Genomic DNA, 140,041 nt, shown 5'->3' with positions numbered 1-140,041 from the left:
CGTGCTAGAGAGTTTCTAAGGCATGCTTTCTTTCTTTCTTGTTTGTTTGTTTGCTTGCTTCTTTTTGCCAGTCCTGGGGCTTGAACTCCGGGCCTGGGTGCTACCCCTGAGTTTTGTTTGTTTGTTTGTTTGTTTTTAACTCAAAGTTGGTGCTCTAAGACTTGAGCCACACAGCTCCACTTTCAGCTTTTTGGTGGTTAATTGGAGATAAGCCTCACAGAGATTTTGCTGCACACACTGGCTTGAAATCACGAACGTCAGATCTCAACGTCCTGAGTTGCTCGAATGGCAGGCTGGGGTGCCAGGCTACGACATTTCTTTCTCTTATTTTAACATCTCATTTGATTTCACCGTGGCCTTCTTAGATAGGGATTATTCTTGGTTTTCCAAGACCTTACTCACCTGGGAAGGCTAGACTCAGACCCGGGCTCACTCCGCCCTCCCTCCCCCACCTCCACTCTCCGCAGTAAAATGAAGGCCCAGAGAGGGAAAGTCATTAGCCTGAGGTCTCACCGCAGGTCAATCAGACCTGGTCCCCAGGCAATGCTCTTACTCCACCCTGGGCCACTCTATTCCCAGCCTTCACCCTGGGGGAGTATGCTGTCTGCTGCTCACCTGGTCCCTGCGGCCATGCTCACGGCCTAGGACGATCGCGGGGGTAGGGGGGGGCGCCTCTCTGGGCCTCAGTTTCCCCCCAGCGGACAGGCATCCCCGCGGCGGGGCGGGGCGGCTCCGCGCCCCGTAAGTGGGGCCCGGGGGCGTGGCGGGGGCGGGGACTCAGCCCCGCGGGCCCAGGGCTGCCGAGCCGGTCCGACCGGCCGGCGGGGACACACCTCGGGGCGTCCGGGCTGGGCGGCCCAGGGGGTGCCGGGAAGGGAGGCCGGCCGGTGCGCGGAGCCCGCCCCGGCGGGAAGTGGGTGCGACGCGGCTCGGCGGGGCGCGCGGGATGGGAACGGGGCCGCCCGGCGGCCCGCAGCCTCGGGAGCCCCGCTGACGGCGGCCGGCCGCGGCGACCGGCGCGGGAGCGACATGTGTCTGCGCGTCGGTGAGCGCGGGGCGCGCGGGAGGCCCCGGGCCGCGTGCGGGACGGGGGCGCGGGGCGGGGGCGCGCGGGAGGCCCCGGGCCGCGTGCGGGACGGGGGCGCGGGGCGGGGGCGCGCGGGAGGCCCCGGGCCGCGTGCGGGACGGGGGCGCAGGACGGGGCAGAAACCCCACCGCACACTTGGTGGCCTGGGGCAGGTGACGTCGGCGTCCGGGCCTCAGTTTCCCCGGCAGCGGGACGGAGCTGCTGAGGGTCTTCTCGGGGCGGCTCGCGGTGCCTAGGCCGCTGTCCCCCGCGTTCACCGCCCAGAGAGCCTCCAGGTGCGGGATAGAGAGCAGCCCCCTCGCCACCTGCCCGGAGCTCCGAGGGGCCCGGATCCAGGGCCGCGACTCCGCCCCTCCCTTCCCCCCAGGCCGGGAGGGCAGGGGTCCCGTCCACCGGGGCGGCGGCCGGACCGGCGCGCCCCTCCCCAGCCTGGGCACTGGGCTGCAGCCGTCGGGCGTCCCACGGCCCTGGAAAGTCTCCACTCCTTAGCAGAGACACCTCCTGAGCCTCAGTTTCCTTCTGTGGAGCATGGGGACTGCCATGCGCACGAATTTAGCTTAGTGCCAGCCGCCGTGCCAAATGCTCCCACAGTGCTTAGAAATAAAGCCAGGCTTTCTTTATAAAGCTCGCCAGCCCCTCTCTCGGAACAGCCTAGGCTGGCACTGCCCTGTTCTACCGAAGCCCTGGTCCCAGGATGCTGGTGTTGTGGAGCCCAGCCCGGAGCCCAGGGTAGGTGGGTGGGTGGATGGGGTGAGGTGGGTCACAAAGCTGCCCTTCCTCTTCCTGTCTGGCCAGACGCTCACCTTCGGGAAGCTATTCCAGTTCCACGTGCCTGTCCTGCCCGTCTACAGTCTACTACTGATCCCAGTCCTGGTCCCCCACCCTGCAGGCTGTAGGGGGACTTAGAAACCAGCTAAACCAGGCCTGCGCCCTTTTATTCAGGGAAAAATCTGGGGCCCAGAGAACATAGGAACCGGATGCAGGCCTGCAGGAAGCTGATATTGAATGGACTCCAGCCTCCCTGCCCCCTGAATTACCTCTGGCCCAGGGTTCAGCACAGGCAGTGTGGTGATAGCTTTGCCCGGCTTTTTCTTGTGTTTATTCAGCTGTGGAGCGCCCATATATAAAATAGGATCTATCTCCTTTGCCAGCGATAAGGAGATGGAGATCTAGGAAGGAACTCCAAGTCAGGTCCCATCGGGGGCCCCTAACAAGAAAGGGTGTAACCACAATTCTGAGGCCTGACCTCATTTCCTGTAGTCTTATAGAGCTGCTAGAGAAAGAGGACCCCCAGGGCCAGAGGGTCAGCATGGTGTGTCACCTCCAAGGTAGAGCCAGGGACTCTGGGCGCCATTGCAGAGAACAACTTAGGAAGAGCCAGAGCTGCCCAAGGAGAGGGTCCAGATGCTGGGATGTGACCACAGGGTGGGAAGCTCCAAAGCCACTCAGAGAGGACTTGCCTTTGGTTCCAGCCTCACCCCTCCCAGTGCTCCCTGAACTAAGACCTTGCTTATCCCAGTACTTCCAGAGAATACTGAGCTAAAGCACTAACAAGATTCCTTCCCCTTGCCTGGCTTGTGGCTTATGCCTGCTACTCAGAAGGCTGAGATGTGAGGTCCCTGTTTGAAGCCAGCCTGGGCAGGAAAATCTGTGAGACTTTTATCTCCAATTAGCCACCCCAAAGCTGGAAGTGGAGCTGTGGCTTCAGTGGTAGAACACCAACCTTGAGTGAAAAAGCACCCAAGTTCAAGCCCCAGTACTGTGCTTCCCTAACCATTTAGCTTCAAGAACTCTCACAAAAGGAATTGTGAAGCCCTTTTACAGATGAGGAAACCAAGGCTCCACCCATAGATTTAGAACTCAAAGGTCATCCCTCCGAGGCTTCAGGACGATCCTCACCATGGCCCTGACCTGCTGTCTCAAACAGGTGGCCTGAGTGTGGATGGCTTCCAGAAGATGCTGATGAAGACAGGCCTGGTGCTGGTGGTCCTGGGCCACATGAGCTTCCTCACAGCGGCTGTGCTGCACGGCACTGTGCTGCGCTACGTGACAGCCCCACGAGACGCTGTGGCTCTGCAGTACTGCGTGGTCAACATCCTCTCTGTCACTTCTGCCATTGTGGTATGGGTGGGCTGGGAGGGTAGCTAGCAGGAGGGAAGGGTTTGAAAGATCTTTCATGTTGTTCAGTGCTGGTGGCTCATACCTGCAATCCTAGCTACACAGGAGGCTGAGACATGAGGATCTCTGTTGGAAGCCAGCCTGGGCAGATAAAATCTGTGAGACTTATCTCCAGTTAATACCAGCAAAAAGCTGGAAGTGGAGGTGTAGCTCAAGTGATAGAGCACCAGCCTTGAGTGAAAAGGCTAAGATTGTGAGATTCTGAGTGCAACTCCAATACCTGAATGGGGTGCAGGGGTTGGGGGGGGAGAAAGAAGAAGAAAAAAAAAGAAGGTGGAAGAGGAGAAAGGGAGGGAAGGAGAGAAGGAAGGAAGGAAGGAGGAAGGTCTTTAATAGGTTTCCTCTAGAAGAGTCTGGGTGGGTAAGCAAGAAACCAAGCACAACACCATTTACCAGTCACTCAGACTCTCTTTGCCTTGGTTTCCTAGCTACAAAATGAAATGGTAAGAGTGTCTACCTCAGAGGGTCTTGGCAAGTACTAAGATCACCCACATCAAGTGCTTACTTAGCACAGTACACATGATTAGAGTGCACCACTGTGAGGATTATTACCATACATAGTCAAGGCACTGTGGGACAGAAGGAACGTCAGCATTTTACAGAGGTGGAGGCTTCCTCGTTGGGTATTGATGGATGAGTAGGAGTTCACAGGTGGGTTGCAATTATAACCCAGGTATGTGGCATGCTAGGTCTAGCAGGCAGCAAAGGAAGCTGGGATGGCGTTCCGTGTACAGACTCTAGCCATGCTGTGTGTGGAGGTGGGACTGATGTTCTGCCAACACTGAGAAAAACAACTTGGTGGGAGCGTTAGCTTTAGACCTGGTCTACAGCAACTACTTGATACCTAGTTGGCCACGTTATGCCCTGTCTGATAACTGCACGTATGAAGTGGCTCTTGCCTGGCTGTCAGCAGAGGCCACTGCACCACTGGGGAATCATCTGCGTTCAGAGTCAGCACTATCCTTTTCGCCTCCCTGGCTGAGGGATGGCTCCTTCTTGAAGCCTGGTTGCACTGGAAAGCTCAGCCAGCCGGCTGGCTTCCAGGCGTGGTGAACCTGGCCCCTGCAAGCAGGAGAGGCTCTGTGGACAGGGGGCATTTGCTGCTAGGTGCTGTGTCCTTGGGAGTCTATTCTCAGCAGCTGCATGAGGAAGGCAGGGCCCAGGGTTTAGCAAGGCTACCGGGATGGGCACTGGAGCTGGACCAGTTCACCTTTGCCTTCATTTACCCAGTTAATGCTCACTGCTCCCAGTCTCTGTATTACGAAGGAGGAACGGAAGACTCGAGGTGCATGATTCAAAAAAGCCAAGCCAGATTTGAATCCATTTCAGGTCTGACCCTGAAACCATTGTCCTTCCTGACTTCCAGCTGCCGAGTGGAGCTTAGCCCAGAGAGGTTGAGGCAGTGAGTTGAGTAGAGGTTGCACAGTGGAAGTAAAGCCATTTGTTCAAGCTCCGTGGTCCCAAGTGGTTACAGGGAAGTGACCATTTGGGACTGCCTTTGGGGTAGGTAGGAAGCCTGCAGAAGGGCGGGCCCACAGCAGAAGAGCAGAAGGGAGCTCCCAGCGAGAGGGTACTGGGCAGGCAGTTTCTAGAGCAGCTGCTTGCAATGCCCACATGCAGGGCAGTGATGGAGGGCCATGGCACGGAGTGGACCTGAGCTGATGGGGGTGGAGCCACGTCACTTCCTCCGGCTTTTACATTCTACTTTATAAAGGGTCCTGATTCATTTTATCATAATTTTAATTTTAGTCCCTTGCCAGTTGTGTTACCTCATTTCTCCCCAAATCTTCTCCCATCACATGTACCCTGTGGCTTCACACACTTCCTTGGCATGCATCTGCAGGCCTGAGATCTGCAGGTCCCTCTTTGAGACTCAGCCTTGTAGTCAATAGGGTGTCATAGAAGGTTGTAGGCAGAGAGTGGTTTTCAAACCATCACTGTAGCCGGGCACTGGTGGCTCACGCCTGTAATCCTAGCTACTCAGGAGGCTGAGACCTGAAGATCTCAGCTCAAAGCCAGCCCGGGCAGGAAAGTCCATGAGACTCTTATCACCAAAAACCACCCGAAAACTGGAAGTGGCACTGTGGCTCAAGTGGCAGAGCACTCGCCTTGAACTGAAGAGCTCAGGGACAGCGCCCAGGCCCAGAGTTCAAGCCTCATGACCAACCCCTCCACCCCCCCAAAAAAAAAAATCACTGTAGAGCTGGAGCATGAAGGAGCCATTCCTGTGTGAAGATGGAGATAATGAAACCAAAGCCAAGCAGAAGATGGGGGTTGGGGGCAGGGCACGGGTGTGGTCCAGACCTGCACCTGCTCCCCTCCCTGCTACCTGCACTGGGATCATGCTGACTTGAGTCCTCCCACAGGTCATCACCACGGGCATTGCAGCTGCAGTGCTGTCCCGATACCTCCCGAGCCACACCCTGGTATGTGGCATTTCCTGGGATGGGGCTGTGGGGAGAAGCAGCGGTGGCCCTAAGGACCCAGCTGACCATCAGGGAAGCCAATGTTGCCTTGGGGGCCATGCCTGATGTCACTGACCAGTGATCTTTGCCCTTCCAGCGCTGGGCAGTGTTTAGCTCAAGTGTGGCCTGTGCTTTTTTCTCTGTGACCTGTGCCCTTGGCCTCTTGGCCTCAATTGCTGTGACCTTTGCCACCCAAGGCCGGGCATTACTGGCTGCCTGTACCTTTGGGAACGCTGAACTGCTGGTGCTCACGCCTGACTGTCCCTTTGACCCCACACGCATTTATGTAAGTGCCTTGGCCTGATATGGGTGGTACCCAGACCCCTAACAGCAGTGGGCAGGGCTGTTGGAGGCTGCTCCTCGACTCCCCCAACCTCAGGCAGTCATCTCTGCCTCCCGTGTCCTGCAGAGCTCCAGCCTGTGCCTCTGGGCCACCTCCCTAGTGTTCTGCGTGACGGAGAGTGTGTTTGCTGTGCGCTCTGCCCAGCTCATGCACCAGCTGCTGGAACTGAGGCCCTGGTGGGGGAAAAGCAGCCACCCCGCAGTAAGTCCCCTCCAGAGCCTGACTCCCCATGTTTCCTGCCAGCTGTAGCTGGGGAACCCAGGCTTGTCTTCTATACCCCCGTTTGGGGTCCCAACCTTGAGAAATAGGGCAAAAGTTTTCTCCTCGGGATCAAAAGGAGAGGCTTGGAGGACCAGAGAGGTCAGATCTTCCCACTAAGATACAGCTGACACCTGGCTCTCCCAAGGCCCAGAATGAGTCTTTAGGGAAGCTTCCAGTTTGAATGGAGGAGACTCCAAGGATCTGGCCTGGCATTTGCATAGGGGGTGGTGATGCCCCTTTGCCCTGCCCCAGCTCTTTCTGCCACCCCATCCCTGGAGTAACCCAGTGGGCTCAGTGGGTTCTTGTGTCTCTGCAGATACAGGAGAGCCCAGAGCCTGTGGACAGCCATGACCTGCTGAGCTGTACCAGCTTGGTGCCACTCACCCTCTGAGGATCGTCATACTGCCCAGCCCCTGGCCACTGCGCCCTACAACCAATCAGCAACAATGATCAGTGCCCAGGTGGACATGGAGGCCCAGGCAGGCCTAGGGCTCTTGGAGCTGGCCAAAGCGGGTTCAATGGATCCCTGGGCACCCAGGAGAGATTTTCAAACTCCTTTCCCAGCCACCCAGCCCACTGCACTGAAACGAGACTTTATTCTGAAGTTATTAAAAAGAACAGAGATATGCTCCATCTGGCTGCATGCAGGGGGGGACAGGGGCTCGGCCAGGGGCCTGCACTTCTTTCCCACTCAGAATGCTGTGGAGGGCTCTGCCCGTGTGTGTGTGTGTGTGTGTGTGTGTGTGTGTGTGTGAAGGTAGTGAGGCAAAATACAAAGCAGTGGGTTGGTGTTCTGTGAGACTGGCAGGGATCATCCAAGTGCTAAAAGGCAGGCAGGGTTCATGGACCCACAGCTGGCAGCTGGAATCCTGGAAGGTTTTCCATTTGTGTCAAGGCAGGAAAGGCTAGGGCTCTCCTGCAGGAAAGGGATTCAAGGGTGTTTCTTCCTCAAAGCCCCACAGCCTTGCAATCTTTCTCTCCTGAGAGGGAGTCCCACCTCCACCCAGGCTGAGATCTACAAGGGGGAGCCTTCCCTCTGGTGAGGTGGGCATCCCAGGGCTGTGGCTGTCTGGGGAAGGGCAGGGCAGACACCACCTCTAGGCTTGTAGGATGCTGGCCACGTGCTTGCTTGGGCCCCTTGCTTTCAGGGTTTCCTTTGCCAGAGGCCCCCACCCAAAGGTGCAGGCCCAGAAGGGAGTCCTGTCTGGCCCCCAGCCTGGATAGACACAAAGGAGAGGAAGCTGAGAGCCGGCAAGGCCGGTGAAGGCGGGGTGGAGGGCCTGGCTCCTGTCACTCAGAACTGGGAAGCACTGCTGGGGTCACACTGCAGCAGGCGGACGATGGAGGGGTCGCTTTTGGCCCCACGGATGAACTCCTCAAGGGACAGCTTGCCTGCAGAATGGAGGGAAACAATGATGATGGGGAAGGGGGGTATGGGTCACCACCCTGGGGCCAGCAGAGGGAAGGAGGGGTACAGGACACCACCCTGGGGGGGCAGGAGAGGGATGGAGGTCATGCAGACACCACCCTGGGGGCAGGAGAGGGAAGGAGGGGTGCTTCATCCCACCCCCACTCTCTCACCATCATTGTTCGTGTCCATTTGGCGGAAGATTTTCTCAGTTCTCTTCTCAGGGGTTGACTCGTCCTCTGGCATCTTCATCACAGAGGAAACCATCTTGTAAATGGCCTAGGGGTGGGAGAAAGGGGATGGCAGCGAATGAGAGAAACTCCATGACCCCTTCCTCCCCCCCGGCCCCCCACCCCTGAAAACACCCAAGCACTCTCTGGGGGTCTTGGATGAGCTGGTGGAAAGGAATTGCTGGCCTCGTCTGTGGCAGAAACAAAGGCAACACAGCCTGAAAACTAGAGGGAGCCAAAAGTTGAGGGTAATGTTGGAGGACATCGAGGCCCAAACAAAGGGCCTAGAACTGTGGGATGCAGGTTTGGGGGTCAGTGCCAAGTTCATGTCAGTGCTCAGGAACACCAAACTCTGGAGGGCATTGCACTCAGTCAACAGGGGGCACTAGACTGCAGTACCCCTTTGTCTGGCAGGGGGAGCAAGACTGGTTTGCAGTCTCTGGGGGGTGGAGATTATGCAAATGAAATGCAAATGCACACCTGCCTGCTCAGGGACAGCCTGGGCTCTGCTTGGCTGAAGGTGGCAGCTGCCTCCTGCTCCCCAGGCAAAGTGAAGGTGGGTTTTTGTACTAAATGTACATAACATGAAGTGCTTAGCCTATGGGATGGACTGAGTTCCTTGTGCCCCAGATGACCAGACTGGTCACCTCGATCTTCAGCTTTTACAGATTGGTGTCTCCTCCAGGAAGCCATCCTTATTTCTCCATGGCATATACTCTCCAGTCTGGCTTATGCCTCTGTGCTGCTCTTTTCTGGCCTCTTTCTCCTTCTGTGGTCTGTCCCTTTGCTGCTTCTGAAAGCTCTTCCCAAACACAAATCTCCACTGCCATGTCCCCGGCCCAGCAGGCCGCCCCCTCGTTCCGTCACACACAGGCCCCCTCCAGGCCTGCCATGCATCCGCTCCTTCTGGATGCTGCCCCACGCTCCTTCTGCTGCCTCCCACTCCTCCTTGGGGCTCAGTTTACTCCATGCTTTCCAAGCGAGCCCTTCTCAGACCCAGGGTGGGTCAGGATGCAATCTGCTACCTGGAACCTTGTGGGAATAAATTGTATCTCTGTAGGATTGTTCCTAATCCCACCATTCAGAAAAGCACTTTGGACATTGAGCTACTGCCCAGTAGTACATTGTCTGACAGGTGGCAGAGACTCCTGTTTAAAGACCAAGATGCCTCACAAACTGCCCACCTCTGACCCGTCACCACTGGACTCCTCGGGGTGTCTAATTCTGCCACAATCAAATAGCTCTAGAGGGTCCTCTCAGATTTCCCAGCATTTACAGTCTTTGCTTGGAGCAAGAATATTATCTACTTTTATCAGGCAGCTGCTGGGTGCTAGGTTCTGCATGCAGAATTTATTTTCTTTCCTTTTTTCTTTTTTGATGTGTGTGTGTGTGCGCGCGTGCGTGCCTATACTGGTGTTTAAACAGGACTTGGACTCTGTCTTTTTTTTGCGGGGGGGAAGGGGGGTCCGGTCGTGGGGCCTGAACTCTGGGCCTGGGCGCTGTCCCTCAGCTCTTCAGCTCTTCAGCTCAAGGCTAGCGCTCTACCACTTGAGCCACAGCGCCACTTCCGGCTTTTTTCTTTTTGCTTATGTAGTGCTGAGGAATCGAACCCAGGGCCTCGTGCATGCAAGGCAAGCGCTCTACCACTGAGCCACCTTCCCAGACCCTGTCTTTTTTTTTACTCAAGGCTGGCACTCTACCACTAGACCTGCATCTCTACTTCTGGCTTTTTGCTAGTTAATTGGAGATAAGAGTTTCACTCACTTTCCTACCTGAGCTGTATTCAAACCCCAATCCTCAGATTTCAGCATCCTGAGTAGACAGGATTACAGGTGTGAGCCACCAGTGTCTGACTTGCATGCAGCATTTCTAAGCATCCCAACAGCTTCTGAAAGCAGGCATCACAATCTTCCCTCCCTGCCCCCACTTTTTTTTTTTCCAGATACAAAGCTGAGGCTCGGGAGAGGAACTGATTACAGAGTCTTGATTTGAACCTACTGCTCTTAGTGGCTGTCTGCATGTGTGGGCAGTGGGGTGGGAGGAATAGTAGAAGCTCCAAGTCAGATAGACCTGGAGTACCATCCTGGTCCATTATTCACTTGAGGGTAGCCTTGGATATCTCCCTTTTTAGGATTATGTAGAGGATTAAATGAGGCAGAAGAATTGGAACAATGGTGGCTAGAGTAACAATGGTCACTAAATAGCAGCTCCTATTACTGTCATTCACCCACTGGGATCTCAGGCTTTCCCATCTCTGTCCCCTGGGCTCCCAGGTGTCCCTCTTACCACCCTGTCACAAAGCTGATCACCATGGCCTGGACATTGATCTCTCCCACCAGAGTGGAAGCCCTTCAGAAGCACAGTGTCTTCCCTTCTAGTGCTCTCCACCTGGCCCAGGACTGGACCCTGACAGGGAATCAGCAGTGGCTTAGAGAGTGACCAGTGCCCTGTGACAAGCCTTCTAATTAATTGTCTAGAGCTGTTGCTCACTGGAGTTTCACTGGAGCCTACTTGTCATTAATCAGACACTGGGGTTCAGAGCTCTGTCGGCACCAGCTGTCTGGAGCCTCTGGCTGCCATAAAGGAAGCCAGGACTTAGAGAGATGAGGCTGGCTGGGAAGAGGTCCTGAAGATTTCCAAGGACTAGAACTGGTTTTTCTGGGATACTACATACTGCAGCTCCACCAGTCCGGCTGAGGTTTACCAGTTCACACTAGTGCAGCCATTCATACATACAATCATGCTTTGCCATAAATGTCCTCTGGATTGGTTGGGACTCAGCCAATCCCTGAATGGTCCTCCGCCACCCTGCTTGCCTCTACCCCTCCATCAGGACCCCGGAAGGTCCCTATCATCCAGAAACACAAGAGTGAATGTCTAGCCCTCAGAAGTGAGAGTCAAACATGGAGGCAGGAGGCAGGAGGGCTGGATCCCTTCTCCCAGGAAACCAGTGCTACTCAAGTCAGACCTTTAGCAAGAGGAAGAGCCAAAGCTGAAGTCCAGCTAGAGCTGGAGGAGTTGGAAGGGAGCCGTCCATGGAGCTGGGGAGCAGAAGGGAAGGGGCTGGAGATGCAGAAAGGAGAGAGGACAAGAGGTTGAGTAAAGCTGTTTGCAGGATTACTCTGGCACATCTCAGGAATGCTGGCTTGATCAGAGGGTGTGTGGAGGAGGCAATGATGGCTGGCAGTCACTGGTATTGACTGAATACCGGCAGGGTAGAACCATCACCTTGGCTAGAACCATCACCCGCTTTATCCTGCAGTAGCCCTTCAAAGCAGGGCCTCAGTGGTCCCCGCTTTACAAGCAGGGAAAGCTGGGAAGATTCAGAAATGGCTGCAATAGTACCAGAGTCCTAACTGTCTTCCGTCTTAGCGAAGGGGATGGGTCTCTGGAAGGTTTTTAGTTGGAAGCAAATCTGTTTCATGCTTAAATTTGTGCTAAGAAAGGACATTCCTAGCCTGATGCCCATAGCTCACACTTGTAATCCTAGCTACTCAGGAGGTTGAGATCTGAGGATCAAGGTACACAAGCCAACACAGGCAGAAAAGTCTGTACGACTCTTCAATTATTCATTTAAAAAAAAAAAAAAAAAAGCTGGAAGCAGAGCGGTGGCTTCAAGTGGTAGAGCACTAGCCTCCAGCTGAAAAGAACTCAGACAGCCCTCAGGCCCTGAGTTCAAGCCCAAAACCAGAAAGAAAGAAAAAAGGCATTCCTGTCAGGTCTGTAAGTCTCATGAGGACAGCATCACTGAGCCCATTTTTCTGGGGAGACATCTAAGAGCTAAAGCAAGCCAAATCTAGCTAGGAATCTAGACCTGTCAACAGAGGCAGCTCTAAGGGGTGGCCAGCCTGAATTTAACTCTACCTGTGTACTGTGTGGCTTTAAGCAAGTCATGCCCCAACTCGCTGAGCCTCATAGGGTTGTGGTAAGGGTACACTGAGCTGGAGGCATGACTGAAGTGATAGAGCACCAGCTAACAGCACGAAGCCCTGAGTTCAAACCCCAGAACCACCAAAAAAGAAAAAAGGATTCACTGACTCAAGGTAATAAACATCTAACTCAGTCCTAGTGTTTGGGTTATTCCTTTCATTAAGGGAAAGCAACTGAGTGTCTGGAGTGTTGGAGCTTGGCTGTGAGACTTTGAACAAGTGCCTTGACCTCTCTGAGCATTTTCTTCTGAGTAAATTAGGATCAATAAAGCATAACTATGGATTGGGGAAGTAGCCCAGTTGTAGAACATTTGACTTCACAGGACCAGGTCCTAGGTTCAATTGTCACCAGTACAAAAAAAAAAAATGCTTTATTTAGGCATGGTGGCCCACACATGTAATCCCAGCACTTGGGTGGCTGAAGTAAGAAGATTGAAAGTTTGAGGTCAGCCTAGAATAGCAAGACCTGCTTCAAAAAAAAGTTGGGGGTCTGGGAGTATGACTCAAGTGGTAAGGCACCTGTATAGCAAGCCTAAAGCTCTGAGTGCAATCTCTAGTATTGAGGAGGAAAAAATAAAACATCTTTCCTGCATTCTACAGAAATGTCAAGTCTTGAAAGATAAAGAAAAGTTGAGGGATGATTCCAGATTAAAGAAGACTAAAGAGACATGAATGACCAAAAAAAAAAAAAAAAAATCAAAGCATAATCCTAGACTAGGAAAAAAGACTATAAAGAACATCATGAAGACAGTTGGCAAAATTGGAATATGATCTGTAGATTAGATAATAGCATTGTTTCCATGTTAAATGCTCTGACTTGGATAATCATGTTATGGGTTATGTAAGAGAATGTCCTTATTCTTAGGAAATACATCCTTTATCTTTCTCATTGAGAATCACAGAAAAGCTTGGCACGCACGTAAAGATAAAGCAATGGGGCCAAATGTTAACTGCAAAGTCTGGGCTCAAGGTATAGGGGAGTTTTCTTAGCTATTTAAATTGGAAATGATTATTGTATGTGTGTGCATGCATGTGCGTGCACATGTGTGTGCTTCTGGGGCTTGAACTCAGAGCTTGGGCACTGACCCTTAGCTTTTTACGCACAAGGCTAGTGTTCTACCATATGAGCCACAGATCCACTTCTGGCTTTTTGGTGGTTAACTGGAGATAAGAGTCTCACAGACTTTCCTGCCTGAGCTGGCTTTGAACCATGATCCCCAGATCTCAGCTTCCTGAGTAGCAAGGATGACAGGTACCTGGCTCTCCTACTGAGGAATTTTGTCTATGAGATGGTAGGAATATCACCTACCACTGTGGGCCTACCAGGTGGAATGAATCTAAGAGTGGTGAGTGAAGCTGCCAGGCTTATGCCTGGCACTGAGGGGCCCAGCCCACCTGCACAATCTCCAGCATCTCCTCTCTGCTGATGTAGCCATTGCCGTCCAGGTCATACATGCTGAAGGCCCACATGAGCTTCTGCTCCAGACGGCCACGTGAGGTCACGCTGAGTGCGATGATGAACTCCCGAAAGTCGATGGTGCCATCACTGTTGGTGTCAAAGGTGCGGAAGACGTGCTCAGCAAACTTGGAGGCGTCGCCGTAGGGGAAGAAGTTGGCGTAGATCTTCTTGAACTCATCCACGTTGAGGATACCTGTTGGGCAGTCCTTGAGGAAGCCCTTGTACCACTCCTGCAGCTCCAGCTCTGAGAACTCCGTGTTCTCCCGCAGGTCCTGCAGCATCTCGGGCCGCAGCTTGCTGTTCTGCTTGCCCATGGCCGCCAAGTCCCACCTGGGTCCCCAAAAGGGACAGAGAGGAGTGGTTTACTGGACAGCACTCCAGAAAGGCCTCCCCAGGCCCCTCAACTTCTCCCTTGGCCCAGCAGGAGAAAAGGAAGTGGCCCTGGGCCACAGCCTCACGCAGGCACCCCACCTCTGATCTCACTGAGACCCCGGAGAGAGAGAAAGCGGAAGGGAAGGAGTTGACATTTACTGAACCTTTCTGGGTGCCAGAGTACACACCTTCTCAACTCCCCAAGGGGACATCAGGTGATTTATCCCCACTTTCCAGAGGAGAAGGCAGGCTCAGAGAAGAGAGAAGCCTGCACAGCCATTGCAAAACAAAGCCAACTCTCACAGTTGACCAGAAAGACCTTGCAGAGAGACCGTCTGGCCTGCCCTCTACCCACTGCCCAATCAGTGCTCCCATACACCTGCCGATCACAAAATATACCTGCAGACCAGACACTGCCCTGCCCTCCTACAGATGGGCCTGATAAGGGACAGCCCTGGCTAGGTGCTAACCTGAGCTACAGAGCCCTCTCACCTGGTTTGAAGCTCAGCTCTGCCTCTTATAAGCTGGTGACCTTGGGCAAGTTCCGTAACCTCTCCTCCTCATCCGGGGAGTGGGAGTAATAATAGCGCTTACCTCACATGATTGTCATGGGGATTAAATTAGCTAATACACAGGAAGCATTTAGAGCTGTGCCTGCATTGATAACTGTTAATAACCTAAATGAAAATGGTTTAAAGGTAATCCAGATGCCACACCAAATCAAGCACAATATGCAAATGCATGTACAGGGCCACACACCAAATCCACGCATGGAGTCCCATGCCACTCACATACCAGCTCGCACCACCCTGGGTCATCATGCCTCTCCACACCACATTCTTTTGTCCCCACAACTCACGTTCTGACACAGGGCACCACGCGCAGCTCCTATACCCTGTGCATGAAGGCACACCAGCCCACGACCCCACGTCTCACACACGCCATCACATGCCAACTCGCGTGTCGACACCTCTCACACGGCCAGCTGCACGTGGGACCTGAGGCACCCTTGTCATTCTTCCCTCCCTGTCACCTTGGGATGCTCCTAGGTCCCAGGAGAGGGATCTGAAGGCCTTCCCAGACCTGTTGGGGCTCATTTCACAGGGAAGCCCCTGGCCTATTAACCCTTCCTAGTAGTCCTGAAAGGTCTCCTCAGGGCAGGAGTTGGAACAGGAGGCAAGGTGGGCAGCAAGGCAAGGGAGGCAGCCAGGTGGTGATAGGCAGGGATGTAGGGGTGTGTGCAGTTGCCACACACACGCACGCACTGGGAAGGCAAGTGAGACAGGGCAAGGGGTCCCTCCCTGTGCACGCCTGTGCAGGGAGCTCCATGAACATGCAGGTGGGCGAGGGCTGAGATGCACGCGCTCACGCACGGCGCTGCGCCCTGGTTCTGCACTGCCTGTCTCCCGGTGTGTTCCCTCCATGTCTGTGCATGTGCATTTCGGGTGCGGGTGACCAGGTGTGCCCCTGTCACACGGAAAGAGGAGCAGGCAGGGGAGTGTGCGGGGGACCTGTGCGTCCTCAGCGGTGTGTCACAGGCATGTTTCTCCAAGTTGTGCCCCCTCCTTTCTAGATCAGCCTCTTTTGCCCCAGGGCTGAGGACCCACAGAACAAGTGTGTGGGAAGGGACTGAGGAAATGCGTAGGGCTGAGCATGGGAGTGTGTCCCTTACCCCCCTCCTCAAGGTCCAAGGAACTGGGTCACCGGGGTGGGGGCAGAGGAATCTGCGGGGCAGGAGAGCTACCCCCGTGCCCCCCTGCTCTCTACCACCCTCGGAATGACCCCTCCCGGAGGGAAGAAGATTCTGTTGTCTTCTTCGGGTACACCCACCTCCCCAGCTCCCCAAATGGGAAGAACCTCACAGCCGGACCTGAGCGACCCGCCCTGATCCCCTCTCCAACCCCCCCACCCCCGCCTCAATCCGCCCGGCCTCGGGGGAGCGTGTCCCCTCCTGGAGGGGGCGCCCCGGGGCGGCCGAAACGCGGGGCTCGCAGGCGTTCAGGACCCTGGAGAGCGCCGCGCGTCCCCAGGGGCGCCCGCTCCCCGCGCCCGCCCGCGGAGGGAGGACTCCCGCGGGGACCCCAGGGATCGGAGAGCCCCGGACGCGGCCCCGGGGCTCCGGGGCTCCCTCCCCGCGCCCCCCCCCGGCCCCTGCCCCAGCAGCCCCCACTCACCCAGCGACGCCGAGACACCGACTGCGCAGGGAAGGCGGCGCTGCTGCGGCGCGCGGCGGCAGAGGCGGCTGGGGGGCGGGCGGGACTGCGAGGGAGCCGCCCCGCGGCGCCCGCCCCGAGCCCCTCCCCTGGGGGGGACCCTCCAACCCGGGGTGGCTCCGCCCCGCCCCCGCCGGGAGGGCGAGGGGGCGCCCTCACTTCCCCGCGCCCCCTCGGGAGGGGTCATCCCGCCGAGGAGGAAGGCTGGGACCCCCCCCCTTCCTGGGCAGCTGAGCCTGAATGGAGGGCGGGTCAGTGCCCAGAGACCATCCCGCGTCCTCCCCACCCCTACCTGGACGCAGGGCCGCACGTCGTCGCTCCGCTCCGAGCGGAATCCGGGTCCTGGGTGTGGAGGCGATGGGCGCCCTCCCTGTCCCCCCACCCCGCCCCGCGCCCCCAACCTCAACTCAGGAACCTGCAGAGCTCTTTGGGGAGCAAGGGGTGCGCATTCCTTCAGTCTCGAGCCCTCGGGGGAGGGCAGACACGCCCCCTGCCCCCTCCCCGGCCCCTCCTCTCCACCTCACCCCCACCTTCTTAGAATCCACCCCGCCTCCCACCTCCCGTGCACACCGCTCTTCCCCTCCGCGGAAAACCCCTCCTCAGCCCAGGCTCTGCCTGCGCAGGCCTGTGCCCTGCCCCGGGGCTATGAGGGTCCCTGAGGGGCGTCCGTGTGCTCTCCCGAGTGACCTGACCAAAGCTCCTCCTGCTGCCGGCATGGGGGCTGCATCCTCCTTCTTCCAACCCCGGCAACAACCCTTTGGCTTCAGTTTGGTCATTTCTCCGTCTCGGTAATTGCCCTATTTTACAGATGAGGAAACTGAGGCTGGGGGGGTGGTGTTGAATGACTTTGCCAATGTGTCCTACTGTAGCAAGGGAATGGAGGGCTCACACTTGAATCCATGTGCCTGCGTTCATTCTTTCTTTCATTCCCACATTGAGCAAGTCCTGGTCCTGCATCCAGCACTGTTCTGGGCAGTGAGGTCGCAGGCATGCGTAAGAAACCATGGGCGCAGTCACATACAAGTCAGTTCTGTGGTATATCAGGTAAGTCATGGGAAACAGTATGGTGGCAGATCTAGAGCTATGGGGACTATGCCAAGGCCTTCCGTTCATGTTTCAGGTAGGACAAGAAGTCCTTGGGTTTGAGGAGAATGAGAGAGGGTCTGACTTCTGAGCAACTGCTCCTGCAGCCATTGTATGAAGATGGGGTAGTGGAAGGCAAGTGGGGATCACGTTGGTGGCAGGATCTTGGGTGGCAGGATGGATCTGCTTTCCTGACATCCTTGGAAAGGTGAAGCTGACACCCTGTGCCACCTCTAGCCAGCCCTTCCCCATCCCACGCTCAGGCCTGTGGCTCAGGCCCTCCTGGCTCCCTGGAGCTTTGTCTAAAGTTCCCCTTTGAGGTCCCCACACCAAGCCTCCTGAGCCATCCGTCTAGACTTAGGGGGAGGTCTCCATTGGAGGAGCTGGGGAGCCAGATGGGTGGGGTTGGGACAGCTGGGCCCTCCGGAACATGAACATGGGCTCCACTGTGTGCCTTGGCTCTGGTGTTGGGACCCCCAGTGGAGGCGTGAAAGACACCAGACGCATGTGGGTGGTTCCCAGCTGCCTCCTGCCTAAGGACCTGGGAAGGGGGAGCAGAGAGTTTCCTCAGCCCCCACCTCAGGCCCCTCTAGTGACAACCTCCTCCTGGTTGCCCTCAAGGGCCTTCCTTGCTTGGAACAGGAGGAGGAGCCTGCATTCCCTCCCTCTGCCTCTACTGCTCCCATGATTCTCTCTTCCTGCCTGAAGCTGGAATCTTCCCAGCCTAGTCTGGATCCTTCTCTCCATCCTGGGTGGGTAGGAGGGGCAGTCCTTCCAGTCAAGGTTGGCTCCTTGACTCAGCTGGCTCCATTGCTAGTCTTCTCAGTAAGGGTGATTCTGGGTCCTGCCCTCAGGACTCTAGATCTGTGTCCTTCTCCACAGTAGACAGGGGGTTCTGAAGGTAGTAGCATGCCTCTCCTCATCCTGGTGCCTCAGCCCTGCATTTACAATGCATAGAGGATATCCAGAGGTAGAGCTCAGCCCTGCTGCTGTCAGTCATCTCTACCCATCCAGGGACTCTAGAAGCACTGGAAGGCCCCCTGAGCCAGGCCAGGGTTCTAAGTCTTACTTCTTTGTATAGCTCAGAAAAGCTCAGAAGGCCTAGACCCCTTAGTCCTTGATGACCTGAAGCAAGTGTGAGCATAACTGGAGAGCACAGAGCCCACATATCTGTCTCCTTTGAAGACCCCTTGTGTGTACGTGGTGGGGCAGGAATACCCTTGCTGCCAAGGCCCTGTCACCTCCCAGGAGGAAGGCAGGAGGCACAGAAGTAGAGGCAAGAAATTGGTAGAACAGAGCATCAAGCAGGGTCCATGGGACAGACAGCAAGCAGGTCCCAGGATTGGAAAAGTGAAGTGAGGGGATCAGAGGTGGCCAGGTAGCTCTACCACCAAAGACAAGGGCAGGAGCAGCTTTTGGTATGTAGGAAACAAAGAAAGAGGAACTCCATCTCTTGAGCATCTATATGGGTCAGAGCACTCTATATGGGTCACCTATGTGATGCTCAGTGCCCCTAAGTAATGGCCAATATTGCTGCCATTTTACAGGTACAGAGACTGAGGCTCAGGGAACTGAAATCCCCTTCCAGAAGTATGCAGCACTAAAGTGAACTTGAACCCCGTTCTGTGTGACTCCAGAGCTCTGGGGCCCCTCTCTGGAGTTGCAGTGAGGAGGGTAGAGGTGTCAGAGGCCCAGACCCTCCCACACCCCCCTATGCCTCTTGGGTCCCAAACGGTTTGGAAAATCCTGATGGGAGCAGATGGTGGGGACAGATGGAGGGAAAAGCATCTCGGGGTTGAATTACACAAACAAACATTGATAAAGTGATTAAAACCTCAAGCTACCCCTTTCCAAAAAGCTCTGCCCACCCAGCTTGGAGCACAATGAGCCAGGAGGTGGGGGCTTTGGGGTCTCCGGATGCCCTGCATCTCAGCCTCACCAATTCCCCACTTCTGCCTGCCTCCCTCTCCGCCAGGGACCACCCCCGGACCAGAGCCCAGGGTGGCAGAGCTGCCAGGAGCACAGCCCGGGAGGGGGTGGGGTGGTCCTGGCTGTTCCCCAGGGAGCTGGCCAAGAGGAGGGAAGCGCTGGGCAGAGGCAGGAAGTCCTGGGAGCTGGAGCTGCAGGCCTGAAGTCAGGTCCTGTGAGAGTGGTGGTTCAGAGAACCACCAGTCTAGGACACACAACTGCCCCACTGAGGGGCTGGATCCTGACCTCACCCCCAACCTCCAGTGAAGGAAGGGGTCAAGCCCTATATGTCTGTCGGCCTCCATTGATCTTTTCATCTGTAAATAGAAACAGAGGTGATCGCACTCTCCTAGAGGAGCCCATGAGTGAAGACAGAAACTAGTCCTTTAAGGACTCCTGCAGCTCCAGGCAGCTCGTGGGAAAGCCCTTGTGTGTCAGACTAGAAGGCTGGGGATTGTGAGAGTGACCCTCTACAGAGCAAAAGTCTGGGCCTGAAGATTCTGCTACAGTGTTCTAGGCTTACTGGGCCTGGTAACAAGGGGTTGTCTGCAACGTCCCCTCTAGAAGAACCTGAATCCTGGGTCAAGTCAGCCACATCCAGAATCAAGGCTCCAAATAATAGACAAAGTGCTACACCTCAGTGAACTCCTCAGACCTACGTTCAGATCCTGAAATGGGCTTTTTCCGGCCTCAGGAAGACTGGAAAAAAACAACCCTCTGACCTTCTGGTTCCTCATCTGTAAAACCCGCCTTTCCAGCTGCTTCCTGGACTGGCTCCCAGAAGCCCACAGACACCCCTGACTCAAGCCAGCCAATAGCATCTCAATGCCTCCCATGTGCAGCCTGCCAAGCCCCCAGGTCCTCCTCCAACCACCTCCAGCCAAGGCATCCAGAACCCACCCTCATCCACATCCTGCACCTGCTCCTTCCCACGGCCCCACCTCTCCTCCTCAGGATCTCAGTCCTGGACAGATGGGCCTTGTTGTTGGGCTCTGGCCTTCTCACAGCAGCTCCTACTGTGGCTAGTTTCTCCAAATCGACTGGTTTTCCCTCTGCTTGGGGAAGTAAAGCTGATAGCGAGGCTGTCCATAGTACACCCACCCTTACCTCTTGATTTGGTCCCTACCCTTCTACCTCCCACTACAACTCCCTACCAATCCAGCACCCTTGTTCTGATGAACAGTCTCCCTGATATGGAACAAGCAGGCTCCCTTTCCCTCTGCCAATGTTAACCTCTAGCATTCACCTCTCTAGGGTGAATAAAGAGATTCTGGCAGCTGGGGATACAGCCCAGCCAAGCCTGGTCTGGTGCAATAATTTCTCTTCCTCCTATTGGGGAAGCTACTGTTTTTAGCGGAGTGCACCTCAGGGCTCAGCCAGAGAAAGACAATCATTCACATGAGGTCATCCCAGCCAGATCTACCCATCCCACCTCTTCCCTCACCAATCCCAGCCTCTAATAGATAAAACCTTTGGATGGTTCTTACTCAATTCCATGGTTGGGAGCTCAATCTCATCCCTCCTCTTGGTCTATCTGGTCTATCTTGAATCATTTAGCAATGGTTCCTGGGGCAACAGCGAGGGCCATGGTCACTGCTCAGCAGCATGGAGCGGGAGGATGTTTCTACTGTCTGATGACACAATTCCACACAAATGAAGTGAAGTTTGCATGCAGGATACCTGAGGTTTCAATGAAAGCCTAGAGTCAAGATCGTGAAGAGAACATTCCTCCTAAACTGGGGTCTGCCTCTCCCAGAGCCTGTTTCAGCAGTCCTGGGTGTTGGCAGGGCTGAATGTGATGTCCAGTGCCAGTGGCCCAGGTTAACTGGCCTTCTGGCCTCCTCCTCAGAACCCTGAAAATGTGCCTGGAATTACCCGTCCCCTCTGTGGAGTTGGTCTACGGCTGAGGGGCTGCACATGTGGTGCAGGGCAGGCCCAGGGCGTGGCCTCACCACTGGCCTCCTATTTGTGCAATGTAGGCATTGTGAGACACCCACAAGACACTGCAGAGGGGTGCATCTGCAGGAGGCTCCTGGCTCAGACAGGAAAAGGGCATACTCCAGGTCTAGGTTTCCTGTGGCTACCTGCTGTTTTCTGCCATCTTAGACAAGAGGAGACTGAGGCACAAAGAGATCGAGTTCCCTACCTGAGACTGCAGGGGAGCCAGAGGGGACGCAGCTCTAGCACCCAAAGAGGCCAAGGCTGCTACGGAGAAGTCAGGGCTTCCCAGAAGAGCTCAGGGGACTCCCTGAGCCCCAGAATCCCACCTCCAGGGCCTTCTGTACCAGCTGTCTCTCTTCTTGGGAAGAACCTGCCAGTTCTCCATCCCAGCACCTTAGGTTCTCTGGAGGCTGGGGAATGCCGCCTTGTTTCCATAGCAACAGTGAACAGAGGGGCCTCCGAATCAGCATGAAGATAATGAAGTGCATCTGTACCTGCAGGTCCACACGTGCCATGGGAATTCTTGGGAGAGGGCAGCCTCATGTATACACATCCAGGTTCATCCTTGCACACATATGCACACACTCCCATGGCCACCTTGGCCCACCCAGCTGCCCAGAGGCCTTCCACTTTATGATACCCCCCTACAGCATTCAGATACTTACTGTGTCCTCTCTTCACAAGTGACAGCTGGAGGCTTCACAATGTTACACTGGAGTAGGCACCCTAGGGGGAGGCAGACAAAGAGAAGTCATATAGGGATAGTTGGAGCCCAAGGTTGCTGGGCTCCAATCGTTGGGCCTTTTCTCTCACCACCACCTCTCAGGTGCCAGTCCCATGAGTACCCACCTTGGGACCTGCACAACAGAGAGGTACATCTGGCCTAAGACTAGACCAGATCTCAACCCTAGCTATCTGGGGCTTCTCACTCTACACCAAAAGAATCCAGCCTCAGGGCTGGGAAGGTGGCTTAGTGGTAGAGTGGCTTGCCTAGCATGCATGAAGCCCTGGGTTCGATTCCTCAGCACCACATATACAGAAGAAGCTGGAAATGGTGCTGTGGCTCAAGTGGTAGAGCGCTAGCCTTGAGCACAGAGAGGCTCAGGGACAGTGTCCAAGCCCTGAGTTCAAGACCCAGGACCAGCAAAAAAAAAAAAAAAAAGAACCCAGCCTCAGGCCACTCTCGGGATAAAGGCATGAAGGAGGGCCAGAGGATTATAGGGACTTTCCTTCCATGGACTTCCTCCTAGTTTCTTCCTTGGACATCTACAACAAGGCCCACTGGGAATCTCCTGCCTGGAGTCACTCATCAGTTCTGTTCCTCTAAGCCAAAGCAGGGTAAGCTGCCTAGGGTCTGGCTCCTGAAATCCCTGGGTCTCTCCTACAGATTTCTGGATAATAATGGAGCCCAAGGCCAAAGGTCACCTAAGCAGAAAGTTGGGGGGACTTAGAGGGCGGCTCCCAGCAAAGCACGGTCTGAAGGGCAGATGGGCTGCTGAGGAGGAAGAGCCCTGGAGCCATCCCAGGTTGGCAGATGCTGGGTGCTCCCTAGTTAGGAAATTCAAGACAATGACTGAGTCCCTGCATCATCATCATTAGTCATTATCCCTGGTATCAGCTTTATAACTACTATGGATTGTAACTACTATGGATTGGATGCTGTCTGGGACTGAGGATGTAGCTCAGTGGCACAGTACCTGCATAACACACACAAGATCCTGGGTTCTATCCCACCCACCACCCACCCCTCACCCTGCAAAAACTAATGATATGATACACCTGCTGCTACTTCCCAGTCCTGTGACAGCTTTGGTGTATTCTGTACTTGTGTGGTTAATCTTCACCCAATCCCAGAACTCAGTGAGGTGGGCTCACTTATAGCTAAAGAAACTGAGGCTTCATGACGTGTGTACAGTGCCAGAGCAGCAAGCTCCAGAGCCTAGATTTCCTGAGGCTGTGGTTTGCCCCCTGAAAACTGGTGTCCCGGTGGTGATCCACGTGAGCAGAGAAGGCTGGACTTTCTTCCTGGGGTCTTCTCACTCCCGAGCAACTCAAGCTTTACTACGATCCAGGAGAGTGCCCTCTACAGGCCGTACCCTGGCCCTGCAGAACCCTGCAAGAGAGACTACTTGAGATGGAGGTGGAGGCCCCAGATGGGACCTTTATGTGCAATTGCCTCCCTTTAACAGAGAAAGCAGGGCAGGGGCAGAGCCAAGGGCTTTTGTCCTCTTCTCCCCCTTAAGGGAGAGGTCTTAACCCTGGGGCTCCACTTTCTGCAACCAACCCACTTAGGGTCCTGCCCCTCAATAAAGCTTCTGGCCCCATTGCTCTTGAAACATCTTGGTAACTATGGTATACATCTGAGAATCTGTCCTTGAAAACAGGGGGGTTGTAGGCATGGAGCTGCCATGGCTGGCATCTGGGACCGTGGGCAAAAATCCTCAGCCTCCCTGATTGCTGGCAGGTGGAGCCTTCAGGATCAGAGGAGATCTGAGTCTCCTTTACCTAATTAGAAGATCTCTCCTCACTTCTCCTCCTACCTTTCCTTCTTCCCTCCACTTCCTTGACCCCCCACCACCACCACCTCCCACCTTGCGATGTCAATTATTATCTTCCTTTTCAAAAGACAGTGTTTGAGACTCAGAGAGGGAATTACTGGCCCAGCATCATCCAGCAGATTTCAGCTTTCAGAATCTCCTATTGGAAGTATAGATCCCTGCCCTGTTTCCTTCCCTGCTCTTCTCTCCTTCTCTGGGTCTCATCCATTGGTTCCCTGTCCTCTGCCACCTGTGAGGTCAAGACCTTCATTTCTGGTCTTGCAGGCAAAAAGAGTTTTTTAAATGGAAATCCATCCTCTCATTGCTGTATCTTCTTAGAGCTCCCCATCGCTGCTAGATTAATCTATACTCTTTGCCACACCTGAGGCCCGGTGCTATCCCCCCCATCTGCCCCCATTTCCTCTATCTGGTTCATAAAGCTCCAGTTTTTCAGGCTTCTTTCAGTTTATAACGTGAAGCTTACTCTTACCTCAAGGTGTTTGCTTTTTTATGGCTCCTGCGGCTGGAGCACCTCTCCTGGGACGTGCTACACCTTCCTCCTTTGCCTTCACCCCTCAACTGATACCACCATCCCACCCAGCCACCTGCACCACATTCCTCCATAGCCCTTGACAACCTCAGACTATTTTAACATTAGCTCACATGTTTATGGCCTGTTTCTTCCCTGGAATATGAGACCTAGACCCTCCTCTTGGTATCCATGACCCCAGGACAAACATAGTGCCTGCACTTAGTCTGTTCTCAGTGTTCGTTGAATGAAGAAAACCTTTCCTAGTGAGACAGGCAGACTGCTTAGCATCCTTGGTTGCCAGAGCAACAAGACCAGAGCCACTGATCAGTCCATGGGTCCACCCACCAGACCCACCCTCATGTAAGAAACCCTAACACCCCAAAATGATCTCTCCTAGGGTGCCAAAAAATGTCCTGACCAAGTTCCTTGGGCCACACCAGCCAGTGCTAAGTCCTGATAACAAGGAGTTTCAACCTGCAGACAGAACCTTTGCTCCTGACATGTATGGAAAGCATGAACAATGACCCTACAAGGGCTTCTTTGCCCTCAGGTGCCAGAGATCTTGGTTCAAGACTATTTCTTCCCTATAGGGAGTCTGCACACAGGCCCAACAAATCTGGGCATGCGCAGATGCACAGTTGTTACATAAGCTACACCTGTCAATCAACCTGTCCCTTATAGTTCCCGCCAAATGAAGGACAGCTGACACTTAACCTGGAATTGTTCAAAAATCCCAGCTAAACAAAGCCTGGGGCTCTGGAGCCTAGCTGGAGTCCACTGCTTTTTTTTTAAAATAAACTTTAATCTCTCTTTCTCTTTAATAAACTTCTTTGTCATTTCCATTATGCTTCCTGTCTTGTTTGAATTCTTCTTTAGCAAGGAAAAAGAATCAAGGCTAAACAGCATACATTTTCGATAATATGTTAAAGTTCAGCTGCATGCCTTTCCAGTAATACTAGCCCCATGTTCTTTTGCAAACTCAGAACAGTCTTTTAAATCTAGTCTTTGTTTCCCAGTGCTCCAGTGTAGAGCCTAATACCTTGCTGTCATCCAACTTAGACACTGTCTTCCCTGCATTTCTCCACATTACCCTGCTCTCCCAGGCACAGGGCCAATGGCTTCTTTTCCCTTGGCCTCTTTTCTCTCCTTTAGCCAATTCCCTCCTGAGTATGGTATTTATTAGGTGCAAGCATTGTCTCCTTCAAGAAGCCCTCCTTGTTTCCTCTCAAGTCAATCTTCTCTCCAGCATCCACCCTCCCTGCCTCCTGTTCTAGAATGTAGTCCCAGCTCTGTGTTCTAGAAACATCTCTCTCCTCTTCTCCCACTAGGGTGGCTTCTCAGGGCTAGGCACCAGGTTGGTTCTTCGCTGCATCCTCAACACCCAGCCAGTCTGGCACAGGCCCAAGAAACATGGAGGTTTCCTCATTATGGTGATGGTGATTTTCTCAAATTAGGCCTGACCAGTGTCTCCCAGCTATATGGCCCATGAAAAGCCAGTTCCTTTCTTTTTTTTTTCTTTTTTCTTTTTCTTTCTTTCTTTTTTTTTTTTTGTCGGTCGTGGGGCTTGAACCCTGGACCTGAGCGCTGTCCCTCAGCTCTTCAGCTCAAGGCTAGCGCTCTGCCACTTGAACTACAGCGCCACTTCCAGTTTTCTGGTGGTTTATTGGAAATAAGAGTCTCATGGTCTTTCCTGCCTGGCTGGCTTTGAACTGTGATCCTCAGATCTCAGCCTCCTGAATAGTTAGAATTACAGGCATGAGCCACCAGCGCCCAGCCAGTTCCTTTCTTTGAGCATCAGTTTCCACATCTATAAATGAGTATAATAAATCCCAAATTCTCAGAGTTGTAAGAATCCCAAGTGTTTTGTTCTGTAAGGAATGTGCAGGGTATGGAAAACGTTAGTAGCTGAATGATGGGTCCCTTACCTGGTGTGGTCTCAGCTCTGGATTTTGAAAATGTCACTCAACTCCCTCCAGAGACAGATGTCCTCTAGGGAGCCCCTGGCCTTTGACCCCTGTCTTCAAAGGTTTTGAGAGATAAAAAGAGGTGACTGGCATGCCAGATCAAGCTCTGAACTTGGAGCCGCATAAATGAAGTGGAGACGTTCATAATTCACTGATGGTGTGACCCAGCGCAGGTCTCCTCACCTGATCCCCAGCTTCTGGACAGACTGCAGGTTAATAGCAAATTTCCACCTAAGGTTCCAAGTAACATGAGTAAAGAGCTGAAGAAATCTCCTGACATCCTGGTTCTTCCTTTGACTTTGAGGGGTATCTACGAGGCACCCTAGACATAAGCCATGGCCATTCCAGGCTCTAGGATAAGGAACCTTCCTGTTGTCATGGTTACTTGGAATCTGACTTGGGCACCTGCAGTCAGAGCTAGGTGCTGAGATTCTGCATAGTTCCTGACACGTAAAAGGATCCAAATATTCCTAGGTGCCAGTGTAAGTGACCATCCAGCTCTTCGGGAGATTGTCCATGTCATCCTCTGAGAGGTGACTAGCAAGTATATCAGAAACCCACCCGTTGGCTCCATCCAGATCCCTGCTTTTATGTTCCTCATTTTCCCACAATATTGCTCAGAGTCTGTTACCAAATAGGTTCTCCCTAGATACATGTCGGAAGAATAATTTATTCCACGCAGGTGGCACTTAACCTACTGTATGTTTGGTCCTGGCAAAGGGATGGAGTTCAGGTGGATGGATAAAGTAACTGGTACTGCTGACAGCCAGCTCCTGCCACCCACCACCGGCTCAGGCTCACCTAAATTGCCAACGGGTCCTCCTAGCTCTTCCTGTCCCCAAACCAGCTCCCACTGGCTGCCAGGTTCCAGCTACCAGGATTTCTCCCCAAACTGAGGTAGTGCCTAAGCTCTGCATGAGGCCGTGGAAGGCTGCACCTCACAGCTACAATGCCTCCAATCCTCCCTGTCCTCCACAACCCTTCCTCCAGCCCCCTTTCCTCTCTGCCTCAAACCCTCAGAGCTGCCGTCTCCCCCTCCCAATGCCCTACATCTGCCTAGGGTATTTTCCCAAAAAGACCAGCAGGTGGCGCTAAGGTTTCCCTTTCTCCAGTGCTGGACTAGAGGCCAGACCCCCTTTAAGACCCTCTCTTCTCCCTTTTCTCCTCAGCAGCGACAAAAGTGGATCTGTGACCTCTAACTGACTTCTCTCCTTTCTGCTGCTCCTGTGATGGAGATCTGAGGAGACTCCAGTTGTTCCTGCAGGCCCCTGGTTGAGGGAGGGGCAGGGGGTCCCTAGGGGCCAAGCTGCAGCTGGTAGGGCGGGGAAGGCAGGCAGACAGGCAGGGCGGGGCGGCATCAGCTGCCAAGAGAAAAGAGAAAGATAGAAAAAGGACAGGGAAGGTGCTCTGGCTCCCGGCTCCTACCCCAGGCAGGCCAAAGGCCCAGCTGAGGCTCACCCTAGGACAAGGTATGTGCCTGAGGAAACAGATGGAGCTGCAAAGTTAGCTCTGAGGGTACAGAGGGCAGGGTGGTAAGTTTCTGCAACCCCTTCCTGGAGGCCCCTTCCACCTCACCCTTTCCAAGGGGACTAGATAGAAACTTGGGAAGGGGGACAGGGAAGGAGTCCTAGGGTAGGCATTAGAAGAGAATAGTTCTGTTGCTCTTGTGTTACTGTGAATTTGTACCAGGCACTTTGCAACTGTGTCTCGTGTGTGTGTGTGTGTGTGTGTGTGTGTGTGTGTGTGTGTGTGTGTGTGTGTGTGTGTACGGGCTAGCCCTGAAGCTTGAACTCAGGGCCTGGGCTCTGTCCCTGGGCATTTATTTTTCCTTGCAAGGCTAATGCTCTACCACTTGAGCCACACACAGTTCCACTTCTAGGTTAATCAGAGTCCCACGGACTTTCATCCTCAGGCTAGTTTTGAACTGTGATTCTTAGATCTCAGCCTCCTGAGTAGCTAGGATTACAGGTGTGAGCCACCAACATCCAGTTTGCCCCTGTTTCTTAATCTAAAACTAATCTAGATGCTGAGTATGTCCCCTAGATTCTAGGGCTTAGTGGTAGCAAGCTTGACTAGTATACATAAGGTCCTGGGTTCAACTCCCATCCCTACAAACAAAATAAGTCAAAAACCCTAACTGTAAGATGTTCCTTTCCCAGCTCTCTCAGGGCCTCTGGAAAACCTTTAAGACAAAGGGATGTCCCTCAATGATTTGGACAGATGGGTGGCCCCACCTGTCTCAGGGGACAGATGTCCTGCATCTTTCCCCCCTCCCCCCCCCCCCACTCCCATGTCCTGCCTCTCTCCTCAACCTTGTTTTGTTCTCTGACTGGGACTTGAGTTAGAAAATGTCATTGGTAGAGGTGGGAGACTTCTCTGGCTGCCTAGTGTCCCCATGGCCTTCTCATTAGGGAGAGGTTTGTGGGTTCAGGGTGAAGCCCTCTCTCTGCTCCTAAGATCAGGAAAGGAGTGAGTTGGGCAAGGGGGTGTGTATGGACACAGACAGGCACATAGATGTCCCCAGGGTAATGAAGGGAGGTTCATCAGGCCCTTTCATTAGCCGTGGCTGCCAGCCACATCTTCAAAGCACTCTTCTGCACTTTACAGCCATTAGCTCAATCACCATTCCCCCAAATTTGGCCTGAGCCCCTACCCACCCGACCCCACAGTTGTTGAAGATTGCTCTAGATTGTTCCAGATTGTTTTCTGGTGGGGAGATGCTCAAACAGGCAGAATCCCAAGGATCTTAGGTGTGTGAGGTCAGTCTAGGCAGGGAGATGGTTGAGTCAGCAGTTGACAGTTTGGAGAGTCAAAGCAACCAGGGTTCAAGTCCTGATTGCCAGCGGTCCTGGCACAAGGCAGTCTATGCGTGAAGGGCGCACAGTCAGGCCAATCTGATGGGCTGCGGGCAGTGAGACTTGAGCCCTGGGTGTGGAACCTGGCAGATGCTCCAGATTGATCTATTATGGAGATGAGGATGGAGGCGCCAAGAGAAAGGGCTGGTGCGCTTGCGGAGTCCGAGGACCCCTTCTGGGTCCACCGCACACACTGAGCATCTGCTGTGTGCACCCGGCACCCTATGGTCCCCCCATGCTGACTGTGAGTCCTCCTCTCCGCAGCAGGGCCTGTGAGGAGTGGGCACCCCTGGCCGCTCTCGAGCACGGAGCAGCATCGGGGGCGCGTGTCCTCCCTCTCCTTCCCCAGAGGGCAGGGATTGGGGCTGGGGTGACCGCGGTGGGGTGCTGCGGCTCCGGCTCCTGGGGGGGGGGGGGTTAAGGAGCCGCCAGTCCCCGAAGTCTCTCGGTGCCCGGGCCTCGAAAAAGTGGGATGGGGGGCCGGAGTGGGGGCGCCCTCCGCCCCTCACCCCGCCCCCGCGCATCTCCCCGCAGCGGAGGCGCCCCGCCCCCCGGGCGCCCGACGTGGACGCGGCCGCCGCCGCCACCGCCGCCGCCGCCGCCGCCGCCGCCGCGCGGGAGTCGCTGTCCGCGGAGCCGATATGCAGGCGGCGCGGGGCGGCGCAGGGAGGCCGGGCCGCGGGCCGAAGCTCGAGTGCCAGCGGCCGCCGGGCGCCGGAGCCGCGTCCCCCTGCGCCGCCCCGGGCCGGCCGGCCGGAGGAGCCGCCATGCACCCCGGGCCGCCGTGCGCCCGGCCACTCCGCACCGCGCTCCGCCTGTGGCTGGGCTGCGTCTGCTTCGCGCTGGTGCAGGCGGGTAAGGGGGCCCGGGGGCGGGGGGGGGGGGGCAGGGCCGGGACAGCCCCTCTTCCCCGCCACCTGGGAGTCCTCGGTCCCCTTCCTGCCCCCTAGGGGCCTCCTGTCTCCCGTGCTCCCGCCTACTGCCGCCCCCCCACCCCCTCTCCAACTCGACCTCAGCGACTCAGTACCTTCTTGACCCCTAGACCTGTCCTTCGGCCTCCAGACTCGGCCCCATCCCTCAGCTCCGGGGTTCTGACCTCCACCCTGTAATCTCACCCCTTCACCCCAGGTGCTTCCTTCGGATTCCTTCCTTGTCCCCATTTCTGATCCAAAGAGCAGCTGAGGACACCAGTTCTCCCAGCCTGGGCCTTCCTTCCGGTCCCCCATAGACCTCTCAAAGTCCCACAGGCAGCCCTGCCTGGCTTTGCAGGACCGTCTAGGAAGGGGGTGGAAACTGACACCTGAGGGTACAGGGTGGGCGAGGAATGGACCCCCCAGCCTGGTGCAGTGTCTGGCTCACCCATGGGGCCCAGTCTCTCCTGACATCCTGACTGTGCCTTCTGTCTATTGCTGCCTCCCTGGCTGTCTCTGTCTGTCTGTCTGTCTGTCTCTCCTCTTTGTCTCTCTCTCTGTCTCTGTCTGTCTCTGTCTCCTCTCTTTCTCTACTCATCTATCTCTCCATGGCTCAGCACTCTCACCCTGCTTCTGTCTGAATCCTCCACTTGTCTGTTCTCTGGGGCTGTGTCTGCCGCCACCTGTCTGTGTCCTTCTGTCCCTTTGCATCTCCCTGTCTTGCCTAACCCCTGGGCCTCAAGTCTATCTATCTGTAGGGTGCTGGATTACTACTTAGGCAGCACCTGCAGGGGGAAGGCACAGAGGCCTTGTTCACACACCTCTCCTGGGTCTTCCTGCCCGGATTCCTCTTTCCCATGGTTCTCCACCTATGGTTCTGATTCCCCCATTCATCATCTTCTCCCACCTAGAAAGCTTAGTCCTGCCCTCTTGACTCTCCAATGAGAGGCTTTGCTCTGAGTGCCCATCTACTTTAGCTCCCTCCCCACCTGCCCCTCGGGGCTGGCAGAGTGTAGGGAAGAGGCTCCTCATGGAGACCCCTCCCCAGCCCGCATTCTGCCCAGTTCACCACAGTTCAGGGATTTTTTTTCTGTTTCCCCTCACTCCCACCCTAAGTATCACTCCTGCTTGGCTCTTCTCCACTTCTGAGTCTCCTTCCCTCAAGGTCACTCACTTGACAGTGCAGGACTGTAGAAAGAGCACAGGACTGGGAGTCCTTTTGGTTGTTTTTCATCAGACTAACCAGCTTCTGCAACTTTGGTCACGTCCATACCTAACCATCCAGTCCATTAGCTCTGGCCCTGACTTGACCAATCAGTTTTAGACACGGACCCCTGGGTGGAGCCAGCCAATGGGCAGCAGAGGCTTCGGACACAGGCACAAAGATACTGGGGTCTCTCTGAGGAACTGATAGCTAAGTGGCCTATTTGAGGCCATGGCTTTCCCCGTTTCCCTTTCTCACTTATGAGGTAGGGGGCTGGGCCTCATAGCAAGGGACACTGAGGCTCAGGTACCTCCCTGCCCCTGCAGACAGTCCCTCTGCCCCAGTGAATGTAACCGTCAGGCACCTCAAGGCTAACTCTGCAGTGGTCAGCTGGGATGTCCTAGAAGACGAGGTTGTCATTGGATTTGCCATCTCTCAGCAGGTAACCTTGAGGGCCCTTGGGAGGGGAAGATGCATTAAGATGACCCCTATCAAATAGGGGTCAGTGTGTGGTCAGTAGAGGAATACAAAGGAAAAATGAACACAGGGCAAGAGATAGGAGCCAAAGCTGCAAATTTGTCTTGAAGCTGGGATCCCAGAAGGGCCTGAGTCAGGAGGGATTAGCAATTCAGAGCACTGATCTGATCTTAGGATGCTCTGATGTTTAGGCCTTTGCTGTAGTTGTCTATAGATGTGTGGTCTTATACAACCTCCCTAGCCTCTCTGAGCCTGTTTTCTTAGCTGGAGGTGGTGGGATGATTGTGTATTTGAAGGGCTTGCCCCTGCCGGGAGGGGACCTGACCCACACTTGCCTCTGCAGAAGAAGGATGTACGGATGCTGCGCTTCATCCAGGAGGTGAACACCACCACACGCTCGTGCGCCCTCTGGGACCTGGAAGAGGACACGGAGTACATTGTGCACGTACAGGCCATCTCCATTCAGGGCCAGAGCCCTGCTAGTGAGCCGGTGCTCTTCAAGACCCCACGAGAGGCTGAGAAAATGGCCTCCAAGAACAAAGGCAGGCCTGGAGCATGCTGGATGAGCAGGGTGGGGCAGTTGGGCCAGAGCAATGGGTACAGCAAAGTACCCCGAAGTAGGAGGACCTCACAGAGCATAAGAAGGTTCACTCTAGAACCTAAGCACACTTGTACGCAATCCACCTTTGGATTGAGTCCAATTGCTACCATCCTAAGCAACCATCCGTATACCCTGTTCCCCGTACCCCCAACCCCAGGGTCTCTTTAGGCCAGGTGTGTGGGCACAGGTAAGTGTTTACTAGCATGGGCTTGGTCCTAGGGAAGTGGCTCAGGGATTAAAGGAGCCCTGGACTAGTATGTGTCTTTCCTCACAGAGGAGGTGACCATGAAGGAGATGGGGAGGAATGAACAGCTACGGGCGGGCGAGGTGCTGATCATCGTTGTGGTTCTTTTCATGTGGGCAGGTGAGTCAGGCTTTCAACACCTGCTTCCCTTATTCTTAGGAAACTGAAGTCCTGAACAGACTCTGTTATAATAAACAAGGGCAAGGGCTTGGAGATATCTGAGAAAAGAAGTCCCTGAGCAGCTCTGGGGGCCAAATCTAGCCCATTCCACCCACAATATAGCATGTTACTAGCTGCCTTGTAGGTTTATATGGAGTCCTTGGATTTCCTCTCTTTCGGAAGTTCAACCTTCTGAGGTGGACACATCCATAGCCCCTGAACCTCCTTCTTCTCTGGGGTTCTGGGGTTCCAGGGGCTCCAGACCTAGGAAGATCAGAGGAAGTCACTGCCTGGCTTCAGGCTAGGACATTCCCCTCCCCTCCCCATCCTTCACATCCAGCTGAGTCCACCCCAATGGAAATTCCAGCCATTCTTCGTTTTTTGTTTTTTGCTAGTCCTGGGGCTTGAACACAGGTCCTAGGCACTGTCCTTGAGCTTCTTTTGCTCAAGACTAACACTCTACCACTTGAGCCACAGTGCCACTTCCAGCCTTTTCTGTTTATGTGGTACTAAGGAATCAAACCCTGGGCTTCATGTATGCTAGGCAAGCATTCTACCACTAGGCCTCATTCCCAGCCATTAGAGTGATCTTACTGCCTCTGCTCACACTCTGCACCCTCTTGAGCCCTTCTTATAGAAGTTAGTTAGGAAAACTGCTCTCTTTTCTTGCTGGTCCCTGAGCTCCCTGAGAATAAAGTCCAAGTGTCATTCATTGTTCTGCATTTACTAACCACTCCATTCCCAAACTTAGAGTTATTGTCATGACTGAGAAGGGCCCTGCACTTGCAAGGAACCCAGTCTTGAAGAAAGCTAGGCCCAAACTTAACTGTTAATTCACTATGATGAGGTGCTATAAGAGCACCTGTATGGAGCAGAGCAGAGGACATTCATTCTGCATCCAGTAGAAATTGAGAAAAACACAGAGGGGCTGGGAGTTGGATTTAGTGGCAGAGTGTTTACCTAGAACGCATTAAAAAAAACACAAAGTGGAACTAACATGGGTATTAAGCTTTGAAGGCTGAATAGGAGCTCACCAGGTAGCCAAAAGAGGAAAGGGGTTCTGGGTTACAGTGTGTTCAAGAAACAAATTAAGCTCAATCTTGCCAGGGCCACTTTGACCTGTGAGAAAACATTTAGTATTAGAATGTAGTGGTGAAACTGTAGACCAAACTCTTGAGAGTTCTGAACACCATTCTAAAGCCTGATTGGCACAGTGAGTGAGTGTTGAAAAGTTTGGGGGAAAAATGTTCCTTAGGCATGTAGAGAAACAGACACCAGAAGACAAAAAAAAAAAGCAGGAAAAACACATTAGAGTTGGCACGGGTAATGTTTATATAATCATAACAATAATAAACATAGCAAATTACTTTGAATTGTGGTGTAATTCTGTTAGGATGATGGAGAGGGAAGTAGGGGGAGTATTCAGACTTTATCTACCACAGTGGGAATTCAACAGACACCTAAAACAGATCGAGAAATACTATAAATATGCAGGTAAAATGGGGACCAGATCTAGAAGTACTGGAATTGGCAGCCTTAATACTGACTTTTAAAAATATGTTCATGTATTATTAGCTTGATAAAAGTGGACATTTAATGGGCCCCAGAGTTTATTCCCAGCCACAGTACACCTCCCAACTGCATTATGGCGTGCCCTTGAGTTGTTAATTTGACTCTCTCTCTCTTTCTTTCACGAGTGCTCTTTTTAATAACCTAAGCATGATAGGAGGTATCCCCACCGGGTTGTGAGGATTTAAAGGTGTCAGCACACAGCACAGGACCTGGCACATGTTCAACAAATGCTATTATTGTTTCTGATTTCCCCTAAAGGAAAGGAAAGCTGTCAGAGATTTAAAGGGAGAAGAAACACAATCATGTGTGCTGAGGGAGCATCAGTGAAAGGGATGGCTGGTGAGGGAATAGAAACAAGACCAGTTTCCCTGAAGAAAGAGACTATCTGGAGAGACTGTCAGTAAGCTCTGGTGGGGATGAAGCAGACAAGGCAAGAACTCAGGCCCTGGCCTCTGTTTTCCATTGTCCTGCCCAGGTGTCATTGCCCTCTTCTGCCGTCAGTATGACATCATCAAGGACAATGAACCCAATAACAACAAGGAAAAAACCAAGAGTGCATCAGAAACCAGCACACCAGAGCACCAGGGCGGAGGTCTCCTCCGCAGCAAGGTGAGGAGCAAGGCTTGGGCTACTGGGTGTCTCTGTGCCTTGGACACTGGTAGTCCCTGGACTGCAGAAGGGGTCAGCTCAGGGCCTGGCATGATTGCAGCTAGGCAGAGCCAAGCTTGGCTGCTGCTGGTGTGACACGGGACATTGAAAATTGATTTTGGATCCTCTCCTTTTACATTGTGCCAAGGGATAGTGGTATGATGGGACCGCCAGAGTAGGGGATGCTCAGCTCATTTCTGCTCCTCCTGTGCTGTTTGTCTCGGGCAGGAGTTCACCTCTGTACTTTCATTTCCCCTTCTGCAAAACAGATATGAAACCTTTTCAGTGCTTCCTCTGAGCAGCTCAGAAGAAAGTAGAGAATGCGAGAGGATCTCATGGCTCTGATGATGATTATCCAACAAACATCTGGCTTCTCTGCATCTCCTGCTCTCCTCCATCTTCTTGTATTCTCTGGCTTACTGTCTTCTCTTTCTGGCACCTTTTCCTGAAGCCTGTTATTAGCCCCATCTACAGAAGCACCTCAGAAATGCCAGTGGCTGAGGCTGTGCACAGATTCATATCTGCAGGAGGAGAGAGAACCAGCCAGTGGACGACTCTGCTGGGGGTAGACTGGGTATCAGGGCTCTGAGTCCAGGACTTAGTCTTGGCTATTCAGCTGTGCAAGGCCAAAGGCTGGGTGTGAAAAGGCAGAGACAAAATCTCTAGACAGGACTACTCTTTCTTTCCATGAGGGACAAGAGGTTGATTTTTAGAATGCAGCCTTGCTGTTCCCTTCTTCCTTCTACCCTCTGTTTCTCACCTTGCAAGAAGTCTATTCAACTAGCTCTGGCCACTTCTCTCATGTTTGTCCTCTCAGTTTCCAAACAAGCCATCAGTGAACATCATTGAAGCATGACTGCCTGTCTTCAGAGAGAAGGATTTTGTTTTTCTTCTCTGCTGGTCTCCAGGTACTGGGTACAGGGAGAAGGCCACTGCAGCAGGGAAAGCACAAGCTGCAGTTTTCCCTCTTCTCCCATAGTCTGATGAAAGAGGCTGATCTACAAACTCAAACCTGCAAAAAAATAAGCCACAAAACTAAAAGGCCTGGCCCCATTGTCAAAAAGGAAAAGCTGCATGAGACATGGCCTTCTGCCCCCTTGCTTCTCTTGGACTGGCTTCTTCTCTGAGAAAATGTATTGCTCTGGGAAATGAAAGAACCAAGACTAACAAACTGTCTTTCAGGCCAAGGAGGACTGGGGGAGCCGAAGGGCTGCTGTGTTACGGTCATGGCTTCATCAAGTCTCTTCTGGATCCAGCCATCAAGGACTTGTTTGTAGTATGCTACATACCTTTGCAAGTATGTAAGATGTTACCCATTTGTCTCTTTTGGAAAATAAGGCAGAGGGCCCCATTGCAGAGCACAGAGGATTCTCCCAAGGCCTGAGCTTATTGCCTGTATCTTGTCTTCTTTGACCCCTTATTTTGATGGTAAGATCATCGGTCTAGGATCTTAAGAAGACATGGGAGGTAATGTCTCTTGGAGTCTCAGCAGTGCCAACTTGAACTGAAAGGGCATATCCACAATCTGTAGACTAAGGGCTGCTAAGCCACCCTCGGGAGCAGAAGCTGCTAGAAGGCAGGCCCTGCCTGTAGCTGTCACTATTGGCCTTTGGGGTTTTCATATCTTGCCATCTCACCCAGGGTTATGAGTTCTCCAGGGTCCACATGTCCTTCCTGAGAGCCTAAGTGGTGTAAAGTGACAGGTTTCTCTACTGCCCCTTTCTGGTTTAAAAAAAAAATGGTGCTTGATGAAGAAAGACACTCTTCCCTGGGACTGACACACAGCTGCCAAATGCCTGCATGGGAAGAGGTGGATTCTGCATCTTCTACTGGTAGCCAAGGAGGGGAGAAGGATGTGCCTAGCCCAAGCCTGGCACACAGTAGGCACTCAGTAATGACAAGAGCACTGGCACCCCAAGCCAGAGAGCTGAAAGCCATCACCCTATGACCGCTCCCTTCCCTCCGGTCTATAAGAGCTTTCAGGCTGGGTCAGCCACCACTCTGCCTTGTCCAAGTATGGCAGCAAAGGGGAGGAGAGATGGAAAGAGATGTCAGCAATACTAAGGGCTTCCTCATGGGAGGGCATGAGGCTCCACTCATTGTCTTGTGACTTCCATCCCTGCTGAATGGGGCTGCAAGGCCAAGGCTCCTTAAGAGAGAGGTCCTTACCTCTAATCCAGTTAGAGCAATAACCACTTTTTAAATGTAAAATAAAAAGACAAATGAAAAGGCACATCCTTGTCTTCTGGTAAATGCCCAAATGTTGCCCTCTTTTTCTGGCAGTTGGCAGCAAGTCAGGATGTGTGGAGGAGGGAATCAGTTCTCTTCCATTTTGGCCTGCAGCTTCTTAGGGACATGCCTGCCAGCCAAGCTGGAGTTGGAAGGGAATTCTCGAACAGATGGGGGTGCACGTGTAGAAGAAAATAGCTGCTCCATCATCCTTTTTTTTTATGAGGCTCCCCCATGCCCAGCTGGGGCTGCCTCACAGCATAGGTATGCAGGCTGGTGCTTGTTTTTTGAAAACAAAGGGGTTTTCCTCTTTGGATAGGCTGGGTGATTTCTCCTGCCAAAGGGATACAATTCCTGTCTCCCTGGGGTAAAGTAGGGGTAAAGAATTACAAAGGCTGCTTTCTGAAGTTCAGTATTCACAGCATGCTGTTCTGGGCTGTTAAAGGAACATCATTAAGCATCCAACAGCAAACTGAAAGGCAGAGAGTAATGGTGCCATTAGCCTATGAGCTAACCAGTAAATGGGGCACCTCGAACATTCTTGTTCAGAGCCATGAAGAACTTGGAGACACAATGTCAGATGAGCAGAACTTAAAGGGTAGGTTGTTTAAAAGATTCTTAAAGCAGATGGAAAGCAGGAAACTGAAGAGCACACAGAACTCCAAGCCAAATCTTAGACACAACCCTCTGTGTCCAAATGATGGAGAGACCATCACTTGTTAGAGAGATGTCAGTGGGGCTTGGGGAATTCTGCAATGGAGGTTTCCAGTACTCAACTTTACTATAAAGGGCAAAAGAGAGGAGTAACCAGCACTCCTAGCATAGATAAAGCAAACTTTCCTTTCATTGTCTCCCTAAATGAAAGAGGATTGTGCATTTCCTAAATCAACTGTATTTGCAAAGTCAAACCCTGCAGCAATGACCAGGGATGTTATCCCTTCACCACTCACTTCTCACACAGCTCTGCAGAGATTTCCTCACATGCTGAGAAGGGACCAGGCAGTTCTTTGAAATGGAAGACACCTAACTTGCCAAACACAGCAGGCCTGTGGGAGGAATGCTGGACGGAGAGGCAGGAGACCTTATTGGTTCATTCTCTTTCTACCAAGAGAAGGGTCCAAAGAGAGCATTCCAAGAGCCTACCCATCTACTAGAGTTTCCCTCCTCGAAAGAGCGCTAGGATCTGAGAGGAGTTAAGACTGTTGGAGCAGGAATCCTTCCTCCTCCTACACCTGTCCTCTGATGCCTGGCTTCCCAGAATGAGACTCTAGAATCCATTTTTTAAGATCTCTAGCACAATCCTTTGCAGGAAGACGGAATATCTCACTAATCCATTTACATTTCAGACTTCTACTTTCTCATTCTCCTAATCCACTTGACAATTTTTGGATTTAGCTTTGAAGAAGTACCCTCAAGGACAAATTGCTTCTATAAATGAGACACCCTTGTTTTCCCTAGCTCCAGCCCCACCAGTAAGTAAATATCCAGGGGTTCAAGGCAAAGTGCAAAGCTCTGAGTTCAGATCTCAGCATGGCAAAAAACAAAAACAAAAACCCCAAACTACAAATATGGCTAGCTTGAAGCAAAATTGAGAAATCTTTGTACACAAATCGTTCCTGAGTGATGTAACACTTCAAGACTGCTTGAAAATGTATACAAAAGATTATATTCTACCTCAGTGGGCACTGTGGAGTTCAGTTTTCTGTTTATGGTATGTTCCAGTTGTTAGTGGGGGGGGGGGGGGGGAACAACACATACTGGATGAGCAGAGAGGAATGACAAGGCAGAAGCTTGTTCATTAAGGAATTCCAACTCTGACCAGCTGACACTTCCTGTGACAAGTGGAAATTTTTTCCTGACAGGTGCATACCTCTGATATACTCTGGAATTAGCTTGGGGATAATTATGCTTTTCTAAAAGCAGGCTAATACTAAGAAAAACAGAGGAATGTGCTTTCTAGTTTTAGGTGGCTGGATTTTCTTGTTCTATAAAAGCTCATAGTGAGCTTGTTAGAGAATGAGCTCATTCTTTCAGAGAAGGCCCATTTTCGCTTTTTCTCTTCATTTTTCCAATAACATGAAATGAACTGAGGATAAGGGACACTGATGTTTCAGAGAACTCAGTCTGGTCTCTGAAACCTTTGAGGCTGTAGTAGTAATACACTGCTAAAAAGGAAATTATTAAAGGATCATCTGCATCAGGAATACAATGACTATGTATAGGTCCAGAGTAGCACAGATTGAAGCCGGCCAAGGGTGGCTCATGCCTATAATCCTAGCTACTCAGGAGGCTGAGATCTGAGGATTGCAGTTCAAAGCTAGCCTGAGCAGAAAAAGTCTGTGAGACTTTCTCCAATAAACCAACAGAGAACCGGAAGTGGTGCTGTGGCTCAAGTGGTAGAGTGCTTGCCTTCTTGAGCTAAATAGCTGAGGGACAGCACCCAGGCCCCGAGTTCAAGCCCACAATGGACAAAAAAAAAAAAGAGAGTGTATCACAGATTGAGAATACCAGTTAGCTGAGTACTTATATTTATATTGAGCCTTTGCCTGGATAATATCAGAATACATATTTATCTAATATATATATTAGACAAAACATAGCTGGGCATAGTAGTTCATACCCATAATCCCAATATTTGGAAGGCAGGAAGATTCTAAGTCCAAGGCCAGCTGGGGCTACATAGTAAGTTCAAAGTCAGCCTGATTTACATTGATCCTGCATTAAAATAAAAATAAAAAGCTTATAGACTAACTGGCTAATGAGTGTCCAAGTATATTTTCTCAGCATGAGCTGGGATTTTTAAAGCACTGGCTGCCAGGAGTCATTGGCTCATGCCTCTAATCCTAGCTAATAAGGAGGATGAGGTCTAAGGATTATGGCTTGAGGCTTGTTCAGGCAGGAAAGTCTGTGATACTTGTAACTCTAATTAAAAAGAGCTGGAAATAGAGCTGTGGCTCTAGTGGTAGAGCGCTAGCCTTGAGCAAAAAACAAAACAAAACAAAAACAACTCAGGAATAATGCCCAAGCCCTGAGTTCAAGTCCCAGGACTGTACCAAAAACAAAACAAAAAAAGCAGCAATGGCTAATCTAGGTGCCTGCCCGTTTATCCTTCCTCCTGAAGATAAGTCCAAGAACCTCTGATTCATTAAGGAATCTAAAGAACATACTCCTACATCTACCCACCTATCCAACTTTCACCCCAGGTTTTTGGAGCAGCAGTTTCTGTAAAAGTTGCATTAAAAGCAATATTAATTTTGTACTACTAATTCTAGTGTCTCACATCTTCAAAGGAAGAATATCCTGAACTAGAATAGAATGGCTTCTTCCTTAATCAGTACCAGTTCTAGATAAGCAGGTAACAGTGACCAACCATGCAGCCATAGGAAGGAATACAAGTCACTGCCTTCCTGCTAAAGGCTGAGCCACCTTCTCCCTCTGCAAAAACAGCAGCACAGTGATATTTCAGGCTCTCCCTGTGTCAGACTCCTGACATGCACCATATGTAGCTGCAAATCCCAATCAATTTCAACATTTCTTAACTGCTGGAACGCCTTTCTCAACACTGTAATTTACCATCAAAAGAATAGAGAGCAAGCACCCTCGCCTTCCCAGAACCATATTCTATTAAATGCCACCCCACTCCCATATCCCACTAACCTACCTACGCAAAGGAGGAAAGCACATAACCCTTCTCCCAAGCCTGCAACAGACGGCCGCAATACATATGCCACTGACAAGAACTTTTATTTCTTTTTAATGACATTAAACACAACTGCTACAAGGGAAGAAACATGATAAAGAGGAGGCACTACACTTCCGTTTCATAACTGATCCTGACAACAATGCAAGTACATCAGAACCTGTTTTAGATGAAAACTATAGGCTATTTCAGGCTCCATTTTTAGAAGGAAAAAAAATAGCACATTTTTACTCTGCTTTGTCAAGACCCCTGTGGGGAGAATGTCATCACAGATGAAGAAAGCTAGGTAAGTAGTTAAATGCACCTAACCCTTACTCAAATTTAAACATATAGCAAAAAATCTACCTGAAATACTAGACTTACGTCAAACATCAAACGTAAGAGATATGCAGCTTTGAAAAGAGATTAAAACTCCAGTTTCTACCCATTACCATCTTAAGGCAAACATGCCAGATGAGTTTTCTTTGGCTTTGTTTTTCTTTTTAAAGAATACCATGTTAACCACTAGAGAACAGCTCTCTCCTCCCCCAGTCCAACAGATTTAATTAAGCTGCTAAAGCTTTGGAAAAACAGAATTATTTGAGCAAAGAGGAAATGTGATTGTCACATTTTCTAGTTAACCTGTCACTCATTTGATTTGGCAAAGGCAACACTCCTATTACACATTTAGTTTTAAAACCTTCCTGTACCAGAAGGGCAAGAACATCTCAGATGTTTGCCTAAGCAAAATGCTGTCTCAAGCCAGGTACCAGTGCTCATTCCTGTAATCCTAGCGACTCAGGAGGCTGAGATCTGAGGATTGCAGTTTGAAACTACCCCGGGCGGGAAAGTCCCTGTGAGACACTCATCTCCAATTAACCACCAGAAAACCGGAAGTGGCGCTGTGGCTCAAGAGGTAGAGTGCTAGCCTTGAGCTGAAGAGCTCAGGGACAGCACCCAGGCCCAGAGTTCAAGCCCCACAACCGACAACAAAAAATAAAATTAAATAAAAATAAATAAATAAAAATGCTGTCCCTTCACTCCTTGGGTTACCTGTGAGGAACAAGACAGCTGCAATGCTAGCTAGTCCAGCTATGTTTAATTTGAATTACGCTTTGGTCCCAAAGGTGGATGTTTGGCTTGTCTCACTTCATCAGGCTAATTTCAGGCAGATTAGAGAAGTGACCAGTGACATAAATGCCAATTACCCCAACTAAGGTAGTAGATTCTGACTACTGTTTTTGCATGGAATTCCTCTACTGAATTGTAATCACAGAATTTAAATCAAATGTCTAAGGAAAGAGAATCTTTGACTGGATAAAAAAAGTAAATAGAAACACCTATCTAATTTATCAGAGGCTTGAATGACCATGCTTTTCTCAAGTCAGTTTCTAAACTGGGGTAGGATTTTTAAGATAGCTTACATACATACAAAAATGGAGCTGATGAAAGAAAACTAGACAGAGGCTACAGGAACTATGAACACCTTCACAGGGTAAATAACAGCTGTGTGAGTGCCAGATTGCAAAACTTTCCAAAATGTTATCTAGAGATGTCTATAATGAGAAAATAACAAACTCCTAAGATATCCATTAAGAAAAATGCACAAAGTCTGTTAGCTTTGGTTATAATACCAAACCTTAAGATCAAGTAATGCATTTGTGCACGGCTCAATCACAATTCTATTAGACCCACTTGAGCCATTACGTGAAACTATGTATCTGCGGCTGGACCAACAGACAGTAATATCCAGGGTCTAAAAGTACCTATTAACTAATGATGGAGACAAGAGTGCCTCCTCAAAGGCTTCCATAGGAAAGAAGCACTTTGACTAACACCCTAAACTTAAGGTTGGGGAGCAGACAATGAAGCTTAAGATCAACAGACACCTCAGTAACACTGGTCTGCTGATCAGTGGACAACCTTTAATAAAGAAAACAAGAACGCCAATCTGAAAAGGCATATGGCATATTCAAGTCTAACATGATACAGAAATAGTATCTGTCGAACCCTAGGGAACAAAGTGAGTTGTTAGGGGTGGGGAGGAGGGAAAGGAGTATCTTAAAAAAGGGCAAAGAAGACAATCAGAAAACCACAAGGTATTCAAGAAAGGCTAGTCAGCAGTCTTCTGTCAACTAACAATGTATAAGATTTGTAAACAATATGTGCAAAATAAATTTAGCAGAAACTGAAAATAGCCAATAATAATAATAATGGCAGCTAATAGGTACAGAAAGGAGATTTATGTTTTTAATTCTTCCTTTCACTAGGATTTTTTTTCCTACTCCACCCTACTTCAAATGTCCTGATTACCAACTTTAAAATACTGACAAGTGTTCCAAGATTCAAATTTAAGAAGTAAAAAGGGTCATTAAAAGTGACATATCTACCAGCCTGGGCAGAAAAGTCTATGAGACTCCACCTCCAATTAACCAGCAAAATGCTGAACTGAAGGCATAGCCTCAAGAGATAGAGTGCCAGCAAGAAAGCCTATCAAGAGCATAAGGCCCTCAATTCAAGCTCCAGTACCAGCACATGTGCAAGCACGCAAACACACCCACTCTCACACAAAGTGACTTATATCCATTCACAAGACATCAGCAATAATTAACATTGGCTCATAGCCTGGTAAAGAATCTCTTCCTTACAGTAGATTAAAACATGACTTCTTTTGGGCACCAGAAGTAGGCTTTACCTCTACACAGAGGTGGATGTTCTGTTGAACCTGGGTTTTGGCTTAATGCTTGCCTTCAAGAGGCAGTCAATTTAAATTAAAACAAAAACAAAACAAACCCATCAATTTAACACTGCTTAAACACACACAAACACACAAAATCAGGAAGGTCCTCATACAAAAAAATTCAAGTCAGCAATGGGCATTTCCAAAAGGTGACAAGTTCGTTAAATAAAAATTTTGTGAAAAATAAACTTCAAAATATGTAAAGCACAAAACAGCAGAAAAGAGATGCTGCTCTGAACAGGGCCCTGGCTAGGACCTTCATTGCTGATGGGATGAAACATATGGACTATAGAAGTCTGGTAGACGCTTGAACCGATGGTGGCTTCGCTTGTTCCTGTCAACCCACTGAGTCAGACTGTATCTTTGCAGAGGTTTCTGTCGGAACCGGGCATAATTTCTATCAAGAGAGGGAGAATAAAAACAGGAAGCATATTTCAGCTGGAACAGCAATTTATACACAAAAGGCCAGGACTCTTAAAATTCTTATTTTTAGAACTGAGATTAATTTTCTTTTTCTTTTTGTCAGTCATGGTGCTTGAACTCAGGTCTTGGGCTCTGTCCCTGAGCTCTTTTGCTCAAGACTAGAGCTCTACCACTTTGAGCCCCACTTCTGGTTTTCTGGTGGTTAAGAGTCTCATGGACTTTCCTGCCTGAGCTGGCTTTGAACCTTGAGCCTCACATCTCAGCCTTCTGAGTAGCTAGGATTATAAGCATGAGTCACTGTCACCCAGCTTTAATTTTATATTTCTATTCTCATAATTTTATACTATTTCAAATATATGACAGCAATATCCTACTTCCTGCTAACTCACAATACCTCAGATATTAATCATTATATGTGCCACCAAGTATTCTTAAAAAAACTAATGTACAATAATATTTAGGAAGCCAGGTATTAGTGGCTCATACCTGTAATCCTAGGCTGAGATCTGAGGATTGCTTTTTGAAGCCAATCCTGGCAGAAAAATCTGTGAAACTCTTATTTTCAATAAAAAATAAGAAAAAATAAGAAAAAGCTAGAAGTGGTGCTATGGCTCAAGTGGTAGAGCACTAGCCTTGAGAAGCTCCAGACGGTGCCCATGCTCTGAATTTAAGCTTCAGGACTGGCATACACAAACAAATAATGTTTAGAAGCTGGGTTTATTTAAGGTCAGCTTAGACTACACAGCAAGATCTGAGAGAGAGAGAGAGAGAGAGAGAAGGAAAGAAGGAAAGAAGGGATGAGGGAGAGAGGGGCAGAGACAGACACAAAGACAGAGATATATCTTGAAGAATGAGATACAGAGAGAGAGAATAAATCATGTTTAAGTAAGGACAATGAAAAATATTTCTCCCTCTAGAAGCATTGATAGCAGGATCTGTTTCATTGCTTGCAGCAGACCTGCACTTCCAACATGAGTTCATTGACATATAGCTCAGGACACAGTTAAAATCTGAAACGATTTCTCAGATCAGTTTCATATTTGAAGTTTGAAGACTAAATAATAGCAGACAAGGCTGCACTGGAGGTCTAAGCAAGACCTAATACACAATCTTTTTTTTTTTTTTTTTAACTGAGGTTTGAACTCAGGTCCTCATGCTTACTTGCTTTGCTTGCTTGGTTGTTACCCTATAACCACAGTCATGTCCTCCAGATCTCAACCTCCTGAATGCTAGGATTATAAGCATGAGCTACTGGTACCCAGCTGGATCCATTCTGAACACCAAAAATGATCCTAATAACTATCTTGGAAGCTTTTTGTTTTTTTGGGTCCTGTCATGGGGCCTGAACTCTGGGCCTGGGCGCTGTCCCTCAGCTCTTCAGCTCAAGGCTAGCACTCTACCACTTGAGCCACAGCACCACTTCCGGCTTTTTTCTTTTTGCTTATGTGGTGCTGAGGAATCGAACCCAGGGCCTCTGGCATGCAAGGCATGCGCTCTACCACTGAGCCACCTTCCCAGCCCCTTGGAAGCTTTTTAAAGACATGGCTTCTTAGCCAGATGTGGTGCTACATACTTGTAATCCCAGCTGAGCCAGAAGGATCTTGAGTTTGAGGTCAGTCTGGGTGACAAGGTGTGATTTTTGGCTCTTTCCCCAGATGTAATGACTCAGAATCCTTGGAGTCAGGGCCTAGACATCTATACTTACAGATATCTCAATAGGTAGTTATAAGGAGCATAGGACTATAAATAATACAACAGTACCTGACATTTATTCTATCACTATAGATATTTGCTTCATTCTTTAAACATTTCATCATCCTAAAAACTAGTGAAACCCACTAGACCTGATGGTTTACACATGTAATCCTAGCTATTCAGGAAACTAAGATCCTAGGGTCATAGTTCTCCAACTAAACACCAGAAAACTGGAAGTGGCCCTGTGGCTCAAAGTGGTAGAGCTCTAGCCTTGAGCAAAAGAGCTCAGAGACAGCGTCCAGGCTCTGGATTCAAGCCCCATGAGCACCACTACCAATAACAACAAAGCCAGGCTAGAGGTTTGGTTCTAGTAGAAGGCAAGCTGTGGACAAGAGACTCTTAAGTTCAGACTAGTACTTGCCAAAAAAAGAAAAAGGAAAAAGCTAGTGAAATTATACTAGGAAAGGACTCTCAACTTCTTGCACAAGTAGGGAAACTAAGGCTCAAGTTAAATAATTTGCCCAGGTCATTACACAGAAAAGTTTTAATTTTAATTCATTTCTGATTCTAAAATTTATATAATAATAAATCTATTACATGGTCTTTTTCTTTTTGTGGGATAGGAATGGGGATTAAACCCAGGACCTTGTACATGCTAGGAAAGTATCTACCACCAAGCTACACCTCCAGTCTATACTGCCTTTCTTTCTGAGAAGTGCTATGATTTTGATGTTTAAAAGACATGAAGAAGCAGGGCATGATGGTGCACATCTGTAATCCAGCTCTTAGGAGGTCAAGATAAGAAGGTTAAGAATTCAAGGTGAGCTAGAGTATATATTGAGATCCTGTATAAAACAAAACAAACAAAAACAGAACAGCAGGAAGCTGGAAGCCTACAATCCTAACTATTCAGGAGGACTAAGTTTCTAAGGCAGCTCAGGCAGAAAAGCCTGTAAGATTCCATCTCTAAAATAACTAACAAAAAGGAGGCATGGGCTCAAGTGATAGAGTACCTTTCTAGCAAGAAAGCCTATCAAGCGCAAGGTCCTGGGTTCAAATCCTAGTTCCACCAAAAAAAAAAACAAAACAGGGATTAGGAAACCAGTGTAAATAGAACTGAATGAACAACAGAAAAAGTAGCAGGAGATGAGGTTAGTGAAGTTACATCAAAGCATAAAGGCATTTTTGAGGGCCTGTGAGGACAGGAAGATAAGATTATGGGAAACCACAAGGAAACTAAGCAAAGAAGATAATATGACTAATGCTTTTAAAGAATCTCTTTGGCAGCCAGATGCTGGTGGCTCATTCCTATAAGTCTAGCTCCTTGGGAGGCTGAGATCTGAAGACCAGGTTCAAAGCCAGTGTGGGCAGGAAGTCTTATGAAACTTTATTTCCAATTAACTACCAAAAGAAATTGGAAGTGGCTCACGTGGTAGACTACCAGCTTTGAGAGAAAAAAAAAAAATTGCTCAGAGAAAGTACCCAAAGCCCTGAGTTCAAGCCTCAGGACTGGCACAAAACAAAACAAAACAAAAAAACTCCTTTGGCTACTGAGTTAAGAACAGTAGGCAGGCAATGTCAGAAACAGGGAGAACATTTAGAAAATTCACAAAATCTAGGTCAAATAATGAGAAGTGGTCATGATCTGGATATGTAGAATCTACAGGATTTGCGGATGGACTAAATGTACAGAATTATTAAGGAGTCAAAGATAATTTGAAGGGTTTCTTTTGGCAGTTAATGGAGTTTGAACCTAGGACCTCACGCTTGCTAGGCAGGTACTCTATCACATGAAGCATCCCCCTACTCCAAAGTCTTTGAGTATTAATCTAGGTAAGTACTCTACTATTTGAGCCACATCCCAGTCCTGTTTGCATATTAATCTATAAAGCTGAACTACATAAAGAACCCAGACTTGAGAATTAGAAAGATCTTTGACATCAATTAGTCTAACATCTTTATTCTGCTGATGAGATGACAAGAAAAGTGAAGTGATTTGATTAAAATCATGCCAGTTAACTATTACAAAGCTAGTATCAGAACCCGTTTCCTGGGTTTCATTCTAGTTCTTTTACTTGGTGCCAGATCTGGGCTTGAACTCAAGATCTAAGCATTGTCCCTGAGGTGTGTGTGTGTGTGTTTGTAGTGTACTCAAGCCTAAGCAGTGTCCCTGAGGTTGTGTATGTGGTGTGTGTGTGTACTTAAAGCCTAAGCACTGTCCCTGTGTGTGCACAAATGCACACACATGCACAAACACACAATCCTAGGCCCTGGGAGCTGTCCCTGAGCTTTTTTGCTCAAGGCTGGTGCTCTACTACAGGAGCCACAGCTCCACTTCTGGCTTTTTTGATGATTAATTGGAAATAAGAGTCTTACAGACTTTCCTGCCGGGGCTGGCTTTAAACCCCAATCCTCTGATCTCAGCTTCCTGAATTGCTAAGATTACTAGAGCTCTGCTTTTTAACTCCAGTTCTTATCTTTCATTTCCCCCCACTGTAAATACATAACTAAATCCCAACTCCCCACCATCTTTCCCTGAAGCCAAATTCCACCCTTTTCTTCTTCTAATTATCTACTCACCGAGTAGTAAGATCTGAAGGATGCTGCCAGTCTGGGTTCTGCATATGAACTTGATCCATCAAAGTATCCAGCTCCCCGGAAGTACCTGTGAAAAAGACCAGTGGTTAGGAAGCAGTTTTCTAAATAGTGGTTAGGAAGCAGTTTAGAAAACTACTATGTCAGCCTAAATCAAAGCATATGCTTTCAGAACAGAAAAATAGGTACTAGTCTTTCTTTTTGCCAGTCCTGGAGCTCAAACTCAGGGCCTGGGCACTGTCCTTGAGCTTCTTTTGCTCAAGGGTAGCACTCTACCACTTATGCCACAACTCCATTTGTGGCCTTTTTGTTTATGTGATACTGAGGAACTGAACCCAGGGCTTCCTGCATGCTAGGCAAACACTCCACCACTAAGCCACAATCCCAGTCCAGGAACTAGGCTTAGTAGCTAATTATGATTATTATAAACCCCAAAACTTCAAGGCAAAGTGAGGAGCTGCTCTTATATGACAATGAAACGGTAACGGCAGCTGTTATTCATATACTCAACATTAGCTCCTACAATAAAAGAAGTTTACTAGTCCCTAAGAACATGCTAGTGAAAGATATGTTGTACCTGCCCTCTGGTTAAATATAGTAGAAAGGTGATTTCAAAAACATGGTTTAGGGGTTGGAGGTGTGGCCCAGGTGGCAGGATACCTGCCAATAGAAAAAGCATCAGATACTGAGTTTGAGTCCTGGTCTCAGACAAAAAAAAAGAACAAAAAAAGGTGTGGTTAAATGGCATGATGGAGAAACAGAAGCTGCTATTGAGAGTTTGGGAATTAGGAAAATCCCTCTACAAAGGAAGTAAACTATAAGCAGGGATCTAATGGATGTACAGAAGAGATATAAGAGGTTGAGGTGTCAAAAAAAAAGCTAATGTTAATAAGAAAGCCAGAGACAAATGATGGCAAAATATGTTCAAGAAACAAGGAGTTTAGAACAATCGAGGTGTACACTCTTTGTTGGCAAGAAAAATTGCTAGGGATACTTTCTGTAAAGCCTGGGAGCCAAATAATGTCCTAAGCATACTTCACATGTTCTTACTTAATTCTAAAAGAGTAACTTACATAGAGATAGATGTTATTAACATTTCACAGAGGGGAAACTATAGCTCAGAGATGTGAACTTGCCTTAAAAGCTTACTAACCCAGAATTCAATTAGTTCCTGATGTGACACCAGGCACTTGCCACTGTGTAATAATGCTAATTTTATACTTAAGCTAAAGTCTCCAGAACAGAAATAAAATACTAGTGAGGAAACAATTTCTCCTGACTAGTGACTCTTAAACTACACATCAAAATCAGCTGGATAGATTATAAAGTTTTCTGTTTTCTACTCCAGAATTTCTGATTATGTTGGTCTGGGGTGGGTCTTAATTAAAATTTTTAACATATTTCCAGTGCTGTTGATGCTGTTGATAATCTGAGAACCACACTCCTAAGACCACTGTCCTGGACAACTTTTATTTAACTAGTTACGTGTTTCTCATTCCTCTACTGTTTTCAAGAACTAAGCTAGTCTAATCAAGGCTATAAGACCATCTTTTTAGATTCTAGTAAAGATAACTTTTAGTAGCAATTATCTGAAAGCTCATGAAGATTTGTAGAAAAAGTGTTGGGAGTTAGGCAGTCTTGAGTTAAAATTTAAATGCAACTAATTACCTCTGTGACCCAGAGCAAATCATTTTACTTCTTGAGCCTTACTTTACTCATCAGAAAAAAGTGGATAAATAGTAAATAAAATATGAAAAGAGAGGTCGAAGGCATGGCTCCAGTGGTAGAGTACCAGCTGAATAAGCTGAAGCATCAGATACAGAGTGAGAATCCTGGTCTTGGGGGGTGGGGGGAAGAATGTTCAATTTTATCAATATAAAATTTAAAAAACAGGTTTGGGAATGTGGCTTGCCTAACATACATGAAGCCCTGGGTTTGATTCCTCAATACCACATAAACAGAAAGAGCTGGAAGTGGCACTGTGGCTCAAGTGGTAAGAGTGCTAGCATTGAGCAAAAGCAGCTCAGGGACAATGCTCAGGCCCTGAGTTCAAGCCCCAGGACTGGAGGAAAAAAAAATTTACTCACATTCCTTGTGAATAAAATATAAATCTGAAACACACTTCCCTTTTTTTTGGGGGGGGAGGAAGGGGGCAACTATGTAATCCAGGCTGGCCTTAAACTTGTGATCTTTCTACCTCACACCTAGCTGGGAAGTAGCTCTTGATCAGAAAATGCTTTGCCTGAACTGGAGAGGCTAAGGCAGGAAGCTCACCTGAACTCATAAGTTCCAGGCCAGCCTGGGCAACTTAACAGGATCTCTTTTAAAAAAAAAAATTAAAAATAGGGAAGTGGGAAAGTGGCTGAGTAGAATGCTTGCCTGGCACGCATGAAGTTCGGGGTTCAATTCCTTAGTACCATGTAAACAGAAAAAGCAGAAAGTGAAACTGTCTCGAGTGGTAGAGTGCTAGCCTTGAGCAAAAGAAGCTCAGAGAAAGGGCCTAGGCCCTGAGTTCAAACCCCAGGACTGGTACTGGGTACCAGTGGCTCATCCCTGTAATCCTCACTACTAAGGAGGCTAAGATCTCAGAAATGTGGTTTGGAGCAAGCCTAGGCAAGAAAGTCTATAAAACTTATCTATAATAAACTTGAGCTGTGGCTCAAGTTGTAAAGTGTTAGCTCTGAACAAAAGAAACTCAAGGATAGTACCCAGGCATTGAGTTCAAGCCCCAGGAGAAAAAAAAATAAAAAAATAAAAATTCTTTGTCCAGGGCTGGGAAGGTGGCTCAGTGGTAGAATGCTTGCCTTGTATTCATGAGACCCTGGGTTCTATTCTTCAGCACCACATAAGCAGAAAAAGCTAGAAGAGGTGCTGTGGCTCAAATGGTAGAGCACTAGCCTTGAGCTGAAGAGCTGAGGGACAGCGCCCAGGCCCAGAGTTCAGGCTTCACGCACAACTGACACAAATAAATAAATAAATAAAAAATATTTGCCCAATGTATTGGTACAAATTCACTTTCCTATCCCTTGTACAGTATGAGCACATGTAAGGCTCTGAGTTTAACCTCCACAAAATTGTTGGAATTGGGTAACATCTATTATATTAGCTATCTGCTAATTGTTATACATGTATCTGTCATTGAATTCTTTTTTTTTTGTCGGTCGTGGGGCTTGAACTCTGGGCCTGGGCGCTGTCCCTCAGCTCTTCAGCTTAAGGCGAGCGCTCTACCACTTGAGCTACGGCGCCACTTCCTCTGTCATTGAATTCTAAAAATTGTAACAGAATGCCACCGTCTCTATCTTATTCATGAATAAACTGAAGCTTAGCAACAACATTCATCTATAATCTAACAAATGGGAATGCTACAATTCAAACCTAGGTAGGCCTAATAATCCCCAACTTTATTTTAGCTCATAGCTTCAACCTCTTCTTCCTACAAATTTAGAGATGTTAACAAGAATGGGAACATTTAAATTTTTCTTCTCTTCATAGTCTCTAGCAGATGGGCTTTCTTGGATCAACAATCAGTACCATGGTTTTATTTTAAGTAGTGGCTAAAGGTGGCAACAACTGTCCTTTGTCACTGAGAATGAAATTCATCTAAGAATGAAATTTGGATTAAAAAAAAAAAAGCCCTAGCATAAAAGGAGTGATCAGATGAGTAATTCACCTAAACCTTAATGTGTGGAGGAAATTTCAATTTAATAACTGTCTTTAATAAGTGGAAAATGAATTGTTATAATACAGAATTGGTAACCTTTAATGTTGTTATGGAAATTCTCAAAGATTTTATAGGTCACCATACTCTGTACCACATGATCCTACTCAGTCAAGTGTGACAGAGGACTAAAGAATAGAATTATTCAGCTGGCTAATGAGTAGAATGTGGCCTAGCACCAACAGGTTATTAAGTGAATCAATCAGATACTGTCCTTTGGAATGTGAACTTCAGTAATGAGAGAGGAAGGGACATTAGAAAGTAAGAGAGAGAATATAACACACAAACAGGGCTTTAGAAGAGAACACTCACTTGAGACTGCTAATACAGTGGCAGATACAGTGGTGCTGTGGCTTAAATAGTAGAGTGCTAGCCTTGAGCAAAAAGAAGCTCAGACAGGGCCCAGGCCCTAGTTCAAGCCCCAGGACTGGCAAAAAAACCCCACAAAACTACATAATATGTCTGTTCCAGGTTATCTAAAATATATAATATATGGGAAGGAATGAAGAAAAAAAGTTTAAAAAAACAACAATGAAAACTGTGATCCAAGGGGCATGGGTTACCAAATAAGAGAATTCAAGAATGTAAATATATATCACTTCTAGATCAGTAAGACTAATAATCTAGCTGGGTGCCGGTGGCTTACCCTGTAATCCTAGCTACACGGAGGTTGAGATCTGGTTCAAAGCCAGCCCAAGCAGGAAAATCCGTGAGATTCTTATCTCTAATAAACCACTAGAAAATGGAATTGCCGTTGTGGCTCAAGCTGTAGAACTCTTGTCTTTAGCTGAAGAGCTCAGGGACAGAGAGCCCAAGCCCAGAGTTCAAGCCCCACAACCGACAAAAACAAACAAAAAAGACTAGTACAAATCTTGAATTTCTTTGCAATTATTACATAGTAAAAGGAAGAGGAATTATATAGAACTCTTTTTTCTTCTAATGGTACAGGGGTTTGAAGTCAGTTCCTTATGTGCTAGGCAGGTGCTCTACTGCTGAGCCACACCTCCAGCCATTTTTGTGCTATTTTTAAAACAGGGGCTTGTTTCCTGCCTATGATGCGTCTATTTTAGGATTTCTGTTGGTAGCTAGAATAAGAGGTATAAACCACGATGTACAGCTCTCCATTGAGAAGGGATTATGCAAACTTCTATCTGGATTGTCTTCAGACTACAATCCTCCTAATCTCAGGGAACTAAGATTAAAGCATCAACTGCCAATGTCTAATTTATAAACCCACTTCTGAAATGGTAAACAGATACTGACATACAAATGTGCTTAAATGTTATAGCAAATTCAGAACCTACTTACATAACCAGTGCTGCCTATGATTTTCCAATAAGAATCAAAGCAGAAACTTCCACTTCTAGCCAAGACGAATAGGGTCTTAACCTCTCATTGTAAACACCTAGAAACTGGGCAAAATATAAATAACAACTATCTTTGTATTATTCAGAATGTGATCTTTGAGTGAAAAGAAATAGAGGTAAGTCTTGAAATTTCTTATAAGTCTATAAATTTTCTTTCTTTTCTTTTTCTTTTTTTTTTTCTTTTTAATTTTTTTTTTTGTTGTCAGTTGTGGGGCTTGAACTCTGGGCCTGGGCGCTGTCCCTCAGCTCTTCAGCTCAAAGCGAGCGCTCTACCACTTGAGCTACAGCGCCACTTCCGATTTTCTGGTGGTTTATTGGAGATAGGAGTTTCACGGTCTCTTCTGCCCGGGCTGGCTTTGAACCGCGATCCTCAGATCTCAGCCTCCTGAGTAGCTAGGATTACAGGCGTGAGCCACCAGCGCCCGGCTTCTTTCTTTTTTTTTTTTGTCAGTCATAGGGCTTGAACTGGGCCTGGGTGCTGTCCCTCAGCTCTCCAGCTCCAATTTTCTGGTGGTAACTGGATGTAAGAATCTCTTGGACTTTGGGGCTGGGAAGGTGGCTCAGTGGTAGAGCGCTTGCCTTGCATGCATGAGGCCCTGGGTTCGATTCCTCAGCACCACATAAGCAAAAAGAAAAAAGCCGGAAGTGGCACTGTGTCTCAAGTGGTAGAGCGCTGGCCTTGAGCTGAGGGACAGTGCCCAGGCCCAGAGTTCAGGCCCCACGACCGGACCCAAAAAAAAAAAAAAAGAATCTCTTGGACTTTTCTGCCCAGTCTGGCTTTGAGCCACAATCCTCAGCTCTCAGCCTTCTGAGTAACTAGGATTACAAGGGTGAACCACCACTGCCTGGCTATATTTTCTTTTCTGAGGGGTGCCAGTCCTGGGGCTTTTACTCAAGACTGACACCTGGGGCTTGAACTCAGGGTCTGGGGACTGTCCTTGACCTTCTTCTGGTCAAGGCTAGCGCTCTACACTTGAACGCAGCTTTACTTCTGGCTTTTTTTTTTTCATGATTAATAAGAGTCTCACAGATATTTCTGCCCAGGCTAGCTTCAAACCATAATCTTCAGATCTCAGCCTGCTGAATACATAAAATTACAGGCATGAGTCACTGGTACCCAACGAGTCTATAAATTTTCAAAAGGCATTTTTAAATGAAAGGAAAATAAACACAAATAAAAGAGAGACCTATTACCAGCTGACATATACTATACTCAAAAAACAAAGGAGTTCCTCAGGGTAAAAGGCAAAATAATATCAGATGGAAACTTTTATCCATAGAAATGGAATCAAGAACATTAGAAATGGATGCCGGGCGCTGGTGGCTCACGCCTGTAATCCTAGCTACTCAGGAGGCTGAGATCTGAGGATCGCGGTTCAAAGCCAGCCCGGGCAGGAGAGACCGTGAGATTCCTATCTCCAATAAACCACCAGAAAACCGGAAGTGGCGCTGTAGCTCAAGTGGTAGAGCGCTCGCCTTGAGCTGAAGAGCTGAGGGACAGCGCCCAGGCCCAGAGTTCAAGCCCCACAACCGACCAAAAAAAAAAAAAAGAACATTAGAAATGGAGGATGGGAACATAACTCGGTGGAATAGTGCTTGCCTAGCATGTGTGAGGCCCTGGGCTCCATTTCTGGCACTGTAAAGAAGATGAAAAAGAAGAAAAAAAGACACCAGAAATGATAATTATATAACCAAACATAAAAGATGACTTTTGTTATTTAAAAAAAGTCTTTTGAGCTGGGCACAAGTGGCTCACGTCTGTAATACTAGCTATTTGGAGGCTGAGATCTGAGAATCATGGTTTGAAGCCAGCTAAGGCAGGAAAGCCTGTGAGATTCTAATCTCCAACTAACCACCTTAAAATCAGAAGTGGAGCTGTTGCTCAGAGCACCCAGGCCCAGAGTTCAGGCCCCAGGACACACACGGACGGACACGGGGACACACACACACACACACACATACACACACACACACACACACACACACACACACACACACACACACACACACGCATAACTACAGTGGAAAAAAGTTTGGCAGTTTCTCAAAAAAAAAAATATATATATGTATAATTTTTAGGCAGAATTACCAGCCAGGTGCTGCTGGTAGCTCATACCTGTAATCCTAGTTACTCAGGAGGCTGAGATCTAAGGATCACAGTTTGAAGTTAGCCCAGGCAGGAAAGGAGGAAGTTGGGCTAGGACTAGACTGCTAATTTTGAGCACAAAAGTTCAGCCAGAGCTCAGTCCTTGAGTTCAAGATCCAGGACTGGCACCAAAAAAGTTCTAGAGACAATTTGCAGTGCTGAGTACACTACAGCATAAATATATTTAAAACAAATGAACTATATCGAATTTTTTAAACACAGAACAAATTTTAATTATGTATCTAGGCACAGGAGTCACTCCGATGAAAACGTAATACTGATAAAGGGCCTGGAGGAACAAAACTTACAGAGCAGGCTTGGGATATCTGAGGGAGGGTAAGCATGGCAACAATTTGTGGGAGAGTATGGGGAAGAAATGTATGTTGAATGGAGTTTGCCCTGTTCTTCACATGAAAAGACTCTTAAGGTACTAGGCATAGAGGTCAGTCCATTTTTGTGATCCTAGAACTTGAGATGCTCAGGCAGGATGATGGCCAGTTCCAAGCCAGCCTGGCCTACATTATATTGGCTTAAAGGCAATATTAAAGTTATATATTGTATTATACTCTTTCTTTGACCAAAAAGTTAAATTTTCTCTCTTTAAATAAATTATAAAAATTTCATTAAACGTGCTGTAACACCTTGGACACTTACATATCAACTCCTACTTTAGAGGTAACAACGAGGGTCTACTGGGCATGTAAAGATTCAAAATCAACTACAAACCTTCTGTTCTTTCTGCAACTTCTGCAGTGCCTGTTCAGAGGGAGATGAAGCAAAAGGTTCAATAGCTCTTGTGCTTTCTCTTAGTTGGATTTTATGTTCAGCACTGGAGAATGAACTGTATAGTTTTTTTAAATTGTTGTTGTTGTTGGTCGCGGGGCCTGAACTCTGGGCCTAGGCACTGTTCTTCAGCGCTTCAGCTCAAGGCTAGCCCTCTACCACTTGAGCCTGAAGTGTACAATTTTAAACAGGGGGGAAAAAAAGTCTTAAAGAAGGCAATATATATGTTTTATCTATTTTACAATAAAAATTAGGAACAAATGCAGCAGTGGTACTTAGGAGACACTTGAAAATGAACTATACAACTTGTGGATAGAGACCAGGGGGGAAAAACTGGAAGAGAGAAGGGTTAACATTGTCCAAAAAGAAATGTACTCACTACATGACTTATAAAATAGTAACCCCTCTGTACATCACCTTTATAATAATGTTTAATAAAAATAGGAAAAAAATTAAAGACTGATCATACCAAGTATTGGTAAGATAGAACAACTAGTGTTCTAACACAGTAGAAAGATAAATGGTACAATTATTGTGCATATCTACATAAAGACTTGCACACAAATATTCCTAAAGCTTCATCTGGGCTAGGCACCAGTGGCTCACACCTGTAATCCTAGCTTCTCAGGAGGCTGAGATCTGAGGATCATGGTTTAAAGCCAGTCTGGGCAGGAAAGACCGTGAGACTCCTATCTCCAATAAACCACCAGAAAACCCCAAGTGGCACTGTAGCTCAAGTGGTAGAGTGCTCACCTTGAGCTGAAGAGCTGAAGGATAGCACCCAGGCCTACAGGTTCAAGCCCCACGACCGACACACAGACACACAGACACACACAGCTTCATCTGTAATGGCTAAAATTGGGCACAAATCTTCATCAACAGATGAATGGGTGACAATAAATGTGATACATTTATATAATGGAATACTATCAGCAGTAAAAATAAGGTATTGATACATGCAGCAACAATTATAAGTTTAAAATAATAATGCTGAGAAAAAGCTGGAAGTGGCACTGTGGCTCAAGTGGCAGAGCACTAGCCTTGAGCTGAAGAGCTGAGGGACAGCACCCAGGCTCAGAGTTCAGGCCCCATGACCGATAAAATACTACTATTACTACTACTACTACTAATAATAATGCTGAGAAAAAGAAGCCAGGCTCAAAATAAGAGCACATATTTTATGACTCCATATATATAAACTTTAGAAAATACAAACTGCAGTAACAGCCTATCATTGGCTTCCTGGGGACTAGGGTGGGAAACAAAGAAACTTTGGGGTCTGAGACACTTAACAGTGTTTGTAATTTCATGAATTACCACCTATGAAATTGTTATATGTTACTAAACTATCCAGCCCTCCAAAATTATCAAAATTCAATAAAATGTAGACTTAGTATGAGCTACAGATACGGTTCAGTGGTAGAGCACTAAAATATAGTATATTGTATTTCAATTATAACTTAAAAAATCTTCATATAATTTGTAAACTATGATATGAAAAAGAACTCTAGAAAATCATAAATGTAAATGTAGAAATGATACTATACTGTCAGTTAAAGTGTAGAAAGAGGTTAAGGAAATAATCCAGAAAGTACTGTGGAGACAGAGGTAGAACAATAAAAAGAAGAGACTTAGAAGATCAATTCTTGAAGCTTTTAGGAGTTCCTGAAAAAGAAACAAAATACTGAGAAGAAATAATTATCAAAACAACAACAACAACAATAAAAACAACAACAAAACCCTCAAGAAATCTTTTTTTTTGTCAGTTGTGGGGCTTCAACCCAGGGCCTGGGCATTGTCCTCAGCTCTTCAGCTCAAGGTGAGCCCTCTACCACTTGAGCCACAGCGCCACTTCTGGTTTTCTAGTGGTTTATTGGAGATAAGAGTCTCACAGACTTTCCTGCCCAGGCTGGCTTTGAACCATGATCCTCAGATCTCAGCCTCCTGAGCAGCTAGGATTATAGGCATGAGCCACCAGCTCCTGGTCCTCAAGAAATCTGAAACTGAGGGCTGGTAAGGTGGCTCAGTGGTAGAGCATTTGCCTTGCATGCATGAGGCCCTGGGTTCCATTCTTCAGTACCACATAAGCAAAAAGAAAAAAGCCGGAAGTGGCGCTGTGGCTCAAGTGGTAGAGCGCTAGCCTTGAGCTGAAGAGCTGAGGGACAGCGCCCAGGCGCAGAGTTCAGGCCCCACAACCAGACCCAAAATAAAAATAAATCTTAAACTGAATAATATATGCCTCAGATTAAAAACCCAAGGGAGCTGAGTGCAGGTGGCTCATGCCTGGAATCCTAGCTACTCAGGAAGCTGAGATCTCAGGATAGCAGTTCAAATCCAGCCCAGGCAGGAAAGTCCATGAATCTTTTATTATAGAAGTAAGTATTGGAAGTGGTGCTGTAGCTCAAGTGGTAGAGCACTTGCATTGAGGTGAAGAGCTGAAGGACAGTGCCCAGGCCCAGAGTTCAAGCCCCACGACCGACCAAAAAAAAAAAAAAGAAGTATTAGTTACAATAAGAACACTTTCTTTTTCTTTTCTTTTTTTTGTCAGTCATGGGGCTTGAACTCTGGTCTTAGGTGCTGTCCCTTAGCTCTTCAGCTAAAGGTTAGTGCTCTATCACTTGAGCCATAGCACCACTTCCAGTTTTCTGGTGGTTAATTGGAGACAAAGAGTCTCAGAGACTTTCCTGCCTGGTCTGGCTTTGAACTGTGATCCTCAGATCTCAGCCTCCTGAGTAGCTAGGATCACAGGCATGAGCCCCTTCCACCTGGCAACAGGAACATTTTCTATACAACTCTCATGATAAATATATGATCCTTCAGACAAAGATCATCAGTGAATGCTCAAACACTAGGTAGTTTGTTGGGAAGCAGGATATTCTATGGCTCAAAAACATCACCCCACCGAAGACTATGCTAATTGTATAGGGGGGAAATGGGCCTTACAATTTAAAGTTATGGCAGTACACCTTAACAAATTATCATACTGGTGAAGTAACTTGTCATTTTCTAGCACATGTGATTCCCAATTTGGTATAGAATGAATAACAAAAGCTTTAAAGAACTATTCTTGACCATAATGCTTAATCTGAATCTAACCTTGCTTATAGATTCAATTTTTAAAGATACATAGAGAATTGGAAGAATAAGTCAAAAACACCAAGGAAACAATCAGAATATTGAACTATTTACAAAACAAGTGACCTAGATTGTAAGAAATTAGGAGGAGAATGAATAAACACATAAACTCTAATTAGAATCTATTTGAACAAGTTAAAATAACTGGAAACTGGAATATACAATATAAGATGCTTTTCAAAATTGTGATTAAAGACATAAATTATCAGTAATCATAAACATTTAACCTTATTCAAATGAAATGCTAAAATCATTCATTGATATTGGTGGCAATAAACATTAATACAGATTTTTTTGGCCAAGTATCAAATGTTTTTGAGGAAGCTGGGCGCCAGTGGCTCACACCTGTAATCCTAGCTAGTTAGGAGGCTGATATCTGAGGATCACGGTTCAGAGCCAGTGCAGGCAGGAAAGTCTGTGAGACTCTTCTCTCCAACAAAACCACCAGAAAACCAGAAGTGGTGCTATGGCTCAAATGTAGTGTGCTTGCCTTGAGCTGAATAGCTGAGGGACAGCGCCCAGGCCCAGAGTTCAAGCCCCATGACTGACCAAAATTTTTATTTTTATTTATTTTTTTTTGGGGGGGGGGGGGGGTCTGGTCGTGGGGCCTGAACTCTGGGCCTGGGCACTGTCCCTTAGCTCTTCAGCTCAAGGCTAGCGCTCTACCACTTGAGCCACAGCACCACTTCTGGCTTTTTTCTTTTTGCTTATGTGGTGCTGAGGAATTGAACCCAGGGCCTCATGCATGCAAGGCAAGCGCTCTACCACTGAGCCACCTTCCCAGCCCTAACCAAAATTTTTAAAAAAGTTTTTGAGGGTTTTTTGTTTGTTTTGTGCCAGGGCTTCAACTCAAGGCCTGAGCACTGTCTCTTAGCCTCTTCACTCAAGGCTGGGCTCTACCCACTTGAGCCATACCTCCTCCTAGCTACTGAAGGCAAGAAGGCAAGAATGCTTAGATTTTTCTTCCCCTTCAAACCTGAGATCTTAACATCTCAACCTATTGAGTTCTAATAAGTAACTTTTCTGTAAAAGTCTGCCACATAAGATAATTAACAAAATATTAATTTTTTTACTTCTAGGTTTGACAGATCAGATTGAAGCATAATTTTTCTTTTTTGTGTGTATCAGTTGTGGGGCTTGAACACTGGGCCTGGGCACTATCCCTTAGCTCTTCAGCTCAAGGCAAGTACACTACCATTTGAGCCACAGCACCACTTCCAGTTTTCCAGTGGTTTTATTGGAGATAAGAGTCTCATGGACTCCTGGCATGGCTTTGAACCATGATCCTCAGATATCAGCCTCCTAAATAGCTAGGATTACAGGTGTTAGTTAGTGGCACCCAGCATAATTTTAATTCTTTAAAAAATTTTAATTTTTTGTTGTTGGAGAATTCTTTCTTCCTTTCTTTCCTTGGTCAGTTGTGAGGCTTGAACTCGGGCCTAGGTATTATCCCCTCAGCTCTTCAGCTCAAAGTTAATGCTCTACCACTTGAGCCACAGCATTACTTTTGGTTTTCTGGTGGTTAATTAGAAATAAGAGTCTCAAGGACTTTCCTGCCCGAACTGGTTTTGAACCGTGATCCTCAGATCTCAGCCTCCTGAGTAGCTAGGATTACAGGGTTGAGCCACCCATATCTAGCTTTTGGAGAACTATTTCTATTAACCAAAACAAATAAATAAGTAAATGACAGAGTAATTTTTTTTGTAAGCTTAGAAGATAGAAACCAGCAACTACTACCAGAAGTCCAAGTTGGCTTCAATGTAAGGAATAACTTTCCAATAATTTGAATTTTTAAAGCAATAAATAGCTCCCACATGGCAATGAGTTTTACCTTATTAAAACTCTAAGCCAATGTCGAATGATCACATGGTCTCAGCCTCCTGAGTAGCTAGTATTATAAGTGTGAGCCGCAGGTGCTTGGCTTTACAAGTAAGTTTTTAACTAGTCAAGGTCATTTAACAAGTGTGAAGATCTGAACTAAGAAGTTAGCTCTACACTAGACTTTATTTTCCCCACTACTAGTCTGCTGCCTTTCCATTGTATGTCTAGTGTTCCTGAATACATATAGGATATAGACTGTTATGGTAATATTCAAAGACTGGATGAAAAGATGCTAAAATGTGTGCAACTGCTCTTTGCCATTGAACTTTTCCTTCAATGCCTCAGACAAGAAAAAAATATGTAACTAGGACTAGTGTCAACTGTCTAGAATATAAAGGAAGGAAAGTCACCTCAGAGAAAGAAATGCCCAGGCCTTTCCCACAGAGCTTGATTAAATCTGGCCCTCCAACTATGAGGGTTAGAGGTTATCTCTACTTCCAGAAGGCCTAAAATACAGCACAAACCAAAAATATCCCACAAGCTGGATATTGATAGCTTACATCTATCCTAGTTACTCAGGAGGCTGATATGAGGATTGAAGTTCAAAGCCAGCTGGGGCAGAAAACTTTGTGAGACTCTATCTCCAATTAACCACCAGAAAACCAGAAGTGGTGCTGTGGCCCAAAGTGGTACAGAACTAGCCTTGAGTAAAAAGTTAAACACATTACCCAGGCCCTGAGTTCAAGCCCCAGGATCAGTACCAAAAGAAAAAAAAAAAATCTTCTGATTTATGTCTCTTAGACCTTTCACTTAGAGCCTTATAAAACAAAGCTACTAATTAAGGACTTTTTCAAAAGAAAAGAGGGGTCTTCTCTACAAAACGACTGAAAACTCTCCTAAAGCTGTCCCTAGTAATTTACATCAGATCTTAAGGGTAATTAAATTCAAAACTTTTTCTGTAGAACTTATCCTTCTGATTCATCTTCTCCTTTTACCAACACATAAGGATTTCTTCCTGTTTCCTACTGTGCATTAAATGTAATCCTTTTTAGGAACTAGTAGAGTTGGTAGATGTCTGAACTACTACATACCTTAACCACCAGGAAGCCACTCTTCATTTGCAGTATGGGGGTGAATTTGCTTGACTTTTCCCTAATACTGGTTAAGCCCAAAGCACTCTGAATAACTATCTGGTTAGACAAAGTAAATCTTTGGGTAAGGAAGTTATCTTCCTGTACCAAGTTAAGAAAATTCAAACCAATGATAATAACATATACTGGTAATCTCAGCACTTGGGAGTCTAAGGCAGGAAAATCATGAGTTTAAGGACAACCTGGACTAAATAGTGAAAATCTGTTTCAAAGAAAAACAAACAAAAGACAAAAAAGAAAAAGAAAACTCAAAATAATTTCCCAGTTTGAGTTACACTGGAAAGAAAAAAAGTCCCATCATATGTTTGATTACAATTCTTTGTTCACCATTTTACCTTGATTGGAGTCCCCTGGGTCTTCTATATGTGCAATGACTCTGCTGAGATAAATTTCCTTCTGCTTTTCTAGATCTGATTGTGAAAATGTCGAAACACTAGACCTGAACAAAGCAAATTGGAAGGAAGAAAAATAGTCTATTAGAACCATGATTATAGTATTTTATAAAGAGAAATCACACACTGATGAATGGTTTGAACAACCAACTTTCAGAGGCAAAGATCTAGCAATAGAAGACAGAGTTAGTCATATAACATTGAGAAGTAAAAGGAAGAGGAAAATTAGATACAAACTCTTGCTACTAAAGATTAGGAAGGTAAAAATTACCTAGACTCTAAAGAAAGAAAGCATTTGTTAAGTAATTCAAGGTTAGTCAGGAAATAGCTAACTCCATAGAGCCTCAGAAAAGTTGAAAACTGAAAAGAACCAGCTAAGTCTGGCAATTTAGTACAATGGTGACCTTAGCAAGAGCACTTTCTTTTTTTTAATTTTTAATATATTTTTATTGTGAAAATACTGTACAGAGGGGTTACAATTACGTGGGTAAGATAATGAGCACATTTCTTATCAAGCATTGTAGCAAGAGCACTTTCTTGTCCTTTCTCATACTAATACACTACACTAAAGAGTGAGTGGATGAGAATATTGAGACAGTATGTTTACTATTGTTCCAACTGGCCTTGCTAGTGTTCTTTTGGTACAATTTTGATTATAAGAAATTCACAGTTGGCTGCTAGTGGCTCACACCTGTAATCCTAGCTACTCAGGAGACTGAGATTTGAGGATAGCAGTTTAAAGCTAGCCTAGGAAGGAAAGTTCTGTGAGATTCTTATATCTCCAATTAACCACCAGAAAACCAGAAGTGGGGCTATGGCTCAAGAAAGAGTTCAGGGACAGTACTTGCAGGCCGAGTTAAAGCTTCACAACTGAAAGAAAGAAAGAAAGAAAGAAAGAAAGAAAGAAAGAAAGAAAGAAAGAAAGAAAGAAAGAAAGAAAGAAAGAAAGAAAGAAAGAAAGAAAGAAAGAAAGAAAGAAAGAAAGAAGAAGAAAGAAGGAAAGAAAGAAGGAAAGAAAGAAAGAAGAAAGAAAGAAAGTCACAAGGTTTCCCCTTAAGTAGGCTAACAATAAAAAAAAAAAAAACAGAAAATAAGACTGGAGTGGTAGTCAAAAAGAACTAGCATTAGTTTTTAAAGAATATATAATAAGTGGGCTGGGAAAGTGGCTCAGTGGTAGAGCGCTTGCCTTGCATGCCTGAAGCCCTGGGTTCGATTCCTCAGCACCACATATGCAAAAAGAAAAAAAAGCCGGAAGTGGCGCTGTGGCTCAAGTGGTAGAGCGCTAGCCTTGAGCTGAGGGACAGCGCTCAGGCCCAGAGTTCAGGCCCCACGACTGGACCCCAAAAAAAAAAAAAAAAAGAATTATAATAAGTGTGTATTTTTTAAAGTATTTCACTACTGTTAAGGAAGTAGATCTGATTCAATCTAAAATATACCTTTTCTAATACATTCAATGAAAAGGCCTATGTACAGACACTGCCATCTCCTGGCCACAAGAAAATAAACTGAAAAGAGAATCCAAATTTGCAATCCCTAACTAGGATTTTTTCCCCCATTGAATGTAAGTAGGGACAGATGACTCAATGACTTTCTACACAATTCTATATTTTGTTAAAATTATTCTGACCTCCTATTATATAAGCAATCAGGATTCTCTATACACAGGATGATAAATCTTGTATTTATATAATGTTTGCTTACACTAACAGGATTTCTACTTTCCTAATAACTTGTGAAGGAGCAGAGAAGGCATCACTAGTATTATTTTACTGATATGGAAACTGAGGTCTAAAGTAAAAGATTATTTGACTTGCCCAAGATCACACAAGTAGATAGTGTCAAAACTTCAGGTTTATTCCCTATGTAGGTTTTTATTTCCCCCTCCATACTAATGGGACACTGGAGAGGGGATAGAAGGAAATTAAAAGGGAATTACCAGAAACCAGAATCATTACACTGTTACATTACCTAGTTTTGGTTTGTAGAACAGGAATGACTTTGCCTAGTACTCTTCTGTCGCTTCTCTCACGAGCTTTCATCTCCCCAGAATCCCTGTCATGAATATTCTGCTTTTTCCACAAAAGAAGAAATGCAAAAGGAAAGATGGTTCTTAGGCATAAGTACTTATGTCAGTTTACAATATCTAACTGAAAGCAACATCATTTATGAAAATATTTTCAAAGGCTACAAGCATGTATCTTTGAACACTACTCTGTGAACCACATACTATAGTACTTTAAATGAAATAGCAATTATAACCTTAAAAACAAAAGAAAAAGAAGGAAAGAAAGGAAAGGGGAGGGGAGGAAAAAGGAAGATAGATGGACAGATGGAAGAGTGGTTGGATGGATGGATGGAAGGTGCCAGCTCACACCTAGAATCCTAGCTACTCAGGAGGACTAGCTCTGAGGATCATGGTTTGAAGCCAGTCCTGACAAGAAAAAGTCTCTTATTTCCAATTAACCACCAAAATGCTAGATATGGAGCTGGAGCTGTAGTGGCAGAGAGCTCAAGGGACAGTACCCAGCCTTGAGTTCAAGCCCCAGGAGTTGCCTGGGCATGTGCAAACACACAGAGAAAGAAAGAAAGAGAGGAAGAGAGGAAGGAAGGAAGGGAGGGAGGGAAGGAAGGAAGGAAAGTGAGCACTCGAGAAAAAGAGAGAGAAAGAAAGAGAGAGAGAAAGAGAGGGAGGGAGGGAGGGAGGGAGGGAGAAGACTTTAAACTAGAAATTATTTTACACTTATTTAGCAGGTAGGGATGGCTCAAAAACAGTTTGAGCTGGGCGCCATAGCTTACACCTGTAAACCTAGCTACTCAGGAGTCTGAGCTTTAAGGATCGCAGTTCAAAGCCAAGCCAGGCAGGAAAGTCCATTACTCTTATCTCCAATTAATAACCAGAAAACTAGAAGTGGTTCTGTGGCTCCAAGTGGTAGACAATGAAAAAGCTCAGGGACAGTGCCCAGGCCCTTAGTTCAAGCCCCAGGACTGACCAAAAAAAAAAAAAAAAATATTGGGTGGAGTTGGAGGTACTGGGCTCAGTTGATAGAACATCATCCAAAGAGTAAAGTGTCAGGTATTGAGTTCAAGTCCTGTCTTGTAACAACAAAAAAACAGTTTGTCAGGAATGTTGCTCAGTGATAAGCCACTTGCCTAGAACTAAAAATAAATTAATTAATTAAAAAGGCAAATTTCCTATGATTTTCCCCCCATTTTTTTGTGATTGACTCAGACTTGGTACTACATATCAAATAAGCATGGTAACTAAAGATTAAGACTTAGGCTAGAACCGCTCCCCTCCCCCCCCAAAAAAATCAACAAATAAAATCATCATCTTAGTAATTATCCAATAAATGATAGTTTATGATGAATCAGGTACTGTGGATATATTATTTCATTAGTCATTATGCTGCCAAACATTCATTTCAATTTATAGATGGACTGAACCAGTGATAGAGCACAAACTTAGCATATATTAAGGTCCTGGGTTTAATCCCATTACAAAAAAATATACGTATATTTTTTTGGTCGGCTGTCGGGCTTGAACTCTGGGCTTGGGCGCTGTCCCTGAGCTCTTCAGCTCAAGGTGAGCGCTCTACCCCTTGAGCCACAGTGCCACTTCCAGTTTTCTAGTAGTTTATTGGAGATAAGAGTCTCACGAACTTTCCTGCCCAGGCTGGCTTGGAACCGCAATCCTCAGATCTCAGCCTCCTGCATAGCTAGGATTACAGGCATGAGCCACCGGCGCCTGGCTACAAAAAATAAATTTGGGGGAACATAGAAGCTAAATAATTAGCCACAGGTAATAGTACTAGATCAGTCCAAATCCTAACATCTGAATACAAAGTGTTGCTAGATTGTAACAAAAGTACCACTGTGGGACATGATTACTCTTGTAGGTGGAAATGTGCAGAGACACCAATATAAAGGAATTCTGTACAGCTTCTAAACAAAAAACAATTTCATTTTTCTCTTCACCTTGAAAAAAACATACTTACTCTGTTTGAAGAACTGGAAACTGAATTTCTCACTTCAGAACTTGATTTATGTGATCCATTTTTCCAGGATGATCCTGTATTAGCTGTCTCTAAATGGTCTGAGATCTGAGGCAATTCAGGAGTAGATTTCTTGCTGCCAGGTGTATTCTTCTCAGATATAGTCTGTTGCAGGTTATTGTTTGAAGAAGAGAGCAAGGACCCATCCACGGTGGGATTGAGGTTGCTCCCTTCAGATTCAGTACGAAGTTTGCTCTCATTTGGACTAAGATCATCATCTTCTCTCATCTGTTCCTCAAGGGAGGAGGATTTTTCAGTATCCTTGGATGAATCAGTCTTATCTTTATCAAGTACAGGATCACAAACTGTTGGATTAAATGGTGCAACAGTTACTTTTACGAAATTTTTTTCAAGCACAGAGTTTCTGTCTAATGGTTTTGTAGAATTTGGTCCATGACCAAGTGATGTACTTAGCTGAGGTAGTTTGAAGAAGCCAGAGGTCTCAGCTATTGGTACCAAGCTATACGATGAATTTTTTTCTTGGGAATTATGGCGTAGACTCTGACTCCCTCTTCCTCTGTTTTCATCATGCCCATCATCACCATCATCCTTTAAGAGCACTTCAATCTCTTCCTCAGTGAAACTGAAATGGCCATCATCTTCTTCTCCATCAGATAACTCTAACAAAGAGTCATCTAATCCATCCTCATCCAAGGAACCCCAAGAAAATGGAGCATTGTCTTTAGGCAAAAAAGAGGTTCCAGAAGACTGTTCAGAGGGCACGAGTGAGCACGTCATATCTGGAGAAATAATAAGAAGTTTCACCAAGGAGTGAGAAAAAAGCCTTAAACCTACTCTAATCCACTATATATGAAAATATTATCCCAATATTTAAAATTCCTTTCATTGTAACTTGTAACATAGGAACCCAGGCGCTGAGTTCAAGCCCCAGGACCGGTACACACAAAATAATAGTAATGCAAACAAAAAAAGTATGTAGGGGTATGTAAAATATTTGTAGAAATTCAGTATACACTTGAAAAAAAACAAAGATATTTAAATTTTTTTTAAAAAGGAATACAAGAAGATACATGTCTTCCATACTTTATGGAGCTGTTGGAGCGATATCTGCCTTTGCCACGAGACCAAATGGAAGAGAGTTTCAACTCCTTCTGGCTGTTCCTTTCAGAAGACTTGTCAAAATGATTGACTCCCACCTTCCTGCAGGCACAAAGAAAATTAAAGGATCTTCACATCACTTTCAACTCTGCTAATTACAAAGTCGACTATATTATGCTTCAAGGTGCTCCATTTATTAATTTTGATCTTGATTTTTTTTAAATACCTGAAAGTTGAGGGTTTTTTTTTTCTTCAGCCAAGAACGCCAAAGAAAAACCTTTAGAGGAACAAAATTATGCAACTTGGAACTAGTTTTGTTCCCTCCAACAACTTGCAATTTCTAGATTATCATTTGCTTTATTTAGTAGGATGAATACTGGCTTGGAAGTCCAAATATGCATGCTATGGTACTGGTTCTGTCACAAGCTCTATGTGCCAGCCACTGTCAATCATTTTGATTTGTTTCCTCATTTATGAAATTGAAAGTTTCCATCAAAATCTAAAAACTGATCATTACAATACCAAAACCCCTCCTTTTCAATATATATAAAGCAGGAAACATTTATAAAGCTATAAACACAAAACCAGTTAATATTATAACCTGCAGGGAAATGAATTAGGTGAAAGGACGAATTTTGTCAGAGCTCTGTCCCTGAGCTTCTTTTGCTCAAGACTAGCATTCTACGACTTGAGTCACAGTTCCACTTCTGATTTTCTGGTGGCTAATTGGAGGTAAAGATCTCACAGACTTTCCTGATGTTTAACTATATTGACTAGGCTGGCCTCAAACTTGAGATCCCAGCTGGCTAGCTTCTAACCATGATCCTCAGATTTTAGCCTCCTGAAGATTACAGGCATGAGTCACTGGCACCCAGCTTCTTAAAGCTTTTTTACTACAAAATTTTCTCTACTCTTCTACTCTCCATACCACATCTACAGTTTTAGCTTCAGTTCACTGATACATTCAGAAAATGTTTTCTGAGCTAGAATCATTACATAGTATTGAGCTATAAGACATCTCTATATGATTTCCAAGAAATGAAGCTATATATAATCCCTCATGGAATATATCATGTTAGAGGAAAGAATAAAGCTACAATGTAAAACAATATAAAAGGGTATGGACAATGAAGTACAAAGGAAATGAAAGCTGGGTGCCGGTGGCTCACGCCTGTAATCCTAGCTACTCAGGAGGCTGAGATCCTGAGGATCATGGTTCAAAGCTAGCCTGGGCAGGAAACTCAATGAGACTCTCATCTCCAATAAACCAGTAGAAAACTAGATGTGGCACTGTGGCTCAAGCAGTAGAGCACTCACCTTGAGCTGAAGAGCTGAGGAACAGCACCCAAGCCCAGAGTTCAAGCCCCACGACTGACCAAAAAAAAAAAAAAAAAAAAAATGAAGTAGAAAGAGGAGATATAACAGAATCTTACAATTAAAAAGGACCTACTTATCTTAGAAATGTGATGTGCATAAAGAAATATTAAGTGACTACAATAAATCAGATGAGATACACCTTACATCTCCAACCACTCAATACAACTCTATAAAATTGAACTTATCAAAGAGAAACCAAGTTTTCTGATACATTTAAGTTTACAGCCACTAATATTATTTATTTACCAGTGCTCCAGCAATTGGGGGTAGAAGAAGGTAGCTTGGTAGTATAGGACATGTTTAGAATGGCTGAGACCCAAAAAAATAAAAATAGCCAGGTGCTGGTGGCTCATGACTGTAATCCTAACTAAAGAGGCTGAGATCTGAGGATCATTGTTCAAAGCCATCTGAGGTAGGAAAGTCTGTGAGACTCTAATCTCCAATTAACCACCAGAAAACTGGAAGTGGCACTGTGGCTCAAAGTGGTATAGCACTAGCCTTGAGCAAAAGAGCTCAAGGACAACCCCTAAGCCCTGAGTTCAAGCCCCAGGACCAACAAAAGAGAAAAACAAGTGCTGACTTGCAAACACAGCCAAGGCCTCCATGAAGAATTATAATTTTGTGACCATCACTCAGCCCTCAAAACTATTAATCCATAGCCAATCTTTTGCCCCACTTACTTCCCCCTTTACCATATTATTTTAAATACCAGGAATCATATCAATGTATCTGTAAACGAGAATTATTTATCATAAAATACAATGGGCACCAGTAACACACACCTGTAATCCGACCTACTCAGGAGACTGAGGTCTTCTCTGCCCAGGCAGAAAAGTTTTTGAGATTTTTTTTTTCTTTTTTTTGGGGGGGGAGGTCCAGTCGTGTGGCCTGAACTCCGGGCCTGAGCATTGTCCGTCTGCTCTTCAGCTCAAGGCTAGTGCTCTACCACTTGAGCCACAGTGCCACTTCCAGCTTTTTTTTCTTTTTGCTTATGTGGTGCTGAGGAATTGAACCCAGGACCTCATGCATGCAAAGCAAGTGCTCTACCACTGAGCCACCTTCCCAGCCCCAGTTTTTGAGATTCTTATCTCCAATAAACTAACAAAAAGCCAAAGGGCAGCTGTGGCTCCAGTGGTACAATGCTAGCCTTGAGTGAAAAAGCTCAGGAATAACACCTAACCCATAAGTTCAAGCCCCAGGACAAGCACAAAAAAAGGTTCACAACTGTCATCTTAGCTACTTAAGAGACTGAGAGGATAGAGGTTCAAAGCTAGCCCAGGAAAACACCAATAAATTCTTACTTCTAATTGATGACAAAAAAGCTGGACGTAGAAGTGTGACTCAAGTGGTAAAACATCAGCTGGAGCAAAAGAGCTAAGAAGAGGACATGAGGCCCTTTAAGACCCAGTACTTGGCACCAAAAGTAAATAAATCTCAATATTCCTTCAAGCTTAAAAAAAGATCAATATCCAAATAAGGTCCAAATAATTAAATGACATATCATGTGGGTATTTTCATTTTTAAATTCATTTTGCATTCAATTTGTTAAGCAATAATAGGTATATGAATACTACCTATTTCCTAAAGTTATAAAAAGATGCATGGAAGCTGAACAGTGGTGGCTCATGCCTATAATCCTAGCTACTTCGGAGGCTGAGATCCACGGGTTAGAGTTCAAAAAGCCAGCCTGGGCAAAAAAGTACGTGAGATTCTTACATCCAATTAACTAAAGCCAATAGTGGAGGTCTGGCTCAAGTAGTAGAGTGGCAAGCTTGAATGAGTGCTCTATATAGTTTGTTTGTTTTTTTTTGTCGGTCGTGGAGCTTGAACTCTGGGCCTGGGCGTTGTCCCTCAGCTCTTCAACTCAAGGCGAGTGCTCTACCACTTGAGCTACAGCGCCACTAGCTTGAATGAAAAAGCCAAGCAAGGCATGAAGACCTGAGTTCAAGCTCTAGTACCAACACACAAAAAATATGCATGGAAACTGAATTCAGAGTAATGGTTATTTCTAGTGGTAGGAAGGGAAGAGAAATGGAAGGAGGAATGGGTAATTTCATTTCTATCTAGAATGTTGTGTCTTAAAAACAGTAAGGAGCCAGGTGCCAGTAGCTGACATCTGTAATCCTAAACTACTAAGAAGGCTGAGATCTGAGGATCACAGTTTGAAGCTAGCCCAGCAGGAAAGCCCATGGTGTGTGTGTGTGTGTGCGTGCGTGCGTGCGTGCGTGCGTGTGTGTGTGTGTGTGTGTGTCGTGGGCCTTGAACTCTGGTGGGGCGGGGGGGGGGGGGGGAGGGAGGGTGTCGTGGGGCTTGAACTCTGGGCCTGGGTGCTGTCCCTCAGCTCCTCGGCTCAAGGTAAGCAGTATGTGTGTGTGTGTCTTGAACTCTGGGTGTGTGTGTGTGTGTGTGTGTGTGTGTTGTGGGCCTTGAACTCTTGGGGGGGGGGTGTCATGGGGCTTGAACACTGGGCCTGGGTGCTGTCCCTCAGCTCCTCGGCTCAAGGTAAGTGTTCTACCACTTGAGCCACAGTACCACTCCCGGTTTCCTGGTGGTTAATTGAAGATAAAAGAGTCTCACAGACTTTTCCTGCCCGGGCTAGCTTTGAACCTCAATTCTCAGATCTCAGCCTGAGTAGCTAGGATTACAGGCATGAGCCACTGGCACCCGGTGCCCATAAGATCCTTATCTTCAATAAACTACAAAAAGAGCTGGAAGTGGAGCTATAGCTCAAAGGATAGAGCACTAGCCTTGAGCTTTACAAAAGCTCAGGGACAGTGGCCAGGCAGAGTTCAAACCCAGAACTGGCCAAAAAAAAAAAAAAAAAAAGCAGGGCACTAGTGGTTCACACCACTGGCAGATACCTCAAATGGTAAAGCACTAGTCTAATAAACACAAGGCCCATTACAGCAAAAACACAAAAAAAAACAAGACCTGAAATAATATGGTAATGAAAGATAAAACTGGTAAGTATAATTATATTCAATACTGTATTACTTCCTCTTGATTTTGCATGTTTTGCATGTGTGTCTGTGTGTGTGCGCACGTACGCGCGCGCATGCACACATGTACCAGTCCTGGGGTCTGAACTCAAAGCCTGGGCACCGTCCCTGAGCTTTTTCTAGTGCCTGGCTCTTTTTTTTATTTTTGTCAGTCGTGGGGCTTGAACTCTTGGCCTGAATGCTGTCCCTCAGCTCTTCAGCTCAAGGGTAGCGCTCTACCACTGAGCTACAATGCCACTTCCAGTTTTCTACTGGTTTATTGGAGATAAGAGTTTCACGGAATTTCCTGCCCAGGCTGGCTTTGAACCATGATCCTCAGATCTCAGCCTCCTGAGTAGCTAGGATTATAGGCGTGAGCTACCGGTGCCCGGCTTGGCTCTTTTTTTTAAATTCAGACCTTGGCAAGCCACTTGAAGTGTTTTTTTGTTTTTGTTTTGTTTTTTTAAATCTATCTATATACCTACCTACCTACCTGGGTCTCTCTCTATAGCCCAGGATGGCCTCAAACTCTCAATCTTCCCGTCTCTACCTCCTTGTGTAGTGTTTGGGATTTTACAGGTATGAGCCACCACACCTGCTTTCACTTGTCTCTAAATCTCAATAGTGATGCTTTCACCTGGAAAAAGGCAGATAAATATTCACTACTAATTGTATTAAGTGAGGATCAACTGAGTGATATGGATCAAAGCAATTTAAACCTTTTTTTTTTTTGACAGTTCTGGGGCTTGAACTCAGGGCCTGGTCACTGTCCCTCAGTTTCTTTTGCTCAAGGCTAACACTACCACTTAAGCCACAATGCCACTTCCTCCTTTTTCTGTTTATGTGGTTCTAAGGAATCAAACCCAGGGCTTCATGCATGCTAGACAAGCATTCTATCACTAAGCCACATTTCCCAGCCCTAAACTTCAATTTTTTCTTTCTTTTGTCAGTGTGGGGCTTGAACTCTGAGCCTGGGCGCTGTCCCTCAGCTCTTCAGCCCAAGACTAGCAGTCTATCACTTGAGCCACAGCAGCACTTCCAGTTTTCTGGTGGTTTGAGATAAGAGTCTTACAGATTTTCCTCCTCAGGCTGGCTTTGAACTGCTTTTAAAAATTCTATGCTAATAAAAGTAGACATTTGCCAGGTGCTGGTGGCTTACACCTGTAATCCTAGCTACTCAGGAGGTTGAGATCTGAGGATCACAGTTCAAAACCAGCCTGGGCAGAAAAGTCTGTGTCCAATAAACTACTCAGAAAAAGCCAGAAGTGGCACAGTGGCTCAAGTAGTAAAGTGCTAGCCCTGAGCACAAAGAGGGTCAGAGACAGCACCTAGGCCCTAAATTCTAGCTCCAGGACAAGAAAAAAAAAAAAGCTGATATTTAATGAATTTGAAGAGAAGAAAACCCTCAAGTAAAACTGAAGCTCTTAAGTGAAGTGGCACAAGACAACCTAGTTACTCTTCTGCCCTTCTATGATCACATGCCTTTCTTGGCACTTACCTGGCAACCCTCACTAAAATATGAGGACCCCTTTGTCTTTAGGAAGAATAATTTTCCCATCTCCAAATTCTTCTATTTCCCATCCCTGTGTGACCCTATTCTGTCCTTCCACATCTCTACCTGTCCACCCCCTTCTTCACACTTCAGTGTACCACCCCCTCTCTCTCTGTTCTCTAACCTCCTGGTTGCAACCTCAGAAACTGGTTCCCTATCTATTTTTACCTTACCTCAGAAAACCTATTGCCTTCGAACACAAAGCCTTATTTTATTCAGGCCACTAAAACTCCAACTCTACACACATACCCTACAACACCCTCTTTCAAGACTCTTAAATCCAAAATAGGGTTTAACAGAAATAGCCAATAGCAAGGATTATTTACAAAAGGACAGAACTCCATATTGGCCTTTTATTTCCAATTTTCCCTAAATGTGAACCACACAGCACAAAAGGCTTTGTTATTACTCACGAGCAGGCCTAACATTAAAATAAAAAAAAAAAAAAACACCACAGTGAACTGAAATTATCTTTAAGAATTCTGCAACTCCCTCTGAGATAACTGGAAACACTGCTGGCCAACAAAACAACCCAAGGCTGGAAATCACTGCTTGAGGTAACATTTCACTTAGGTTAGGTTGCCAAGACTCTCTTCCCACATGAGCATAAGAGAGTAGATATTATTAGGCTGCAGCAACAGGTTTCTCTTTTAAAAGATAAAAGAAAAAAAAATTAGACGGGTCTGCTAAGGTTCGGAACGCCTAACCAATACATGCGCACAACAAAACAAAAACACCTGGAGGCCCAGGCACGGAGGCATTGGTGGCTCACACCTGCAATCTTAACTCAGGAGGCTGAGTTCTGAGGACCCATGGTTCGAACCCAGCCCAGGCAGGAAAGTCCATGAAAGTCTTATCTCCAATTGACCAGCCAAAGGCCCGTAGTGGAGCTGTGGCTCCAGTGGTACTAGTCTTGGGGGGGGGGGGGGAACAAAAAACAAAATTAGGGCACAGCGCGTTCGAGCCCTAGGACCTGCGCGCGCGCGCACACATGCACGCACAAAAGCAGGCACAAAAACAAAACCTGGAGACGGGGTCGGGGGACCGTGGGCAGCCCTTAACAGATCTTGGGAACAGATGGGCTAGACCCTCCACCCCACAAAACCGGCTTTTTTTTTTTTAAAGAAACACAGCGGTCGCCAGGCGGCGCCGCTCTCCACCGGGGTCTCCGCGCCTGCCCCCACCCCCGGAGACGGAGAGTCCCCGCCTCCCCGTGGAAAGTGGGAGAAGCGCGGGCTTTCTCCCCGCCCCTCCCCCCCGGCGGGGCAGCTTCGGCCCGCGCCGCACCCCCGCGCCTCGGCGGACCCCGGCCTGCCGCCGCCGCCCGCCCGGCGCCCCGGGACGCGCGCGGGGGTCTCGGCCTCGCGACGCCGGTCCGCGGCCCCCGCCCCCCGACGCGGCCACCGTCCCCTCCACACCAAGCGGGGACGCGGACGCCGCTCCTCGCCGCTCGCACGGCCCCACCGCCCCCCTTCACCTCAGGCGAGGGGAGTCGTGGCCCTCCAGCGTGGGGAGGGGGGGCAGGGATATTGCCCCGCCAGCGCCTCAGGAACGAGGGCCGGCCCTCCTCCCAGCGGGCTCAGGGCCTCCCCATCCCTTAACGGGGCACCCCTAGAGAAGCAACAGGCTCCCCCAGACCCCCGCCCATCGGCAAACGCCGATCCCTCAACCCTCTCGCTCTTCACCTCCGGAAGCTGGGCCAAAGCCTGGGCGAGCGACTGCGCCTCACTCCGCCCCCTGCGCCATTTTGTCGCCCCCTCCTCGACCTCCCCCAACCCGGAACAGCCGGGCCAACGCCAAGGGGCGGGAAAATTAGACATGATTGGCAAGAAACCGCCACACCTCTGAGAGGGTGGAGCTTCAGGCAGGCATACAGCCCCGCCCTCCGCACCGCCCCCTTTGCCTAATGGCTCCACCCATTCCTCCCATCGACCCGCTCGACTGTCCTCTATTCTTGCCTCCCGGCTAGGTAGAGAGAGCTAGGCCGAGCTGGCCGAACGACGAACTCAGCTGATGCAACCTGGCGGGACTCGCGAGACAGCTCCCGGCACGCGGCGGCGGCGGCGGCGACCCAAGAAGGGGCGCGGGTGCCGGCTCAGCTCGGAAGTCACGGGTGGCGAAGCAATGGGAGAATCTCCCAGTCCTGAAGAGAAGCTGCACCTTATCACCCGGAACCTGCAGGTAGGCCTCAGGGGTGGGATGCGCCGTTGGGGATTGGGTTGAGCCCCACTATTCGGTCCTAAGTACGCGGGATCGGGACTCGACTCCAGGGCAGCTCCCAGAACCTCCAGACCTTACTCCTGATGGATCAGCAGGTCAATCAAGCAACCATACCCTGGGTGCCCCAGAAATCACCGCGAGCTCTGTTCACCTGTGCACTTACCTTGGAACAGGCTTTGGATCGCGGACTTCCACCTCACTCGCCCTATTATGTGCCAAGCGCGGTGCAAGACGCTGGGAATGAGTCTGGGCCCTGCCCTCCCAGAGCTCGTTTGAAGGGGATCTGACATATAAAATGACCCACAGCCCAAACCATTACTGTTGAAGCTAGTGCTGCAAGTTCTTACACGTGCAACATTGAAAGGAAATAAGAGGAAAGAAAACTTCCTATAAGGAAATGACCTCTAAATTGCGCCCGAAGGATGCTAATCCAACCTTCTCGGCATCCTATCGTTGCCTATTGTTGTGAGCCAGAGAAGGAATGGAGGAAGCGCATTAACAGACAGAGAGGAGAGTGCTGTTTGGAACCGGCGGGGAGGGAGGGTGAGAGAGGAAGAATATTGTGGTTCAGAGAGAAGGCTAATTTAGATGTGTGATGTAGCTCCCGTTCCGTAGAGAGCACAAATGAGGCCCTGAGTTCAATCTCCAGAGCCCCTATCCCCCACCCCTACCAAGAATGAGCAGATCTTTTGATATATCGCCTTCAAACCTGAGAGAGGCCTTTAACATTTTAAAGCACTTCATGCCACTAGAGCTCTCTCCTCCCCGGCTCTACCTTTTTTTTTTTTTTCTCTTCCTCCATTAAACTTATTACCATCACTTTACCACTCCAAGCTTAATTTTTTTTGCAGTTTTGGGGATTGAATTCAGGACTTCACATTTGCTAGGCAGGCTTGCTACTTTGCCACTGGAGCTCTGCCTCCAGCCCCTTTTGGTCTTGGTTATTTACATAGGGTCTAGCTTTGTTGCCAGGCCAGCCTGGGCTGTAATCTTTCTACTTAAAGCATCCTCATTAATTGCTCCCATCTATTGGTTGGCATGGAGTCTCAAGAACAACTTTTTCTATGTGGTTGGCCTCAAACCTTGATCCTACTTCCCAAGTAGCTAGTATTACAGGTTTGAGTCATCGCACCCAGCAAAACCTGCCCTTTTAAAGTGTACAATTCAGTGGTTTTTCATATATCCACAAGATTGGGCACCCATAGTCCCTATCTAATTCCAGAACATCTTCATTCCTTCTAGAAAAACTTGTATCATTAACATTCACAACCCATTGACTCTCCCACAACTCCTAAAGAAATACTAATCTATTTTTTGTCCCTTTGTATTTGCTATTCAAACATTTTATGCAGCTTAAATCACATAATATGTGGCTGTTTGCTTCTGACTGCTTAGTATAATATTTTCAAGGTTCATTCATGATCTAGCTATCAGAATTTCCTTTTTTTTATTATTTATCCTCTCCCTCCCCTCTCCCTTTATTCTGCTTTCTTTTTCCTGCTAGTCTCTCCACTCTCCTGTCTGTCCTCCTCTTCTAGTTCCCATCCCCTTCCCACTATTCCCTTGCAGCTCCTTACTCTCCTCCCCTCTATTTTTCTCTTTTCCTTAGATCTCCTCATTCCTCTTCCTTCTCCACTGGCCTATTCTGACCTCCAGTCTTCTCTTCTAGGAAACCACCTTCCTTATGGGAAAGGGATTAGGCCCTGGTATGTAGAAGAGGATTGGGAGAGAAGTAAATAAACCCAGATACCCCAAAAAAGCATCTTGAAGACAAAGAACAAGAGCAGGCAGTGCTCAGACCTTTACAAAGTCTGAAACTTGGATGGTGACAAAACAAGAAAGCCACATTTTGTTTTTGTTTTGTTGTTTTGTTGTTTTAAACAACTGTTTAGCTCATGCTGGCCTTGAATTTGAGATTCTCACAATTTAGCTTCTGAAACCCTGGAATCACAGATGTCAGCCGCCACACCCAGCTCTGGTCCTTTCTTTAGCTAAAACAAATTTTCTTGCCCCTTCCAAGAACAAACAAACCTTGGCAAATCTTATCTAAGAAAATGAAACACACACAGACATACACATAGATTTGCAATCTACCTTTCTCATTCCAATTGTTTAGTGAATATGAATGCACACAAGAGCACACACGTGCTTGAACTCCAGGCCTTAGCACTGTTCCTGAGCTTTTTTGTTCAAGGCTAGCACTTTACTACTTGAACCACAGCTCCATTTCCACCATTTTTGTGGTTAATTGGGGTAAGAATCTCATAGACTTTCCTGCCCAGGAGAACATCTTTGCCTAGACAAGCTTCAAACCAAGATTCTCATATCTTAGCCACCTGAGTAGCTAGGATTACAGGTATAAGCCACCAGTGCCTGGCTCCCTCATTCCTTTTTTTTTTTTTTTTTTTTTTGCTAGTCCTGGGGCTTGAACTCTGGGCTTGGACGCTGTCCCTGAGCTTTTGTGTTTAAGGTTACTGCTCTAGCACTTGAGCCACAGCTTGATTTCCAGTTTTCTATAGTTGGAGATAAGAGCCTTTCCTGCCAGGCTAGGAACCTAGATCCCTAGATCTAAGTCTCAGACTTGAGCCACTGGCACCCACCCACCCTCATTCCTTTTTTTAGGGGGGGGGGGTCAGCTGTGGGACTTAAACTCAATGCCTAGACACTGTCCATGAGCCTCTTTGTGCTCAAGGCTAGCAGTTTTTTGAGTGGTTAATTAGAGATAAGAATCTCACGGAGACTTTTCTGCCTGTGCTGTCTTCAAACCCGCAATCCTCAGATTTCAGCCTCTTAGTAGCTAGGATTATAGGCGTAAGCCACCTGTGCCCAGCTTCATGCCTTTTTTGTGAGTATTATTCTACTGTATCGATATACCACATTGTGTGCTTATCTGTTTATTAATTGATAGGCATTCCACTAATAATTTTATCTTAGTTGGAGATTTTTGCTTGCTTCCTCTTAGCCATATCCTTTAATCCTAGCCTTTTTCCATAAAATAATATGTATTGGGGACATAGGATATGCAAAGTATATGGAATTGACTTACTCAGATTTTAGAGAATAAGTGATATTATCTTTCTTTGGTTGGTGAGAGCCATTTAAATATCCAGGAAGTCAGGCTTTCTGGAGAATTCAACTTATTGCCAGTAGGCTAGGGGCACTGGGTTTTAGCAAATTCTGCTGCTAGATGATTCAAACCAGCAAAAAGTTTTTGTCTGTCATGATTTTTAATAGTCTCCCTAAACTTATCACTTAAAGAAACATTAAAAACTTATTAGGGACACACTAGACAATTAGAATTTTTCCATATTGTCTTAGAGCAAAGAGAGTTTTAAGAAATTTTAGTTGTTTTTTTTTTTTTTTTTTTTGCTTGGTCGGTCATGGGGCTTGAACTCTGGGCTTGGGTGCTGTCCCTGCACTCTTCAGTTCAAGGTGAGCACTCTACCGCTTGAGCTACAGGGCCACTTCCAGTTTTCTAGTAGTTTGTTGGAGATAAGAGTCTCATGGACTTTCCTGCCCGGCCCGGCTTTGATCTCAATCCTCAGATCTCAGCCTCTTGAGTAGCTAGGATTATAGGCACCAGGCTTAAGAAATTTTAAAGCTACAGCTTAAGAAACTTTAAAGCTACGTACACTGGCACATAGCTGTGGTCCCAGTTACTTTAGGAGATTGAGGCAGAAAGATTGCTTGATACCAGAAACTTGAGCCAGCTTGTGTAGCAAAACAAGACCCCCACCTCAAAAATTCATTAATTATTTTAAAAAAATTTTAAAGACTAGAACAAAAAATTTTAGGCAGGCACTTGAGCCATGCCACTGCCTTTCCTACCCCACCCCCAAAAAGGTTTTAAACAGGTTAATAAGTTAATCAGATTTCAAATTTAAAAGAACTTTTGGAACATGAATTGAAGGAGCTTACAGTAGATAAAACAGACTTGTTAAAAGGCTGTTAATCCTGTTATGATCTTTGGTGGCCTGGTCTAGACCTGCTAGACTAGGGTGGTAGAGGCTGAGAGGTGTACAAGTATTTAAGAGCTGTTGTGGAATAACTTAAGCAACACAATGAATACATTTATTGACTTACAAGTAAAATATAAGTGACAGTTGGAAAGTGAGGTAAGACCAGAGCTTGAGTTTGATCAAGTTGGATATGAAGGGCTGGGTTGATATCAGGTGCATGAGCAGGAGATTACTAGCTCATAAGTCATCATTGAAGCAACTAAAGGGGATAGGTTAGGGAGAATGTAGAGTTAGAAAATTCTAGTCCCCAGTGGGGCATGGGTGGCTCACGCCTATAATCCTAGCTATTCAGGAGGCTGAGATCTGAGGATTGCGGTTCAAAGCCAGCCTGGGCAAGAAAGTCTGTGAGACTCTGATCTCCAATTAACCACCAGAAAACCAAAAGTGGCACTGGCTCAAGTGGTAGAGCGCTTGCCTTGAGCTAAAGAGCTCAGGAACTGCACCCAGGCCAAATTCAAGCCCATGACCAACGAAAGAAAGAAAAGAAAAAGGAAGCCAAACTAGGAGAACATTTCAGGGCTGAAGTTAGCCACCTGGAGGTGCTCTGGGATCTTTGAGAGTATAGAACTCACACTGGAAGGGGCACTTAGAGGGGGTTCAAGGGAGCTGGAGGAGATGTGGGTAGGGATGTGGCCCTTCCCCACATCCTAGGGTCAATGTAAGAGAGACTGCAACAGCAGTAGCAGCTTAGGTTGGCTCTGAGCACTGACCATGGCTAGCCCCCAGGGATACATGCCCACTGGTTCTGAACCTAGACCTCCAGTGACACATGGCTTTGTTCTCCTGTCACAGGGTAAAGGATGATGAGCAAGGTGGGGCACCGGCATTAAACCAGCTCTTCTGCTTCCACAACAGGAGGTTCTGGGGGAAGAGAAGCTGAAGGATATACTGAAGGAGAGGGAACTTAAAGTCTACTGGGGAACAGCAACCACAGGCAAGCCACATGTGGCTTACTTTGTGCCCATGTCCAAGATTGCAGACTTCTTGAAGGCTGGATGTGAGGTGAGAATCAAGCATTTGCCCCTGGGCAGATGACCAAAAGAGACTTAATAAGGGTAGGGATAGGGTGGAGACAGGGAAGTTGGTTGGAGATACTTGGAAGATTCATATTTTGGCTGTCCCTTAACCATTATATAGGTAACGATTCTGTTTGCGGATCTTCATGCATACCTGGATAACATGAAAGCGCCCTGGGAACTTCTAGAACTCCGAACCAGTTACTATGAGAATGTGATCAAGGCCATGCTGGAGAGCATTGGAGTACCTTTGGAGAAGCTCAAGTTTGTCAAAGGCACTGACTACCAGCTCAGCAAGTAAGTATTTGGTCAGCCTCCTTCCTAGGAGCTAATTACAGGCCTCAGAAGTCCAGGCATACCTTACATTTGGATTGAAAGCTGTTTGACACTACCTATTAAAAGCCATTAAAAATTTCATGCCCTGGGCTGGGAGTGTGGCTTAGTGGTAGAGTGCTTACCTAGCACGCATGAAGCCCTGGGTTCAATTCCTCAGTACCACATAAACAGAAAAGGCCAGGAGTGGTGCTAGTAGAGCACTAACCTTGAGCACAGAGAAGCTCAGGGACAGAGCCCAGGCCCTGAGTTTAGGCCCTAAATTCAAGCCCCAGGACTGGCAAAAAACAAAGAAAAAAAAATCCATGCCCTTTGTCTTTTAAATTGCCCACTAAAAATCTTATGTGTAGCTAGGTATGATGCCTCATGCCTGTAATTTCAACTGTGCTACAGGCATAGGTAGGAGGATTGTAGTCTGCAGTTGGCCCAGATAAAAAGCTGGAGAATGCCTAAAAAATAACCTAAAGTAAAAGGACTGGAACTATAGCTTCAGTAGTAAAAGTAGAATGCTTGTTTAAGAAGCACAAGGCCCTGAGTTCAGATCCCAGTACTACCAAGAGAAAGAAATTCACCCAGAATACAACTCAGAACTCAGAGAGGTAGACATTAAAAAAGAAGAAGAATGGAGAAATAGAGCTGTGGCTCAAAGTGGTAGAAGGCTAGCTTTGAGTAAGAGTTCAGGGACAGAGCCCTTGGCTCTTGAATTCAAGCCCCACGATCAACCAACAAAAGAATGGCTGCAGTTGGATGCCTTTACTTCACATCTATAATCCTTGCTACTCTAGATACTGAGATCTGAGGATTGTGGCTTGAAGCCAGCCTAGGCAGACAAATCATAGATACTCATCACTAATTAGCAAAAAAACTAGAAGTGGAGATGTGGCTCAAGTGATAGACCATCAGCCTTGAGCAGAAAAGGCCAAGTAAGAGAAGGAAGCCCTGACTTTAAGCCCTAGTACTGGCACAGAAAAAAGAAAAATTTCTGGACACTGGTGGCTCATCCCTATAATCCTAGCTACTCAGGAGTCTGAGATTTGAGGAATGTGGTTCAAAGCCAGCCAGGGCAGTAAAATCTTTGAGACTTATCTCCAGTTAACCACCAGAAAACAGGAAGTAGAGCTGCAGCTCAAAGAATAGAGCACTAGCCTTGAGCAGAAAAGTTTAGGGACAATGCCCAAGCCCTGAGTCCAAGCCCCATGATGACTAACAAAAAAAGAGAAAGAAAAAGAAAAATCGTGGCTCAGGTGCATAAAAGACTGTGTCTAGCAGTCTGGTTAACTGAGTACTGTAATCCATTCCTCTCCTCTCACTCTAAAAGTACTAAATTACTTTAAAAAAAAAAAAAGTAAAATTGCTAGATGAAATAATTTTTGAAATAAATTTTTGTGGCTGGGAAGGTGGCTCAGTGGTAGAGTGCTTGCCTTGCATGAATGAAGCCCTGGATTCAATTTGCAGTGCCACATAAGCAGAAAAAGCCAGAAGTGGCGCTGTGGCTCAAGTGGTAGAGCGCTAGCCTTGAGCTGAAGAGCTGAGGGACAGTGCCCAGGCCCAGATTTCAGGCCCCATGACCGACAATACATAAGTAAATAAATAAATGTTTGTGTTGACATGGATGAGCAAGCACACTCAGTTTAGTCAAGTATATTTAGTGAATAGCTCTCTAGATGAAATAGAAATACAATGTTCTAATTAATCTAAATACAGCTGGGTCTTTTTTTTTTCTTTCTTTCTTTCTTTACAGAATTGGGGATTGAACCCAGGGCCTCATATATGTTAGGCAAGTATTCTACCACAAAGCTATATCCCTCACCCACAAAGCTGCCCTTCCTATCCATGAAATCAACCTCAGGTTGAAAATACTTTAAAAAATTGTGTGTATACTTAACATGTATACTCTTTTAGTCTTGTCATTATTCTTATGCAATACAGTATAGCCACTATTTAAATTTTTTTTTTTTTTGTAGTTCTAGGGATTGAATCTAGACTCTCATGCATGTTAGACAAACTTTCTACCACGGAGCTATCCCAATCCTATTTATGTAGCAAGTGTAACATTTATATTGTAAAGGCATCCCTCAGTGTCTGTAGCAGATTACTTCCAGAACCTCCACAAAGATGCCATAATCACAGATATTAAATCTCTTATATGAAATTATATAGTACTAGGTGTAATGCCTGTCCTGTAATCCTAGCTAGCTACTTGGGAGGCGAAGACTGGGGATTTATAATTTGAGGTTACCCTGAGCATAGAAGTTCATGGGACTGGGCTGGGAATGTAGCTTAATGGTAGAGTGCTTGCCTAGCATGCAGGAAGCCCTGGGTTCAATTCCTCAGTACCACATAAACAGAAAAAGCCAGCAGTGGCTCTGTGGCACTGTGGTAGAGTGTTAGCCTTGAACAAAAGAAGCTCACGGACAGCACCCAGGCCCTGAGTTCAAGCCCCAGGACTGGCAAAAATACAGTTCATGGGACTAGTGGCTTGGTTGAGGTAACACAACCATCATCTCTAGCAACAAGAGGAAACACAAGTAGGAGGATCACATCAATACTCTACCTTGAAAATAACCTAATTAAAAAGGGACTGGAGCCAGGTACTGGTGGCTTACATCTATAATCATAGTTACACAGGAAACTGAGATCAGTAAGATTGAAGTTAGAAGCCAGTCCAGGCAGAAAAGTCTAGAAGATCTCTAACCCACAAATTCTAGATTGGAGTTTTGGCTCAGGTGGTAGAGCACTAACCATTTGCAAAAAAAGCTGAGCAAGAACACAGCCAGGTACTGGTGGCTTACACTTGTAATCTTAGCTACTCAGGAGGCTGAGATCTGAGGATTGTGGTTAGAATCCAGCCTGGGCAGGAAAGTCTGTGGACTCTTATCTGATTAACCTTCAGAAAACGGGAAGTAGTGCTGTGGCTCAAGTGGTAGAGCTCCAACCTTGAGCACAAAGAGTGCCCAAGCCCTGTGTTCAAGCCTCAGGACCAGCAAAAAAAAAAAAAAGGGTACAAGTTCTGAGTTCAAGTCTCAGTACAAACAAAAGAGGGTTGGGAATGGGCTGGAGATGTGGTACAAATGGTAGAGCATCTGCCTGATGAGCATAAAGCCCTAAATTCATTTCCTGTACCTAAAAGAAAATCATATATAACTTAGGCACATCCTGACACATACATGTTTTAGGACTGGGGTATGACTCAAATACTTAGCAAATGCAAAGTCCCAAGTTCAAAGCAAAAACACCAAAAACAAAAAAAGTATGGAAGATTGATAAGTTCTCATATTTGTGCAGCAGGCATTCCAGAAAAGAATAAAGGAAAATAGGGGCTGGGAAGGTGGCTCAGTGGTAGAATTCTTGCCTTGCATGCATGAGGCCCTGGGTTCGATTCCTTAGCACCACATAAGCAGAAAAAGCTGGAAGTGGCACTGTGGCTCAAGTGGTAGAAAACTAGCCTTGAGCTCTTCGAAGAGCTGAGGGACAGCACCCAGGTCCAGAGTTCAGGCCCCATGACTGAAAAAAAAAGAATAGAGAAAAACAGCATATTGAAGAATAGTAGAATATTTTCCAGAAGTAAAGGGAATGATTAAAGCTACTTTGTCATCTTTTATTTATTTATTTTTTTTTGAGGGGGTCCAGTCATGGGACCTGAACTCTGGGCCTGGGCGCTGTCCCTCAGCTCTTCAGCTCAAGGCTAGCGCTCTACCACTTGAGCCACAGCACCACTTCCGGCTTTTTTCTTTTTGCTTCTGTGGTGCTTAGGAATCAAACCCAGGGCCTCATACATGCAAGGCAAGTGTTCTACCACTGAGCCACCTTACCAGCCCCTTTGCCATCTTTTAAAAGGAAAAACATGTAGCTCAGTGGCAGAGTACTTGCTTAGCAAGTGTAACATCCTGTGTTCAATCCCCAATGCCAAAAAAAAATAGTTAAAAAAAAATAAAAGGAAAAACATCAAGTTACATTCTGGATGAGCTGATAGGGCTCTCACATTTTTTAAGGTACCAAGCAGGGTTCTCTTTTAATGTCATCATAAGCCTAGGGAAGTGAAATAATGTGCTTTAAGACTGCCCCGGGACACTGCCTGGGCCCAGTCTTACTTGCGTTGGTCTCCTTTCCTCTTCAGAGAGTATACACTAGATGTGTACCGACTGTCTTCTGTGGTCACACAACATGATGCCAAGAAAGCTGGAGCTGAGGTGGTAAAGCAGGTGGAGCACCCACTGCTGAGTGGTCTGTTATACCCTGGACTACAGGTACTGGAGAATCGTGGAGTGGCCCTGGTTTCCTTTCTGATTTTATTTCTAATGACTGGACACTGCTCATCCATGCCCTCAATATTCCTTCACCAACCTATTCCAGGCCTTCCTGTCTTTTTCCTCCTCCCATTCCTGTCTTGTCTCCTTTAAGACACTGCTCACTTACGAGTTCAGGGGATATATATGTAGCAAGGTCATCCCCCAAACAAACAATAACAATAAAAACAGCCCAAACAAGGGGCCAGGGACCCACACCTATAATCCTGGCTGCTCAGGAGGCTGAGATCTGAGGATCGAGGTTCGAAGCTGGCCCTGGGTAGAAAAGTACCGATGAGACTCTTATCCCCAATTAACCACTCAAAAACCAGAAGTGGCGCTATGACTCAAGTAGTAGAGTGCTGGCCTTGAGCACAAAGAGGCTCAGGGACAGTACCCAGGCCCTGCTGAGTTCAAGCACCACAACCAACCAAAAGAACAACAACAACCCAAGCCAGGTTCAAGTGGTTCATACCTGTAATCCTGGCTACTCAGGAGGCTGAGATCTGAGGATCACAGTTCAAAGCCAACCTCAGCAGGAAAGTCTGGGAGATTCTTATCTCCAGTTAATCCCCAGAAAACCAGAAATGGAATGTGTGTGGCTCAAAGTGGTAGAGTGCTAGCCTTGAGCAAAAGAGCTCAGGGACAATGCTCAGGCCCTGAGTTCAAGCCCCAGGATAAGCAAACAAAACAAAATCCAGACATTGCTCATCTCACACCTCTTTTTTTTTTTTTTGGTCATGGGGCTTGAACTCTGGGCCTGGGCACTGTCTTTGAGCCCTTCCACTCAAGGTGAATGTTCTACCATTTGAGCCACTGTGCCACTTTTGGTTTTCTAGTGATTAATTGAAGATAAGAGTTTCGTGAACATTCCTGCCCAGGGTGGCTTTGAACTGTGATCCTCAGATCTCAGCCTCCTGAGTAGTAGCTAGGATTACATGTGAGAGCCACCGGAGCCTGGCTTCTCACACATAATCTTTCTTTTTGTTGTTGTTGTTGCAATACCAGAACCGAACTCAGGACCTAGGTTCTGTCTCTTAGCTTTTTTGGTCAAGGCTGGCAACAAGCTCTACCTGGAGGGCTAGCGGCATGCCAGTATGTAGTGAAAGTCACTGTTTATTTAATAGTCTAGTATTTTATTTTATTTTTGCAATACCGGGGTTTTAACTAATGGTAGCCTGGCCCTCTATCTGGCTTTTTGCTGATTATTTTAGAGATAGTGTCTAGCAATTTTTTTTTGCCCAGACTTTGATCATCTAGATAGATCTCACCTTCCTCCTAAGTAGCCAGTCTCAGTTTCAGTCTTTTTTTTTTTTTTTTTAATTTTATTTATTTATTTTTTTAGCACCATTTCTGGCTTTTTTTTTTTTCTTTTTGCTTATGTGGTGCTCATGAATGCAAGGCAAGCGCTCTACCACTGAGCCACCTTCCCAGCCCCTCAGTTTCAGTCTTATTATCCAAACTTATCCAAACTTTTTCAGGGCTTGCCTTTTTTTTTTTTTCTTGTTGGTGCAGGGGACAGAACCCAAGGAGTCATACATGCCAAATACATTTTCTACCACTGAGTTGTACCTCCAGCCCCAGGAGTTACTTCCATATGCGAGAGAGAAAGAGAGAGAGAGTAGTAGTAGTAGTAGTAGTAGTAGTAGTAGTAGTAGGTATTTGTGTGCATGCATGCATGCACTTTTTTTTTTTTGTCAGTAGTGGGGCTTGAACTTGGCCTGGGCGCTGTCCTTGAGCTCTTCAGCTCAAGACGAGAGCTCTACCACTTGAGCCACAGTACCACTTCCAGTTTCTGGTAGTTTATTGGAGATAAGAGTCTTGCTGACTTTCCTGCCCGGACTGGCTTTGAACCCTGATCCTTAGATCTCAGCCTCCTCAGTAGCTAGGATTTCAGGTGTGAGCCACCAGTGCCCGACTTTTTTTTTTTTTTTCCTTCCCCCTAACCAGTGGGGTTCTGCTGTATTTCCCAAGCTGGTCTTAAACTTATGAGCTCAAGTGATCCTGTTGCTTCAACCCCAAGTAGCTGAGATTACATACAGGCAGGAGTTACTTACTGCTGTTGTTATTTTAAGATAGGGTCTTGTTATGTAACTCCGAGTGGCCACAGACCCAGGAACTTTTTTTTTTTTTGCCAGTCCTGGGACTTGAACTCAGAGCCTGGGCTTACTATTCCTGAGCTGCTTTTTACTCAAGGCTAGCAATCTACCATTTTGAGCCACAGAGCCACTTCTGGCTTTTTCTGCTTATGCGGTACTGAGGAATGGAACCCAGGACTTTGTGCTTGCTAGACAAGCAATCTACCACTAAGCCACATTCCAAGCCCCAGACTCAGAAGCTTCTTGCCTTAGCCTCCTGAGTCCTAGGATTACAGGTACTCACCACCTCACCCTGCTAAGAGTTACTTCATGCCACTTTCTTGAGAGCTGTCCTCAGCTGTGTTATTCAGCAGGGTGCCTGTGACAGGGCTATGGTTTGCCACTTCCTTTTCTCTCCTTCCCCACTAGATTACAAGCATCTGTAGAGCAGAGGTTACTCTTCTTACTTTTTATCCCATGGAACATAACTGCACTATAAGCACTTAGGAACTGTTCATGAGGCCAATGGGGAGACTGTGCAGTTTATGTTCTGGGAGGAACATAAACTGGTGCTACCTTCTGCAAAATCTAGCAATTGAAAATGTTATGATTTCTTAGACCCATATGAAACAGCTACAGTCAGTATTCATGCTGTGTTTCCACAGGCATTGGATGAAGAATATTTAAAAGTAGATGCCCAGTTTGGAGGGGTTGACCAGAGGAAGATTTTCACATTTGCAGAGAAGGTCAGTATCTTCTTTCTTTTTTAATCCGGGTCTCAGAAGTATGCAGGAAAAGTTTATTAAACTGTGATATGCCAATCACTGCGGTTGTCATCCTATTGTATGGATACTGCAGAAGAGAAAAACTTGCTTTTTTTTTCTATTCTCAGTATCCTACAGTTACTGAGCAGGAACTAGTACTCATCTTTCTGCCTCAAAAGCTACCCCAAGTTCTATATTTTTCAACTTAAGAATGGCACTCTACCACTTAAATAAGCCACAGCTCCACTTCCTGCTTTTTGGTGACTAATTGGAGATAAGAATCTGGTGGATTTTCCTGCTAGGCTGGCTGTCCTTGTCTCTTCCTACTCCTTTTTTCTTCTCCTTTTCTTTTGCCTTGCTGGGATGAGTCCAGGGCCTCACAATTTTAGGCAAGTGTCTACCAAAGAGCCATATCCTTACCTCTTTACTTAACATTTCTGATGCACTTGATTCCTTCCTGTACTTTTATGCTTCTGTGATTCACTTTCATACAACCAAAAAAGTTTCCTTAGTGTTTTGTGTTTATAGTGCAGGTCTTTGAGCAATGAGTTTTCATTTTTTTTTCTTCTATATCTTGGAGTTCATTTCTATTAGCATCATTTTATATGGTCATGTGTACTTAGCTATGGAGTTATTGTGATCCTCTGCTAGGGGTATCCTATACATACACTAATTATTACAAATGAGGGAAACCATGGAGCCTATGTTTCTTTCTCTTTTTTTTGAGTCCGGTCGTGGGGCCTGAACTCTGGGCCTGGGCGTGTCCCTTAGCTCTTCAGCTCAAGGCTAGCGCTCTACCACTTAAGCCACAGCACCACTCCGGCTTTTTTCTTTTTGCTTATGTGGTGCTGAGGAATTGAACCCAGGGCCTCAGGCATGCAAGGCAAGCACTCTACCACTGAGCCACCTTCCCAGCCCTGGAGCCTATGTTTCTTTGGGTCTTAATTTTTTTTTTCTCTTTTGAGAATCCAATTACATACTACTTGAACCTTTTGGTCATGTCAATATGTTTTGTGCTGTTCTTTTGTTTTTCTTTAAGCTTCTTCTGTAGTTTATCCTGGGTATTTTCTATTGGCCTTTCAATTCCAACTTCTATTTATCCAATATTGTATTATGCCATTTTAGAACTTCCATTTGATTCCCACTGTCTTTTACAATTCTCTGCCTTTTAACTGTTTTGTCCACCTTTTCTTATTTCTTTTTACATACCAATCAGTCATTTTTGATATTCTGGTCTGTGACTCTACTTTCTGAATTGTCTCAGACTCTGCTTCTGTTGACTTTTTTTCTCTTGCCTGTCAGTGTCTATTTTCTACTTCCCCTTTCTAGTACTTTTCTGATTGTATTAGAGTTTAGTTTGACTTCAACTTCAACTTTCTCCTCAGTACTATGAAACCTCTCATTAGATTTCTAGCTTCCTGAAGATTGGTAGAAAGCATGGCTCTGTATAAGTGCATAGCTCTCAGTCAGCCTAGAAATCAGTGAGGAATACTGACATAGAATTTGGGATAGAGTCACCTTGGGAGCTTCCTTCTCTCTAGAACCCATCCCAAATCCTCGCTTCCTGGCAGTCTGAAATTGAATGTCTTTCTCCTCTGCTAGACCGCTGCTGCTGCGACTGCCTGCTTGCTCTCTTTCCCCCAGCACATTTCTAGCTCTTAAAGTTGTTTATTGTGGGAAAACCAGATCACTAGCCTCACAATGAAAACAGAAAAGCAATTGGGAAAAACAAAAAACAACACAAAAAAAAACCCTGTTTCACCTTATGATTACTGATGAAAACAATATAGTCCGTAGAAAATAAGTATCAGAATGAATGTATTATAGTGAAGTTGCTGGTCAAGTGAGAGGAGACCAAGGCATTGAGGAAGAATTTATGCTAATACCTGCTTTTGTGTTTTTTTGTTTTATTTTGTTTTTCAATTTCTCAGTACCTCCCTGCACTTGGATACTCAAAACGAGTCCATTTGATGAATCCAATGGTCCCAGGACTAACTGGGAGCAAAATGAGCTCTTCAGAAGAGGTAAATTGCTAAACTACTTTGAATGCATTCAGCCTCATTCACTCTTCTTTGTTAGCCCTTCCCCCTCCTGTTACCCAACCATTTCTTGAATCTCAAAATCTTCAATAAGAGATAGACTAAAGGGGCTGGGAATGTGGCTTAATGGCAGACTGCTTGCCTAGCATGCATGAAGCCCTGGGTTCGATTCCTCAGTATCAATAAACAGAAAAAGCTGGAAGTTGCGCTGTGGCTCAAGTGGTAGAGTGCTAGCCTTGAGGAAATGAAGCTCAGGGACAGTGCCCAGGCTCTGAGATCAAGCCCTAGGACTAAAAAGAGAGAGAGAGAGAGACTGAAGATTCACAATAATAGTATTCTGGCTACCTAGAATGTCCAAGTATTAAGGATCCTTAAGTATTCCATGCTTCTTGGGTATTGTAAGACTTAGCAGCTACTACTCCTGGCTTTTTATTTTTAAAGGAATGTATTCATTTCTTTTATTTTCATATTAAAATATTCTGTATGTTAAATTGTTCCTTTAACAAAATATCACTTATGGGGCTGGGAAGGTGGCTCAGTGGTAGAGCGCTTGCCTTGCATGCTCAAGGCCCTGGGTTCGATTCCTTAGCACCACATAATCAAAAAGAAAAAAGCCGGAAGTGGCGCTGTGGCTCAAGTGGTAGAGCACTAGCCTTGAGCTGAAGAGCTGAGGGACAGCGCCCAGGCCCAGAGTTCAGGCCCCACGACTGGACCCAAAAAAAAAAAACAAAATATCACTTATTTTGATTCACAAGTTGACACATCTTAAACTAGGAAATTTGATAAACACTAAACTCAATTGGCTATAAACTCATTCCAAAACAACCAACCAAAACTTACTAAAAAAGGAAAATGGTACTGGGTGCTGGTGGCTCACCTTATAGTCCTCCCTTTTCAGGAAGCTGAGATTTGAGAGTCACAGTTCTAAGTGAACCTGGGTAGAAGAATCTGAGAGACTCTTACCTCCAAGTAACTAGCAAAAAGCTGGAAGTGGAGTTATGGTTTAAGTGGTAGAGTTACACCTAAGTGGAAAAAAACAAGAGAATTTGAAACACTGGGTTCAAGCTCCAAAATTAGCATAGAAAGAAAAAAAGAAGGGCTAGGAAGGTGCTCAGTGGTAGAGTGCTTGCCTCGCATGCATGAGGCCCTGGGTTCGATTCCTCAGCACCACATAAGCAGAAAAGGCTGGAAGTGCCTCTGTGGCTCCAGTGGTTGCACGCTAGCCTTGAGCTGAAGAGCTGAAGGACAGTGCCCAGGCCCAGAGTTCAGGCCCCGCAACCTACAAAAAGAAAAAGAAAGAAAAGGAAAATGACTTAGATAATGCATAACACTATATATATTAGTCCATTCCTGTTTCTATAATAAAATACTCGAGACTGCTTATAAAGAAATGTAATTTCTTTTTTTTTTTTTTTTTTTTTTTGAGGGGGTCTTATTGGGGTTTAAATTAGGGTCAAACTTGCTTGACTGACTGAACCATGTACTTAGCGCTTCTTTCATTCTCCAACGATACGGAGGCTGGGAAGTGTAAAGTGAAGAGATTTTGTTTGGTGAGGGCCTTCTTTTTAGTAAGGACTCTTCAGAATCCCTTGGTGTGGTATATGACAGAACAAACAAGCCTAGAATTTACTTGTATAAATAAATCTGTGAGTGTGTGTGTGTCTGTCTGTCTGTCTGTCTCTGTCTCTCTCGCTCTCTCTTGCTCTCTCGTCTCACTCTCTTGCTCTTCCTCCCTCCCCCTTTCCTTCCTTCCTTCCTTCCTTCCTTCTTTGTGTATGTATGTGTCCTGGTATTGGGATTTGAACTCAGGGCCTAGGTGTTCTTGAACTCTTTTGCTCAAAGCTGGCACTGTACCACTTAAGCTATACCTTTCACCTTCATTCCAGCTGGCCTTGAAACATGATCCTCAGATCTCAGCCTCTGGAGTAGCTAGGAGTACAGGCATGAGACAGCTGCAATAAACCTACTCTTGATAAACCATTATTCTATGAAAGAGTTAATCCATTCGTAAAGGTAGTCACCTCCCAAAGGTCCTACCTCTAAATATCACTGACATGACTTTGGGAAATAAGTTTCCAACACAGTCCCATAAGACAAACTTTCATACTCAACTATCTGATATGGTTGAATATTATGAATCATGTATCCTCACACATTGCTAATAGCCATGTCAATAAGAACACCTTTAATGTATAAAGTAGTAAAAATCTGATTATAAGTGATATTGACATATAACTGGGGATATAATTATAAATAAAGACAGAGTTCTCGTAAGTGCTTATGTCATAATCTCAATTGAAAAAGTAAAATAAAGCCCAGCATTGGTGGCTCATACCTGTATCCTGGTTACTAAGGAGGCTGAGATCTGAGGATCACAGTTCAAAGCCAGCCCAGGCAGGAAAGTCTATGAGACTCTTATCTCCAATTAACCACCAGAAAACCAGAAGTGGCACTGTGGCTCAAGTGGCTCAAGTGGTAGAGGGCTAGCCTTGAGCTGAAGAGCTCAAGGGACTGTCAAGGACAGTACTCAGGCCCAGGGTTCAAGTACTACGATCAAAAATAAAAAGGAAAGTGGAAATTCTAGCTTTTTTTTTTTTTTTTTAAACCAGTCATAGGGCCTGAACTCTGGGCCTGGGCACTGTCCCTCAGCTCTTCAGCTCAAGGATAACACTCTACCACTTGAGCCACAGCACCACTTCCAGCTTTTTCTGCTCATGTGATACTGGGGAATCAAACCCAGGACCTTCCCAGCCCCATTCTTCAAAAAAATTTTTTTTTTTGGGTCCGGTAGTGGGGCCTGAACTCTGGGCCTGGGCGCTGTCCCTCAGCTCTTCAGCTCAAGACTAGCGCTCTACCACTTGAGCCACACTTCCGGCTTTTTTCTTTTTGCTTATGTGGTGCTGAGGAATCGAACCCAGGGCCTCGAGCATGCAAGGCAAGTGTTCTACCACTGAGCTACCTTTCCAGACCTTCAATTTTTTTTTTTAATATATATTTTTTTATTGTAAAGATACTGTACAAAGGAGTTGCAGTTACATGAGTAAGGTAATTTCCTATTAAGCATTGTTACCCCCTCCTTTGTTTATCCCCTACCATCCTTTCCCTCCCTACCTCTCCAACTTCTTTCCCCTCACCCCCCCAAGCTGTAAAGTTCAGTCTCCTGTACATCTCATTGTTACAATGGGTCAATCTGTATCCTTATTTCAGCATTTCATTTTTATTTTTTGGGGGGGAGGGGTCCAGTCGTGGGGCCTGAACTCTGGGCCTAGGTGCTGTCCCTCAGCTCTTCAGCTCAAGGCTAGCGCTCTACAACTTGAGCCACAGTGCCACTTCCGGCTTTTTTCTTTTTGCTTATATGGTGCTGAGGAATTGAACCCAGGGTCTCAGGCATGCAAGGCAAGCGCTGTACCACTGAGCCACCTTCCCAGCCCCGTTATTTCAGCATTTTATTATTTCCCTTCCCCTCCCCAAATTAGAAAAATGTATATGTAAGATGCAGGGCACCAGAATCAAATACAGTGAAAACAGGGGTTATGCCATGGGGGAAGAACACACAAAAGAAACAAAAAAGGGCTAGGAAGGTGGCTCAGTGGTAGAGCGCTTGCCTTGCATGCATGAGGCCCTGAGTTCGATTCCTCAGAACCACATAAGCAAAAAGGAAAAAGCCGGAAGTGACTCTGTGGCTCAAGTGGTAGAGTGCTAGCCTTGAGCTGAAAAGCTGAGGGACAGGGCCCAGGCCCAGAGTTCAGGCCCCATGACCAGACCCCCCCCAAAAAAAAGAGAAAAAAATCACACAGTGTATTATAAGTACATTAAAAACAACAGCAACAAAGATAAAACCTTGTGCCCCTATCTTGGGGTTCATTTTGCTTAACATCATCTTATATGGTCATATGTATGTAGTTTTGTCCTTTTCTGCTTGTCCTAGACATATACTAGTTATTACAAATAAGGGAAACCATGGGACCTATGTTTCTTTGGGCCTGGCTTATTTCACTTAATATGATTTTTTCCTAGTCTTTCCATTTCCTAACAAATGGGGTGGTATCATTCTTTCTGATGGAGACCTAGAATTCCATTTTGTGTGTGTGTGTGTGTGTGTGTGTGTGTGTGTGTGTGTGTGTGTGTGTGTGTGTGTGTGTGTGTGTGTGTGTGTGTGTGTGTGTGTGTGTGTGTGTGTGTGTGTGTGTGTGTGTGTGTGTGTGTCACATTTTCTTGATCCATTCATCTACTGAGGGGCATCTGGGTTGGCTCCATATCTTAGCTGTGGTGAATAGTGCTGCAATAAACATAGCTTCAAATTTTAAAACAATTCTATTTATTGGAAACAAGGCCTGGGAGAATTATGAATGATACTTTACACTGGTTGTATTGTAGTAATTTAATGTTTAGAGTTTGGTTTGGTTTGGGATTTTTTTTAGGATGCTGAGGATTTTACTTAGGACCTTGTACATGATAGCCTAACACTGCCACTAACTTTATCTCTAGCCCTTGAACTCAGGGCCTGGGCACTGTCCCTTAGCTTCTCTGCCACTTGAGCCACAGCTCCACTTCTGGCCTTTATGGTTAATTGGAGATAAGTCTTAATACCTTCCTGTCCCAGGCTGGGAACAGTGATCCTTATACCTCAGCCTTCTGAGTAGCTAGGATTACAGGTGCCTGGCCCTTTTGTTTTTTAAAACATGATCTGCTATAGCCCAGACTAGCCTCAAACTCATGGTCCTCCTGTGTCAGCTTCCTGAGCACTGTGTTTACAGGCATGTGCCTTCACACCAAATTTAAAAAAAAAAAAAAAAAAAAAGATTACTTGAGCATGTTCTCATTTTCAACCCTAAGAGGTCTCTTCCCCTAACAACTTCTAGGAGTCAAAGATTGATCTCCTTGACCGGAAAGAAGATGTGAAGAAGAAGTTGAAGAAAGCCTTCTGTGAGCCAGGCAATGTGGAGAACAACGGGGTTCTCTCCTTCATTAAGCATGTCCTCTTTTCCCTCAAGTCAGGTAAGATACTCCTTGATTGCTCCTCAGGGCCCAGCTGGAAGAGCAAACTCCTGCTATGATCATGCTTGTGATTTATGGCAGATTCCTCCTCCAGGGACTGGCTGCCCTGAATTTCTGCTCTGATTTCTTATATAGTAACATGTGGGCGAACCTGGGATATCCTTTCATTGTCCATGTGTTTGTTACCAGGCTAGGTTCTTCGGAGAGATCAGGGAAGCCAGGGGTGGCAGGAATGAAGTTTGGAACACTCAATAAGTAGAGGCAGGAGAATGAAGAGGTCAAGGCCAGCCTGAACTACATAGTGAGATCCTGTGGCCACCACTCCCCCCAAAAAAAGAAATAGCTTTAAGTGGTAGAGTACTTTCCTAATATGTACCAATATAAGGCCAGTCTAGACTACAAACAAATGGTAAGAGAACAATAGATGATGGCATAACTCAGTGATAAAGTGCATGCTTAATATGTGTGAGATCTTGGATCAGTCCCTCGCATGCATAAATTGAATTGATTGATTATTAAAATGCCATATTATAAAGTTCAAATAAGGAACACTACAAATGCCCATTCATTTGGGCTAGTCATGTTATCAATGCTAAGTCATGTTATCAAGTTTGCTAACTTGGATTCTTCCTCTTGCAGAATTTGTTATCCATCGAGATGATAAATGGGGTGGAAACAAAACCTATACCTCTTACCTGGACCTGGAAAAGGACTTTGCTGCTGAGGTAATGCTAGAGAGAGCCTAATCCCCACCGAACTCTGACTGCCTGCTTGCTCTTTGCCTACCAGGTCTGTAGTGCCACAGAGCTTTGTCCTGATGTTCTCTGGATTGCATATTTTGTTACTGACTTAGATGAGGATGCAGGTGGTTCAAAATTGATAAGACAAAGAGCATAAAGCTACTGTGTTGCTATCTTCATTCCTCTCCAGAGGATTGATGGTATCAGAATAAAGGACTACCTCCATGTCTGCAGCTTCCACTCCTGGGGATTCAACCATCTAACTGCTGGTCAAAATTATCCACATGTTGCCAGGCGCCAGTCGCTCATGCCTGTAATCCTAGCTACTCAGGAGGCTGAGATTTGAGGATCACAGTTCAAAGCCAGCCCGGGCAAGGAAAGTCCGTGAGACTCTTATCTCCAATAAACCACTAGAAAACCGGAAGTGGCACTGTGGCTCAAGCGGTAGAGCGCTCGCCTTGAGCTGAAGAGCACCAGGACAGTGCTGAAGCCCAGAGTTCAAGCCCCATGACTGACCAAAAAAAAAAAAATTATCCACACGCCTGGAAATGAAGCAAGACCTGATCTCAAAAATAACCTGTGTAAAATACAGAGGGGTGGCTTAGTATTGGAGTGTCTGCCTACCAAGTGTGAGGACCTGAATTCAATCCCTAGTACACCACACACAGAATAATTAACCCAGACTTAGCTGGGCACTAGTGGCTCACTCTGTAATCCTAGCTCCTCTGGAGGCTGAGATCTGAGGATCATTCTTTGAAGCCAACTCAGGCAGGAAAGTCTGTGAGACTTTCTCTAATTAACCACCGAAAAAGGTGGAAGTGGAGTTGTGTCTCAGGTGCTAGAGCACTAGCCTTGAGCAAAAAAGCTCAGTTCAAGCCCCATGACCAGCACCCCCCTGGGAGGGGGGTGTGGGGGGATCTAAACTTTAAAATAGGAGGAAGTGATTAACTCTGTCTGGAAAAGCTTGAGGAAGGGACAATATCTGAACAGTGGGAATTGTGCAAAGACAGTAAGATATAACAGCAGGATCTATGAGGAGTTCCAAGTGGTTTGGTCCTACCAGAGTGTGAAATTTTAGGTAGGACCTTGTTGGGAGATAGGCAGGGCTGGTCACAAAGAGAAGGTACACTGGTAGCCTGTAGGGATTGATCAACTGTGATCAGATGAAATTGCATTGAATCAGCAGTTTGTGCTGTTAGGGATTTAGCAAGCAAGGAATCTTGCTAATAGAAATGTGGAGTCCAGAACTAGGGAGATGACCTACTCTGTTTTCCCTTGCTCTGAGTATTATTGGTGTTGGGTCTTCAGTCCTGGACTTTGAAGTGGGGGTGGTTAGCTAGGAAGCAGATCTATGTTCTGCCCTCAAATATGAGAACTCCCTTAGGAAAAAGCTAACTTTCTGCTGTTGGCCCTAGAGGGCTAAAACAAAACTGGGTGGAGACCTTAGGGTGGGATGTTTAGGGTCTGCATCTGAAGGAACTTTTCTGAAGACTTCAGTAGTTAACCTTTCATTCCTCTTCCCTAGAGGTATGTGGGTAGCAGCTGGAGGCAATGTTGTGGGGAATGGAGATGAGAGGGGTATTTGTATGGCAACTAGATTCTGACCTCTGGTAGCCAATAACCCAAATGGGTTGTGTTAGTTACAACCATTTGCTCTGAAACCATTCTGTCTGCTGAGGCAGGCCACAGAACCCACACTGCACTCCTCGTCCCTGTAAATAGTCTTTTGTGGGAATACTGAGAAGGAATAGAGAAAATGTCCCTTAAAAAAAATGTCTGCAGTTGAATAATCCCACAGCACTTGCTGTGGTGGTGGATAGATATGTTCTTTCTGCACTGCTTGAGCCATAAACCACTGGCCACTTGTGGCTATTGAGCACTTACAGTGTGGCTAGTGCAGTTGAGAAACTAAATTTCAGTTTGCATCCAAATATCCACACAAGCCAGGCCCCAGTAATCACTGGGTCACTCATATAATCCCAACACTCAGGAGACTAAGGCAAAGGGATAGTGAATTCAAGGCCAACCTAAACTGCATAATGAGACCCTCTCCCCAAAAAGAAAAGGTTGTATTTCAGACAAGTTAGTTAGCCTTTCTGAATCTGCTTTCCCTTATCTGCGTTATTCATCTCACCAGGATTGTCATGAGAATCAAAATTCTGATGGGCAAACATTCCCTACACCCTTTGTGTACCTTAGTGCCTTCCAGAGCTCATCACCAGATCTTGTTTTCTTTTGCAGGTGGTACACCCTGGAGACCTGAAGAATTCTGTTGAAGTTGCACTTAACAAGTTGTTGGATCCCATTAGGGAAAAGTTTAATACCCCTGCCCTGAAGAAACTGGCCAGTGCTGCCTACCCAGATCCCTCGAAGCAGAGTATGACCAGCTTGGGAAGGGAAAGGGAGGGGAGGGCAGGGGAGAGGGAGAAGGAGAAGGAAACAAGGAGAGAAAAAGGGTCACAGCATCAAGAAAGAGTCTGTCAGTGGACTTCAAAAAAGTATGTCAGGGGCTGGGAAGGTGGCTCAGTGGTAGAGCGCTTGCCTTGCATGCATGAGGCCCTGGGTTCGATTCCTCAGCACCACATAAGCAAAAGGAAAAAAGCCGGAAGTGGCGCTGTGGCTCAAGTGGTAGAGCACTAGCCTTGAGCTGAAGAGCTGAGGGACAGTGCCCAGGCCCAGAGTTCAAGCCCCATGACCGGACCCAAAAAAAAAAAAAAAAAAGTATGTCAGCCGGGCACTGGTGGCTCACACCTGTAATCCTATGTACTCAGGAGGCTGAGATCTGAGGATCCTGATTCAGAGCCTGCCTAGGCAGGAAAGTCCACGTGAGACTCATCTCCAGTTAACCACCAGAAAACCGGAAATGGCACAGCGGCTCAAAATGGTAGAGCACTGGCCTTGAGCAAAAAAGGACAGCGTAGGGACAGCACCCAGGCCCTGAGTTCAAGCCTCACAACCAACAATGAGGAAAAAAAAATACACCTCTCAGCTGAGTACTGGTGGCTCATGCCTGTTAATCCTAGCTACTTCAGATCTCAAGATCAGAGTTCAAAGACAGCCTGGGCAGGAATATCTGTAAGACTCTTTATTTCCAGTTAACTACCAAAAAACTGGAAGTGGAGCTGTGGCTTGAGTAGTAGAGTGCTAGCCTTGGGCACAAAGGTCCAGGGACAGCACTCGGGACCTGAGTTCAAGCCAGAACCAGTACATGCAGGGGGGGGGGGGGGGGGGTGTGTGTGTGTGTGTGTGTGTGTGTGTGTGTGTGTGTGTGTGTGTGTGTGTGTGTGTGTGTGTGTGTGTGTGTGTGTGTGTGTGTGTGTGTGTGTGTGTGTGTGTGTGTGTGTGTGTGTGTGTGTGTGTGTGTGTGTGTGTCCACGTGCGCGCAATTTGTGGGCCCAAGAACACAGGGAGTCTGAACTGCATGGATATCTTACCCAGTTGACCTAGGAATGGAACTTGAATCATTTTGGTTAGGTTGGGTTGATACCATGAGGTAATTACATCTGCTGTACCAGTCCTGCTGAGATGCTGTTGTTTCCTAAGTGTGCTGCATGAGTAGGGGAATGATGCCCTCATTTGGTCTAGATGATGATCTATTGACAGTGCTCGGGCAGAGCCTGCGGGGATTCTTAGAAGAACTCATCTTCAGAGTCTCCCAGTTCCTACCTTTGTGCTTCTGCTGTACTCTTAGTCAGCCATGGGATATTGGCATTGGTAGCTTTGTGTGGCCCAGAAAAGCCTTGGTAAACTCTATGTGGATTGAACAAAGAGGAACATCCAAGTGGCAAAGGTACTACACTATCCACTACTCCATCCTAATTAATGATGGAGGGAGAGACTGAAAATCTTGCACATTAGCTGGGCACTGGTGGTTCACACCTTTAATCTTAGCTACTCTGGAGGCTGAGATCTAGAGAATTGTAATTCAAAGCCAGTCCTGACAGAAAAGTCTTTGAGACTACAGCTTAAAATTGACCAGCCAAAAGCAGGTATGGAGATGTGGCCCAAGAGTACCAGCCAACAGCAAGAAAGCTGAGCAAGTATGTGCAAGCCCGAGTTCAAGCTTCAGTCCCAGCACAGAAAAAGGAAAGAGGAGCCAGGCGCCCATGGCTCACGCTTATAATCTTAGCTACTTAGGAGGCTGAGATCTGAGGATCACGGTTCAAAGCCAGCCCAGACAGGAAACTCTGTGAGACTCTTATCTCCAATAAAACACTAGACAACCAGAAGTGGTGCTGTGGCTCAAGTGGTAGAGCGCTCACCTTGAGCCCAAGCCGAGTTCAAGCCCCATGACTGACTAAAAAAAAAAGGAGGGGCTGGGAAGGTGGCTCAGTGGTAGAGCGCTTGCTTTGCATGCCTGAGGCCCTGGGTTCGATTCCTCAGCACCACATAAGCAAAAAGAAAAAAGCCGGAAGTGGCACTGTGGCTCAAGTGGTAGAGCGCTAGCCTTGACCTGAAGAGCTGAGGGATAGCGCTCAGGCCCCACAACCAGACCCCCCCAAAAAAAAAAGGAGAGGAAAAAAGTAGTGGGCTGTAGGGATTCTCTGCTAAATTCTGCCTAACTTCAGTGGCATCCTCTAGTGGTATCATCATTGGTGCATGGGGAAGGGGAGAATCCTAACTCTTGGGGTGTTTCTTATTCCCAGAGCCAATAGCCAAAGGCCCTGCCAAGAATTCAGAAGCAGAGGAAGTCATCCCATCCCGGCTGGATATCCGCGTGGGGAAAATCATCAGTGTGGAGAAGGTACTCATTTTTCACCATGTCTCAGACAGTCAGAAAGGTCATGGGGCTAGGGAGGTGGCTCAGTGGTAGAGCGCTTGCCTTGCATGCATGAGGCCCTGGGTTCGATTCCTCAACACCACATAAGCAAAAAGAAAAAAGCCGGAAGTGGCGCTGTGGCTCAAGTGGTAGAGCACTAGCCTTGAGCTGAAGAGCTGAGGGACAGGGCCCAGGCCCAGAGTTCAGGCCCCACGACTGGACCCCCCCCCCCCCAAAAAAAAAAGAGAGTGAGAGAGAAAGGTCATGTTTGTATGTTTCCATCTGGAGGAAACCTAGCCTGGAGTGGGGAAGTAACATCCCTGAGGTCATATTGCAAGTCAGAACCCAGGTGTCTAATTCCAGCCATCAGCCTTTCTGTACTCATTGCTGCCTTTTGACCTTCTACAACCATACTCAGCCAGAAACTCAGAATGGGGAGGGGGGGTCAGATATGAGTCAGAGGGACCTTGTTTATTTGGTCCAGCCTGGTGAACTTACCTGACATAGTCCAGCTTGCTTGGACTAGCTTCAGGCCTTATCTTAGATGGTCAACTTTGTTCCCCCAGAAATAGTGGAGAAAGAAGGACTTCATTTTCCCGGAGACAAAAAGTCCAGCTAATTTTAGCCAGGGACCTGGGCCTCTTTCCATTGGCATTGCTTTGCTTTTCACTATTTACACCTAATCATCCCAACCACTGTAGCCTCAGGTGCTGAGGCCAACATTGGTCCACACTCCCAGTCACCTGAGACCTGCTTGTGTAGTACATGGATCATTATGGTAGCCACTGACAGCTCAAGCACTTCATCTCAGAGATTCTTCTGCAAGTAATTAGGTTCATTCCTCAAATACAGGCTCCAAAAATGACATTATCTGGGACAGAAGCAGTTAATTCTAGGGAGCTTTCCAGGGGACTCCTTTCTGGAGAGAGCTCACCAGTTCTATCAACTCCACCATGGTAGTCTCCCCATTGACATCTTCTGCTCATAGCACCCAGATGCAGATAGCCTGTATGTGGAGAAAATTGAAGTGGGTGAAGCTGAGCCACGGACTGTGGTGAGCGGCCTGGTGCAGTTTGTGCCCAAGGAGGAACTGCAGGACAGGCTGGTGGTGGTACTGTGCAATCTGAAGCCCCAGAAGATGAGAGGAGTAGAGTCCCAAGGCATGCTGCTGTGTGCTTCTGTGTAAGTGAGGGCTTGGGGTATGACCTGCACCTGGGCAGGCCAAGAAGATGGGAATTAGCCTATAGGATATCCTTCCATGTGCCAAGTAGAAGCCCTGAGAAAATGTGCCTCTTCCTCTTCCTCCACTGATGCCAAAAGATGAAGCATGAAGATGTTATTATAAGGGTAGTGTGAATGAAACTTTACCTAAATATAGTTTTGTTGCTGGATGCTGATGGCTCACACATATAATCCTAGCTATGCAAAAGGCTGAGATTTGAGAATTGTGGTTCAAAGCCAGCCCAGGCAGAAAAGTTTATGATATTCTTCAATTTGCCACCAAAAAGCTGAAAGTAAGACTGGCTCAAGTGGTAAGAGTGGGGCTGGGAAGGTGGCTCAGTGGTAGAGCGCTTGCCTTGCATGCATGAGGCCCTGGGTTCAATTCCTCAGCACCACATAAGCAGAAAAAAAAAAGCCAGAAGTGGCGCTGTGGCTCAAGTGGTAGAGCACTAGCCTTGAGCTGAAGAGCTGAGGCTGAGTGACAGTGCCCAGGCCCAGAGTTCAGGCCCACGACCGGACCCCCCCAAAAAAAAATAGTGGTAAGAGTGCCAGTCTTGATCAGAAAAAGCTCAGGGATAGCATGCAAGGCCTGAGTTCAAGCCCTAGTGCCAGCACTCCCCCAATAAAAAAAAGAAAATAAAATTTTGTTGAACTAGGAATAGTAAGAGGTGGAGCCATGATTCAAATCCAGTTGTGATTGACTGTAAAGCCTTTGGGCTTTGGGCTATATCATAACTTCCTCTCCTAGAAGGCAAAATTTTAGTATCTTTCCTGACAAGACATAGGAATTTGGTATAGCCCTAGTTAATCTAATCCTATGATATCCTGAGATGTGGTAAAGCAATGAGGAACTCCTAGGATGTGGCACTGAAAATTTTGTAAGGCCCAAATGGCTTTGGCCTCCACAGCTGTTGGAATCATCCATAGCTTTACATTTCCTTTTCCTCTATTTTCCCAGAGAAGGGGGAAGCCGTCAGGTTGAACCTCTGGACCCGCCTGCAGGCTCTGCTCCTGGGGAGCGAGTATTTGTGAAGGGTTATGAGAAGGGCCAGCCAGATGAGGAGCTCAAGCCCAAGAAGAAAGTCTTTGAGAAGTTGCAGGTAAAATGTTGTGGTTTTCCTGTACACACAAACAGCCTGTTCATTTAATCCATTGGAACTTCCTGCATATGAGCCCTCTTCATTAAAATTCCTGAATGTGAGGGCATGAGGGTCTGAGAACTACTCTATTGAACACTGGCAGACTGTTTGAGACATTGTAAGAAAAGCAGATGATTGTCCTCATTTTACATGGCAGGAAATCTACCAAGGGCACACATCATCTGAAGTGACAGCCAGGGTTGGAGGTATAGCTTTATGGTAGCGCAGTGCAAGGGCCCAGTGTTCCCAGCATCTATTTTTCAACAAGCACCAAGTCCATAATATGTTTGTCAGGCCCAGGACTAAGTACTTGTACATGAGTAAAAACAGCAGAAACTGACTCTTCATAAAATTAACACTCAGGTGTGACTTTCTCTAGTTAAACCTTTGTTTCCTCAATCAGAGTTTTCAGAAAGCATTTAGATATCTTCCCTTTATCCACTTTACTGCACAAAGCAAATGGCTTTGTCCACTCTTTTTTCTCCTTAAGGCTTTATGAATCACTTTCACTAGCTATAAATTTTTATTATAAATAATATCTAAAATATAGGGCACTGACAGTGCAAGCCTGTGAGTTCAAGCCCTGGTACCAATGTGTATGTGTATATGTGCACACGCACACAAAATTAATTCAAAGCAAATAATGAAGAAAATATCCCTAGTCCTGCCACAGAGATGCTAAAGAAAACCGTTAATGTTTTCCTTCTACTTTTTTATGTGCAGAGGTATACTTACAGTCTGATTTATACTGTTCTGCTTTTTAAATTTTACTTTATGCTGAAAACTTTGCCCCACCATCACTGTTGGGGGCGGGGGTCACATTGTAGTCTTATTTATCGTAACTTAATATTCTTAACCTTACTAGATATTGAAATTGAAGTGGTTGTTCTTCACTGTTAGAAAGCTATGATAAGCTGGAAGTGAGGCACAGTGGTAAGGGGCTTGCTCAGCACACCTAGACCCTGGTTTGATCCTTAGCACTGAAAAAAAAACACAATTTTTTAAAGGATACTGCAGTAGATATCTTAGTTTGGAGGCCTTTGTGCTTGTCATCATTAATTTCTTAAATCTTTCAAATGAACATGTTCATCTAAAAATAAGAGCATTATGAGCTGGGAAGTTGGCTCAGTGGTAGAGTGCTTGCCTTGCATGCATGAGGCCCTGGGTTCAATCCCTCAGCACCACATAAGCAGAAAAAGCTGGAAGTGGCGCTGTGGCTCAAGTGGTAGGGTACTAGCCTTGAGCTGAAGAGCTGAGGGACAGCACCCAGGCCCAGCGTTCAGACTCCATGACCGACAAAAAAAAAAGAGCATTAGGCTGGGAATGTGACTTAGTGATAGAGTGCTTACCTAGCTAGGTTTGATTCCTCAGTACTACCACATACACAGAAAGAGCCAGAAGTGGCGCTGTAGCGCAAGTTGTAGAGTGCTTGCCTTGAGCAAAAGCTCAGAGACAGTGCCCAGGCCCTGAATTCAAGCCCCAGGACTGGCAAAAAATAAAAGGACCATAGGCAAATTTGTGTTCTATTAAAGTTGAGCCAGATTACTAGTAACACAAAAGATGTTTCCTTATGTTCCCACACCCTAACTTTTTGTCTATCTTGTCCAGGTCGACTTTAAAATTTCTGAGGAGTACGTGGCACAGTGGAAGCAAATCAACTTCATGACCAAGCTGGGGCACATCTCCTGTAAATCTCTGAAGGGGGGGAGCATCAGCTAGCCATCCCAGGGTCTATCTCTTTTTTTCCTATTTCCAGAGCATCTGCTATCTCAGTTCCATCCATCTCTCATCCATTTGCCCAGCTGTCAGGGTACTGAAGCAAAAGCTGGGGCATGGCTCAAGTAAGGTATGACTCCCTGCCCTAGTGAGTGCAAGATGCCATTGCTGGACACCAAGTTCAAACCCAAGTACTGCCAAAAAAGCAAAAATTCAGGATACTGAAACAGCAGATCTGAAACTCTTATTAAGTGTGCAACTCCATAAGAAATACCCCTCCCTCACCACAGCTAGAATAATACCCTGTCTGGCTGCAGTGTGACACCAACACCCCCCCGCCCCAGGAGGTAAGGAGGGCTGAGCAGCAGCAGAGAATGTGACTCAGTCTGCTTCCACTGACAGCTGACAAGTCTGGTTTCAATGTAACTCATAGAAGTTTATGCCACAATCCTTTATAATTGGAAAAACACTGTGGTTCCCAGGTTTTCTTGGAATTACCCAGCAACAGTGCCTCTAGCTGGGATCTGGTGCCTGCACTGGGCTAATTACAGCTTCTCCCCAACAGGAAATTGTGGGATTTGCAAAGGAAAGAGAAGGGAAAATAAAGACCCTAGTGGTCTACTAAGCTACCAAAGGTTGGCAGCTTTCTCAAAGCCTGTCTTCCAGGAGGCTTGGCACTGGTCTGGGGGAGCAGGGCCAGCCTCAGGGCTCCTGGAATTTCCCTTGATCTAAAGCTAGGGTGGGAACTCCCTGAACCAGCTGTGTGTACTTAGGATGGAATGGATTGGCACTAAGTGGTTCTTTCTTCAGAGAGGGTGGGGTACTTCTCCACAAAGTATCTCAATCAAATCACTGTCAAAATAAAATGTGTTGGCTGGACCATTTTGGAGACTTCTAAGTATAAAAGACCTGGTATGACCAACCACTGGTGGCTCATATCTGTAATCCTAGCTACTCAGGAGGCTGAGATCTGAGGATCACAGTTTTAAAGCCAGCCCAGGCAGCAGTCTGTGAGACTCTTACCTCTAATTAACCACCAGAAAACTAGAAGTGGAACACTGGCTCATAGCAGAGTGCTAGCTAGCCTTGAGCAAAAGGACTCAGAGATGGTGCCCAAGCCCTGAGTTCAAGCCCCATGACTAACAAAAAAAAAAGACCCCTCCCATTTACCCAGCTTGGTGTTGGACTTGTATCTTGAACTTTTAGTCTCTAGCAGGATGAATGAGATGGTAAGATGGATGAGCCTAACTTTCCCCTTGGCAGTATTAAGTAGAAGAGTTTCATGGTGGGTCCAATACTTACAGCAGGCAGAACAGTTTCCCATTAAAATGTAGGTCAAGGGCTGGGAAGGTGGATCAATGGTAGAGTGCTTGCCTTGCATGCATGAGGCCCTGGGTTCGATTCCTCAGTACCATATAAGCAAAAAGAAAAAAGCTGGAAGTGGTGCTGTGGCTCAAGTGGTAGAGCACTAGCCTTGGGCTAAAGAGCTGAGGGACAGCACTCAGGCCCAGAGTTCAGGCCCCACAACTGGACCCAAAAAAAAAAAAATGTAGGTCAAGCTGGGGGCCAGTGGCTCATGCCTGTAATCCTAGCTACTAAGAAGCTGAGATCTGAGGGATTGCAGTTCAAAGCCATCCCAGGCAGGAAAGTCTGTGAGACTCTACTTAATAAATCGCCCAGAAAACCGGAAGTGATGCTGTGGCTCAAGTGGTAGAACGCTCTCCTTGAGCTGAAGAGCTGAGGGACAGCACCCAGACTGAGTTCAAGCCCACAATCAAACAAAAAACTAGGTCAGCTAGCTGCTACAGCACCAAATCTGTTTGCTGTCATGAAATTGGTGACTTAGATTTTCACACTGTTGTGTGACATGTACTTCAACCTCTTACAATTTACTATTCACTAGCCATGTATGACCCATTTAGCATGGAAGGAAAAAGCATCAGTCACAGCCAAGTTTCAATCATTTAATTAATTAATACCTTTAAATGAAACAGCTTTTTCATGTGTCTCACTCAAGCTTCAGGGCAAGGAGAATGGATTGTTATACAGACATATCAAAGACTCAGAAATTTAAAGAAATATATATGTATATATATATATATATATATATGTACTTATCTCTTCTAACATTTTTGCGCAAATTAAAAATCAGGCTTTTGGTTTCCACTTGCACTATGTCAACCTCATTTTAGCCTGAGGACAAAGGATTGCCTCTTCCAGATTCAGGCATCTCCTTTGTACTCTGGCCCAACCATGGGGAAACAAGCACAGATAAAAGCTCCAATAATATTGGAGGAAAGACAAATGTCAGGGCTGCCTTCTACCCCCAGCAGCTCCTAGGTCTTGGGGGTTGGGGGGCAAGGGAGGAGGTTGACAGGTCCTGGAGCAGCAGAGTGCTTATAGACTGTCCCCCAACTCACTGGACAGCAGAATATGCCCAGCAGCAGCTCACTCTCCATTGCCCACCAGGCAAGAGGATATTGGTTGGAAGCTACAGAAACAATCATCAACTGAAGAAGCCCTAGACAGGACAGAGGGAACCTGGGCTCTCACTGTCAAGTGTCCCCCGGTCTGGACAAGATCCTCCTGCCTCATCTTCCCAAGTGCTAGGATTACAGCCACGAACTAGCACCCTGTCTGTCCCCAAATCTTGTTACTGTGCTGATGGCAGGGGTAACTGACACTCTCCTTTGTGGTAGAGAAGTCTAACAAGGTTCTGGTGAAAGAGAATCAGGAAGTGACACATGGTGCCTGCCACACGACGGTGGCTGTAGGACCAGTTCTGTTCAGCCATAGAGGGTGGGGAATCCAGCTTTCCTAGATGGGCTGAAAACAGAGGACATTAAAATTCCCAGGGGGAGGGACTGGAGATGTGGCTCCCGGTGATAGAGAGCCGGTTTGGACAAAATTTTCAGGGGGAGATCAATAACAGAGGCTAATAACAGGGACAGCCACCCTACCCCATCTGCTCCCTAGAAGCACTAGATATCCCCTCACTGAGCAGGGAAGAATCTGGAGTAAATGCACCTTTGATTTCCCAACCTTGCACTGTCTATGTCAGCTCCCCTCCAGGGGAACTACCCAATAAAAAAGGCAGCTACACAAAGGACATGCACCAGAGAGCAAAGGAGAAGGTCAGAAGTCCAAGGATCTAGCAGATCTGGGGCCACTGCCCTAATAAGCCCTCTTCCTGCCAGACCCCTCCCCACTTCTTCTACCCCCTTAGTACTGTACTCTCTGCCAAGCTCAATTCAATGAAAGGAGCAGATACTTAGTATTCCAATCTATTTTTCGCTTTCTGAAGACAGTGCCTTTTGGGACCTTCCCTCTGGTCCTCCCCCACTTACTTGGACCTTGGTAATCTCCTACTTCTTGTCCCTTACATGGAGCACCTGGCAGAACTAGAAGGCAGGAGGGTGCTTGGTGGTTAAGTTGAGGCACAGGAAGGCTAGGCCCCACTGCACCTTTTGTGCTTTGGAATTCCACAGCCCCACTCCTGCCCTGTCCTGGGGGGGAAGGCTGAGGGAGCGGGTGACTTGCCCACCTCCAAGAACTAAGGAAAGAAGCAACTGGATTGGGAAAGAAAGGGCAGATTGGTCCCAGCTCTTGGCTGGATACCGGTGACTGGTGCTGCCACCATGTAAACAGGCCCTTGGAATGTGGTTTCACGAGCCCTGGAGGATGGACATGCAGCCACTTTGCAAAAGTGCTTTGATTCTGGACTACAGTATGTGCATGATTTGGACATGAAACAAAATAAACACAAGTGAAGTGTTTTTGCTCCCCCCCACACACACCCCAACCTGTGACCTCAGAGCCAGCAGGGAATGTAGCTACCCACTCCCACCAGCTACCTCCTTCAATATGAGGCTAAGGCCAAGACGGAAGCAAGCAGCTGCTGGAATCCTTTCTGGAAAAGGCATGAGAGCGGGTGACTCCGAGGACGGGCAACACCAGGCTTGCATAAACATGGAAGGCTGTGGAGGTTAAGGCTGCAGGCGTCCCCTCTTAGGTTGTGTCTGCCATATCCTTCTGTCCTTGGAGCTGCTCAGGTCCCTGAGATTGTATTCCTGGGATGGGTCAGCAGTGCCAGTGAACGTAATGGTTCAGACCAGCTCTTTCCGTCAGTCTGTGAGGAAAAAGGAGACACAAGCAAGGGAACATCTCAGCTTCTGACACCAACCCAAGGCGCATGTTCATCCAGCCTTCCTATTTCCCCATGCTGAACCATGTCAGCAGCCATCGAGCTGGACATTGTACCTGAATGCTGTCATGTGGTTGGATTACACACGGTGACATCTGCACACCCTCCCCTGCTTCCCCACAGCTCAAGAACGACAGTTCACCAAGCCCAGGCAGCCTAAAACCAGAAATCTTGACAGATGTAAAAGCACATTCCCAAGAGAACTTCAGACACTGCCCACTGTACCTGAACCTGGGGGGCTCATCTTCTCTGTACCAGCCAGCTGCATGACACCCCCATTCTCTGCCAGGTCCCCCTTAGTCCTGTCCTCAGCATGAGGGAGCCCATTGGTGGAAGGCGCAGTAAGGGACTCAGCCTGAGGAAAGCTGGGAGAGGGTGGGGGCACTCCCCCAGAGGGCTTTCGAGCCACAGGTGGGGGAGCCTTCTTCTGGACCTGGGGTGGCCGCTGCTCAGAGATGCTCCTTAGTTCAGCCACCAGGTTCCGCTGGAGGTCCGCCTGGGCTTCAGGGGACACTGGCCGCTCAAGCTGCAGCTTCTTCGTGCCCTTGGAGAAGATGAAGCTGGCTGTGGAGGCAGGGGACTGGGAAGACCGCTGCACAGCCTCGGGCGGTCCATTGGCCTGGGCACTTCCAAGGGCCTCGCTGGCAGCTAGGCTGGAGGCCTTGAGCTGGACAGCAGCATGGAGCCCAGAGGAAGGCGGAGGCACAGGACTAACTCGCCCAGACAGGGCCCTTCGCAGCGGCTTCTGAGGAGCTGATGGCCCCAATGCTAGGGTTGGACCTCCTGTGGGAGCACCCACAGAGCGCAGCCGCACCATCTGCAGGAGGGAGGGTGTGACCAGGGGTGCATCTTCCCTGGGTGCCCCGCTACTCTTGACACAACCTACTGGCTCCTTCACAGGGAGCTTGGCCAGAAGCTCTGGGCCAGAACTAGCTAGAGGTGGAGCAGGTGGAGCAGGTGGGGCTGGCGGGGCTGCAGGAGGGTCTGCAGTACCCTGGGGCTGGCCCTGGGAAACGATGGCATTGGAGGGGGAAGCAGCCAGGGTGCTGTCAGGCTCTGAGGAGCCTGCAGACTCAGGGCTGGTCACCGAGAAGAAGGCCTCTTCAGGTGGGGGGAAGTCGGCCATAGACAGGTCCTGCTCCTCCGGGGCAGGGGGTGGGGGTGGGGGCCAACTAGGATCTGGGGGGACCTCCTCAGGAGTCTGTGGAGCAGGTGGGGCCTCCTCAGCCACCTCGGGCTTCTTGCTAGGTGGTGGGGGTGGATGATAAGATGGGGGTGGGGAGGGTGGGGGTGAACGATCTTTGGAGACCACAGGAGACTCCTGGGGTAGAGTCAGGGATGTCTGGGGAGTGGGAGAAGATTCAGGACTGGCATCCGTGGTGGAGCCGGTCCCAGGAACCAGGACAGAGGAAGCCTGATCCATGCTCTTGGACTTAGAAGGAGGTGGGGAAAAGGGGGCAGACACCTTAGGGTGAGGCGGGATGACAAACCTGTCACTCAGGGAGGCTGACACGTGTGGGGCGGAGCGGTCTGAGGGGGCAGGGTCCGAGGAGGAGGAACAGAGAGATGTGAGGGAAGAGGAGACCGAGGCCCCGGGAGATCGAAGGGATGTGACCCGCTCTGGTTTAGGGGGCTGGGCCTTGCCTGGGGAAGCAGGAGCACCTGCGAGACCCTTGGGAGGAAAGGTGGGGGTACCACTTTGGCTCGAGTAACCACTGGAAGGTGAAAGTGTCCGTTCTGGGGACCGTGGGGGGCGCCGGGAGCCGCCTGGAGACAAGCCAGATACCCAGCTGCCTGATGAGTTAGGTGGGCAGGGTGCTGCGGCCACCCCTTCAGAACCCCCTGTGGTAGGCGGCCGGGGCAGCTGTGGCTGCTGCCTCCTCTCAGGTTTGGGTGGCAACCCTAAGGGCCCATCCGGAGCTATGGAACCCCGCTGATGGAGAGAGTAGGTCCGGCGAGGGGGCGGCGGGGGCCGCTTCATCTTGCGGAGGGACACACTCCTGCAGGACGACTGCCCGCTGCTCCGAATGCTGACTGTGTCTGAGGCCTCGGCAGTGCTGCCCCCACTGGGGGAGCCCCTCCCACTGCCCCCTTGGGGAGGGGATGCCACATGAGTGCTAGCCACAGAGCCCTCCGGCTGGCCCTCAGAGCCCCCCTTAGAGGAGAGGGTAGAACCATCTGACACAATGGTTTCAGAGGACTGAGAGTGGCTCCAGGTGTCACTGGAGGAGGAAGGATGACGGCTGCGGGGCTGTGGGCTCGAGGCCGAGGAGAAGCGGCCCATGGAGCGGACTGAGGCTGGACTTGCAGAGTGTAAACTGCAGCGGCTCAGTGTGCGCAGCCTGCAGCGGCCCAGGGCCACCACGTCCACTGTGGGTGGCAGCACAGCATGTGGGATCAGCTTGGACAAGTAGGTAGCCTGGGGTGAGATAGACATGGCCGGACTCAGGGGTTCTGGAGGCCCCGCCCCTCCTGTCAGTCCAGGCACTGCTAGGGACATGGGCCGGATCAACGGTGGGGGCCGGGCCCCTGTGGAGCGGCCAATGAGGGTGTCATCGCGGTAGACACGGTCAATGTGACGCTGCAGCATCGCCTCGGTATCAGTGCCAGCTTCTGTTTCTGCCTCTGCCTCTAGTTCCTGCAGGGACACTCGAGCTCCTGCCCCTAAGGCCAGACTAGCTGCACGACCATCCACTGTGGGGATTCGGACAGCATCTCGTGGACCAGAAGGTTGAGGAGTACTTGGTGTCTCACGCTCAATCCTCAGGCCTAGGATTGACAAGGAGATGGCGATGAGCAGAGAAGGACTGGCTGGGGCTCCCCATCTACCACCTCCATGTACCTAGCCAAAGCTCACCAAGTTCCTTATGCACGTGCTGTGGCAGCCCCAGGACTGTACTCCGCCGTTCCCGCCGGCGCCGCCCTGACTTTCCGGATGATTTGGGAAATGAGTCATGGGGTCTGAAGGTAGAGCCTGAGGGCCAGCCCGGAAGAGAGAAAACCCGTTAGAGCAAAAGGACTCAGGGCATGTCTACAAAGCACTACTCTCCCAGAACATGGGCAAGCACTGGATTAGGAGGAAGAAGAAAAGCTGCATGTGTTGGGACATTATAGTGCCTACCACCTTTCCCCCTGGTTTGCAGGCACCTTTGCGTTGGATCATCTCTGAGCGGATGGAGAGAGCATCCTCTGCCGTGGAGCTCTCTGCTGTGTAGGATGTGGTCTGACTACAAAAGGAGATGGTGTCGTCATCCGGCCCCGTCCGGGAAGACTGTCAGGGGAAGGAGAAGGAGTCAAGGCCTGACCTGGGTGGGCCACCCCAAGAGTCCCTCCGAAATGTTCCACTCAAGAATCCTCTAGCATCACCTGGCACTGAGCAGACATCAGCCACAGCAAGCCTAGACTAATAACCCTCTGGGGTCATTTAGTCTAGCTCTTTGAGATGCAGGAAGGAAGCAGACCAGAAGGGTCTAAAGCCATGCTGGCCAGAGGCCAAGGAAGGAAGGAGAGGGGAACAGAAAGGAGGCTGGGCAAGCAGGGCTCACCTGGATACTCTGGGTGTCTCCATGGTCCCAGGCACCCTTGTTCAGTTTCTGCTTTTCTGGAAGATACCAGGAGGGTGTGTTGGCCTAGGCCTTTGACCTCAGAAGGTGAGAACAGCACTGGGGGGGAAGGGGAGTGTTACCTTGGTGCTGTAGGGAGCGGAGCCCTTCCTGGGCCTGTGTGTGCAGCTCTTCCAGGTGAGGTGCTCGTCCACTGGGGAAGAAAACATTGTCCTGGTGCTCATCCACTCCAGACCCTGGCCCCTGGCCGGGCCCAGCACTCTGATGTTTGTCACTCTCAGCTTTGGCAGAACCTAGTGAGATGGAAGAAGAGATGATAGGGTGGACCCTGGAGATGCATTGGCATCAAAACAAAGGCACCCAGTCATCAGACTGCACTGTCCCTGCACACACATGCATTGCCTACTCACCCCAACCTAGACACACAACCCACAGTTCTGGGGTATATGCACACAATATCCACAGCCTCTGTGCATAAACACAAAGCTATACCCAATCTGAGGATTCACAGAGGGCCCACATAAGACACCATGGGGGCGCTGGGAAGGTGGCTCAGTGGTAGAGCGCTTGCCTTGCATGCATGAGGCCCTGGGTTCAATTCCTCAGCACCACATAAGCAGAAAAAAAGCCAGAAGTGGCACTGTGGCTCAAGTGGTAGAGCGCTAGCCTTGAGCTGAAGAGCTGAAGGACAGCACCCAGCCCAGAGTTCAAGCCCCATGATGGCAAAAAAAAAAAAAAAAAACCCTATGAAAAAAAAAGACACCATGGGCACACAGATGCACTGTCTATTCACGTAACAGTCTCAGACTTCCAATACACATACATACAAACAACTCATATATGTACCCCACCCAGCCTTCACGTATCCACACAACACTTATGGTCCCCATTCTGCCTGTACACACAATCGTGTATCTATCTACATACCACTTGGGGTCCCATGAGAGATATCCCTCATATACACATAGCCCATAGCAAATGTATTTCTTGTCTCCAGATTCCAAACCTCCCTTTTCACACAACACTTTGCCCAGGTTCAAGAGAGAAGATATCATGGGAAGCCAGGAAAAAGTGGTCGTTGGCAGGGGTCCTAACCAGACTCCTAGAAAACCCTAGGGAAGGACAGGCCAGAGATATTACCTCTTGAGCTCCATACTCACCCATAGGGCTAGCCCCTTTGTGGAAGGATGGGCAAGGGAGAGGAACCCAGGCCCCTCCAACCACAGCCAGGGTAACTCAGCCTCTGGGAAGAGCCCCAGCTATGCCCTCTCCTGGAGGCCCTGGCCCCTGGCGCAGAGAAACCAGGGATCCATTACACAGGATCCTGTTACAGGCTCCGCCCACCGAGGGGCTGGTCATCTAATCCTGGAGGGGCTGTATCAGCACTTTGGAGCCCCAGCTCCCCCTTTAAATGAAACCCACAACATAAGCAAAAGCGCTGGGAGGGTCATGTGACCTTGGCAGCACCTTGTAGAGGGACTGGAACGGAACAAGCTGCCACACCCCAAAAACTGGGTCTCCAGTTCAGACACTTTCCCTCTTCCTCAGCCCACTCTTCAGCAGCCAGAGATCCTGCCAGGTCACAGCTGGAAGGTACCCCAGCCAATCTCTAAGATCAGCTCCCCCAATCCCTTGACTTTACAAGTGGAAAATCAGATTCAAATGGGAAAGGCCTTGCCTAAGGTTACCCAGCAAATGGGAGTCAGAGCCAGGACTAAACTGTGTTTCCAGGGGAAATCACTAGATCACTTTCAGACTGGGGTCCCCTGGACCTCTTAAAATCCAAGAATCTATAGTCCCTTCTGTTGGAATCCAGGCCTGAAAGCCAGTCTCCTAGGAGAAAGAAGGGCACATGTCTCTCCTTCCAAAATTCCTCCACCCACTCAAATATCATTTCACTGATGGAAACTCATAGCTCTTCAATTTCCACAGGCACTAGTTTCCTCATTGCTCCCTTTCCACAGGGATAGCTTCTTTCTGTCTCTGAATATCACCCAGTAATAGTAACAGTAACGTGTGAGTAACCCTGTAGGGAAACAGCCTGGCCCTAAAGGAGGCTTCAAGGTCAGAAACATCAATGTCCATCCTCCCCAGCACAAGCAGCGCCCAGACAAAGGCAGCAACGAAGCAGCTGGACAAAGACACCCCTGCACACTGGAGACTGTGGGCTGGCCTGGCCTAGTTACCAATCCCCACCCCACCCTCACCCAGTTACTCTTCCCAGCCTATTCTTCCCCTATTCTACCTAAGGATCAGGCAAAGGGAGCATTCAGGGTCCTTCTCCACCCTCCACAGCCACACCCACTCACCCTTCTTCTTAAAGATCTCAAGAAGTGCCGGGAGATGGCGGCCCAGGAACACCACCATGACTGCAGGCGTACTGTCCCCTACCGTAATCTCCCCAGAGCACTGGGCAGTACCTTCACCATAGCCCAGCTATGGTGAAGAGATGCAGGGTTGCAATACAAGCCCGCCTGCCCTCCAGTGGCTGTGTGGTTCCTGGCAGAGGGGGAGGGGCTGCTCCAGGTCCTCCTCCTACCTTTGCCTCTAATCCCGCCCATTAGCCAACCCCACCTCCCTTGCAGGATATTAGATTCCAGGGGCACTAAGGCTCAGAGACTGTGGGTACTCTGCTTGAGGGGAGGGGCAGGAATGGGGAAGATACAGGATTCCAACTATAACTATGGATCACGAATTCTGCTCGCAAGTCCTTATCTAAACATACAGAAGCCAGAGCTAAGGGAGGGGGAGTCTCAGCTGTCAGATGGTAGACGGAGGGGTCACAAGATCAGACTTGGCATAGTGCCCACCCCCCTCCCCAGCCCTCCTGATGACTCCCAGGGGAAAGAGCTCTGTTCTGGGAGCAGCCAGACAGGAGCCTAGGGCTGCCTGGGCGATGCCCACTACAGAATCACACTCAGTGGTGGTAGCAATTCAGCATATGAGTTCAGCCCCTCACCTGCCACAGTTACCCATTTGAGCAGTGTGACACCACAGAATCAAAAAGATCCTGGGATCAGCAGAGAACACCTAAAGATGACAGAACAAGAACAAGATAATTTCAGCATAGCTGGTGGCTCACACCTGTGATCCTTGCTACTCAGAAGGCTGAGATCTGAGGATCACAGTTTAAAGCCAGCCTGGGCAGATCTGCTTCCCTAGCCTAGGATTCCTCCAATTGGCTCCACTGTGTGACGTACTGATTACTAAGCAGGGAGTTCAGAACTAGCAAAGAAAAAAAGAGGCTGGGGGTTGACAAGAACCGTGTGTGTGTGTGTGTGTGTGTGTGTGTGTGTGTGTGTGTGTGTGTGTGTGTGTGTGTGTGTGTGTGTGTGTGTGTGTGTGTGTGTGTGTGTGTGTGTGTGTGTGTGTGTGTGTGAGAGAGAGAGAGAGAGAGAGAGAGAGAAGTCAGACTGAGCTTCCAACCCAGCTCCATCACATACAAATCCTGAAGGCCAAGCCAAGCTGGGTGCCAGTGGGCTCATGCCTGTAATCCTAGCTACTCAGGAAGCTGAGATCTGAGAATCGAAGTTCAAAGCCAGCCTGGGCAGGAGAATCCATGAGACTCATCTCCAATAAACTATTCAGAAAACCGGAAGTGGTGCAGTGACTCTAGTGGTAGAGTGCTAGCCTTGAGCTGAAGAGCTGAGGGACAGTGCCCAGGACCAGAGTTCAAGCCCCATGACCAACAACGACAACAAAAAAAGGAAGGCCAGGAATTTCCCTTTTACTCAGCTAAAGGAGGGGAGCTTTATCTTGCTCACCAGTATCCCCAGGGTCTAAACCAGAGCCTGGCATACACTATGAAGCTAATAAATACTTGATAAATATATGAGTGAAACACACTAATATGAGTTTAGGTGGTAAAGACTGAAGAGCTCTGACTGGAAGGTACTGCTTTAGGAAAAGCACACTGGAAGGGAGCCCTGAGTGAGGATCCAGCCAGGACAGGTACAACATGAGCAAGTGGCAAGGCCGTGAAGTGGGATGGTGGCTTCCCTGAAACAGAGGAGGCTAGTAAGGCTGGAATAGAGTAAACACAGGAGGCAATGCAGGAGAGATGAGATTAGGGGAGCTCAGAGAGCAGTAGCCAGGTCAGTGGGACCCCTAGACCTTGCCCCTGAAGATCAGTCAATGAAGGCTTCAGATGTGTAGATATCATTAAGTCTACCTAGCAAGAAGGACTTCTATGATGTGCTGTATCCCAAAGTCGCCTGAGGACACTCCCCACCCCACCCCCACCCCACCCAGTCTCCCATCCCTGAAAATCTAAGAATTCACAGTATCTCCCCTGTAGTTCTTCTTCAAGTACTATGCACCTAGTTCTGGCCTCTCAGAGACCACTCAAAACTCTGGGCAAGAACTTCACATCCTGAAGAACCAATATTTGTAGAGCTGGATGTACACAGCATCACTGAAATGTAAACAACAATCCTAAGAAGTAGGTACTTTTATCCCCATTTGACAGATGTGGAAAATGGAGGCCAACGGAAACAAACATTATAAAGACAGCTTGCTTGGCATCCACTGTAGAATAAGAACACTTTTCACTCAGAACCACATGAACCAAAAGCCACACTCTGTTCTCTGTGCCAGATACAAACCAGACATACCTGCTGAATGAAAAGGGGGTCCAGGCCAGGCACTGGTGTCTCACACCTATAATCCTAGCTACTCAGGAGGCTGAGATCTGAGGATAGCGGTTCAAAGCTAGCCCGGGCAGGAAAGTCCATGAGAATCTTATCTCCAATAAACCACTAGAAAACCAGAAGTGGCACTGTAGCTTAAGTGGTAGAGGGCTCATCTTGAGCTGAAGAGCTGAGGGACAGCGCCTAGGCCCAGAGTTCAAGCCCCACAACCCACCAAAAAAAAAAAGAAAAAAGAAAAGGGGGTCCAGGGACTCTATTACCCCTAGAAAATGGAGGTTTCTGCACCACAAGCTGACCCACCCTCCCCCTTAGGCCAGACTCCTTTATCATATCAGACCCATTCCAAAAGAAAAGAGCATCAGATGATGACACTTGCCAGGCACCATGCCAGGCACTGGTGGAGGGAAAGTTTTCCAAGCCGCCATAGATCTTACAGCAGCCCATCAAAACAGGTACACAACTCTTAAGTGACTTGGGGCCACAAGACTTCCCAAGCTCCTGCTAGCTCCCAAACCAAAGCCTTTCACAGCCTAGAACAGTCACCTGGGCTTCCTCCTAAAGAGGGAAACAAAAGCTAAGGGACTAATAACAAAAGGACTCCTGCTAAATTGGGGGTGAGGTAACATCAGACCATCTAGGTCCCAGGCACTCAAGGCCACAGCTGCAAATTCCCCAGATAGATTCAAGGCTTTCATACTTGATAACATCTGGTTGCCCCAGCAACACCCCTCTCCTCCTCCTCCCCAACCCAGCCTAGCCAGAGCCACCCCAGACACAGGGATACAGGTCAGTGGCTTACCTTGGGAAAGGGCTCACTACCCAAGTCTTAGGTGGAGGGGACACACCCCACAAAGAAACTTGAGGTCCAGAAAGTAGAACGTCCTTGCCCAAGGCTATACTAAGAGTCCCTGTTTCAGGGTGTTCTGCTTCCACGGCCCAGAGGTACAGCCTGGAGCTGAGGCCTCCACCACCCTCCAGCCTGAAAAGCGGCTTCCAGGAGTAAAGAAGTCATCCTGTCTCCCAGGCTTCCCCCTGTCACACAGGGCATGCCGGGAAAGTACACAGGAAAACTCTAAATTCAGATATGGCCCATGGGCAAGTATAGAGGCATGAACCCCCAGAATGTCCCACTTGGGCCACCACAGGTGGACACCCTCAAAACCATCCCTGCAAAGCACCCCTCACACCATCCTCACTCACTAGCCTGACCAACACAGAGTGAAACAAAGCCTGTCAAGTGGCTGCAGGTACACCACTACCCAGGGGCTTTCCTGAGCCTGGGGACAGGGAAACATCAGGGAGGGAATCCCTGTCTCCCTCCCTCCCCCCAAAGCCTCAAGCATAGAGCATGCGTACACACTGTCTTGGCAACCTCCTCCATGGGGTGAGGCCTCAACCTGCCCCATTCCAGAGCAAGGGGCGGGGTGGCACACCCACAAGCAGGCAGGCCTGACTCAGGGGAGAGGAATGAGGGGGGGAGGGCACAGCTGTCCAGGTGGCCTTGCTGAGAAGCTGAAACCCTCTGGGCAGACCTGGCCCTCACCTCACCTCCTGCTCTGGTCTTTTCTGCCCCAGGCCAGCTGGCTGGCCAGGACTCTGGATGCTCAAAGGCCCTCAGTCTCAACCTCTCCCTATATAAGTGGACAAATGAAGGCCCAGAGGGGGTCAGGGTTTCCTGGACAAATGAAAGCTCAGAGAGGGCCAGAGGTTCCTTTGGCCATGTATAGAAGTCTAGAAGCAGAGGCAGAACCAAGAGTCTGTGGATATTATTCCCACGCTGACAACACAAAGGAAATGAGCAGAACAAACTTCCAGGTGTAGGTACCTTCCTCAAACACTTTCCCTTCTACTACCAGGCAGGAGGTGAAGTTTCCTTTTTTACAAAAGAACACCGGGAGGCTCAAGGGAAAGTGACTTACTTACTCAAGGTCATCTAACTAGTAAGTGGGTGGGCCAGGCATTTGAACTTGAGTTTCTCACCAAATACTATAGTAGTCCCAAGCCTGAATAATAGGTAAAGGGGACTCATGGCCTGGGTCCTCTCCCCACCCCAAGAAGGAGAATCTCTGCACCCCCACCTCCACAGAAAGGAAATCCCCCTCCCTCTTTGCAGTGTCCAGCCCCGCCCTAGCCAGGGTAGCTCTAACAAGCCAGGCAGGTTCTAAGGTAAATAGTGGGGGGCAGGGAGTGCCCAGACCAGGGAGGAGAGGATCCCACCCCACAGGGAACCCTGGGGGAACAGGCAGTAATGCAAGGAGGAATTAGCTACAATAATATTAATAAATGTCATAATGAGTTTCCAGGTCAGCATTTGCTCCCAACAATGACATAATAATCCCTTTGGGCCACAGCACAATTCTGAATCTCCAAACCTTTCTTTTGTTCCTTCAAGGCATGATTATCCTATTTTATGGATGCCAGAGAGGCAGCCACCATGAAGTTAGGAGAGGAAAAGTCAGGAAATTTAGAGATCTGAGGCCAAGCCTTGGATAAATGAATCAGCCTGTCTGGGCCTCAGTCTCCTCAACTGTAAAATGGAACTGCTACCAACCTCAACAGAGTGCCAGGGGATGCTCAATAAGATCGTGTAACCAAATGAAAACTCAAAGTATTATATTACAGGCAGCCTCCATCTCTGCCTGCCCTGGGTGTGGGGGTAAGGACAGGGCCTTTCCACTTACAATACGAAGACAATGACAACTGGCATTTCCCAAAAGCTGAAGGAGACACAAGTCTCACTAAGAGCTTCAGTGACTTGCCCAAGGCTAGTAAAGTCAGGGTCAGGATTTGAGCCCAGCTCAGACTGGATGCAAAACCGTGTTCCTGCCCACTTCCAGAGCTCTCCACCAATCTCAAGTGGAGTTAAGGACCATTAAGATAAGGTCTGATAAAGGACACTTAAAGTCAGCTCCCTATCTCTCCCCAGCAGCCAGCCCCATCTGAAGTCTTATCCCCCGTTTTAGAAGCAGGGGAATTACAAGCCCAGACTAGACATATCACAGGCCTGGAAGTCAGGTTTGAGCTCTGGAAGCCTTTTAATGCAACTTGACACATCAGGCTTGACCCTTTTCTGGGCCCCGGGTTTCTTGATCTGTGATATGGAGAGTTGGACAGATGACCTCCAATGAGCTCTCTGCAGGAATAACTCTTGCTTCTAGAAAGAATGTAGGTGTTCCCCACTTAGGGTCAGGGTCTAGAGCCACAAGGGGGTTCAGCTTATTACAGATTCCTGAGATCAAAGAGAGCTGAACAAGTCCCTTATCTGAAGGCCCAAGACTCCCACAAGCTAGTCACAAGTAAGCAGACACGGAAAGGGGGAAGAAAGGCCTTTCTCCAGCTATGGAACCTACCAAAGACCCTAGTGTCTCAGTTCTAAAGCAGGAGGAAAACTGGAAAGAATTCCAATTAGTCTAGTTACGCCATCTTCCTATCTACAAGATGAAAATTCAGAAGACGTGTGATGGTACAATGCACAATGCACGCAAAATGCAGGAGAATTGGAAGAGGATAATAGTAGTTCTCTTTGGGTTCCCAATTCATATCCTCCACCTTTCTCCAACTGGTTCAAAAACAAGTGCTCAGTTGGCCTGCGAATACAAGCAGGTTATACAGTCTCTTTCCAGCAGAGGGAAGACATCATTTCACCAGCCTTGGCCCTTCTCCACTCTCCCAAGGGCTTCCCTTTCCACCTGTTCAATCTCTAGGCCCTAAACTTACCCTGAGTGCTTCCTCACCTGGTCCTCTCTATAAGTGCCAAGTTCCCAGGGCCCAGGGTGTTTTTCCCAAAAGCCACACCGTCATAACATGAAGACTATATCCTCTGCTAGGCTGCTCAGCCACCTCTGTGACTTTCCTTAAATGACTTCCTTCTCTGAACCCTAGCTTTCTCATCAGCAAAATTAAGAGAATAATACCTTCCTGGCTGGGCACAGGTTCATGCCTATAGTTGTAGCTATTCAGGAGGCTTGAGATCTAAGGACTGAGGGCCAAAGCCAGGCCAAGCCAACAAATCTGTGAGACTCTTTTTTTTTTTTTTTTTGGGGGGGGGGGGGGGTCCGGTCGTGGGGCCTGAAATCTGGGCCTGGGCACTATCCCTCAGCTCTTCAGCTCAAGGCTAGTGCTCTACCTACCACTTGAGCCACAGCGCCACTTCCGACTTCTTTCCTTTTGCTTATGTGGTGCTGAAGAATCGAACCCAGGGCCTCAGGCACGCAAGGCAAGCGCTCTACCACTGAGCCACCTTTACAGCCCCATCTGTGAGACTCTTATCTCCATTTAACCACCAAAAAACCAGAAGTGGAGTTGTGGCTCAAATGGTAGAGCTCTAACTTTGAACTAAAAAGCTAAGGGAGGGGCTGGGAAGGTGGCTCAGTGGTAGAGTGTTTACATGCATGAGGCCCTGGGTTCAATTCCTCAGCACCACATAAATAGAAAAAGCCAGAAGTGGTGCTATGGCTCAAGTGGTAGAGTGCTAACCTTGAGCTGAAGAGCTGGGGAACAGCACCCAGGCCCAGAGTTCAGGTCCAGAGTTCAGGCCCCACAACCAACAACAACAACAGCAAAAAAAAAAAAAAGAAAGCTAAGGGACAGTGCCTAAGCCCTGAGTTCAAACCCCAGTACCAGTGTGTGCACACACACATGCACACATGCACAAACACATACATGCACACTTGCACACACACACCTTCTTGTTTACTGAACTGTTGCAAGACAAATGAATTAATGTAAACAGTTACCATAGGACATTATTTTTTATCTCTGCCTTCCCATCTCTGCTACCTCTCATAACCAAGCAGCCCTCCCTACACCTTAGTTTACCATCTGATTAATCCCAGATCTTGTCAATTCTATTGCCTCCTCCTCTCCTTTCCACTCCCACAGCCCCCACCCGGCCCCCAGCACTCACCTCATCACCTCTCCCCTGAATTATTGCAATAGCTTGAGCTTCCACTCTCACCACTCCACTCCCCAACCTGTCCTGCCGGCACCTGCCCCAGCCCTAGGGCCATCTTCCTAACACACTTTTGTAAGGCTTCTTTCCTTGCTCAAACATCTTCACTGGCTCCCTATGGCCTACACACTTCAGCCCTCTCTGGCTGCCTTGCGCTTTCTCCCTCTTCCTCTCACCTAATAAAATGAGTAAGTACTCAATCCCCAATCATCCCACACCTAGGGCAGCAGAGACTGAGTCTAAGAAACCTTTGACTGCTCAGCACAAGTAAAGGAAGGGGACTTTACTACTTTTATCTCTAAGCCCGAGTTCAGTCCCAACTCTCTGCCCCTCCTGTGGTCTCTCACTTAATCAACAATACAGGATCAGCTCCAATCCTGTACTTAAAAAGACAGAATTAAGACCATAGCTCAGCTTTCTATAGCTGACCCCCAGCTCCCAAGCTTTTGTTGTAGCTTCAGATATCCCTCAGCCCTGGCCATTTCTATTTGCTTTGACAATGCTTTTCTGATTTTTTAGGTACACAATAAAGCCTGGTTAACCTTCGAGGGGCAACAGGGGTCAGCAGGGTATAACTGTTGCTGGAAACCCCAGGATTTTTTCTCCAGTGGGTAGGAAACCTTAAACATGTTCTGCTTTAGTTTTCTGAGACAGAATCTCATTAAGTAGTTCAGGCTACCTGGAACTCTATAGTGTTATAGAGTGTATCACTGCACATGAGCCTAGGACAGCCTTTGTGTGTTTGTGTGTGTATGCGCACGTGAACACACACACACACACACACACACACCTTCTAGGACTCCAACTCAGAACCTCCCACTCTTAGCCTTTCTGCTCATGACTGGCACTTCAACCACTTGAGCCACACCTCCAATCTGGCTTTTTTGCTGGTTAACTGGAGATTAGAGTGTCTTGACTTTTTTGCCTGAGCTGACTTCAAATCTTGATCCTCAGATCTAAGCCTCTGAGAAGCTAGGGTTACAACAGTGAGCAGTGGACAACTAGTTTTAACAAGACTTCTTATCTTCTCTCTTATCTATCACAAATAGTCACAAGTATGGACCCACAGCTGGTTCTCAGGAAACCACCACTGTATCAGAGCAGCTATCACAGGACAGATGAAGAGCCTATCCAGACCAAACCAACCCCAGCCCAGCTGGCTCAGCCACAGCCAGAACTTGAGAACTGTAGGAACACTACGGGAGTCTCTTACCAACATCCACTTTCTGAGAATTGAGAGCCCACCTGAACTTAATTAACCTTTCCTAATGTTAGTTTGAGCATCATTACTGCTGAAACCACCATATGCAAATGACCTTGAACAAGGCCCTCTTCTTAGACCTCGGGCGTCTTTGCATCCATGAGATAACTAGCCAGAGCTATAGGGGTCCCAGAAATCACTTACACTATAGTTGCCTAATTTATAGATAAGTCTCCTTGAAGGAGTCAGGAAGACCCAGGAAAATCATAGGAACCTGCCCAAGGTCACTAGAACCTATGCCAGAGCCACACAGAAAACACAGATCCAGTCTCTTCCAGTGAGGCTCTTCCCATAGCCCCCTATGTGGAGGGCTGATGAGAGATGAGATCATCAGACTCGGTGCTTAATCCGGTGCTGAACCTCTAGGAATGTGAGCCATCCTGGGAACATACCGTGGATTCTCCCACTACAGGAGCCCCTCCACCCTGTCCTCGGGTTTCTCACTCCTCTAGACCAGCAGGTATCCCTAAGGTACCCGCGTCTGTTGAAGATCCAGTACCTGGAGGGACAGGGTTTTTCCCACCTTGGATTCACAAGGTGGGAAAAACAGGCACCCCGAACAGCCGCTCCTACAGCACCCCGTGGGATTCTCAGGATATCCTGAATCGCCGCACGGGTTGGAGAAACCAGGAATGCCATGTCCCAGCCTTGGGATTGGAAGCCCTCCCCCATTCCCTAAGCTCCCACCCTTAGAGGCTGGAATGTGACCCGCGGAGGGATCCCGCAGCACGCCGGGTAGGGCTGCTGCTGCTGCTGCTGCTGCGTTCCAGCTCGGTGGCTGCATTGAAAGGGGGGAGATGCGGCAGCGACCTCGGGGACTGCAGGGGGTTGGGGAACAGGGAGAGGCCCCGGTGGCGCGGTGGGGGCAGGGAGGGAGCCAAGAGAACCAGTCCGACTCCCGATCGCGCCAGATGGAGGCGGTCCGGAGCCTCCAACCCCGGGTTTCCTGCTTCTCCCCTCCACCTTTGTCTCCCCTCCCTCCAGCAAACTTTCAGCCTGTGGGGGATAAGGCTTGGGGAACACTGTGATTGTGTGTGTGTGTGTGTGTGTTCGTGCCTTCGGGTAGCCTGCTTGTGAGCCTGAGTCTAGTGGGCTGTGCGGTAGTGAACTGCGTGTTTATCTGTGTTCCTAAGACGCTGGGCACCAGCACTTACATGCCTGGCGTGTGTGCCCGTGTGTCTCCATCTGCGCGTGGGTGTAGTTCGTGTGGCCATGTAAGCCGCAGGCACAGGTATGTATATATACCTGTGTCAGGATCTGTTCATCCCATTTCGTGTAGCTGTGGTTGTGTATGTGATTTTTGTCTCCGCATGTCCACACATCTGTGTGCGCGTGTGTGCGCGACTATGTAAAATGTGGACATGTACATGTGTCCGCTCATGGGCAAGTGTGTGTACGTGAGTGTCTGTGTGCAAGTGAGGGGTGGGGTCTGGTCGGGGACTCTCGGACCCCCCACAACTCAAGCCCATCAGGCCCCGGGAGGGGGCAGCGCAGAGGCCGCCGCCGCCGCCGCAGAGACCCTCCTCCCTGCCCCGCCCCCACCCCCTACCTGCGAGCCGCTTCGCCGAACGCCCAAACCGCCAGAAGCTGCGGACCCGTGGGCCGCTGGGGGCCTTCCTCTTGTGGTGTGAGTTGCCCATGGTGGGCACGGGAGGCGGCGCGGAAACCCGAGCGCGGCCCAGCCAGTTCGGCCGCGGGCCCGCAGCCCCGGGAGGGAGGCAGCGAGACGCGCGGGCTGCCTCCGCGGGCGCCCCCAGCCCCAGACCGGCCACGCCCCCGTGCTCTGCGGCCAATGGCCACTAAGGGGCGTGGTCAAATGTGGGCGGGGTCTGGCTCATGTCTGGTGGATTCCGCCCCTCCCTGGACCTGGGAGACCTGCTGAGCCGCCCCGCCCTGGGCGCTCCGGGGAAAGGCTCAGCCTATCCAGGTGGGGCCGGCCCCGCTCTCCCAGACCAGGGACCGCCTCAACGAGGACCGCAAAGGATCTGGGAAAACTGGGGGCTGGCCTCCAGACAGGCAGGGTCCGGACCCCAGCTGCTGCTGAGTCCCACCAGCCACCACCCCGTGAGTGTCATGTGTCTGTGGATCTCCAGGGCGCCCGAGTATACAAATGTAGAGAACTGTACTTCCGCACTTGTGGTGTTCAGAATAATGGACGCATCCTTTTTTAGGTGGTACGGGAGTTGGAACCCAAGGCATCGCTTTGGCGCTGGGCAGACACTACTACTTAAGCTATAACTCCCAGCCTTTTTTTATTTTTATTTTTTTGCTTTAGTTATTTTTCAAATAGGATCTCAAGTTTTTTGCTGTTTCCTCCCAGATCACGAGGTCTCCTCTACCTCAGGAGTAGCTGGGATTATAGCTGTAAGCCACCATGCCCAGCAGTAGTAGCCTTTTATGTACTTTTTTTTTGGGGGGGAGGGGTGGAGGCCAGTCGTGGGGCTTGAACTCTGGGCCTGGGCGCTGTCCCTCAGCTCTTCAGCTCAAGGCTAAGCTCCACCACACTCAGCCACAGCGCCACTTCCAGTTTTCTGATGGTTTATTGGAGCTAAGAGTCTCATGGTGGGCTGGGAAGGTGGCTCAGTGATAGAGTGCTTGCCTTCCATGCATGGGGCCCTGGGTTCGATTCCTCAGCACCACATAAGCAGAAAAGCCGGGAGTGGCACTGTGGCTCTATCACTGGAGCGCTAGCCTTGAGCTGAAGAGCTGAGGGACAGCACGCAGGCCCAGAGTTCAGGCCCCACGACCACCAACAACAACAAGAGTCTCACAGGGTTTCCTGCCTGGGCTGGCTTTGAACCGCGATCTTCAGATCTCAACCTCCTGAGTAGTTAGGATTACAGGTGTGAGCTGCCAGCCCCTGGCTCTTTTATTTAATACTTATGAATACATATGAAACACTGTTACCTGCTTTCCTGAATCATGTCATTCATCCACAAAATAATTCCATAAGGTAAAAGTACATATCCATTTTACTGAGAAAGAACCAAACCAGACTGAAGCCAATACCCACTGCTCCATGTCAACACTTCTCCCCTTATTGTCTCTATACAACCTGCAAGCATGACAGTAGTTGGACATTTGTGTGTAATCATATGCTTGAACCTAACTACACAGTTCTGTAGCTGGATCTTGAATATGTAGGTTCATCTGTCCAATCATTTGTTGTTTTTTTTCATGTCATCAAATCTGTTTGCATGTTTGGATGTATTGTGTGTGCGTGTGTTGGTACAAGGGACTTGAACCTCAACCTTTCCCTCATCATTTTTACTCATACCATTGGAGCCACACCTCCATTTCCAGCTTTTTGCTCATGATCAGAGATAAAAGTCTCTTGGATTTGTCTAGCTGGGCTGCCTCTAAAGCACCATTCTCCAATCTCAACCTAAATACTGGGAGCCACTGCCTCCCAGCTGTGTATTTGTGTTTGCTTATATAATTGTGACTGTCTCAAGGGGCTGAATATCAGATTTTTGTGTGTTTGAGTATATAAAGCAGTCTTTATTCATGTATGTATAAATGTTTGTCTATAAGACTAGTCATCTAGTTGGGCACTGGTGGCTCACGCCTGGAATCCTAGCTACTCAGGAGGCTGAGATTTGAAGATCATGGTTCAAAGCCAGCCCCGGCAGGAAAGTCCTTGAGACTCTTATCTCCAGTAAACCACTGGAAAACCAGAAGTGGTGCTGTGGCTTAAGTGGTAGAGAGCTTGCCTTGTTCCTAGCTACTCAGGAGGCTGAGATCTGAGGATCGCGGTTCAAAGCCAGCCCGGGCAGGAGAGACCGTGAGACTCCTATCTCCAATAAACCACCAGAAAACTGGAAGTGGCGCTGTAGCTCAAGTGGTAGAGCGCTCGCCTTGAGCTGAAGAGCTGAGGGACAGCGCCCAGGCCCAGAGTTCAAGCCCCACGACCGACAAAAAAAAAAAAAAAAAGAGAGCTTGCCTTGAGCTGAAGAGATCAGGGAAAACATCGAGGCCCAGAGTTAAAACCCCACCACCACCAACAACAACAAAACAAAAACAAAACTAATCATCTGTGTTTGCATATATCAGTATAATTATGATTGTGGAGTGTATGACTGTATCTGTACTTGGATTGTTTGTGTGTATATGTTAAGTAATGGAGATTGTAGATAAACATGCGAACGGCCCTTATCCGCATGTATCTATGCAGCTTGTATCTTTGAATCATCTTCCCTTACACACATTTTTGTTCAGGAATCTCCCCAACACTGTCTTACAGCCTGAGCAATGTCACTACCGTCAGTCTGTGCAGTCTCTCCAACTAGGGGCGAGCATGGTATAGCAGAGGAGAAAGCCCCGGGCTTGAGTCCAGAGCCCTCCGTTCTAATCCCTGTGTGGCATGACTCATCATTTCTCCCAGCTGGGCAAGCCCCTCCACTACATCATGCTGCCTTTCTCTCCAGGGTATCCTGTTCTCTCCCTCCAAAGTCAAGAAACCCCTGGTGCCCCTGGTAGATTACACCTGTAATCTTAGCTATTTAGGAGGCTGAGATCTGATGATCTGGATTCAAAGCCAGCCAAGGCTTTGAGACTGTGAGACTCTTATCTCCTATTGATCACAAGAAGCCTGTAGCAGAGCTATGGCTCAAATGGTAGAGCTCCAGCTTTGAGCAGAAAAGCTAAGGGACAGCACCCAGATCCTGAGTTCAAGCTCTACTACTGGCACAAAAAAATAAAGAAAAGCTGATCCCATCCCTCTCTTAAGGATTGGTATCTTATTAACCCACAAAAATGCCATACCCTGTGTACCAAGTTATGTGCACCAGTCTCTCCTCTGTACATAGAGGGTCCTAGTGTCAAAGTTGGAAAGGACTTCTCATTTACAGATGGGGAAACTAAGGCTCATAGAGGGGATAGGTAGTATGAGGGAGCAGTAAGCAGTACTTACTCAAAGGTAAGTACAAATCCCTTGGCATGAGTTGAGATCAGGTGAGCAAAGTCTTGAAGGAAACTGGGAATGTATTATTGCAGGAGATGCTCTCACCCACCAGTCTGGCCTCTTCCACCTCTGTCTAAAAGATCCTTTTTCCTCCACAAGCCCCTGCTGGACACTGTTTTCCTATGCATACCCCTACCTGGCTCTTTTCTGTATTCTCATAGCCATGAGGGCAACCCTAATACACTTCTGCTCAAACCTCAGAGTTCCACAGCACCCTGTATACCACCATCCCTTTCCCACTTTCCTCAAGACATCCATTTATAGCTGGATGTGGTAGGGCACACCTGTAATTCCAGCACCCAGAAGGCTGAGGCAAGAGAATCTCAAATGCAAGACGAGTCTGAAGGGGATGGGAAGGTGGCTCAGTGGTAGAGTGCTTGCCTTGCATGCATGAGGCCCTGGGTTCAATTCCTCAGCACCACATAAGCAAAAAGAAAAAAGCCGGAAATGGCGCTGTGGCTCAAGTGGTAGAGTGCTAGCCTTGAGCTGAAGAGCTGAGGGATAGTGCCCAGGCCCAGAGTTCAGGCCTGACAACCGGACCCAAAAAAAAAAAAAAAAAAGACGAGTCTGAACTACATAGCAAGATTGTATCTTCAAACAAACAAACACCCATTTATTTTTATTTATGTTTGTCTTTCCAACCAGCAATTTCTCAGGAGCAGGGACTGCCTCACTCCTCAGTGACTCCAGGCTCAGCACAGTGTGCCCTGTGTGCTGTCTAGAAGCTGGTAGAGGAGGAAATGGTTAGGGTTGCCTAACTATGTGCAGAAGCAGTAGTGGCTACTTGGTTACTAGCCCTGGTAGCTGTTGTGGTTGTGATGGTTGGTGGTAGTGATGACACATTTGTTTACAAAGACAGTGCCTAGCTGAGCGCTGATGGCTCAACCTGCAATCCTAGCTACTCAGGATGCTGAGATCTGAGGCTTGAGATTCGAAGCCAGCTGGGGCAGGGAAGTCTGTGAGACTCATATCCAAATAACTACCAGAAAACCTAAAGTAGAGCTGTGGCTAATGTGGTAGAGCACTAACCTTGAACAGAAAAGCTCAGAGACAGCATCCAAGCCCTGAATTGAAGCTCCATGACTAACAAAAAATACAAAAGACAGTGCCTAATCCAAGATTTTGAGGAGGAGTACTGCCCTCTGCCCCAGCAAGGTGAGGCAAGGTAGGGCTGGAGAAAGAAGGGGCTGGTATGGAAGGCTCATGAGACAGAATTAGATTTGGGTGCCTTTTGGTTAAAAACTTACAGGAGATGGTATCTTAAGCCGAAAGGAGGCCTCTGTCAGTCAGTCAGGCGCTGTTTCTCTGACACACACACACACACACACACACACACACACACACACACACGGGTATCACACTTGCCACAAGATGAAGATTCAAAGCCTATATAAGCTGAGCTGTCTCTATGGCTCCCTCCAAGGCTCATGAGACAGAATTAGATTTGGGTGCCTTTTGGTTAAAAACTTACAGGAGATGGTATCTTAAGCCGAAAGGAGGCCTAACTTGGCCTTAGTCAGTCAGTCAGGCTCTGTTTCTCTGACACACACACACACACACACACACACACACACACACACACACACACACACACACACACACACACACACACACACACACACACACACACACACACACACACACACACACACACACACACACACACACACACCAGGAGTTGCTTGCGGGTATCACACTTGCCACAAGATGAAGATTCAAAGCCTATATAAGCTGAGCTGTCTCTATGGCTCCCTCCAACTCCCCACAGAGCTGGGTACCCAGTGAGTGGAGTTGACAGTCCCTCACTGAACTAGCCCCAAGGACAGCGGAGCAGAAGGGCATGGAGTAGAGTAGTACAGACCACAGCAGGGGTAGGCAGAGATTGCACTCTAAGGGATTGCTTTCACCCACTTCCTTCCCCAAGTCAGCCAAGGAGCTAGAAGTGGCCTTGGGGGTTTGCCCACCCTATCTCCCCACCCAACTGTGCACATTCAGACAATGAATAATGCCTCCTCTCAGTAGTTTTCTTCAGCATGTGACAGGCTCTGAGCAGTTAAGAAGCTCTGACGGCTGGTGGAGAGGGGATTTCCAAGGGGCAGAGGGGAAGAGGGAGCCACTCTGCCCTCTGCTGATATCACTGTGTAGACTTCCCTGACCACCAGGTTTGGACCCTATCCCCACACCCCCAGTTCAGCAGCCCTGCCTGGCAACCCTGTTTTCCAGAACTCCAGAAGGAACGGAGGGGGGAGAACCCACTGATTGAGGATCTCACCCAGACCTAAGGAGAAGTTCTGGCAGAACACTGGGATGTAGGGCTTGAAGGTATATACTGGAGGGAAAGAGGTAAAGGAGGAAGTGGAGAAAGAAATCTGGCTTCCTTCATCTCTTCCTGTTAGAGCTGCCTCTCTGGGTACGACTTTTCTGTTGGAAGTCTGAACAAAGGAGTAGAGAAACTAAAAGCAGCCAGGCAGGTATGGGCTCCAGATCCTGCCTCTAAGGCTGGCTGCTGTGTGATTTTGAACAAGTCACTCTCCTTTGGGCCTCAGCTGTTTGGTGATCTTCTGGGATGGTTTGGGTTGAGTTGGGTTTTTGCTTTTTTGTTTGTTTTGGGGGGTTGGTCAGTCATGGGGCTTGAACTGGGCACTGTCCCTGAGATCTTTTGCTCAAGGCTAGCAGTTCTACCACTTAGAGCCAGAGCGCCACTTCCTGTTTTTTGGTGGTTAATTGGAGACAGGAGTTTCACAGACCTTCCTGCCTAGGCTGACTTTGAACCTCGATCCTTAGCCTCCTGAGTAGCGAGGATTACCAGCCCCATGCTTGGGTCTCATCTGTTTGTATGTGGCATGCAAGTACCCCCTGGCAGACCACCAATTTTGGGTATCTAGGATCCTGAGAAGTCTATGCTGTGGGAGCCCATATTGGATCATCTCTTAATGACAGATACAACTTAGTGCCAGGCACTGTACTGGCAGGGCAGAAAAGAGAAGAGTCAGTCAGCCTAATTCCTGACCTCAGGGTAATCCAAATAGTGAAGAATGGTCATCCCAGTGCTCCACAGAACCCAGAAAGCCAAGCTAGCCTAGCCCATCAGACACTCAGGTAATTCCATTCTTCCACCCTCCCAATCCTCCAAAATTCCTAGCACAGGTGTTACCTCCTCAGGGAAGCCATCCCTGAATCTCCCCCAGAGATTTCTGTGTTTCCTCTTTGGTTCCTTTTTTTTTAGTATTATTTATTTGCTTGCTGTCTGAGCCTCTCCAACCAGGCCACTGCAATTCTGAGGTTCATGAGGACCAGGACCTTGTTTCTCTTATTCATCCTCACGATAGTGCCTGCTTCATAACATGTACTTAGTATCTATAAAACTGAGAAGGTTTCTATCCTGTCTGGGCAAGCATATTTTGCTATAGTACCCACACTCTACTATAGAATGTACCTCATGGCAGAGAGAAGTCCTTGTCCCCATTACACTGATTTAGACCCCAGGCTAAGGACATTGAGATACCCCAAGAAGAAGGTAATCTCAAAAACACTGCCTAATTCCAAATCTCTTCAGCAGGCTGCTGGAGAAATCCTAGGGGCTTTAGAGAGTATTACAAAGACCTGAGCCAGGACACAGGTGGCTACTCAGGAGGCTGAGATCTGAGGATCCTGGTGTGAAGCCAACCGTGCAGGAAAGTCTGTGAAACTCATAATAAACTTTTTTTTTTTTTTTTTTGCCAGCCCTGGGGCTTGAACTCAGGGCCTGAGCACTGTCCTTGAGCTTCATTTGCTCAAGGCAAGCACTCTACAACTGTGCCACAGCACCACTTCTGGCTATTTCTGTCTATGTGGTTGGTACTGAGGAATCGAACCCAGGGCTTCATGTATGCTAGGCAAGCACTCTATCACTAAGCCACATTCCCAGCTCTCTTATATTTCTTAAAAAGCCAGAATTAGCTGGGCGCCAGTGGCTCATGACTGTAATCCTAGCTACTCAGGAGGCTGAGATCTGAGGATCATGGTTCAAAACCAGATTGGGCAGGAATGCCTGTGAGACCCTTATCTCCAATAAACTACTCAGAAAACTGGAAGTGGTGCTGTGGCTCAAGTGGTAGAGTACTAGCCTTGAGCTGAAGAGCTGAGGGACAGACCCAGGCTCAGAGTTCAAGTCCCACGACTGACAAAAAAAAAAAAAAAAGCCAGAAGTAAAGCTGTGTCTCAAGCGGTGGAACACTAGCCTTGAACAAAAGCAGCTCAGGGACTGACCCTGAGTTCAAGCCCCAGGGCCTGCACACACACACACAAAAAAAAACGGGAGCTGGGACTTGAGAGATCGGAGTTTTCACTGAATAAAAAAGTGAAAGCCGGGCGCTGGTGACTCACGCCTGTAATCCTAGCTACTCAGGAGGCTGAGATCTGAGGATCGCGGTTCAAAGCCAGCCAGGCAGGAGAGACCGTGAGACTCCTATCTCCAATAAACCACCAGAAAACCGGAAGTGGCGCTGTAGCTCAAGTCATAGAGCACTCGCCTTGAGCTGAAGAGCTGAGGGACAGCGCCCAGGCCCAGAGTTCAAGCCCCACGACCAACAAAAAAAAAAAGTGAAGATAAGGGCTGGGAAGGTGGCTCAGTGGTAGAGTGCATGCCTTGCATGCATGAGGCCCTGGGTTCGATTCCGTAGCACCACATAAGCAGAAAAAAAGCCGGAAGTGGTGCTGTCGCTTAAATGGTAGAGGGCTATCTTAAGCTGAAGAGCTGAGGGACAGTGCCCAGGCCCAGAGTTCAGGCCCCACAACCAGAAAAAAAAAAAAAAAAATATGAAGATAATCAAAGGAAAGGCATATGCAGAGACAGAATATGTTCGTTGAAAGGCAAACAGATAACCACCACTACTCAAAAAGTCTTTGAGTATTCATTTGCTTTAGACCTGTATAAGACCTTCCTCAGCAAAGAGGGGAGATGGAATCAGAGGGACTAGACCTACCTTCCTAGTACCTACCTTCCCATGGCATCCAGGCCACTAGGTCTCCATCTTTTGTCCAACTTGCCAAAGATTGGCTCTCATTTCCCTGACACAGTTCCTGCCCATACCCAATTCATTCTCAAACCCAAAGACTCCAAGCACCACAAAGAATCTCAGAGGTCATTAAATACCATCTATGTATATACAAGTCCCAAAAGTGGGGCAGGTTTGCAGTGCAGGTCACCCTGCAGAGCAGAATTCTCTTGTGCTGGAAGCCTGGCTCAGTGGTAGAGCACCTGCCTACCTAGGTATAAAGCCCTCAGTTTAGGGCTGGGAAGGTGGCTCAGTGGTAGAGCATTTGCCTTGCATGCATGAGGCCCTGGGTTTGATTCCTCAGCACCACATAAGCAAAAAGAAAAAAGCCGGACATGACGCTGTGGCTCAAGTGGTAGAGCGCTAGCCTTGAACTGAAGAGCTGAGGGACAGCGCCCACTCCAGCCACTGGGGGAGTTATGGTCCTGCCTAAGATTCCACAGTCACTAATTCACTTCACTTTGGAGAGTGTTGCGTTTGGGGGCGAACTATGGAACCCTGTCACTGTCCCTGCTATGTAGGAACAACACTGCACAGACACAGGGGCCTGGCCTTCTCATCCTCAGGCATTCTCCGAACAAGACCTGATCCCAGCTAGGAAGGAGTATGTTCTTTTCAAAGGCATGAAGCCCAGTGATCTTGCGCAACTTGCTTTCCTTCTTTGAGGCCTTTTTGTTTTCCTCACCCATATGTAGTGATAACTGCTCACCTCCTAACCCAGGAAAATGCCCAGCTTGGGTCTGGCATTTGAGCAGCCTTCCTGTTAGTTCTCTAGCCATCTCTCCTTCCACACCCAGCTCACCTCCTCTGAGCACCTCCCTGATTACCTGCTGGGCCCCAGTGCTGGCGTAAGTCCTAGAAACACTTCCTCCCCACACACTTGTCTAGAGTCCAGGTGATATTTCTGGAAAATATGAATTTCTGTTTGCTTTTGTTGTTTTTAACTTCTTTTATCTAAGTCTTCCAGTCAGGCAAAAGTGAGGCTCCAGCTTCTGGAGTCCCAGTTGGTAATCATCTCCACTGTAGCTAGCTGAGGTATATAACCAAGTTAGTTGTTTTTTCAAACAAGGATCAGATGAACTAACTAGTGCTCAAGTGCCCAGCCTCAAACAGCAGAATCTTGCTATCATCTGCATCTGCTCTCGAACGTACTTTGTGGATCCTTGAAACACTCCTATAAAACTAGGATTTGTTCTCCTTATTTTACAGATAAGTGAGGTTTGGAGGGGTGAATAACCTGCCAGTATCATGTGGCTGGAGAGGCGGGGGGAAGGGAAGAAGGACAGCAAAGCACATTCTACTTGATCTTTGGAGCTCAGGTGAATGGAACTTACAAACACAGTAATAGAACCATTTTTCATTTCTACAGCAACTTCTTTTTAATATAATGTTATTTTCCTTTTTTGTTGTTGTTGGTGCCAGTACTAGGGCTTGAACTCAGGCCTTCTTTGTGCTGTTGCTAGCTGTTTCACTCATGAGCGGTACTCTACCACTTGATCCACACCTCCGCTTCCAGCTTTTTGATGGTTAATTGGAAATAAGATTTTCATAGATTTTTTTCAGCCCAGGTTGGCTGGACCTTAAATCTCAGTTTCCTAAGTAACCAGAATTATAGCTGTCAACCACCAGCACCCAGCCCTAATATACTTTTCATATCATCTCTTGTGAGAAGAATCTTGAAGAAAAGTCTCAAACCCATCATGGCTGGTTGACAAAAAACAAAAAACAAAACAAACAACAAAAAAATCATGGCCTTGTCCAGAGAATTCCACCTATGGGAAGGCCTCATGAGACAGTAATGGAATCTGTTGGCCAACTAAGTCCTTGTTCAATGTTACAATTTTTGCTATAGCTGCACCAGAACTTAAACATTCATTTGCCTAACTCTGATAACACTCTCCCTTCAACTGAGGTCCCTCACTTCTCTCTGGATGGTTCCCCTCTATAGAATGAGCAGGAAAAGATAAGCTATAAGCCTCACCCCAACTTGAGCTCCTTGGGAAAATCATGGAAAGAGCACCTTTGAGGCAGGTGATCTGAGATTCAATGAGTTTCAGCTTTGTCAAATCAGCCACAATCTTTGAGCCTCAGTTTTTTCATCTGCAAATTGGATCTCATGAGATAATGGATACAGGGTTTTGGGTTTTGGACCTCTTCAAAATCATCAGTGTCAGATTTCCTCTTTCCTGCTAAGTCTGCTCAGGATAGTGAGGGCATTACAGGAACCTTGGAGAACTGAAGCTCAATGTTCCTACTGCAGTTCTGACCTGTGTCCTCTTATAGTAAGGTAGCCAAATGAGAAGAGCCAGGACTTGATCTCCTTCCTGACTTCCCAGGAATCTTCTAGATACTCTCCTTCCCACGTTCCCTCATCTCTGCTCTGAATGTTCTCTCTGAAAGAGTTAAGCCTTTGGGCTTTCCCTTTCTGACCAGCCTTGCCAGTGGAGATTACAGAGATCAGATTTATTTCTCTTAATAAACAGAGAAGCTGGGCCAAGCAGGTGACAAGGAAACAATTAGAATAATAGGAGGCTGAAGAAAAAGGGAACAGGACTTCCTTCAGTCGTACCTGGAACCTCCTCCAGACCTAGGGAAACAACAGTTTAGGGGCAAAGGGTGTTGCCCATGCACGTGGACTCAATTAAGCTGACCCACTGCGCAGAAACCGAGTAACACCCAATATCAAAAAGAAGGCAGAGCGACGCACCGGTGGCTCACGCCTGTAATCCTAGCTACTCAGGAGGCTGAGATCTGAAGATCACGGTTCAAAGCCAGCCCAGGCAGGAAAGTCTATGAGACTCTTATCTCCAATAAACCACTAGAAAACTGGAAGTGCCACTGTGGCTCAAGCGGTAGAGTACTCGCCTTGAGCTGAAGAGCTATAGGCCAGCGCCCAGGCCCAGAGTTCAAGCCCTACGACCAACAACAACAAAAAAAACAAAAGGCAGAAGGAGGTTTGGCCATCAACCCAATGCCATTCCTGGGTCTGGGGACTGTCCTTGAGCTTTTGTGCTCAAAGCTAGCACTCTACTTGAGCCACAGCTCCAGTTCTGGCTTTTTTGTTAGTTAATTGGAGGGTCTCACGGACTTTCCTTTCCTGGCTGGCTTCAAACTGTGATCCTCAGATCTCAGCCTCCTGAACAGCTAGGATTACAAATGTGAGCCACCAGCACCTAGCTAAAAGTAGGCTATTGGAGCCAGGAGCCACAGTATTTCCAGTCCCTTGCCTCCAAGCTGGGAAAAGTGTCCACTGGCCTGGGGTACATCACTAGTCTACTAATCTGCCTGCCCAGCCTAATAGTTTGACTATAACCCATCCTGCTGCAGTTCTGACCTGTGTCCTCTTGAGGGAGATAGTGATGACTGCATACTGAATCCCAATGGTGGAGTCTTGGAACAGACTCCCCTCCATTTTGGGCGGCAGAGCCTTTGGAAATACCCCTTACCCAGATCTTCCCTCAGGGTTTGGCCCAGCCATGCCAGCCCCAGTGCCCAGGCTTCTATTTGTGGCTGAGCTCCAGACGTTCAGGGCCTTTATCCAAAAGGAAGATCACACCGGATGCAATCCCACAAGAGGCTTTCCACCCTCTTCCTGACCCCTGTGCCTTCTAATTCTCCTCCAGAAGGAGGTGGTTAAAGGACTGTGAGAGAGTAAACAGAAGGGATGGGTACACACACACCCTGCCATTTCCGCACCTCACCTCCAGCTGAGTAGCAGTATAGGAAAGGTAGACTTCCAAGGTCAGCAGGCCTAAGGAGGACCCGCCTTCTTAGAGAGACTGAGGCCCTCTCCACCAAACAGAAGACAGGAACAGGGAGAATTGGAAGAAAAAAACCAAACAAGTGGCAGAAAAGTGCAGTAACCCTAGCTGAGATGGGCCAGATCCGCTTCCCCTCCTCACAGACTGCCGACCCATCAGGTCTGAGGGGAAATCAGGGACTCCAACTCAGAAAGGAGAAATCGCTGCTCTTCTAAGTATCCAACCCCAGTCGGTTTAGCTCGGGCCTCAGTCGGTTTAGCTCGGGCCTCAGTTTCCTGTCTGTAAGCCCACTTCAACACTGTTAGTAACAGGGTTTGGGGAACCAGAGATGGGGAGGGGCCACTGGTGCCGAGATAATGAGCTCGCCACCCCCAGCGGGGCGTGTTTGCGGTTTGGCCCAGGTGAGTGATGAGGTGGGGGGTGGGGACAGGTAGGAAAAGCTAACACTATTAATAACCTCAGGTATGCTATGCCCCAAGCTGGGTCCTTTGTGGGGTTGGAAACCCGGATCCACCTAGAGGGCAGAAACTCCTGTGTGAAGGCCGCTGACCTTCTAGATCCTAGGGGACTCCCACCAGAGACCTAAGGCCACCTGCCTCTCCCAAAGGCCACAGGCCAGAGAGTCAAGTCTTTCACCCCCTGACTCAGCAGAGGGCAAAACCTGGGTGAGCCTGAGGGAGGGAGAATTGCCTCGGTGCCATGCTAGTACTTCCTGCTTAAGCCAGGGATCCCTAACCAAGTCGGGGTCTTCTCCCCTCTGGAGAGGAGCGTGCTGCGTCTTAGGGGCACAAGACGGGGATTTGGGCTGAACCCTGAGCTCTTCGCTCCCCAGTACCAGCACCCAAAGGGTCACCATTCCAACTCCAACACACCCCGCCCCTTACGGAGCCCCCACTCCCCCCCCCCCCCGCGCTGCACCCTCGGCGCCCCCGCCGCTCTGCCCAGGTGTCCGGCCGCCTTACCTCGGCCTTTGCCCTTGGCCCTCTTGGCCTTGTCGTCCGCCTTCTTGGCCCGGGGGGCGGCCGGCTCCGCTCCCTCGGCCCCCGCCGCCTTCTTCTTGCGCCGCTTGACCCGCAGCCAGCTGAAGGCGCGGCGGAGGCCCGAGCGGGACTTCTTCCTGCGCGGGGGACCCCCGGGACCCCCGGGCTCCTCGGCCGCAGGTGCGGCGGGGGGCGCACGCGCCGCCATGGTGCGGCTCGGGGCGGACCGGGCGGCGGGGGTCAGGCCGCCTGCGGCGCGGCGCCCCGACCGCGGGGCGATCGCCGCGGGAGACGCACCCGGAGAAAAGTTTGGGCGGCGGAGGCCGAGCGCGCGGCGGGGGCGGCGCGGGCGGGGCCGGCGGGCGGGGCGCGGAGGCGGCCTGGGCGGGGGAGCCGGGAGAGAGCGGCCGCCGGGCGGGAGCGGCGGCCCCGCCGTCCCACCACGCGGCGGCGGCGGCGGGGGCCCCGGAGGGCGGGGGCCAGTCGTCCCCCCCCCCCCCGCCCCGGGGTCCCGGGAGCCCGGGTGCGGCCCTCCGCCCCGGCCCGGTGGGAGGGGTCGCGAGGCCGGTCTGGGAGGGAAGGTACCGCGGGTCTGTCCCGAAGGCGGCCCTAGAACAGTTCCGTTCTCAAGTTAGGGTGACAGGAGGGGATAGGGAAGGCGAAATGCTGGGACTAGACCCCCAAGACAGCCAGATACACCCCAAGTTGGACTCGAGAAGAGATGGATGATTCTGGATTTCTTTTTTTCCTGAAATAAGCGGATTCGGAAAACTCCAGGCCCCGGACAATAAGGAGTCGGCTTTGGAAACACCTGAGGCCTGCTACTGGCAGCCGCCACGCCCCTCCCACGGGACGGCCGGTGGTCACCCCCTTGGTCCGAGCCACTCTTCCCCCAGGCTCAGTGGTCTCCTCTCAGAGCACAGGCCTCTTGCGTTCCTGCCTCAGCTATAACTGTGGTTGGGATGATCCTTCCTCGATTTACCCTTAGCTAGGCTTTGATTACTCCAGGCAGGGCACCTGAGTCTGGGTCAGAATTTCCACGGAGATGCTCAAAACTGATTAATGTAGGGTGTGTCTGGGGCCGAGTGACTGGGGAAGCAGGTAGGAAAGGAAACCTGTAAGAGTCACTTCCTCCAGATCTCTGACTCTTATTATAACGTCCGCAGCCAGGTAGGAGGGAAGCAGAGATTGTTATCCTTCATACCGGAAGGAAGTGGGGGGAGGGCAGTGATTGCCCGAGAACTCAAGTGATGGGCTGCAGAGGAGCTCAGGCCAACATCTGGGTCTTATCTCTGGGCTTCAGTACCACAGACCCCCCTGGATGGGTCCCCAGCAGGATATTGTGATCACCCCACCTTTGGAGTTTGTTCTCATCATCAACTTGACCTTAGGCACAAGGTTTTTCTCCTGGTCCTGGTCTCCTCCTTGAGGTCAGGGGTCACGCAGCTCAGTCTGTCCTGAAACACTGTAGACTGCAATAACTGTAACACTGTAGATGACTAGAGGGCAGAGGGTGACCTAATCTGCATTAGCCCTTGAGTGTCCCCAAAGACTCAGCTGTGGTAAATCTGGGCATTACTGATACTCCCACAACCTGGTCTGCTCCACAGATCACACCCTGTTCTTGCCGGACCTCAATTTCCTGGTAAGGCCAATCATTCATCCCTGAACATCTATTCAGGGCTCTTGGCCTAGTCTAACTCTCACCTTTAAGGGCCCCACCCCTTCCTGAGTTAGTGAGTCTCTAAGGAGAGGTGTTATAGGCAGGACTGAGACTTGCAGAGAGTGGTGTGCAGGGCCTGGACTGTGGGA

At 47.9% G+C, this 140,041-nt stretch overlaps 6 protein-coding genes across 15 annotated transcripts; 3 read left to right on the top strand and 3 right to left on the bottom strand.

Moving 5' to 3' along the window:
* The first annotated feature begins 897 nt into the window (after positions 1–897).
* On the top strand, positions 898–6,965 carry Tmem54 (transmembrane protein 54). Its single transcript, XM_042680853.1, has 6 exons — positions 898–1,045; positions 3,015–3,208; positions 5,632–5,691; positions 5,828–6,016; positions 6,140–6,274; positions 6,651–6,965. The coding sequence occupies exons 1-6, from the start codon at positions 1,030–1,032 to the stop codon at positions 6,723–6,725; spliced, it is 669 nt and encodes a 222-aa protein (XP_042536787.1). The 5' UTR covers positions 898–1,029; the 3' UTR covers positions 6,726–6,965.
* Positions 6,966–7,458: 493 nt separating this feature from the next.
* Hpca (hippocalcin) lies at positions 7,459–15,987 on the bottom strand. The gene is made up of 4 exons (XM_042682758.1): positions 15,907–15,987; positions 13,297–13,690; positions 7,916–8,021; positions 7,459–7,726 (listed from the first exon to the last, which is right to left on the bottom strand). The coding sequence occupies exons 2-4, from the start codon at positions 13,672–13,674 to the stop codon at positions 7,629–7,631; spliced, it is 582 nt and encodes a 193-aa protein (XP_042538692.1). The 5' UTR covers positions 13,675–13,690; positions 15,907–15,987; the 3' UTR covers positions 7,459–7,628.
* A 13,593-nt stretch (positions 15,988–29,580) lies between these two features.
* Fndc5 (fibronectin type III domain containing 5) lies at positions 29,581–36,683 on the top strand. 3 transcript variants are annotated; one of them, XM_042679465.1, is made up of 6 exons: positions 29,591–29,680; positions 31,267–31,382; positions 31,761–31,959; positions 32,293–32,382; positions 34,469–34,602; positions 35,824–36,683. In XM_042679465.1, exons 1-6 carry the CDS (start codon positions 29,593–29,595, stop codon positions 35,944–35,946), a joined length of 750 nt encoding a protein of 249 aa, XP_042535399.1. In that variant the 5' UTR covers positions 29,591–29,592; the 3' UTR covers positions 35,947–36,683. The 3 variants fall into 3 exon arrangements, with proteins under 3 accessions (XP_042535391.1, XP_042535399.1, XP_042535405.1); XM_042679471.1 differs by having other exon boundaries at positions 35,459–35,908; XM_042679457.1 differs by having other exon boundaries at positions 29,581–29,680; positions 34,469–35,908.
* A 5,780-nt stretch (positions 36,684–42,463) lies between these two features.
* LOC122106318 (S100P binding protein) lies at positions 42,464–75,316 on the bottom strand. Of its 8 annotated transcripts, XM_042677713.1 has the most exons (9): positions 75,219–75,316; positions 67,612–67,728; positions 66,978–67,307; positions 66,511–66,872; positions 64,484–64,584; positions 62,459–62,562; positions 55,960–55,989; positions 47,988–48,072; positions 42,464–43,686 (listed from the first exon to the last, which is right to left on the bottom strand). In XM_042677713.1, the coding sequence occupies exons 3-9, from the start codon at positions 67,303–67,305 to the stop codon at positions 43,548–43,550; spliced, it is 1,149 nt and encodes a 382-aa protein (XP_042533647.1). In that variant the 5' UTR covers positions 67,306–67,307; positions 67,612–67,728; positions 75,219–75,316; the 3' UTR covers positions 42,464–43,547. The 8 variants fall into 8 exon arrangements, 7 of the variants coding, with proteins under 7 accessions (XP_042533647.1, XP_042533615.1, XP_042533631.1 ...); XM_042677681.1 differs by having other exon boundaries at positions 66,511–67,307; XM_042677697.1 differs by having other exon boundaries at positions 64,484–64,581; positions 66,511–67,307.
* Positions 75,317–75,509: 193 nt separating this feature from the next.
* Positions 75,510–105,740, top strand: Yars1 (tyrosyl-tRNA synthetase 1). The gene is made up of 13 exons (XM_042675386.1): positions 75,510–75,714; positions 80,628–80,774; positions 80,910–81,085; positions 85,239–85,368; positions 88,151–88,231; positions 90,181–90,273; positions 95,151–95,286; positions 95,926–96,011; positions 98,268–98,403; positions 100,673–100,770; positions 101,774–101,967; positions 102,965–103,106; positions 104,754–105,740. Exons 1-13 carry the CDS (start codon positions 75,547–75,549, stop codon positions 104,862–104,864), a joined length of 1,698 nt encoding a protein of 565 aa, XP_042531320.1. The 5' UTR covers positions 75,510–75,546; the 3' UTR covers positions 104,865–105,740.
* Positions 105,741–106,811: 1,071 nt separating this feature from the next.
* On the bottom strand, positions 106,812–138,437 carry Kiaa1522 (KIAA1522 ortholog). The gene is made up of 7 exons (XM_042675376.1): positions 138,212–138,437; positions 112,751–112,921; positions 112,611–112,666; positions 112,213–112,336; positions 111,923–112,039; positions 109,291–111,834; positions 106,812–108,990 (listed from the first exon to the last, which is right to left on the bottom strand). Exons 1-7 carry the CDS (start codon positions 138,435–138,437, stop codon positions 108,986–108,988), a joined length of 3,243 nt encoding a protein of 1,080 aa, XP_042531310.1. The 3' UTR covers positions 106,812–108,985.
* Positions 138,438–140,041: the final 1,604 nt, after the last annotated feature.

Source organism: Dipodomys spectabilis, unplaced genomic scaffold (assembly GCF_019054845.1).
Source record: "Dipodomys spectabilis isolate Male_0828 unplaced genomic scaffold, ASM1905484v1 ptg000002l, whole genome shotgun sequence".
Taxonomy (NCBI): Eukaryota; Metazoa; Chordata; class Mammalia; order Rodentia; family Heteromyidae; genus Dipodomys; species Dipodomys spectabilis.
The sequence above is the reverse complement of the archived record's forward strand: the minus strand, read 5'-3'. Positions and strand labels throughout refer to the sequence as shown.

Bases quoted from the DNA above. Each gene is read 5' to 3' on its own strand.
- Tmem54 (XM_042680853.1), top strand. The intron at 3,209-5,631 runs GTATGGGTGGGC...GTCCTCCCACAG, and splicing joins CTGTCACTTCTGCCATTGTG to GTCATCACCACGGGCATTGC. The intron at 5,692-5,827 runs GTATGTGGCATT...TTGCCCTTCCAG, and splicing joins ACCTCCCGAGCCACACCCTG to CGCTGGGCAGTGTTTAGCTC.
- Hpca (XM_042682758.1), bottom strand. From the start codon at position 13,674: ATGGGCAAGCAGAACAGCAAGCTGCGGCCCGAGATGCTGCAGGACCTG. The intron at 8,022-13,296 runs GTGGGCTGGGCC...TCCCACCCCTAG, and splicing joins AGATGCTGGAGATTGTGCAG to GCCATTTACAAGATGGTTTC. The intron at 7,727-7,915 runs GTGAGAGAGTGG...TCCATTCTGCAG, and splicing joins AATGGACACGAACAATGATG to GCAAGCTGTCCCTTGAGGAG.
- Fndc5 (XM_042679457.1), top strand. From the start codon at position 29,593: ATGCACCCCGGGCCGCCGTGCGCCCGGCCACTCCGCACCGCGCTCCGC. The intron at 29,681-31,266 runs GTAAGGGGGCCC...CTGCCCCTGCAG, and splicing joins CTTCGCGCTGGTGCAGGCGG to ACAGTCCCTCTGCCCCAGTG. The intron at 31,960-32,292 runs GCAGGCCTGGAG...CTTTCCTCACAG, and splicing joins AATGGCCTCCAAGAACAAAG to AGGAGGTGACCATGAAGGAG.
- LOC122106318 (XM_042677681.1), bottom strand. From the start codon at position 67,305: ATGACGTGCTCACTCGTGCCCTCTGAACAGTCTTCTGGAACCTCTTTT. The intron at 55,990-62,458 runs GTAAAATGGTGA...CCCTCTGAACAG, and splicing joins CCCAGGGGACTCCAATCAAG to GCACTGCAGAAGTTGCAGAA. The intron at 43,687-47,987 runs GTGAGTAGATAA...CTCTCTTGATAG, and splicing joins CCTTCAGATCTTACTACTCG to AAATTATGCCCGGTTCCGAC.
- Yars1 (XM_042675386.1), top strand. From the start codon at position 75,547: ATGCAACCTGGCGGGACTCGCGAGACAGCTCCCGGCACGCGGCGGCGG. The intron at 95,287-95,925 runs GTAAGATACTCC...TTCCTCTTGCAG, and splicing joins CCTCTTTTCCCTCAAGTCAG to AATTTGTTATCCATCGAGAT. The intron at 101,968-102,964 runs GTAAGTGAGGGC...CTATTTTCCCAG, and splicing joins ATGCTGCTGTGTGCTTCTGT to AGAAGGGGGAAGCCGTCAGG.
- Kiaa1522 (XM_042675376.1), bottom strand. From the start codon at position 138,437: ATGGCGGCGCGTGCGCCCCCCGCCGCACCTGCGGCCGAGGAGCCCGGG. The intron at 112,922-138,211 runs GTAAGGCGGCCG...CCATCTCACTAG, and splicing joins GGCCAAGGGCAAAGGCCGAG to GTTCTGCCAAAGCTGAGAGT. The intron at 112,337-112,610 runs GTGAGCCCTGCT...TTCCCCTGACAG, and splicing joins GAGACACCCAGAGTATCCAG to TCTTCCCGGACGGGGCCGGA.